The sequence below is a fragment of the Dendrobates tinctorius genome, unplaced genomic scaffold, assembly GCF_039654945.1.
Source record: "Dendrobates tinctorius isolate UK_male_01 unplaced genomic scaffold, ASM3965494v1 ptg000064l, whole genome shotgun sequence".
NCBI lineage: Eukaryota > Metazoa > Chordata > Amphibia > Anura > Dendrobatidae > Dendrobates > Dendrobates tinctorius.
In genome coordinates, this window is record NW_027361732.1 from 9,143,072 (window position 1) to 9,275,039 (window position 131,968).

Sequence of the window (131,968 nt, forward strand, 5' to 3'; positions counted from 1 at the left end):
GGCACCACATACCCCCCGTTAAACACAGCACATCCGCGGGCTGCAAGACAACAAAGTTGACAGTACAGGAACATACAAAAAATGTATAATGCCGCATAAACAATTCTTATACTAAACTTCCTAGTATAGGAGGTATTATTTCTTGAACGTTACAAACAGTCCTTATTTAACTATCTAAATTTCAAGTCAAAAAGTGCTATTTTCCATTCTAAGTGCCATTATCTGTGACTCACTATCACTTCAGTATTATTCAGCTTTCCTTCTCTAGTACACAATTCTTGATCATTTTTCTACTTTCACTGTCTCTTCTAGACGCAAGACGCTGACCGCAAGTACCTGGTCCGTCACCTGTCTACTTTCAATTCTTTATTCTGAATTCTATATCAAGACATTTCTCACTCTATCTAAAAGCCATTTCTCAATTACTAATACGCTTATAAAACACATTATCAAATACTTCACAGTAAAACATTCAATAATTATTCTTGTAAGTGCTGGAGACCGCTCGCCGCCGGGACTTCTTGCAGTGTCCTTTCAGGTAGACATCATTTTCGAAAAGTGTCCATGCAAAACATCATCTTCGCAAAGTGTCTTTATATGTAAAACCAAGAGAGAGCACCTAAAGAGGTGCAAGCTATTTACAAGAGAGTTTGTGATACACTCCAAGTTCATGATCACTGTAGTGCAAAATTGAAGAACGCTGCCACTGCAAAAACTAGGCAACAAAAGTGCTACCAGAAAAACATGAAAACAAAAATAGAAAGGAATAAAATGTTGAATGGAACAACACCCAAAGGAGAACATCTGCAAGGAGTTTGTATGTTCTCCCCATGTTTGCGTGGGTTTCCTCCCACACTCCAAACACATAGGATAGAGATATTGTGAGCCCCAATGGGGACAGTGATGATAATGTCTGTAAAGTACCGTACTGTGGAATAGGATAGTCCATTTTACGATACCGTAGGCAATGCATAATAAAAGTACGGTAATACCGGTACCATAATTAACAACTAACTCTGCTGTAATTTTTCTGTTTACTGTACGTGGGAGAGTTTTTTTTTCAATGAAACAAGCTGGAGTTTTTTATTGGCACCAATTTGTGATACGGTACTTATGATTTTTCAACCACTTTTTTATGTGGCGGGATGAAAAAAAAAGCGTGAGCACAGATTGGTGAAATCTTGTATTTTTTGATGGGTCAAAAGGGTTTTTCTGGCACTTTTTGCTTCTGGATTGGGAAGTGAATAGTGCTGACCTCCTACCATCAAAGCGAACCAACCAAGACACCTGCGTGACACGGTAGTTGCAAATCATGCATCTGTGCACATTTGAATGCTGCTCACCTTCTAATGCGGAAGTACGGTACCGTAAACGCTATGAGGCAGGGATCACACTACCGTGTGTGATGCGAGAAACTCGCACGAGTCGCACAAAGGAGCGGGCATGTTCTGCATCCAAAGTGCTGCCGGTATGTGACCGTGAACAACCTGTATCTGCAGACATGTCATCTATAAGATCTCATATCAAGTGCTTTGGAGAACTATAATTCCCAACACGTCCTGCAGCATGCTGGGAGTTCTAGTTCACCACAGTAGTGATAGTGCTTTAACTTTTTTTTAACTTTTAGTCCAAATTACTGTCTGTGGCCACGCTAGACAGGAAGTACTGTAGGCGTTCTCCCATCCAGATCACAAGCCGCAGTGACAGTACTACAGTAAATGAAGAGGCAGGGCCACAGGAACTGCACTGTGTAGAGTTCTGTGCTAACCCGGCCTCTGTAGTCTGTAGGACATCACTGCAGCATGTGACCGGCTTGGAGAACCCCTACTATCTGTCTAGCGTATTGTGGCCGCAGACGTCGGCTCCCGCTTCACCTGCCCCGTCGGCGGCTCCTTCTCCACCGCCGGAAGCCCTGCTTCATCGCCGGAGGCCCCGATCCACCACCGGCGGCTCTCAGCTCCTGCAGTACCGCCGAACCCCATCTACAGGTACTGTACATTGCGACCATAAAACGCACCCCCATTTTTCTCCTGATTTGAGGGGGGAAAAAAAAGTGTGTCTTATGGTCCGAAAAATATAGTACGTGCTATTGGATGCCTTTTAGGATGTGGAGACAGATGAGCATGAGAGATCAGATTCTGAGGAAAATTTAGAGAGAACAGGGAAGAGTCACGTTGGTGTTTTGAGGCGATAGGCTTGTCTAAAGAGATGCGTTTTTCAAGCAAGCTTTAAATCGTGGGAGCTAGGTATTATAGAATGGAGAGCACAGGTAGGAAGTCTTGAACAACACAAGCCTGCTCTTCATAAGTGGACAAAGATGGCAGCAATGGGGGCCCTTAGCAGGGCCATTGCTGCTATGGTAATCCATTAGCTCCTCGCTATAGTATCGTGGAGGTGCCAGTGGGAACACTGGCACACCATTTAAAGGCGGCCATCAATGATTGATAGCAACATTTAAATGGTTAAGCAGCTAGCTCCAATTGATGCTGATACCGGCAGATGCTGGCTGTGTAGTACAGCCAGTTTCTGCCTGGTATAGAGAGTGGACTCAGCTCCTTAGCCCGCTACATACACCCAGTACGTTACCGGTGATGAAAATGTATGGCACAACTTATTAAGGAATTAAACGGATTTGCTCCTCTTCTTACGTAATAAAGATGGATTAATTTTTTAACTGGTGCTTGTGGATGGATTCCTTTTTTCCTGTTTGCTCTAAAGGAGTCATTATACCCGCTTTTTGATTTAACTTTTGCTTTTCCAATTGACAGTCATGACACAATTTGGGAACCAGCGATCAGTTAAGTGTTCTATACTTAAATGTACCAAATGATAAACATTTTATGCAGAATTAGATTAGTGCTTTTATGAGTGAAATATGGCTTGTAATTTGTACCACCACTTCCTGTGTTCCCTGCATGGCTTCCCATCCCCCACCATGCAGGGACGCCAACGTACTCACCACCCAAGGCCTTGCAGTGAGGTCCTTGTCCTCTGTTTGTTGTGTACAGTGAGCTCCTGGACATCTGCTTGCTGTGCATGTTTCCTGTCTGCATGCTTAAGGCGTCCGCAGGTGCGCACATTGCTAATGTGTCCCCAGCTTATTGCTGGGAGGCACTTGATACTTAAGGCACCTCCACCTGTTAGGAGGTGCCTGAGCAACATTCTTTCAGTGTGTGTGTGCGTGCAACTACTGAGTTGCTAGGTCCTGTCTGGTTTCCCTGGCTCTGTATGCACAGGACTGTACCCTGAAACCTGTACCGGTATGTGATCTTGCCTGTTCTTGTGTCCCTGGGTCTGGATGCCGAGGCCTGTACACTGAACCTGGGTCTGTTCTTGTCTGTATTAGCACCTATCCCTGGACTTATTTGCATCAAAGTCTGGATGTCTCTCTAAACCATCTGTGTCTGACTCTGTACCTTTCCTTAAACCTGCTGTTAGAACCTGTACCTTTCCTAAGCCAGTAGAGTCTGAATCAGCACCGATCTCTAAACTTTAATCTCTGTGCAACATTAGTGATTTGTATGTACAATTGCTGCTTCATTGTAAGTACCCTGTGTGAACTTGGTCCTGTCTATCTTGTGGGTATTTTTCCTTGTAATTGCTCTGTGCTAAACGAGTCCTGCCTCTCCTGTCTGTTCCCGCGGTTGCCCGCCTGTCCAGTCTGCACTGGGTCCTATCCTTTCCTGTATTCTAGTCAGACCTGCCAGTGACTCAACTCTTCCTAAAGCTGTTCCTGTTTGTCCCGTCTGAACTGGGTCCTACCTACCTGCAAGTCAGCCATGCCCACAGACAACTGCCTGCATCATCCGTACCCACTGGCACCTGCCTGACTGTTGGCAGTGCCCACTGGCATCTGCATGTCAGCCATGCCCGCCAGTATCTGTCATTACAGCTTCCTGTCCCTGGTAGTTGCCTGCTGCACAAGCCTGACCTCACCACTAGAGGCTCCAGTGAACACCAAGGTAGCAGCTTAGTCACACACCTAAGGGTTAAGTTTGGTCCGTGGCAGAATGGGTCAACGATCCCTGCTCGCACTAAGTCCGGGGTCACACTGCATTCAGGCAGTCTGTTAGACGGGCTGCGTTACACCACGGCATAACGCGGTGTAACGCAGTCCGTTAACGCCGCCATTGGCCCCCATTGTCGGGCGCATCGCGACGCATGCCGTAAAGCGGTATGCGTTCGTGATGTGCCGTCATTCAGTGACGGAGCCTCGGACGCGGGCTGCAGTGTCTGAGGCTCCGTCACCGCTAGCACAGATGAATCATCTGCGCTAGTGGGTATAGCATAACGCGATCGCGTTAAGCTATACAGTTAACGCAGCCCGTCAACGCTATGCTTGCAACGGGCTGGGTTAACGTAATGTGAACCTGGCCTAACAAAGAGCGAGTGTAACAATTACCACAGCGTTTTATCAACAGTAAATCAATAAGTTATGACTTTCTACAAGATTAAACAGATTTTTGCCTGACAGATAACAGATGCATCCATTGGAAAAGTGGGTAAAGTTCTACATTTTTAAAGATCTTTAACATATGAACCACAAACATAATTCTCTTAAATTGCTGTCTTTTATTACCAAATTATGTAAATAAAAGCTCCGATATTAGAGATGAGAGAACAATATATTAGAGAGAAATTGAACTTGAATTTTACATAAATCCACTTTTGTCAAAACACAGATTTTTAATAATTCGCTTCTGTGCGGATTCTGTTAAACAGTGGCAAGTGGAAACCATTTTTCTGTACGTTAAAGTCCATCAAAAAGTAAAAAAAATCCTTATATTCACTTTACCACTCACCTACCTTTCTGCTCCTTGTCCTATCTTCTGATTGCTACCATGAGTGCCGACATTCCAGGGCCTCTCATGCTGAACTGGGACTTCTGGCTTTTCTAAGGCCCGACACAGTTCTGTGCATGTGGGCGCAAAGTTGCGGCACATGTTGTGACCTTTTGTATGCTTGTGCAGAACCCTCCTGGGCCTCTAAAAAGAAAGTCTTGGCCCAGGGTGAGCGGCCCGAAAATGTCAGCACTGGCGGTGGCAATCGGAACATATGATTTCAACTGGATGGGTGATTGTGAGGAGCAGAGGGATCGGAGAGAGTAATGAGCGTTTTTATTTTTTACATCTTGCATTTATTATGGTTAAGGGGGTATGGAGAGACCAATAGCACAATAAGGGACATTAAAATAGCAGAGAAAAACGGCTCTTCAAATTGAAGTTCCCAAAAAAAAATCTGTGTCAACAGCCGAATTCAAATTTTGCCTGATCCGGTCATCTCTATCCGGTATCTCGTGTTAGTACATTTAAGTTATGTTGATATTGTTTGTAGACATCTGATATCCAACACTAAGATATGATAAAACATCAACTTAGAACATCATTACAGTACACACGCACTACACAGTAATGCTGGCAAACAACCGGTAAAATAGAATTTCTTGACTTACTGATGCCAACTAGCAACAAAAAAAGAAAAACAAAACTAGTGTCCGGTAATCAACTAATAGACCGCAGGCCTATTACGCACTTCTAACTGAAAGTCTGTAAAATGTTATATAATGAGCTGACAGTGCAGCACTGGTCCTGTGCTAGACTAGTAGGGGAGCACTGGCAGACCCCTAGTTCATAAACATGGCTCATTCTGAGGTCTGTGAAGCACACGTCTAGCAGGTATTACGGATACTGGACATGGCTTTACGTCAAAGCAGAATGGAAGCGATGAGTGTTTTTCTTATCCCAGTACTCTGCTGCAATAAAAAAGCATAAGTGCACCTGTCGCCCCATATTGTACAAAATTCGAAGTATTTGCAAGTCCAAAGAGTGCCGATTAGCTTAATATTACTTTAGTTTGCAGGTAGAAATTACAACAAATGGGAGACTTTATTGAACATACTAATAACAAAATTTATGTCCATGAATGATGCGAGGTAAGCCAGGGTATTATTTACAGGATGAGTAATCAGCGTTGGCCAAGGTAATATTGGAGTTTGTCTAAGGATGGCAGACATCCGATGAGCAGTTCAGTAGGACAGGTTCATGATACAGACGTGATGTGTTTCTATGGCTGTTTGTCTTCACAAGAACATACTGCTGTTTCCATGGGAGAATTTAGTATTCAACTCTTTGGATTTGCGCAGCAGGGCTTTCTTCTGAGCATCATCAAAGCGATTAACCTGCAAATCTTGCTCTCTGTCAAACGCTCTTCTTTCCTTCGGTTTATCCTTATCTGTGTCTGCTTTCCTCTTAAGTTTTTTACGATGAAGATCTATGAGAGATTCTGATCTTTTTGAATCCTGAAGAAAAATCAATAAGAAATATGTACTTTAACCTTCTTTAGTACAGAATTTATTGCTGAATATTCTTCTACTGATCTTGCACCCAATATCTTTTTTCTGTAACCTTCTTGTATTTCTACGACATTTAATTGGCGATCATGGGAAAATACTTTATTTTGTTTCTTACCTGTTCCCACATACACTGCTCTCTGACAGAGACACCACTTCATAAAGGCACAGTCTCGCCTTACCAAAGATAGTAAGGTACACACCATCTATAGGATAGGGGATAACTTGTTGATCAATGGGGGAAGGGGGAAGAGCTGGAACCCCAAGAGATCAAAGAAAGTGGATGCTCATGCTAAACCACTGCTCCATTCCTTGTCTATGAGACCACTAGACAGTGCAAGGAGTGGAGGTCCAGCATGCAAATCTTCTCTCCATTCAAGGTGAGGTTCTGCAGGGCCCGGTTCCCAGGTTTCAGAAACCCATCACAGTGGTTAGGCCCCCAGCAATCAAAAAGTTATCCCCTATACTAGGAACAAAAGCCTTTAACAGTATAGGGATTCTTCTGTAAATCAGGATGTTGAACTGAAGATAATATGGTTATATTATAGTAAAATTTTAGCTTTCTGTCCGGGACCGTCAAGGTGGAGAATTATCAAAAATTGAAAAACCACTTGAAAATGCTGTAGTTGGGATGAATACATACATCTACACACCCCTTAACTCGGCGGCAATTGGTCCCTGACCAAGGGAGTTGGCCATGAAGCCTGTTCTAACAAGAGGCTAAGAAAAACTTTATGAGGGCTACATGGGAATGTCAGTGTCTAGGGCTGCAATTCAAAGCAAAGGCATGAATAAACCGGTACCAATGTCTTTAGAGGGGTTGACTGGGTATGGGACAAAAGTCTGACGTAACATTATTTGACTATAAGATGCTGAATGGTGACAGCATGTGGCGCATACACCCTCACAATTCCCCAGTATTGCTGGTATGAGCAGGTGGTTATGTGACTACATGTATGTGATTTGCATACTACCAATCACATACTGACTAGATGCACTCGGCTTCTCCCCATACAAGTGAATATTAAGAGAAGCCAGACACGTGACCGCATAAATGCAATCACATGACTGCTTGGCAATATCCGGGAATTGAGACAGCATGCACGCAGTCATGATTCAACAGTCTGCAGTCACAAAGGGTCAGTGCAGATTTCTTCCCCCTGGACAACCTCTTTAACTTGCATTGGTCATGCAGACATCTGTCCATCAGTGCTGCTCTTTACATTACAAGTTGTCACAAACATCTCCAAAAGTTCTCTCTCTGGGGTGGTAAGGTCACAGAAGGCTCGAGGGCTCGCAGCAATCATCTCGGAGTAATAATTCCAGGGAAGTACTGAAAAGCACGCTATTTCGAGCAAGTGGTCACAGGGCTACTTTTGCTGTCTGCAGGATTTGCAGAATTTCCAAACAACGGACTGTATCATGAAAGCAATCTCCACCAAATTATCCTTTTAGGGCATAGGGACAACATACACATTTTGCATAAATCACCTACAGTGGTTTTGTTCATTAAGTATTCAGGGGAGTTGAGAACCATTTTAGGACAGCTACTTACATTATACGTGGACACTTGCTCTGCCAATCTTTTATCTCTTTCAGAAACTTGTGGAATTTCTTCACCTTTACTGCTGGAAACCTTGCCTTCTTGTTTCTCCTTAAAAACACAAATGGAAAGATTAATGGTCCAAAAGGTAACATTATAAAGGAGAAGACTTCCATCCAAATTTAGCGAATCTCCTAATCTACGCAGAACTTGAGGAGAGTCATGTACTGGCTCTTGCCACTTTTTAGCAAACGGGACGAACCAACCAAAAGTGACAATATCACTGAACCTTGATTAGGCTGAAACGGTCCCCAAATAAAATGATGAGAGGTTTCACTGCCATGGCTTATAGAACAAAGAAACAGGAAATTTATTGCAAAATAAAAAAAACCAACAACAAAACCTGTTCAAGTTTAACCCAATTTATCACATTTATTACATAAAACTATGCCAGATGGGGTTAGATGCACATGCAAAAAATTTCCAGTAGGGTCTTGCAAGTCCGGCACTCGGACCGGAGCGTGCGGCTATATGTATTTCTATGCAGCCGCAGGCTCCGGTCCCAGTGTCGGCAGCACTGACAGGTTTTCATGCAAGAGACTCGCATGAGAATCGTGCGAGTCTCTCGCAAGTGAGTATGAGCCCTTAGAGTTGGGTTAAAGCGATCCTAAACAATTGGGTATCTTTAGGAACTAAGGGATTAGATAAAATCTTAAGCCCCTGTCACACATAGCGACGCACCAGCGATCCCGACAACTATATGACCTTGTCAGGATCGCTGGTGTGCCGCTACATGATCGCTGGTAAGCTGCCAAACAGGAGGATCTCACCAGAGATCAGGACCAGCGACGATGCGGGTAACAAGCGCACGCGTCGCTTAGTTACCCGCTGTGTACCTTAGATACCAGCGTGCTGGGAGCTGGTATCCAAGGTAAACAGCGGGTTTCTAAGCGCCGCGCTTAGAAACCCGCTGTTTACCTTGGATACCAGTTCCCAGCGCCAGCACGCTGGTATCCAAGGTACACAGCGGGTTAATAAATGACGCGCGCTTAGTTACCCACGGTTTACCTTGGATACCAGCTCGCTGATCGATGGTCTCCTGCCTGCCACACGCAGCGATGCCTGCTGGCCAGTGGGAGGCCAACGATCAAAAAAATGTCCAGGGCTTTCGAGCACGATCAGCGATACCCGGTGGAGGGGGCGGTCGCTGATACATGTCGCGCACAGCAATATCGCTGGTGAGATCGCTGTTGCGTCACAAAACTTGTGACTCAGCAGCGATCTCGCTAGCAAGATCGCCATGTGTGACGGGGGCTTTAGAGCATATGAATAACACAGAACGAGTCACCAACACTGGGGCCACATATAATTACACATGATTGGCATGCACAGATGGCTAGAAAACTTTTCTTGGCGAGAAGTTACACTGACACCTCTTTCTTGAGATAATAAGTCCCAGTTCATGTGTGAAGGATTAATGAATGCTCATCACTTGGCTGCTTTATCATCTTTCATTTCCATACAGAACTTCAATTATTGTTTTCCCTACATTTAATTACATTTAGATCAAAAACTTTGAATTCCAATTCAGCTTCCTTGACTTTGGAATGATGAAAAGCAGCAGAGCGTTGATGTCATTTTAGATCTGCCATAGCCTAGAAAATAACGTGGTGCTCACTGTACACAGCCCTTAAAGGAACTTTACTACATTATATCGACATGTTAACCTTTATATCAGGGGTTCGGCTAATGCACCTGCTCTTAGAATAGTTAAAGTAGCAAGAAACATAATGAAATATGATTGTTTTCCTTAATAATATATAGTAAGCAATCAAGTCTGATAATGTTAATAAATGGGTTGCCTCGGCCGAATATTTATAAACTATCCGTAGATTACACCAGTACGAGATCGGCGGGGGTCCGACATCCCCACCAATCAGCTTAAATCTGTTCCAGCATCAGCCATATGTAAGCAATGCACAGAGCATAATACTGATATTCACTGGCAATGCAGACCCAAACCAATCTTCTACTGATGACCAACTGTATCTGAAGGAAAGTCCAGGATAACCTGTTAAATCACTGATAACCCTTGTAACACATTTGATTTAAAGTACAAATCTGAAATAAACCACCATGCATCTTATATTTTGGTCTGTTTTTATGGATCAGTTTCAGCTTTTAAGTCTATTGGAATGAAAAACAAAGGAAACAATGGAAGCCACTGTGTGCTATGCATTTTTCATGGAATTGCTTTCCCCCCCCACCCCCCAAACAAAAACTGGACACAGTTGTGTGAATGGAGCCAAAAACTAATCCCGGCTATCACGGCTTTTGCTTTTACAGAAGATATGACAGATCCATTAGGATCAATTCGTAATTGATCCTGGTAGCAATCCCATTCACTTGTTATGAGTCAATCCTGTGGGTTTTTTTGTCTTGATAGATCAGTTCAGCAAACTACATTATCCTGGTGCTTAAAGGGAAGGTGCCGCAATTTTATATAATTTGCAAAAAAATAGTAAGTAACAAAACATGTTGTTTCAGCAAATGTTGTACTAACCAGGATTTATGGTTTGTTTGTAATAATGTTTTAATGTAGCCACTGGGCGCTGCCATCTTGATTTGCAGATCTGTGGAGGACTCATACAGTCTGCAAATATGGCCGTCCCTGGACATAGGAGACTGCGGTCGGCTCCCGACCCACATTGCAGCCTCATTAGCAGAGAACTGGGCACGCCCCTGTGGGCTGCACCATTCACTGCTGTAGGTGTGGCTGGGCGCCATTTTACTGTAGCCCAGTGCTATCTGCTGAGCTCCACTTACCCTCTATCACAGGACCACTTGTGGCATAACAGGTCCTGTGTTGTGAGGAGAGGCTGTAGATATGGAGAAGGTGGTCAGCAGAGGAGAGAACCGCTCACTGGAGCCGGAGGATGGAGAGTGGTGAGTGCGGGTGACTTTCCTCTATGCTCCTCTGTCCTGCTTACTCCAGGCTCGGCCCTGTGCTTCCTGCTCTGTGTTCTTCTGCTCTGTCTCCTCACTCACAGCCCCAGTGATCTCCGGTAATCTGACACCTTCCTTTTTATGACAGCTTTTATGGCTGTCTGAGGAGGACAGTGACATATACAGCCCATAGTCTAGTGTATAATTGGGGGGGGGCTGGAAGTTTCACCAGTGTGGGCATATCTGTAATACTGTCTCCTGTGATACTGCCTGCTGAGCCGTGTATCTAATCCTCTCCTGTGTGATACTGCCTGCTGAGCCGTGTATCTAATCCTCTCCTGTGTGATGCTGACTGCTGAGCCGTGTATCTAATCCTCCCCTGTGTGATACTGACTGCTGAGCTGTGTATCTAATCCTATCCTGTGTGATACTGACTGCTGAGCCATGTATCTAATCCTCTCCTGTGTGATACTGTCTGCTGAGCCGTGTATCTAATCCCCTCCTGTGTGATACTGACTGCTGAGCTGTGTATCTAATCCTCTCCTGTGTGATACTGACTGCTGAGCTGTGTATCTAATCCTATCCTGTGTGATACTGACTGCTGAGCCATGTATCTAATCCTCTCCTGTGTGATACCGTCTGCTGAGCCGTGTATCTAACCCTATCCTGTGTGATACTGACTGCTGAGCTGTATATCTAATCCTCTCCTGTGTGATACCGACTGCTGAGCCGTGTATCTAATCCTATCCTGTGTGATACTGACTGCTGAGCTGTGTATCTAATCCTCTCCTGTGTGATGCTGACTGCTGAGCCGTGTATCTAATCCTCCCCTGTGTAATACTGACTGCTGAGCCGTGTATCTAATCCTCTCCTGTGTGATACTGACTGCTGAGCCGTGTATCTAATCCTCTCCTGTGTGATACTGACTGCTTAGCTGTGTATCTAATCCTCTCCTGTGTGATACTGACTGCTGAGCTGTGTATCTAATCCTCCCCTGTGTGATACTGACTGCTGAGCTGTGTATCTAATCCTATCCTGTGTGATACTGACTGCTGAGCCGTGTATCTAATCCTCCCCTGTGTGATACTGACTGCTGAGCTGTGTATCTAATCCTATCATGTGTGATACTGACTGCTGAGCTGTGTATCTAATCCTCTCCTGTGTGATACTGACTGCTGAGCCATGTATCTAATCCTATCCCGTGTGATACTGCTCTCCTGACATACTCTGTGCTGCTGTCACCCTGCTGGTTTTATGTGTGATCTACATGGTGGTATGAACTATATGGCGGCATTATGTGTGAAGTATATGGCGGTATTATGTGAGAACACTATGGCAGTATTATCTGCTAAAAGGGGACCCATTCTAGGGTGGTTCTGGCTGAGCACCTGCACACAGGTCAGGGGTAATAGGTGCAGTCAGGGGAGGGCTGGTGAGGCAGCTGAAGAGAGGGGTCTCATTTTTATCGTTACTGTATGGCTACATTTCCCCCATCCTGCTTCCCAGCGTCACCCCGGACTGCGCCTGTCGCCTCGCTTTCACACATCGCCAGGACAGGATCTGAGGAGGGGAATGGGGTCTTTGCCTGCAAAGTCTGGATCAGGCTGATTGATGGCCGTTCTGATCCAGACTTTACATGCAAAGACAGTCAGTAACTTTGCAGGCCCCATCAAAATGGCTGCTCACTGTGTTCCTAGATGTCATAGGTTTTTGTGCCAGATTTCAGTAGCTGCTCCCCCTAGTGTTAACATGTGGAAATGCCAAACTTTTTAAAATTATTTTTCATATTTTGCAAAATTAAAAACAAATGATAATATTTAAGAAAATGTAAACATTAATTCTTTACATTTTTTCAATTGCTGAAAAAAATTTTTTTGGATGGCACCTTCCCATTAAAGAGTAAAGGTCCCGTCACACCTAGCGACGCTATAACGATCCTGACAGCGATACGACACGACAGGGATCGTTGCCGCATCGCTATGTGGTCGCTATTGAGATGTCAGACAGTCCAATCTACCCAACGACGGAGCAACGATCTAGCGTGTCATAGCGACCTTTGTAACGATGTCGGTGGTCGTTGGGACCCTGTCACATTGCATGTTCCATTGACGATTCACACCTCGATGAGGGATGTACTGTGTGACGCTGTATTTACACAGGCGTGGATTGCGCTCCATTTCTCACGCCCTCTCAGCTCTGAATGGTGAACGCTACCGCTGTGGAATCGCTGTTGAGATCCAAAAAAAATACCTACCATTAACTGGCTAGAGAAGCAACGAAGATGGAAAAGCAGATGATCCAAAATGGAGTCGCAGCCGTTGGACAAAAAACAGGATCTCAACTTGGACACACCCGGGTCAGGAACAAAGAACTGAAGCACTACTTTGTTAGCTTCTTTTAAAAGGAAGCCCGCCAATCAGGACGCTGTAGTGACCACCAATTGGAGCCGAGGTAGGTGTGGAAACGGGAACGCTAATCCCCGCCTTGTCTTGCTTCTGAGTCGCTAACGAGGTTATTAGGCTAGGTGTCAAACGTGACGATACAAGCGACTCAGCGGGACATGAGCGACCAAAGAAATGTCCAGACATTTCAGGCACGATCAGCGATACCCGGCAGGGGGGCTGGTCACTGTCACACACAGCGATCTCGCTGGTAAGATCGCTATAACGTCACAGTTCTAGTGACTCAGCAGCGATCTCGCTTAGTGTGACAGGGCCTTAAGGAAAACCAGACCAGTAACAAAAAAAATGGAAGTGTGAGAATGGAGCCAATGCACAAAGTCACATAATTTAATATTTACAGATACTTTTCCTGTGTTTCTTCATGCTGCAAATAAAATTCTGGTAAATTATTAGAAAACACTTCAATACACTGAACATAAAAAAAAAAAAATTAAAACAGATTTCTGCAGATGGGCTCCAGCTTGGCAATAGGTTGGACATTGACTTACAGGGTAGCTACCTCCAAATTGTGGCACCAGAGAGCCAACTTTCTACCTTGTGGAGGAAAGCCTGTATGAATAACTTGCTGCCATCCGATGAGACATATGAAGCATTAAACCTTCTTGCAATATAAATTCTTATTTCAATGGATGAAATCATTGGCGAGGAAAAGATGCAATTGTAGTGGTGTTTTTTTAGGTGTCAAAATCTCTCAATAATTCACATACTAGGAGTCAATCCAATAATTTCAAATGAAAGTACCCACTTGCATGTCATTGTGCTTTTACAAGTAGACCATTCCGGGACTACTTTTCTCTATGGGGATATTGTGGGTGAGGGGGATTTGCAAATATAAAATCCCGGACACATCAATATAAAATAATCCAAAAACATAAGGTACCAGTAGACTATTTGTAGCGCCGGCTACTCAGCTCCTGAAACCTAATAACAAAAAATAAATGCATAGAAAATTAAAACGTGTCTAACATTTATTTACTCACTCTTGCTTTCCTCTCCTTGTCGGCAGGAGTATCTGTCCAATCCGACCTATCCCCAGAACGTTCATTAGTTCTTCGCTTGAAAGTTCTCGGCCCCAGGCCAAAGTTGCTCAACTCTGGAGGAAGTTCAGTCATCCAAGACTCTCTAGCTGGGTTCTTGGGTGCATCCTTGCATACAACATATAATTTAAATTAACACATGCTATATGTAAACTAAAATGTAAGTAAAACATATCAAATATTTTTACAAAAACGTCGTATAAGGGAACCACTGCCTGTCATTGTAATATGTCCTGTGTGCACAATGAACCATTTTATTGCACGCACGGTTCTGTCTACTGATAATGTATGCAGCTGGTTTACCATTTTTCTTGTATGTACAGGTATAATAGGTTATAGTATCACTAATTTAGAAATCGATACCAATGTAATGATGCTTGATTCCCTATGAGGAAGCTATAGGCGAAACATTTCATGGGATTGGGCTGCAACTCGTGCTTTGTTTTTTACCATTCTGTACGGCTTTCCATGCTTACTACCTATTCAATGTATACTCTGGGATTGTCTACACTCACTGCCCTTTTATAATATACCTGTGGTCAGTGTAGATTAACCACTTTTTTACTGTATATTAAAATTTTTCCATGTAGTTGGTAGGTTATTTTTCTGTGTGAGTATGCTCTCCATATTATCGAACTTTTTAAGTATGTTTTATGATAAAACTTTAACCCTTGGGTTTTCAGTCACAGAGGAGTGGCCGGCATGGCTTGAGTCACCACTCAGTACATAGAGGGCAGAGGCTCTAGCTGTGTCCCACCATTGCTAAGCCACCTTTCAACTCGGTGCCAGGGTGTGGTTACAGCCACCACTTACTATGTACGGTGCGGTGACTGAAGTCATGCCGGCTGCGCATCTATGACTGAAAGCCCGAGGCGGCCGGGAAGAATAAAGGAAATTCCTCCCGGTAGCTGGGCTTTCAGTGAGGCGACTGCACTGCTTCAGCACACTATTAATCAGTAGATTAACAGTGTTTTTTTTCCACATGCCAGGTTCCCTTTAAGCCCAGAGGGGCAGGACGCGCTGTTCTGTACTAATCAGTCACTTAGTAAGCTCTTCTTGCTTATAGTCCATTTTATGTTATGCATTTAATTCTCTCTGCATTTCATAGATGTCAGGATAAATTATTAATTAATAAAATTAAAATAATAATCATTAGGTGACTGTGGCAGAAACTAATAAACCTCACATCATTTGATGTAAGCTTCTGTTTCATTTTCCAGGCACGGCGTTCGAAATCTTCGGCAACAGTGGACTGAGCCAGCCCTTTGGCAGGAACTGGACCAATGATGTCTTCATCATCGTCATTGTCTGATGCCTGGTGGGGGAAACAAGAATAGGGAAATATATAAATGCACAATCTAGCCGAAACGTTACCGCTGAATTTGCAACTGCCATATGCTTCCTAAAACGCCGACAGCATACAGCAAGCACTGTACTACCAGAACATCTCTTACAAAAAAAATGTGCAAGTTAAATCCAGAGTTTTGTGACTCAGATCTCCGGGCTTCTGCTCTCAATGACTGCAGATCACATTTGTGACATCTGTTTTTATGCTTTCCTGTATCTGGATGAGATACACTGAAGAAAGTGACAGACATCTTCCAAGATCCTGATCATACACAGCATCAAGAATACAGGAAATAAGATCCTAATCTTAAACATAAGCTCCACAATCACTGCCAATGCTGTCTGATTGTGATCATTTCTTTTGAAAACATTTAAGATTTAATTTGGCTTTAAGCAGGTTTTTTTTTTTTTTTTTTAAAGAAGTACTTCCATCAAAGTTTTTATTCTCTTACTATTTTGTAATTATTATACTATATAGAACTGTGTACTTACATAGGTATCCATGGTTACGACCACAAGCAACCAACTAGCTGTCACTTCATCAGGGGCCGTAACCATGGATACCTATGGTCCTGTTATGCCTGCACATGAGGAAAGAGACACAGCGAATCAAAAATATATATACATTTTTAATTGGCGGTATTAACTAATATTACTACACCTGCTGCATATTGGGATAGGATATTGGAGATGGGAATACACCTTTAAGTCTGTTTTTAAAAGGCATTAAAAAAAAATGTGCAAATGGGGGGTGCAATATGTAATATGCTTAAATATTATTAACAAATAATACATCAGGTATGTAAATGTGTCCTGCTATACTATGAACTTACGCAATCTCCAGGAGAGCGAGTGCTGACACACGTATGGTACAGACACCGGAGGGGAGTATTATTATTATTATTATTTATTGTTATAGCGTTGTTATCTCACTGGGGGGGGGGGGAACACAGGGATTGAACAGAAGTTGTCAGAATAGTAGACAGCCCCGTTTAAATGTATTGTTCACCCCTGAATTTTAATTTTATAAAAAGGGGGAGCGTCTTATAATCTGAAGGTATCTTACCAGGGCTGGGAGGGGAGGGGAGGCGGCTGCGGTGGAGCGTGCTCACAGGAGGCAGGGTCGCTGCTTCAGGAATGAGGCGATGCTGCGATACCTGGGCTCTCAGAAGAGGGCGACCGGTGTCCCCTTTACCGTAGACTTCCCTGGGGTGGGCTTTGTGAACGTGCATGGTCCAGAGGCCATTTTACTAAAGCCTACAGCAGGAAAATCTACGGGAAATGGGACTCCGCTCACTGGCCATCCCCCAGGTAAGCTACTGATAAAATAGATATAAGACACACCACCATTTTATTTATTTTATTTTGTACGTAGTCCGCAAAATACGGTATTTTAGTAGAAAATGGCCTGTATCTGAGGTGCTAACTTTAAATATACAACTCTGGCAAAAATTAAGAGATCACTTTCAAATGTTCAGTTTGTCTGATTTTTCTCTTTATAGGTATATTTTTGAGTAAAATGTAAATTGCTCTTTTAATCTATAAACTACTGACAACATGTCTCAGAATTTCCAAACAATAAATTTTGTATTTATTTTCTGAAAATGAGAAATGGTCAAAATATGCAGTGCTTGCAGACCTCAAATAATGCCAAGAAAACAAGTTCATAATCATTTAGAAACAACAATACTAATGTTTTAACTCAGGAAGAGTTCAGAAACGAATATTTTGTGGAATAACCATGATTTTTAGTCACAGCTTTCACACGTCTTGGCATGCTTTCCACCAGTCTTTCACACTGCTTCTGCCACAGATCTACAACATGGACAAGACCAAAAAGCTTTATAAGGATGTCAGGGACAAGATTATAGATCTGCACAAAGCTGGAATGGGCTACAAAACCATAAGTAAGACACTGGGTGAGAAGGAGACAACTGTTGCTGCAATAGTAAGAAAATGGAAGAAATACAAAATGACTGTCAATCGACATCGATCTGGGGCACCATGCAAAATCTCACCTCGAGGGGTATCCTTGATCATGAGGAAGGTGAGAGATCAGCCTAAAACTACACAGGGGAACTTGTTAATGATCTCAAGGCAGCTGGGACCACAGTCACCAAACCATTGGTAACACATTACGCCATAAAGGTTTAAAATCCTGCAGTGACAGCAAGGTCCCCCTGCTCAAGAAGGCATATGTGCAGGCCCATCTGAAGTTTGCCAAAGAACACCTGGATGATTCTGTGACTGATTTTCAAAACATTTCAGTTCATTCAGTATTGAGTAAAAGTGACACACAGTAATGAATGCACTTTTACACCTTGGCATGCTATCCAATGACATCTCAAATGTGCTCAATGGGAGACAAGTCTGGAGATGGTAATGCGTTTAGGTAACACATGCTGCTCACCACAAGCAACATGTGGCCTGGCATTGTCATGTTGCAAAATGGCTCCTGTGAAATGGCCATACAACTGATTCCACGACCAATCATTGTAACCTCAAGCTGTTAGAGTACCTGGAATGAAGACTGGAGGGAACTGGCTAACAAATATTTTGAGCCCAAACACCATAATCTTGGGTGAAGGACCAGTGTGACGTTGCCTTGTGAAAGTCTCTTCAGGCCACTGATCTCAAAGGCTATCATAGCGCAGAGCAAGAAATCAATGGAGGCTTCAATGAAGATCTATAATTTACAGATGTTCTCCAACTCCTGACGTTCAACAGATCATGTTTTCAGAATTTCCTTAGTATTGGAGATGATAATTCCATCATCAGTGCAATACTATGATAATCCTGAAAACATGATTTGGTGGTGGGCTTTGAGGACTGAAGTTGGCAAAGACTTGTCTACAGCAAGAGTGCTACTTTTGTCTTCAACACAAATAGTAGCTGAAAATTGGTCTGGGGACCACAATTGCAACGCCATGAAGACGTATTCACCAGAGAATGTGACAGTATCTCAGGAGCCATTTTTAGTATGACAGGGCACATGTTCCTTGTGCTACTGTGAGCACGTTGAATGGTCTAAACGTGCTACCATGGCCTGCAGTGTCTCCAAACTTGTCTCCTATACAGCACATCATTTGTTGCAAAATGTAAAGGGAGCTGCCAGCAGTGGATCCTGATGATTTACGTTTCCAACTGCATTCAGTTCTGCAGAAAATCCCTCAGACAACCATTAATAACCTCATTAATAACATGGAAAGGTGTGTAACTGCAGGGATTTCTGCACGTGGGGCTCCTACTCTTTACTGAATTATGTGAGATGCTTCAAACACGTCGTTTCCAATTTTTCATCATTTGCATATCATTAACAAGTCTATCCATTCTGTGATTTCCATCATTTAGCAACGTTTACGTCTTGATGTTGCAATTTGAATGTGGAGTAATGTTTTAAAAAAAAAGGTGATTAAATATAAAAAAAAATGTAATATATAAAAGTGGTGTCAGGACAAGTGCCTTTGCATTAAAATAGTGAAGTATTGTAGTTTTCAGTAAAATATATTGTAGCTTACTCAAGAAACAGGAACATTATGGTTTCTTAGTTCCCAATAGCGTGTCAAACTGACAGATGAAATGAAGTAGAACGGTGCTAAAAAAAAAAATACTGTGACAGGTGAACTAACTTTTTTTTTGTCACTGGGAATTAAAAATGGCAAAATCTGAAAAAAAAGTGACAGTTATATTTTTTAACAGCAAAGTAAAGACTTTTATAGATAGAAAAAAGTCTGTAAAATGCCTTATAAATGAAACATCGACGTGAAGTTGTAAGTCTCATGAGATAATCACTTTATTCATTTTGGAAAAATTTCATATCTGAAAGGCAACCTTCAAACACGAGACAACTGGAGCAGTTTGCTCTTAAGGAGTGGGCCAAAATACCTGTCGAGAGGTGCAGAAGTCTCAGTGACAGTACAGGAATCGTTTCATTGCAGCGATTGCCTCAAAAGGTTGTGCAACAAAATATAAAGTTAAAGGTACCATCATTTCTGTCCAGGCCTATTTCATGAGTTTTATTTTTTTTTTAAATTCTATGGAAGCATGGTTGAAAAACAATGTCTGACTTTTATTTGTTCATTTTAATAGATTTTTGATTCATTATTACTTTTGTCAGATTCAAGCTATTTCTGTGACCATTGTGAGTTTTTTTTTTGTCATTAAACGAGGGGTACCAACAATTTTGACTATGTGTGTAGTCCGAAAAATATGGTAATTAAGAAATGGCAGTTGGAAGACCAAAAAAAATTTTAATTGAGATTTGCTCGTAGGATTGCTTGAGAAGGAAATTAGAACCCCGTTTGATTGAAAAAGACATTTAGAAAGATTTAGCAGACTCTGGAGTTATGGTACATTGTTGTACTGTTCAGAGACACCTGCACCAATATGGCCTACATGGATGTGACATCGGAAGAAAACCTCTCCGGTGTCCTCACCATAAAATGCAGCATCAGAAGTATGCAAAAGAACATCTAAACAAGCCTGATGCACTTTAGAAACAAGTCATGTGGACCGATAAGGTTAAAATTAATCCTTGTGGCCAAAGAATTCTAAGGTATGTGTGGAGAAAAAAAGGGCACAAATGAACATCTTGCCAACCATTAAAAATGGGGGGGGTGTCAATCATGCTTTGGGGTTGCGTCACAGTTAATGGCACGGGGAACATTTCACAGGTAGAAGGAAGAATGGATTCAGTGAAATTTCAACAAATTCTTAATGCAAACAGTAACTGTAAAAAAAGGTTAAAAGTTGAAACGAGGGTGGCTTCTACAAATGGATAATGATCCTAAACACACGTCAAAATCTACAAAAGACTACCTGAAAGCTGAATGTTTTGCAATGGCCCTCACAGTCTCCTTATTTGAACATCATTGAAAATCTGTCTCTAGACCTCAAAATGGAAGAGGATGCAAGACGTCCCAGGAATCTCAGAGACCCGGAAGAATTTGCCAAGGAAGAAGGAATGAAAATCCCTCAAACAAAAATTCAAAGACTCTTGGATTGGTGCAAAAAGCATTTACAAGCTGTGATACCTTCAAAAGGGGGTGCAAGTAGGTACTAACCATGCAGGGTGGCCAAAGTTTTGCATCAGCCTATTTTCCTTTTTTGTAATTTTTATAATGTAAAAGAATTAAAACTTTCTTTTTGCCTAAAGTATGAAGGAAATGTGTAATCTTTACTTTAGGCCTTTTAGAGATTATTTCATCTTCAACTTACTTAGGCTAGTTTCACACTAGCGCTTTTGAGCGCAGCGACGGCCTGCGCACGGCCGCCGCTAAGCCCCGCCCCCGCCGGTAGCTCCGCCTACCGGCGCATGACGCTGCATGCGTCCCCTATCTTTATCACTGGGGGCGCAGGCCGTGCGCAGTATGCGTTTGGCGGCGCATGCGCCTTTTTGACGGTGCGCCGAGCCAGGGCTGTGGAGTCGGTAAGCCAAACCTGCGACTCCGACTCCTCAATTTCCCTTACACCGACTCCGACTCCAACTCCGACTCCACGACTCCGACTCCCACACATATTGCTTATATTTAAGTGAAAAATTTATTGTAGTACAATGTGAACCTCAGACATTTAATCATTTTTATGATCCAATAATCAAGATATTTAGATAGAACAGAATATATATTGGTGTACTACCCGGTTTTCATTCTTTTTGGTACAGATACGATATGGATAGACAGATATGGATAAATGGATATATAGATAGAGCAGATTTCTAATCTGCTTTTGCTATTGAAAACATTATCTATGAGCTCAAAAACCTTTCAGGTGATGCAGTTTTTTTAAAAAGATGATCAGCTTTTGCAGCTGAAAAACGTATCCTCAAAAAACACAGGAAAAATGCTGTGTGTGAATGTAGCCTTAGATCAGGAATATAACAGCCATTTATAGGACATTTCATAACTTTCCCAAACTCCTATGAAAAAATATTCAGCACATTCTGCATTGAATTACTGTACCCAATTTATTATATATTTTAGGAGTCGGAGTCGGTCCATTTTATACCGACTCCAACTCCACCAAAATGAGCACCGACTCCGACTCCACGACTCCGACTCCACAGCCCTGCGCCGAGCGCAACCAAACTGCAGCAGGTTGCGTTTGGAGCAGGTCGGTGCACCGTCAAAAGGACGCATGCGCCTCCAAACGCATACTGCGCACGGCCTGCGCCCCCCAGCGATAAAGATAGGGGACGCAGGACGCATGCAGAGTCATGCGCCGGTAGGCGGAGCTACCGGCGGAGGCGCGACAGGGGGCGGGGCTTAGCAGCGGCCGTGCGCAGGCCGTCGCTGCACTCAAAAGCGCTAGTGTGAAACTAGCCTTAACTGTTCATAATAACAGTAATTTTGACAAGGGGTGGCCAGACTTTTACATGTCACTGTAGCTAGTCAGTGCTGCCAATTACCTTACACTTATCTGAAGATCCCGTAGAATCAGAGCCGTCATCACTATCAGAATTTTGTCTTTTGAAACCAGGTGGCAAAGCTGGACCTATAACTGGTCTAAAACAGAACACATCTCTGTTAGTGATAAGGAGAAGCACATTGTGATTTTTCATTACATCATTTGTTAAATGACAAATATTTCATATTCTAAAATGTTTTCAATGATGCAGTGACTGTAAAAGCAGAAAGTATTCATGCGTTTTCAGAGAACACTTTTAGCCATCATCTGGATTTGCGGAAATTATAAAAGCCTGGCTGCACAATAAAGGAACATGGCAATCAGAGGCCGTATGCCGTCTGCCCTGTTATTTAGAATTGATGTCTGATTGCAATTTATGATATGAAGTACACATTTCTATGCTATGTCACAGTATAATTACAGGAAACTGCAGCCTGGTACACCCAAGGCATCTATGGCTGGTGTCGCATTGCCAAGGACACAACCTCTGCTAGCATGAATGACTATTGGAAATATCTCACAACAAACTGCCCTGGTGTTTGCTCAAGACTTCACAAAACCAAAACGTAAGACTAAAAACATCCCAAACGACCTACGAGATCATAGAAATGGGGAAAATAACGATAAAAAAGAAATTTAAAAAAAAAAAGAAATGACACTTGGCATACCTTTCAGGTGAGTCTGACGGTCTTTTAAAGCCTGGTGGAAGGGCTGGCCCAAAAAATTCATCATCATCATGTTGTGGAGTTTCTAGTTTTCTGCAAACATAATAATTCATTAAGAACACATGAGACATGCCATGCACAAAAAATGAACAGGTCAGTAAGAAACTGTTCACACCACCCAAAGACTAAGACACAGAAAAAACACACAGTATGACAAATGTGCATGAATACTCTGTTGTAAAATATATGTAACAGTAAGCAGCAAGTGCTAGTAAGATAACAAACACAGGGTATTTAGTTGATACGTTTTTTGCAAAAAAAAGTATACTAAGCCACTCCACCACGTCACGGTAACCCTTCACGGAGCAGTCCTATCTAATGTATTTAAAACCTGATCATGTGAACAATACCTACATGAGCAGAATTCAGAAAGGTGCTGCACGGTATGGGCACACTGGGCAAAATGGCTCCTTATGTGCATGTCCCACAAGAGAGAGGTGGGGATCTCCCAAAGCTTGCATGATATATGTAACAGTAAGCAGCAAGTACTGCTCCGTCAAGGGTTACGGTGACGTGCTGGAGTGGCTTAGTATACATTTTTTGCAAAAAACGTATCAACTAAATACCCTGTGTTTGTTATCTTTTACTAGCACTTGCTGCTTACTGTTACATATATTGTACAACAGAGTATTCATGCACGTTTGTCATACTGTGTGTTTTTTCTGTGTCTTAAACATATTAATTCAGTCCCCATCAATCCAAGATAACTCTTGGAAGGTTTTAAAAGAAAACTTACCATAAGTAAGAAAACAAGTATAAGCCCTCCTAAATAAAGATTCAGTATCCAAATTTTCTACATTTAAACCTCTACACTTTGTGTGATTTTCGGTCCAGTGGGCGGTCCTATCAGTAATTTCTTTGTATAAATGTACATACAGATGTAGCTGTCAGTCACTGATCGGACCACCCAATGGACTGAAAATCCCACAAAGAAAAGAGGATTAAATGTTTAAAACACAAGTTAGACTGAATCTATAAAAAAACAAACAAAATTATATATTTACTAAACCTCTCTCTGCTCTAGGGCATACCTGCAGATTGGACCCAATTTTCCTGGCGATAAGTTCCCTTTAACCCCTTACTGCCATTGGACGAAGAGTACGTCCAATTGCTGTACCCCCGCTTTGATGAGGGCTCCGGCGATGAGCCCGCATCAAAGCCGGGACATGTCAGCTCTTTTACCCATGGAGGCTATTGAAGCATGCCAAAATTAAAAAGAAAATGATTTAAAAAAAAATATGAAAAAAAAAAAAATATATATAAAAGTTTAAATCACCCTCCCTTTTGCCCCATTCAAAATAAATCAATAATAATAATAAAAAAAAATAACACATACACATTAGGTATCGCTGCGTTCAGAATCGCCCGCTCTATCAATAAAAATAAAGGATTAACCCGATTGCTAAACGGCGTAGCGAGAAAAAAATCTAAACGCCAGAATTACGTTTTTTTGATCGCTGCAACATTGCATTAAAATGCAATAACAGGCGATCAAAAGATTGTGTCAGCTCGGCGCACAAAAATAAGCTCTCACCGAACCCCAGATCAGGAAAAATGGAGACGCTACTGTTACAGGAAAATGGTGCAAAATTTATTTTATTTTTTTTTTTTTTTAGTAAACTTTGGAATTTTTTTTTTTTACCACTTAGATAAAAAGTAACCTAGACATGTTTGGTGTCTATGAACTCGTAATGACCTGGAGAATCATAATGGCAGGTCAGTTTTAGCATTTAGTGAATCTAGCTAAAAAGCCAAACAAAAAAAACAATTGTGGGATTGCACTTTTTTTTGCAATTTCACTGCACTAGTAATTTTTTTCGACATGGTAAAACCAGTGGTGTCCTTCAAAAGTACAACTTGTCTCGCAAAAATTAAGCCCTCATATGGCCATATTGACGGAAAAATAAAGTTATGGGTCTGGGAAGAAGGGTCGCGAAAAACGAAAAAAGCTCCGGTCATTAAGTTGGACTAACCGGAGTCACTGCCTCTTTACTGCACAGAGTGAACACCTGCATTACAGGGCCTTATATACAGTGGGTATGGAAAGTATTCAGACTCCTTTAAATTTTTCACTCTTTATTTCATTGAAGCTATTTGGTAAATTCAAAAAAATATTTTTTCTCATTGATGTACACTCTGCACACCATCTTGACTGAAAAAAACAGAAATGTAGACATTTTTTAAAATTTATAAAAAGAGAAAAACTGAAATATCACATGGTCATAAGTATTCAGACCCTTTGACACAGACACTCATATTTAAGTCACATGCTGTCCATTTCCTTGTGATCCTCCTTGACATGGTTCTACTCCTTCTTTGGAGTCCAGCTGTGTTTAATTAAACTGATAGGACTTGATTTGTAAAGGCACACAACTGTCTATACAAGACCTCACAGCGCATTTCAGACCAAATGAGAATCATGAGGTCAAAGGAACGGGCCAAGGAGCTCAGAGACAGATTTGTAATAAGGAACACATCTGGTCAAGGTTACAAAATAATGTCTGCAGTACTCAAGGTTCCTAAGAGCACAATGGCCTCCATAATCCTTAAATGGAAACAGTTTGGGACCACCAGAAGTCTTCTTAGACCTGGCCGTCCAGCCAAACTGAGCAATCGTGGGAGAAGAGTCTTGGTGAGAGAGGTAAAGAAGAACCCCAAGATCACTGTGACTGAGCTCCACAGATGCAGTAAAGAGATGGGAGAAAGTTCCACAAAATCAACTATCACTGCAGCCCTCCACCAGTCAGGCCTTTATGGCAGAGTGGCCCGACGGAAGCCTCACCTCAGTGCCAGACATATGAAAGCCCGCATAGAGTTTGCTAAAAAACACATGAAGGACTCCTAGACTATGAGAAATAAGATTCTCTGGTCTGATGAGACGAAGATAGAACTTTTTGGTGATAATTTTAAGCAGTATGTGTGGAGAAAAACAGGCACTGCTCATCATCTACCCAATACAATCCTAACAGTGAAACATGCTGGTAGCAGCATCAAGCTATGGGGGTAATTGAAGTAAACATGAATTCGGCCAAGTACAGAGATATCCTGGATGAGAACGCCTTCCAGAGTGCTCTGGACCTCAGACTTGGCTGAAGGTTCACCTTCCAACAAGACAATGACCCTAAGCACACAGCTAGAATAAAGGAGTGGCTTCAGAACAACTCAGTGACCATTCTTGACTGACCCAGCCAGAGTCCTGACCTAAACCCAATTGAGCATCTCTGGAAAGACCTGAAAATAGCTGTCGAACATTCACCATCCAACCTGACTGAACTGGAGAGGATCTGCAAGGAAGAATGGCAGAGGATCCCCAAATCCAGGTGTGAAAAACTTGTTGCATCACTCCCACGAAGATTCCTGACTGTACTAGCCCAAAAGGGTGCTTCTACTCAATACTAAGCAAAGGATCTGAATACTTATGACCATGTGATATTTCAGTTTTTCTTTTTTAATAAATTTGAAAAAATGTCTACATTTCTGGTTTTTTTTCAGTCAAGATGGGGTGCAGAGTGTACATCTATGAGGAAAAAAGTCTTAGTTACGCACCGGTTAATGGTATTTTTCGGAGTCCATGACAGCACCACCTGAAAGAGGGGATCTGCCCTTCAGGTACAGGAAACCTACAGATACAAAAGGGCGGCACCTCTCCCACGCATCAGTTGGATTACAGAGCACAAGAGGACCTCCAAGGTTAATAGGGGCGGCACGGTGGCTCAGTGGTTAGCGCTGCAGCCTTGCAGCGCTGGGGTCCTGGGTTCGAATTCCACCAAGGACAACATCTGCAAGGAGTTTGTATGTTCTCCCCGTGTTTGCGTGGGTTTCCTCCGGGCACTCCGGTTTCCTCCCACATTCTAAAAGACATACTAATAGGGAATTTAGATTGTGAGCCCCATCGGGGACAGTGATGATGATGTGTGCAAAAATGTAAAGCGCTGCGGAATATGTTAGCGCTATATAAAAATAAAGATTATTATTATTATTAATGGCATGATTTATGTACAATACTATCACTACTTAATTATTTATCAGCAGTGGGTATATACAAGAGGAAGACGTGCACTCCCGATTTAGCTAAGGGAAGGCTGTCATGGACTCCGAAAAATACCGTTAACCGGTGAGTAACTAAGACTTTATTTGGTTGTCCATGACAGCACCACCTGAGAGAATTACAGAGAGTAATAACTACTTTAGGGAGGGACTACAGCCTGCAGCACCCTTATACCAAAAGAGAGGTCTGTGGAGTGGAAGCACCCAAGTCTAGCCTATAATGACTATAAAAGGTTCTCGGAGAGGACCAAGTAGCCACCTTACATATCTGGTCAATGGAGACTTCTGATCTCTCGGCCCACGAGGTCGCCATGGCTCTGGTGGAATGTGCCCTCAGCTTCCCAGGTGCCGGTCTGCCTTTTGAGGTGTATGCTATTGAAATCGCTTCTCTAATCCACCTGGCTAGTGTATTTTTTGACACTCTAAGCCTTTTCCTAGGGCCTTGATGGGAGACAAACAGGGCATTATCTTTCTTCCAGGGATCGGTAACTGCGAGATATTCTATGAGACATCTCTTAACATCTAGGGTATGTAGTTTCTCCTCCTTCTCGTTAGTTGGATTAGGGAGGAAGGATGGAAGGACTATTTCCTGTGTCCTGTGAAAGCTAGAAACTACCTTAGGTAAGTACGCTGGATCAGGTCTGAGTATTACCCTATTGTCCTTGAACTGTATATAAGGAGGACGCCTAGATAATGCCTGGATATCGCTTACTCTATGAGCTGAGGTTAGAGCTACCAGGAAGGCTACTTTGAGGGACAGGTTTTTTATGGAAGCTGATGAGATGGGTTCAAAGGGAGCTTCTGTCATAGCCGTGAGGACTAGGTTCAAGTCCCACGGCATGAACCTTTCCTTCAACATTGGCCTTGATCTACCTGCTGCCTTAATGAATCTACTGACCCAGTAATTACCCGCGATGTTGCAGCTAAAGAGGGCCCCCAAGGCTGATACTTGTACTTTAAGGGTACTAGTGGAAAGCCCCATGTCCAGACCTTTCTGTAGAAACTAAGATTTGATTTATAGGCGCTGAACCCCCAGCGATTATCCCAGAGTTCTGAAGGACTTTCTTCCAAATTCTGGCATAAATTCTGGTAGTAATGGTTTCCCTACTTTTAATTAGGGTGCTAATCAGGTCTGGGGAGAAGCCTTTATCTTTCATCAGTGTCCGTTTAGACTCCACGCAGTCAGATGTAGGCCAGCCACCTGAGGATGGAAGACTGGGCCCTGGGATAGGAGATCCGGGATGTCCGGAAGAACCCAAGGATCGGACACCGACATGGTCCTGAGGCATGAGAAACATGCCCTCCTGGGCCAAAATGGAGCGATAGCTATAACCCTTGCTCTGTCTCTCCTGAATTTCCTCATCACCAGGGGTAGTAGGGATAGGGGAGGGAAGGCGTAGGCTAGCCTGAAATCCCACATTATCAGAAAGGCATCTACCGCCAGGGGGTTCTCTCTGGGATTTAGGGAGCAGAATTGTCTTAATTTTCTGTTTTCCATGGTGGCGAAGAGATCTACCTCTGGCTGTTCCCACTTTTGTACAATCAGGTCGAAGATGGAGTTTTTTAGGGACCATTCTCCTTGCTTTAGCAGATTGCGGCTTAAGAAGTCTGCCGTGATGTTTTCTTTCCCTTTTATATGTAGAGCTGTTAAAGATAGAAAATGTTGCTCTGCTAGCCAGAACAACCGTTCTGCCACATTCATCAGGGGTTTGGAACGAGTCCCGCCTTGGTGGTTGATATAAGCCACGGTGACCTGATTGTCGGAGAACACTCGCACATGATGGCCCTGTAGATACACAAGTAGCTTCTTAGCTGCCTGCTCTACTGCTGTCATCTCTTTCAGGTTAGATGACATTTCTATCTGATGATGCTCCCATAGGCCCTGGACCAGGATCTCACCCATATGAGCCCCCCAACCGGAAGGGCTAGCATCCGTGGTGACTATGCGGGATATGTCATACTCCCAGGGAAGGGAACCCCTCTGGATAAATTATCCTTGTCTAGCCACCACTCTAGGGACTTCCTTGTGTTTCAAGACAAGATTAGCTGGCCCTCTAAGTAACCCCCAAGGATTCTTTGATGCACTAAAACCTCGCCCTGTAGTGTTCTTGCATGAAACTGGGCCCACTGGACCGCCGGGATACAGGACGAAAGAGAACCCAGAAGGGACATGGCTTTCCTGAGGGACATGGTAGGATTATTGGAAGCGTTCAGGACGTGATAATGTAGGCGAACAAGCTTCTCCGGAGGCAGACGGCATTCCTGTTTCTCAGATCCCAGGGTCAGGCCCAAGAATTGTTGGACTCTCATCGGCTGTAACCGCGATTTTTTGATGTTAAGCAGCCATCCTAACCGCTCTAGGGCAGACATTGCCCTTTGTAGCTGTTCCAAACAATGTTTTGCTGTTTTCCCTACAATCAGGAAGTCATCTAAGTAGGGGACTACTAGAATGTCTGATTCACGTAGATGGGCCATAACTTCCGCTACCACTTTAGTCAACACACGGGGAGCGACTGCCACCCCAAAGGGGAGGGCCGCATATTGGAAATGCTGAACTGACCCATCTAACTGAACCGCCACTCTGAGGAAACGCTGATGAGCTGCATGAATGGGTATATGGTAGTAGGCATCTTTTAAATCTAACACCACCATAAAGCAATTTTGAAACAACAATTTTATTGTTGAATTAATTGTCTCCATCTTAAACGGGCGTATGACCAGGAATTCGTTGAGGGACTTAAGATTTATTATAGTCCTAAAGGAGCTGTCTGGCTTGCGGACCAGGAACAGAGGGGAGTAGAAACCTTTCCCTTCTCCCTCTGGAACCATAGTTAGGACCTTCTTGCGGCAAAGATCATGCACCTCGGCCTCCAGGGCAGCTTGTTCTGATGTGGAAGACCTGAGTGGGGTGACCTTAAATCGATCTTGGGGAACCCGGGCGAATTCTAGTCGTAGACCCGCAGCTATCACCCCCAGTATCCAGTTACTACTAGAAATCATGGACCAGGCTGGGTAGAAGGCAGCTAGTCTCCCCCCTACCGGAGCAACTAGTCATTGGGGCGGCTTTTTAGTGTCACGTGCTGGACCTTCCTGGCGCCCCCCTCCTCTGAACATGAATCCTGTACCTTTCCTTCTTTTGCCATCCCATCCGCCCTGATCGGCCTTCTATGGAAATATCATTTCCTGGTAAAGGGACGTCTATAAGAAGGGTTCAGCAGACTGGGGAACTTCTTTTTATCATCCCCGGCTTTCTCTAAAAGTTCATCCAGGACGGGGCCAAACAGATATTCCCCCTCACACGGAATGGAGCAGAGTCGTGACCTGGCCTGGACATCTCCTGGCCAGCATTTTAACCAGAGCCCTTCGAGCTGCGTTGGATAAACCCGCGGTCCTAGCCGCCATCCTCGCAGAGTCTGCCGAAGCATCAGCCAAAAAAGCAGCAGCACTTTGGATGATCGGTAGAGTTTTTCGAATGGATGCTCTTGAGGCTCCGTCCTTCAGCTGGGAATCCAGTTGATCCAGCCAGACCATCATGGATCTGGCCGTACATGTGGCAGCTATCGCTGGCCTTAGAGCGCCTGCTGACATCTCCCATGTTCCCTTTAGAAAAGAATCCGTCTTTTTATCCAGCGGGTCTTTTAAGGAGGCCATGTCATCGAAAGGTATGGAGGATTTTTTGGAGGCTTTGGCTACTGCCGCGTCCAGCTTAGGGGCCTTATCCCATCTGCTTACCACTGGGTCATCAAAAGGGTACCTCCGCTTCAAGGCAGGTGGCAAGGAGCCCCTTTTTTCAGGTCTTTTCCTTTCCCTATCAGGCTCTGGACTTTGTCATTTAATGGAAAGGCCCTGCGCTTTCTGGGATCTAGACCCCTGAACATCATGTCCTGTGCCGAAAGTTCTGGCTTTGCGTCTGCTACCCCCATGGTGGACCTTATAGCTTTAACTAGCCTATCCATTTGGTCTAGGGGGAAGCAGAATCGGCTAGAGTCTTCCTCCGAAGAAGACGAAGTGGAGGCCGGGGAATCTGAGGAGTCATCGTTGCTAGGGGCGGCCGAGGACTCCGAACCCGAGAAACTAATTTCTCTCCTCCTAGAAGAATCCCCTTTAGATAGGGCCTTCATCTCTGTCCTGATTATCTCCCTCAGGCTTGTGGTGAAGTCCGGCGTTTCTTCCGCTACCTGTATGGACGGGGGAGAGTGTAAGGGCCTGTCAATCTACCCCTGGGCCAACGTCCCCTTTCAACCCCTACAGCTTGTCGCACGCATGGCTGACACAACTTTTTAGGGTGGTCATCTGGTAAGGGGCAACTACAGAAGGCACATTTCCAGTGCTTCTGTTTTCCTGTAGCTTTCCTCCCCTGCGAAAAAACATACGGGAACATTGCATCAGGGTACATTCACGGAGATCTCTTACCCATGCAGATGAGGCATGTACCGGATCACGGAGGGAGGCAGGAGGGTCCTTTAGTCTGGAGGAACTGCGACTCTGTCCGCTCGTGCGTCTCTGTTTCTTCTGCTGGCCACTCGCATGAGGCTTCACCGTGGCCTGTTTCTGTGGGCGCTCCTGCACCTCGTCCTGCTGCTCTATGGGGGCTTTTGTCGTATCCATTGCTGGGCCTTCAGAAGCACCCCAGCAGAGTCACCTCCTGCCTTATAAGGCCTCCCGGTGTCCAGGTCAGCAGGGTTCTGGCCGGGGCACCTCCCACCCGGGACCACCCCACGACCTCCCTGCCCATGCTCCGGCCCCCCCCTCCCCGGGCGCCGCGCGCCACCCCGGACAGCCGCGCACACCGGAAAGCCGGCCGGCACCCGACTTCTGGTTTCGGCGTTCCCGGCCCCGCTCCTTCAACCGCGTCACTTCCGCCGCTCGTCTGAGACCGCGGGAGTGCGCGGAAAGGAGCTGGCACGGCGCCCCCGGCTCAGACTTGCCCGCAGCCCCCCACGTGCGCCGCCCTGCGCCCCCCGACCGGGCTCAACTGCTGTCCCGGACGGGAAAGGAGACCGGACCCCGGGGGAGCGCACCAGGAGGGGCCCGGGGCATACATACCTCCTGGTTCCGGCACTCTGGAGGCGGCTGTCCACCGGACCCTCTGCACCACCTGCTCCAACCACTGCCGTGGCGACCTACCCGGCCCCACCGTGGCGCTTCCAGGGACCCGGAGCTTGACCGAGGTAGGAGATCCCCCCGCTACCTGGGTCGGTCAGCCGGCCTGGGAATCCCTCGACGACTCCATGACGGACGATCTGAAGGAAGTCCCGTCCTCTAAGAACAGGAAACCAACTGATGCGTGGGAGAGGTGCCGCCCTTTTGTATCTGTAGGTTTCCTGTTCCTGAAGGGTGGATCCCCGCTCTCAGGTGGTGCTGTCATGGATGACCGAATAAAATGAACTTTTTTTTGAATATACCAAATGGCTGCAATGAAACAAAGAGTGAAAAATTTAAAGGGGTCTGAATACTTTCTGTACCCACTGTAGAATACAGTTCCAACATCGTAGATGATCAGATATAAGAGGTATTAAAAACCTTTGCTACATGATTGTAGTCATGTTCTTCTACACTGCGCATTAGGAGGCCAGCCAATAGAGGCCTCGGAGTCTCCAGATATCACTTAGATGACCAGATATTCCTGGACAATGTGGTAAAAACCATCAGTGGTTCACGGATGCTTATAACCATATCGTCGAAAACTCACCTCTGTGATTCCTTATTTCTCTCCTTATGGTGCCAGTGGCTGTGTGATGTCTCCTGATCACGGTCCTCAGATGAATCTGAACTTTGGATCCTCTTATATCCAGGAGGCAACACAGGACCTGCAACTGTGCAGAACAATTCAAGTCAACAGAAGAGTGATGAAAGCAGTTTGATTTAATTTTATGGACACTCACTTGGCACCAAAAACGTGGGCATACTACCTGGATGTCCAATCCTTCAACTAATCCAAACTTTGATCACTACAGAACACTAGGTTTATCTAAGTGCAGAATAGAAGAACAGCAGATCAAAGAAATTTGGACAAATAAAAATGGGTTAACACTTGCTCTTCTTTTTAGTCTTTTTTATATACAAGTGTATTTCCATGGAATGGTGACATTTTATTGAAAACTTTATAGATGGAGAAGAGCACCAGAAGAAAAAGACAAAAAGCCTTTGGGCGCTCACTATCCACATTACACATCTGGCTGCAGATTAATTTAAATATTGTTTTTTTTGTGCCTCATCAAGCAGAGAAAATTAATTTTAATCATAGGATACCATGAAACCAGATTAAAGATCTTACTTGGCTTAGTTAGACCTTACAAATAACCGCCCAACCCTCCCAAAAAAGTGAAAAATAATTGAAAAATTTACCAAAATATTTGGAAAAATTTGCAATTTTCAAAATTTTATTTTTCTGCCCTTAAAGGGAATCTGTCAGTTGGATAAACTCTCCTAAGCTGTCTAAATGGGCATGTAGGTCATATGAAGCTGAATTAAATGACACCCTGATGTCTGGGATCCAATGTCTTGTACCAGAGAACTCCATTTTTTTCTTATATGTACATGAGCTGCTCCAGGCTACGGGCATTAATCTGCATGAGAATCTTCCTCCAGATTATTATAAATAAAAGGGGATGTTTCCAGTGTGAGACATGTAATGGTCAATAGTGTTATGTGTAATAGCTGCTCTCACTGTAGAGCTGTGCGCTATTATACCTGACACATCTGCAGGTTCCTCTCAGCTTCCATCTCACAGACAAACAGAGCTGCAAAACAGCAGAGCTGTGAGAGCTGAAAGAAATGTATTAGTAAGGAGACAACGTTTAGTTGTACTGTTCTGTGTTAGTTACATGTCTCACACTAGTAACTCGTGCTTTCATTTAAAAACTTTTGAGGTACAGTCATGGCCAAAAGTTTTGAGAATGACACAAATATTAATTTTTACAAAGTCTACTGCTTCATTTTTTCTAATGGCAATTTGCATATACTCCAGAATGTTATAAAGAGTGATCAGCTTAACAGCAATTACTTGCAAAGTCAATATTTGCCTAGAAAATTAACTTTATCCCCCAAAACACATTTCAACATCATTGCAGCCCTGCCTTAAAAGGACCAGCTAACATCGTTTCAGTGATTGCTCCATTAACACAGGTGTGGGTGTTGATGAGGACAGGGCTGGAGATCAATCTGTCATGATTAAGTAAGAATGACACCACTGGACACTTTAAAAGGAGGCTGGTGCTTGGCATCATTGTTTCTCTTCTGTTAACCATGGTTCTCTCTAAAGAAACACGTGCAGTCATCATTGCACTGCACAAAAATGGCCTAACAGGGAAGAGTATCGCAGCTAGAAAGATTGCACCTCAGTCAACAATCTATCGCATCATCAAGAACTTCAAGGAGAGAGGCTCCCTTGTTGCCAAAAAGGCTCCAGGGCGCCCAAGAAAGACCAGCAAGCACCAGGACCGTCTCTTAAAAGTGTTTCAGCTGCGGATCGGGCTACCAGCAGTGCAGAGCTTGCTCAGGAATGGAAGCAGGCAGGTGTGAGTGCATCTGCACGCACTGTGAGGCGGAGACTCTTGGAGCAAGGCCTGGTCTCAAGGAGGGCAGCAAAGAAGCCACTTCTCTCCAGAAAAAACATCATGGACAGACTGATATTCTGCAAGAGGTACAGGGAGTGGACTGCTGAGGACTGGGGTAAAGTCATTTTCTCTGATGAATCCCCTTTTCGATTGTTTGGGACATCTGGAAAACGGCTTATTCGGAGAAGACCAGGTGAGCGCTACCACCAGTCTTGTCTCATGCCAACTGTCAAGCATCCTGAAACCATTCATGTGTGGGGTGGCTTCTCAGCCAAAGGAATGGGCTCTCTCTCAGTCTTGCCTAAAAACACAGCCATGAATAAAGAATGGTACCAGAATGTCCTCCAAGAGCAACTGCTCCCAACCGTCCAAGAGCAGTTTGGCGATCAACAATGCCTTTTTCAACATGATGGAGCACCTTGCCATAAAACAAAGGTGATAACTAAATGGCTCAGGGAACAAAACATAGAGATTTTGGGACCATGGCCTGGAAACTCCCCAGATCTTAATCCCATTGAGAACTTGTGGTCAATCATCAAGAGACGGGTGGACAAACAAAAACCTTCAAATTCAGACAAAATTAAAGCATTGATTTAGCAAGAATAGACTGCTATCAGTCAGGATTTGATCCAGAAGTTGATTGAGAGCATGCCAGGGAGAATTGCTGAGGTCCTGAAGAAGAAGGGTCAACACTGCAAATATTGACTTGCTGCATTAACTCATTCTAACTGTCAATATAACTTTTTTGTTACTCATAATATGATTGCAATTATATTTCTGTATGTGATAAAAACATCTGACAAACACACATAAAAACCAGAGAGCAGCAGATCATGTGAAAATATAATATTTGTGTCATTCTCAAAACTTTTGGCCATGACTGTAGATTCTCAGGGTGATCCATGTCTGGCCCATAGTCCTGAACAACTCATTTACACATAAGCAAAATGTGGCTTTCTCTGCAATAAGATATTGGATCACAGATATCAAGGTATCATTTTATTCAGCTATCTATGACCTACATGCTCATATAGACAGGAGGACTTAGGAGGGACTGATTCCACTGACAGATTCCCTTTAAAACAGATGCTCATATGCAAAATAGTTCAAGGGGTTGTTCACTTCCTAGAAAACCCCTTTTTTAGTGTAGCAGTTTGCTTTGTAAAATAAAAATAATTTTCGTTATTCCAACAATGCTGGCGCTCGTTGTCCTGAGCGTGCATGACATTATGTCACATGAACACTGCAACCAATCAGAGATTGCTATTGGGCAGCATCGCAGAGCACCAACTAATTAGCTGGAGGCGAGTATGTTATTGTTAATATTTATTTTACAAGGGTTACCCCACTTCATTTAAAAAGCAGTTGTCGAAACACCTTTAATAATTCTCATTTACCATAGATCGACTTTACATTGGCAAAACATGTTTTACATAATTTTTTAGGATGTTGGAATTAATTTAAAAATGCCATTTATTTCTAGATATTTAAATGTAATAAATGTAACCCAACAGGTGTTAACAGGGCATTTTTTTAAGAAGTCACAAATATGTGATCCTTCTTACTTCTTGATTAAAACACAGCCTTAGGCTGTGTGCACACGCTGCGGATTAGGTGCGGATTTTACCTGCGGATTGCTCTGCGGTTTTGCCCTGCGGTTTTTCATCTCCTCAGTGGAGGAGATGGCAAACCGCAGCGGAATCCGCAGAAAGAATTGACATGTCAATTCTTTCTGCGGATTGAAAACCGCAGATAATCCGCGCGGAAAATTCCGCACCGTCTGCATTGCGGTTTTTGATTCCCATAGGGAATCATGGTACTGTACACCTGTACAACTGCTGCGGGTCCGCAGCGGCCAAAACCGATTCGGAACCGCAGAAAAATCCGCAGCGTGTGCACACAGCCTTAGAGCTCTTAGGGATAATATTTGTGGCATACGCGTGGAAACCATGTGCCGCATCAATACCACACATACTGGTGCCTGGGAAGCAGCGGTACAGTTCGCACTACAATCAGCAACCCTCAGCTATCAACCAGCCATGCTGAAGCTATCAAGAATAGAGAGGTCACCATGCTATTTTTTAAAATTATTTAAATAAATAATTTTAAAAAATGGCGTGGGGTCCTCCCATTTTTGACAACCAGCCAAGCAAAAGCAGACCGCTGGGGCCTGGTATTCTCAGGCTGGTAAGGGGTCATGAATATTGGCACCCAGCCAAAAAATAGCAGCCCGCAGCCACCTAGAAAAGGCACATCTATTAGATACACCAATTCTGGCGCTTTGCCCGATCCTTCTAGTTGCCCAGTGGCGATAAAATGTGGTGTTCAGGTCACCTTTGTATAGTCTGGTGACATCATGCCCATGGATTAGCAAAGGAGAGGCGTCTATAAGACACCTATCCATTTCTAATCCTATAGTTATACTGTAGTTCACCGCAGATCACTGTGAATTCACTGAGCTGAACTGCGGTGAAGTCAGGAACTGGTTTGCACGTGTTGATATCACCGCAGTTCAGCCCGCCTGTGAACGCAGACAGTGACAAGCGGTAACCTCAATGTGGTCACCGTTGCTCTCTGATGCTGCCCTTGCAGCAGATCATTCATCAGTGGATCTCAGCTTGGGTGGTCGCATCTTGGCACTGTCCAGGTTGAAAACTATTTATTCTGAGACATGAATTACGGAGTGGGACAGGTGAGGGATATGGTTGTTTTTTTTTTATCTTTGCTTTATTACAGGAGACCATAGCTTCAATGAAATGGACGTTATACTCACCTAACGGTTTGTCATTTTTAAATAAAAAAAAGAAAAGTTTGTTTTGTTTTTATTTCAAATAAAAGACTTTATAATTGCTGTGTGTTTATTTACAATACAACTATAGGATTACTAATAGATAGATGTCTTAGAGACGACTCTCCATTACCAAGCAGTGGGATGATGTCGCCAGACAATACAAAGGTAACATCAACCCCACAGATATGAACTGCACTTGCCATAGCCACAGGGCAAGTGGGAAAAGCCTTTTCTGGGCGGCTGCCGGGCGCAATATCAATGGCCCCTTACCAGCCTGCGAATACCAGCCACCAGCTGTCTGCTTTAACTTGGCTGGTTGACAAAAAATGGGACGGACCCCACATAATTAGGGTATCTGCACACGTTACGGATTGGCCTGCGGAATTTTCCACACAGAATCTGCATCTCTTGACAGAAAATGCAGGCCAAAATGCTTGCGGATTTCATGCAGAATTGATGCGGATTTCTTGCGGATTGACATGCGTTTTTTGATGTGCAGATTTGTCTTCCTCAATGTATAGTCAATGGGTGCAGAAACGCTGCGTTGCACAGCAATTCTCAAATTCCCACTGACTATCATTATTGCTGTACTAGACTGCGGATTTGATGCAATTCCGCACGTCAAAAAATGCTGCGGAAACACATCATAATCCGCAACGTGTGCACACAGCCTTAAAAATACGGCATGGGGACCCCTCTATTCTTGATTATCAGACTTGCTAAAGCTGACAGCTGAGGATTGCAGCCCACAGCTGTCAATTTTGCCTTGCAGGTTATCAAAAATACAGAGGAACCAACGCCATTTTTTAAAATTTAATTATAGAGAAGGCGACGGCTGATTAATACTCCCATCATCCGCCGCCTGCTCTGGCTGTTATGAACTGAATACAACTCTTAACATTCTCCCCTGCTGGCGCTGACTGCAGCGCGAGCAGGGGACAGTGATGTGAGCTGTTTTCTGCTCCCAGCACTGGGGAACAGTGCGAACTGTAACGCTGATTCCAAGGTGCCGGTATGTCACACTGATGACACACGGATGACATCCGTGTGTCATCACTTGTACGTGTGCGGGATGTTCTGCGGCCAATGCTGCTGTTAAAAAATGGACATGTTAGCGTCTTTTGCCCAGTGTCAGAAGGTACATGAAAACACACTGACATGTGCACAGACCCATTCACTTGAATGTGTCTACATGTCTAAGTGTCTCCAGTAAGTGTGAAAACTGTCACCACATGTACCCAACATACTAACATGTGAAAAAGCCCTTAGAAATGAATTAACACCGAGAATTTTGAGGTCTTTATAACAAGACGTTTTCCAGACACCAGTATAAGCATGCAGAGTCCTTCCAATGCCAAAACACAAGTAACACCCCCAATACAACAATTAGGCTGTGAAAATAATAAAAAATATTTTTTTTTCTAATATGTTGTTTTAATCCCATATAAGCTATAAAAGGAAAAAGCATAATTTATTACACAATCTCTCTGGAGTACTATAATATCGCACATGTGCTTATAAATGTCTGCTTGAGCACTTGGCAGCACCATTTGTTTTCAGAGCACAGATTCCGGCATCATCTTGCAAAGTCACTAAAGATAGCATCAGATTATACCCCACTCATCCTACAGGAAATGTCCCCATTTTGGACACTGCACCCCTCAAAAAATTTATCTACATTCATATTGAACATTTTGACCCAAACGTTTCCTATACATTAGTGTGCAATGGATGATGAGAAATGTAAATTGCAATTTTTGCACAAATATGCCATTTCAGTTTGCAACATGTTGTGGAAGACTTGCTCATTTAAAATGTTTTTTTCCACTACACTAACTCAGTTACTGTTTATTTTCCATATACGTCTTCTGACAAAGTCACTGTTAAGGTAATAGAGGGGATACATGTGTCACTGCGCTTAATGGCGTCAGTTATATGAAACCAAAGTATGCTCCTCCAGCACACTGCGTGTTGTGAGGGTTAAAGTTGCATAAAGGGCTAGTTTCATGTGAACCTTCATGTAGTGGGTGGGAGGAGGTCCACTTTGTCTCCTCCTGCAGAGCTGCCAGGACCTGTGTGATGCCATAATCAAGTGGTCAGTCACATAATGGAAGGAGTCACATGGTCTGGGGTTTAAATAAATGGGCTCTACAGGCAGGCTGGGTTCAACAAGACTGGACAGAGGAGTCTCCAGTGGTTTGGTGTCTTGTGGAGGAGAGACTGAACCAGAATTGCTCCAGAGTGGGTGCTACCCACATAAGTATGGACTGTGTTGCAGCGTTTCGCTTTCTTTGTTGTTTTCCTGTTTTAGCCTTTAGGACCGTGTTCATTTTCCCCCTCGTGTTGGTTTATGCTGCTTTACAATAAACTTACACCGTTTAAAAAAAAAAAAAAAAAAAAAAAAAAAAAAAAAAAAAAAGAAGATGAAGGGCTTCTATTCAGCGCAGGAGTAGGAGAAACCACATGCTGTGGTCTTCTGGCTCCTCGTGGTAACCCTGTGACAATCATTACAGGGTGGGACTAGAGGACAAGTGCATAACATTCAGCAACTTTGTCAAAAATTGTAAATGATGAATGAGGCGAAAACATCTGAAAACCCTAAACTCTGCTCACAGTGCCAAACTAAACAAAAAAGTGAACACACAACAGACATCAGAAAAGGCAAAAGTACAAAACACACAACAGTCAACAAAAAACAATAAATTGGGCCCTATGACTTTCAGAAAAACAGTCAAATATAAGCTTACTTGTACAACGACTGACACTACAGTTTATGGCCCTGTGCAGTACCTTTCTATACGTTCTGGGCAGCTTACAAACTGAGTCGCTGGCGGATGCCAAGAACATAATATAAGCAGGTCCTAAGTTATGGATAGTAAAAGCAGAATATTTTTGTCAGTCCTCTGTAAGTCAATACTGCCCCTGGCTTAGTCCTATAAAGTTGTCAGTTCTGGTCATGTGACCTGTGTATTATCCTTCTGTAAGGCCAAATTTACTTCCGCATACTTCATTGTCCGTGGACGGACCACAAAGTCCAGTGTGGCGACGGGTCTCCCAACACTGACTTACATCCTCATATGTGTAAAACCCAAGACAGAAACAAAATGAATATTAACCCTGCTGTAAGTAATTAAAGGGAACCTATCATCAGAAAAAATGCGATTAATCTGCAGGTTAATAATGTTACTAACCTGTCTGGCGCCCACACTTAGGCCTCTTTCACACATCAGTATTTTTATCAGTATTTCATCAGTATTTGTATGCCAAAACCAGGAATGTCTCCAAAATAAGGAACAGACATCAGTCTTTCAATTATATTTTTTTCTCGGTAAGTTCCATTCCTGGCTTTGGCATACAAACACTGATGCAAAATACTGACCAAATAAATACTGATGTGTGAATGAGCCTTTAATAGAACGCTGTTGAAAGAAAGTGAACTTTATTCCCCCCCCCCCACATCGTTCTGGTTTCCGTCATGAGGACGGCACTAGTTCAGTCATTGCTCTGAGTATACAGAGCAACGGCTGTAACCGTGCCCATGACCCTGACTGACAATCCCTCTGCACTCCAATGGAGTGCATTAAAAGAGGTCTGGATACACATGATGAGAGCATTATACTGCCTCTGTACAAATCTCTGGTTAGACCGCACATGGAGTACTGTGTACAGTTTTGGGCACCGATGCTCAGGAAGGATATAATGGAACTAGAGCGGGTACAAAGGAGGGCAACAAAATTAATAAAGGGGATGGGGGAACTACAATACCCAGAGAGATTAGCAAAATTAGGACTATTTAGTCTAGAAAAAAGACGACTGAGGGGTGATCTAATAACCATGTATAAGTATATAAGGGGACAATACAAATATCTCTCCGAGGATCTGTTTATACCAAGGAAGGTGACGGTCACAAGGGGGCTTTCTCTGCGTCTGGAGGAGAAAAGGTTTTTCCACCAACATAGAAGAGGATTCTTTATTGTTAGGGCAGTGAGAATCTGGAATTCCCTGCCTGAGGAGGTGGTGATGGGAACTCAGTCGAAGGGTTCAAGAGAGGCCTGGATGTCTTCCTGGAGTGTAACAATATTGTATCTTACAGTTATTGTTAGGTTCTTTAGAAGGACGTAGATCTGGGGATTTATTCTGACAGAAATTTTTAGGCTGAACTGGATGGACTAATGTCTTTTTTCGGCCTTATTAACTATGTTACTATGAGCCGGCTGTCAGTCAATGGCGGATGTGCGGTTACAGCAGCTGCTTTGTATACTCAGAGCAAGGACTGAACCAGCGCCACCCAAATGACTGAAACCAAAACGCTGCAGGGGAATAAAGTTCATATTGTCCCAGCTGCGTTCGGCTAAGTGCGGACAGGTTAGTAACGGTATTAATCCCATCACTACCTTGACATTTTACTTTTTTTTTTGTTTTTTGCTCCCCTTCTTCTCAGAGCCTTTACTTTTTTGTCTTTTCATCAATATGGCCATGTGAGGGCTTCGTTTTTGCGGGACGAGTTGTACTTTTGAACACCACCATTGGTCTTACCATATAATGTACTGAAAAACGGGAAAAAAAATTCCAAGTGCGGAAAAAAATGTTCACTATTAAAACTGACCTGCCATTATTATTCCACAGGTCATTACGATTTTGCATACCAAAAAATACCAAAAAAAAAAAACCCAAAAAACAATTCATGTTTTGCATTTAAGTGGTGAAAACAAAATCCAAAACTTGTATTTAAAAAAAAAAAAAAAAAAAAAAAAAGTGCCAATTTTAGAGACCCGTAGCATCTCCATTTTTCGGGACCAGGAGCTAGGTGGAGGCTTATTTTTTGCACGCCAACCTGATGGCTTTATTGATACCATTTCGGGGTAGAAACGATGCTTTGTTCGCCCGTTACTGCATTTTATTAAAATGTTGCGGCGACGAAAAAAATGTAATTATGGCATTTTGATTCTTTTTTCTCGTTACCCCGTTTACAGATCGGATTAATTATTTTTATATTTTGATAGATCGGGCCTTTCTGATCATCTGCCATGTGCCGGAAAAGATGCGGGCTCAGCGCCTGAACCCGCATCAAAGAGAGGGAGGTGACCTTTGACGTACCTATACGTCGTACGTCACAAAGGGTTAACTTGTACATTATCCCCACATCTGCAGGTTAATAGTGTTTTTTTCCGTTTATAGGTTACCTTTAAGTAAAAACAATAGTGCTTATGAAGAACATAGGGTACTTAGTAAACACCATTTTTGATATATACCATATACACTCACTGGCCACTTTATTAGGTACACCATGCTAGTAAGGGGTTGGACCCCCTTTTGCCTTCAGAACTGCCTCAATTCTTCGTGGCAGATATTCAACAAGGTGCTGGAAGCATTCCTCAGAGATTTTGGACCATATTGACATGATGGCATCACACAGTTGGCGCAGATTTGTCAGCTGCACATCCCTGATGCGAATCTCCCGTTCCACCACATCCCAAAGATGCTCTATTGGATTGAGATCTGGTGACTGAGGAGGCCATTTGAGTACAGTAAACTCATTGTCATGTTCAAGAAACCAATCTGAGATGATTCGAGCTTTATGACATGGCGCATTATCCTGCTGAAAGTAGCCATCAGATGTTGGGTACATTGTGGTCATAAAGGGATGGACATGGTCAGCAACAATACTCAGGTAGGCTGTGGCGTTGCAACGATGCTCAATTGGTACCAAGGGGCCCAAAGAGTGCCCAGAAAAAATTCCCCACACCATGACACCACCACCACCAGCCTGAACCGTTGATACAAGGCAGGATGGATCCATGCTTTCATGTTGTTTACGCCAAATTCTGACCCTACCATCCGAATGTCGCAGCAGAAATCGAGACTCATCAGACCAGGCAACGTTTTTCCAATCTTCTACTGTCCAATTTCGATGAGCTTGTGCAAATTTTAGCCTCAGTTTCCTGTTCTTAGCTGAGAGGAGTGGTACCCAGTGTGGTCTTCTGCTGCTGTAGCCCATCTGCCTCAAAGTTCGACGCACTGTGCGTTCAGAGATGCTCTTCTGCCTACCTTGGTTGTAACGGGTGGCAATTTGAGTCACTGTTGCCTTTCTATCAGCTCGAACCAGTCTGCCCATTCTCCTCTGACCTCTGGCATCAACATGGCATTTCCGGCCACAGAACTGCCGCTCACTGGATTTTTTTTCTTTTTCGGACCATTCTCTGTAAACCCTAGAGATGGTTGTGCGTGAAAATCCCAGTAGATCAGCAGTTTCTGAAATTCTCAGACCAGCCCTTCTGACACCAACAATCATGCCACGTTCAAAGGCACTCAAATCACCTTTCTTCCCCATACTGATGCTCGGTTTGAACTGCAGGAGATTGTCTTGACCATGTCTACATGCCTAAATGCACTGAGTTGCCGCCATGTGATTGGCTGATTAGAAATTAAGTCTTAACACACAGTTGGACAGGTGTACCTAATAAAGTGGCCAGTGAGTGTATATATATATATATATATATATATATATATATATAAGCATAAAACTATCCCATCAGTGTCAAGGTGCACCCAAATTGGGATGTCGCTGTGGGTTGGCCTTTCAGCTTTCTTTTTTTCAATCAACAGCAGTGTTTACCAAGAAGTCCATGTTCCTTATATGCACTTTTCCGGTCCACATACGGACTGTGACATACGCTCGTGCGGCCTTAGGTTCCGTAATGCCCCCGACTGTTGTCAGATGAATATGCGGAATATTCAGTTGTTAATATAAAATATAACAAACATATAAAGTGATGAATAATTACTAATCCTAAATCAATAGGAATATTTCACTATGTAAGCACAGATGCTTTCGGCCTTTCTACCGATACCAACGTAGGCCCAGCAGCTGGCCGGCCATGCGTCCTTATAGGCTGCCAATCTGCGTGATGCCTAATACCGAATTACAGGAGGTAGCCTCTGGTCACACAGCACTCGTGTCTTCCCTCTGGCAGCTTGTGAATACCGCAGGGACACTTCACATTCTGGCACAGCTAATGAAGCTTTTTCTCTTAATAGTGAAGTGTCTGGCACATTGCCCAGGAACATCTGCTGTAATTGTCAGCGGATACCTAGCTCCAAGAAACCCTAATATATCCATATAAGATCACTATATAACACTATAGACAGAGTATAAAGAACATGTCCAGAGAGCAGCATATAGATAACATATGAATGAAGAGAATGTATTACCTACATAGTGAATCAGGTACGGATACAGAATAATTTGTTTGATCGTTTTTATTTTCCTGTTGTAGATTTTTTTATTCTATATATATTTTTTTGCACAAGCTGATGGGGACAGTCGTCTTGCCTGATTTTGTTAACCCATTCAAGAGATGAGCGCTGTCCAAAGAAGGCAATAGTCTGGACTGTTCACTGAATTCTATGGAAACATGGGTGACATAAAATAGCATAAAAATGATAAAGTCAGACTTTTTTTTCTGGATGAAAAACTGGACTTTCCTTACGCTGGAAATACAAGTCAGCCTATAGGTCAACATGTGAACGTACTGTTGACGACTGTGGTGGTACACAGCATACAATTGTAAGGAACATTTTGGGAAAGGTAGTATAGGGGATGGAAGTGAAAGTGTCAGTAAATTAGAATTAACAAAAAACATCTGCAAAGACTTCCTATGCGTTTAAAAAGGTCTCTTAGTCTGTTTCAGTAGCTCCACAATCATAGGGAAGACTGCTGACTTGAAAGATGTCCAGAAGGCAATCAGTGACACACTCCACAGGGAGGGTAAGCCACTAAATGTCATTGCTAAAAAGCTGGCTGTTCACAGAGTGCTGCATCCAAGCATATTAATGGAAAGTTGAGTGGAAGAAAAAAAGTGTGGTAGAAAAAGGTGCACAAGTAACCAGGATAACCGCAGCCTTGAAAGGATTGTTAAGAAAAGGCCATTCAAAAATTTGGGGGAGATTCACAAGGAGTGGACTGCTGCTGGAGTCATTGCTTCAAGAGCCACCACACACAGACGTATCCAGGACATGGGCTACAAGTGTCGCATTCCTTGTTTCAAGCCACTCGTGACCAATAGACAACGCCTGAAGCGTCTTACCTGGGCCAGGGAGAAAAAGAACTGGACTGTCGCTCAGTGGTCCAAGGTGTTGTTTTCAGATGAAAGTAAATTTTGCAATTAATTTGGAAATCAAGGTCCCAGAGTCTGGAGGAAGCGTGGAGAGGCACTCAATCCAAGCTGCTTGAGGTCTAGTGTGAAGTTTGCACAATCAGTGATGGTTTGTGGAGCAATGTCATCTGCTGATGTACCTCCACTGTGTTTTATCAAGACCAAAGTCAGCGCGGCCATCTACCAGGAAATTTTAGAGCACTTTATGCTTCCCTCTGCTGACAAGCTATTTAGAGATGAAAACTTCATTCTCCAGCAGGACATGGCACCTGTCCACACTGACAAAAGTACCAAAACCTGGTTTAAGAACAACAGTATCACTGTGCTTGATTGGCCAGCAAACTCGACTGACCTTAACTCCATAGAGAATCTATAGGGTATTGTCAAAAGAGAGATGAGAGGCACCAGAACCAACAAGCGAGCTGAATGCTGCTATCAAAGCAACCTGGGCTTCCATAACACCTCAGCAGTGCCACAGGCTGATCGCCTCCATGCCACGCCGCATTGATGCAGTAATAGATGCAAAAGGAGCCACAACTAAGTATTGAGTGCATTTACTGAACATACATTTCAGTAGGCCAACATTTTGGATTTTAAAATATTTTTTCAAGCTGGTATTATAAAGTATTCTAATTTACTGAGATAATGACTTTTGGTTTTCCATTGGCTGTAAGTCATGATAATCAACATTAACAGAAATAAACAACTGAAATAGATCACTCTGTAATGACTCTACTGTATATAAATAAATTAACTTTTTGATGATATTCTAATTTTGTGAGAAGCACCTGTATTATCCGAGCACACCCGAGCATGTTCACTCATCACTAGTACCCACGCTGTAATTCTACATTCGAGTTTAAGGACACGGAGTTTGCGCTGGTCATGATCCAAATCTTGGATATGGAGGTAAGGAAAAAAAAAATCTCACAGCATCTTATCAATCAGTTACACCTCCAATCGCCTTATGTGGAGACAGAACAATATGAACAGGGAGAAGCCAGTCAGGGACCACACCGGTCTAGTAAGGTCTCACACCAGTAGCCCTTCAAGCTGTTTTCTCTAAAATACTTTAGTGTTTTAGTATGAAATGCACCTGGCTGAGATCGTACATCCAGGCTCTGATTCACGCTGATCGTGGTTTTGTGCAGCATGAATCTATAATAGCAAAGTTCCCTTTAAAGGCCCAAATAATCCACCGCTCTCCTTGCTACTCCTCTGCTTCTCTCCTCTACAAACCCCTTCATTGCCTTCCAATTCCAGTGTATCCAGTTCAAACCACTCACACGGACCTATAAAGCTGTCCATATTCTGTCTCCTCCATATATCTCCAATCTAATGTTCAAATATATACCGACATGTAATCTCCGGTCCTCCATAGACCTACTTACCTTCTCTACTCTAGTACGTTCCTCACCCAATCGTCTCCAAAACTCCTCCTTGAATATCCCTCATCCTCTGGAATACTGTGCCCCAACACGTCCGGTTATCTGCCACATTCGCAACTTTTAGACGGAACCTGAAAACTCACCTATTCAGGAAGGTTTAAAGCCTGCAATGACCCCGCTGCCTCCTCATCACTACAACCCCAACATCTTGTAAGCCCACAAAGACAGGACCCTCTCCCTTCTGTGGCAGTCTGCCATTGAGACGTTCATCTGGATTTTGTATGTATCCCATTGTCATGTACAGCATCATGGAATCAATTGTGGTCTAAAAATACAAAAGAATAAAAGGCTGATCTTTAGGCTATGTGCCCACGTTAGTGTTAATAAACGCTCAGAAAACCGGACTCATTCCCAGAAACCGCACGTTTTATTTCCGCACAAAAAACGTGCGTTTGTGATGCGTTTTTTTCCGCGCCGTTTCTGGAAACATTGGAAATGGCTAAAAGGAGATTTTTGTGTACTCACCGTAAAATCTCTTTCTCTTAGCCTTTAATTGGGGGACACAGAACCGTGGGTGTTATGCTGCTGTCCACTAGGAGGCGACACTATGCATAATCTGAAAAAGATTAACTTTGGCTCCTCCTCTGCAGTATACGCCCCTGGACGGCGTCAGCCTTCTCCAGTTTTGTGCCAAAGCATTAGGAGGAACGTAACCAAATAACATAACCATGCCTGTAAGAAGGCTACTATGTACGAGCTCAAAGAACAATATGAGAACTCAACCGTAAAACAACGGCCCATAAGGGCAACAGGGTGGGAGCTGTGTCCCCCAATTAAAGGCTAAGAGAAAGAGATTTTACGGTGAGTACACAAAAATCTCCTTTACTCTGTCGCCTTATTGGGGGACACAGAACCGTGGGACGTCCCAAAGCAGTCCCTGGGTGGGAAGCAATGGACGAATATTGTGCTAGCAGATGCCTAAATTTGGGGCACTGCCGCCTGCAGAACCAGTCTACCCAGGCTCGCATCCGCTGAGGACTGGGTATGAACACTGTAGTGTTTCGTAAACGTGTGTAGGCTGGTCCAAGTGGCCGCCTTACACACTTGTTGTGCCGAAGCCTGATGCCGAATGGCCCAGGAGGCCCCTACTGCCCTTGTAGAGTGTGCCGTGATACCGGCCGGAAGAGGGGAACTGTTAAGTCGGTAGGCCTCATGTATGGTGGACTTCTGGCAAGGGTAGCCTTGGAAGCCGGCAGCCCCTTGCGACTACCTTCCGGAAGAATGAAGAGGGAATCAGACTTCCGGAAAGGTGCAGTCCTGGACACGTAAATCCGCAATGCACTGACGAGGTCAAGCGTATGCAGAGCCTTCTCCACTCTATGAACCGGAACCGGGCAAAGGGATGGCAGTGAAATCTCCTCATTGAGGTGAAAGTTGGACACAGCCTTCGGAAGGAAGGATGGTACCGTGCGGAGAACCACCTTGTCCTGGTGAAAAGCTAGGAAAGGCCGTCTGCAGGAAAGTGCTTACAATTCCGACACTCTGCGTAACGAGGTGATCGCCACTAGAAAAAACCACTTTGAGACAGAATGGAAAGTGGAACTCCTCTAAGAGGTTCGAAGGGTGGAGCTTGCAATGCTGTCAGGACCAGATTGAGGTCCCACGTATCCAGCGGACGTTTGTAGGGAGGAACCAATCGGGAAACTCCCTGGATGAAAGTCCTGACTTGCGGTTTAATAGCAATGCGCTTTTGAAAAAGGACTGAAAGCGCCGACACCTGACTCTTAAGAGAGCTTAAGGATAGCTTGGCGTCTAGGCCCGATTGAAGAAAACCTAGTACCTTCGGGAGGGAATAAGGGAGTGGGACTTGTCCATGAGATTCGCTCCAAGAAAAGAAAGCTCTCCAGGTACGATAATAGAGCTTGGCGGAGGCAGGCTTCCTTGCCCTGATCATAGTTGCAATGACTGCCGTTGAAAAACCTGCCTGGGTTAGAATCCAGGTTTCAAGGGCCATGCCGTCAAATTGAGAGCCCCTGAATTCTGGTGGAAGAACGGACCTTGGGACAGAAGGTCGTGACGGTCGGGTAGACGCCAGGGGACGTCTGCAGTAAGTTGAACGATGTCGGCGTACCATGTATGTCTGGGCCAGTCTGGCGCGATGAGGATGGTTGGAACTCCCTCTTGCTTGATCTTCCTCACGACCCTGGAGATTAGGGGGAGGGGTGGAAAAATGTACAGGAGTCGGAACTGGGACCAGTCCTGGACCAGGGCATCCGCTCCGAGTGACCGCGGGTCGTGTGTCCTGGCCATGAAATTGGGGACCTTGGTACTGAGATGGGATGCCATTAGGTCCACCTCCGGGGTTCCCCAACGTTGACAGATCTGGTAAAAAATCTCGGGATGGAGAGACCACTCCCCCGAGTCCATTCCTTGCCTGCTGAGGAAGTCGGCTTCCCAGTTTTCTACACCCGGAATGTGGACCGCAGAAAGTACCGACCTCGTGTCTTCTGCCCAGTGGAGGATATGCGCCACTTCTCTCATCGCCAGGGCGCTGCGGGTCCCGCCTTGGTGGTTCACGTATGCAACAGCCGTGGCATTGTCCGACTGTATCCGTATGTGCGAGGCTGCAAGCAAGTGATGAAAGGCTCTCAGTGCCAAGAGGATGGCCCTGATTTCCAGAATATTGATGGGCAATGTCACTTCCCTCGGTGACCACTTGCCTTGTGCCCTGTGATGTAGGTGCACCGCCCCCCAGCCTGTCAGACTTGCATCGGTAGTCAGGATCTTCCATTGTCCTGAGAGAAAGGGCTTCCCTCGTGAAAGCGAGGTTGGTTTGAGCCACCAATGCAGGGACCTCCTGGTTGACGACGTCAACCTGAACTCCCTGTCGAGGGAGAAGGGATTCCTGTCCCAAGATCTAAGTATGGCTAGTTGAAGGACCCTGAGGTGAAACTGGGCAAATGGCACTGCCTCTATTGCTGCTGCCATCCGGCCGAGGACTCTCATGGCAAACCGGAGAGATCGAGGAGGACTGCGAAGGAGTGTACGAACTCCCAGACGGATGGCCAGTGTCTTGTCCTTGGGAAGGAGCACCAGGCCCCTGGAGGTGTCGAAAAACATTCCCAGGAATGTTAGAGTCCGAGTTGGGATGGTCGACGATTTCTGTAGGTTGACTAGCCATCCCAGGCGACTCAGAGTGTCTAGAGTGATTGAGACACTGACCTCGCAGTCTTTGAAAGTGGGAGACTTGACGAGGAGGTCGTCCAGGTATGGGACGACTAGGATGCCTCTTGAGTGCAGGACGTCCATGGTGGCCGCCATGACTTTGGTGAACGTTCTTGGAGCCGTGGCGAGTCCGAACGGAAGGGCGACAAACTGGTAGTGGTTTTGGTTGATCGCGAACCTGAGAAACCTTTGGTGGGCGGGGGCAATTGGTATGTGCAGATACACATCCTGTATGTCTATGGAGGCAAGGTATTCTCCCTGCTCCATGGATGCAATGATGGACCGGAGGGACTCCATGCGGAAATGACGGACCCGTACGTAATTGTTGAGCTGTTTTAGGTCCAGTATGGGTCGGACGCTGCCTCCTTTCTTGGGGACTACGAACAGATTTGAGTAGAACCCTCGGAATCTCTCGTTCGCGGGAACCGGCACCAAAACTCCTGCTTGAAGGAGAGAGGAGACCGCTTGGTGGAAAGCACGAGCCTTGTCTGGTAGTGTTGGAGGAATAGAGAGGAAGAACCGGTTCGGTGGAGCGGAAGTGAACTCTATCTTGTATCCGGAAGACACTATTTCCCTGACCCACTTGTCTTCTGTAATAGGCAGCCAGACTTGCTGAAAGAGTAAAAGTCGGCCGCCTACTGGTGGGGTGTCTTCCGGAGTTCGTGAGTCATGATGAAGCGAAGTTCTGAGGTTTTCCTCCCTTGGGTTTCGCTTGGCCTGCTTTCGACTGCCAAGACCTGTCCGGTCGCTGCTGCGTCCGTGGGTTGTCCCTGCGTGGAGAGCGGTTACGGTTTTGCGCTGGGCGCGAAACGGACCAGCCCGAGGAATTCCGAAAGGATCGGAATCGTGTCTGGTTTCTTCGTTTAAACGTGCGTTTCGGTTTTAGTTGAAGGAGAGAGGTACTCTTACCCCCAGTGGCATTGGCTATCATTGTGTCCAACTTTTCGCCGAAAAGTCTTCCAGTAAGATACAGAAGTCGCGTGAGGGACTTCTTTGAGGCCGCATCCGCTTTCCATTCTCGCAGCCAGAGGATGCGTCGGATCGTGATGGCGTTTGATGCTATTCCCGCTACACCTCTTGCAGAATCCAGGGCTGCATGAATCATGTAGTCTGCTACCACTGCTATCTGGACCGCTTGGTCCGAGAGCTCAGGATTTGAAGCTTGAAGACCCTCCTGTAGTTTTTTGGCCCAAGCCAGGATGGCCTTGGCCGCCCACACTGAAGCAAACGCAGGGCCCAGAGAGGCGCCTGCCGCTTTGAAAATAGAACGAGCCAAGCGTTCTACTTGCCGGTCTGCTGCGTCCCTGAGAGTTGAGCTATCTGGCAGAGAGAGTAAGGTCTGCGCTGCTAGCCTCGAAACTGGGGGGTCCACTCCAGGTGGATCTGTCCATTGTTTGGTGTCTGTCTGTGGGAAGGGGTACTTCGCTTCCAAATATTTGCGATTAGCGAATTTCTTCTCAGGCTGCGCAAACTGTTTGGTAAGTATTTTCTCAAACTCATGGTGATTAGGGAAGACCTTAGGTGGTTTCTGAACACTTTCGAAGCAAATCCTATGTTCCGGGACTTCCGGGGCCGACTCTGGAATTTTTAGCACCCGATGGATGGCAGAGATTATGTCCTCAACTAGCGCTGTATTGCTAGGGGGAGAAGGTACCACGGACCTCTCTGTCTCGTTATCTGAGTCGGAGTCACAGATGCCCTCCGAATCCTGTGCCTCGCTAAGGTGATCCCTGGAGGGCGACCTGGGGCGGGGGTCTTCTGTGATGGGGGATCTCTGTGGTAAATTGCACTCTCTGTCTGTGACAGGAGACTGCCTAGGAGACCTGGAATGACGCTGTCGCTCCCTGGAGGGGGACGACCTTGTGCTATAGGATGACTCAGGTGATCGAGACCTGTGGGTCCGCTTACGTCTGCGAGAGTCGGAAGCAGCATGTTCCTGAGACAAGCTGTCCGTTTGCTGTGTAACGTCCATAGCCGGAGCCCGACTCTGCAGAGCTTGCAGCAATGTGGCAGTTAGGTTGTCTATGGACTGTGTCATAGACTGTGACATCTGAGTTGCCCATTCCGGCGTGGCCTGTGACACTGAAGCGTCAGTAGGGACTCCCTGGGGTTCTGACCCAGAGTTCTGGATGCAGTCCCGGCAGTGCGGATACGTGCTGCCACTAGGGAGCGTGGCTTTGCAGGCTGTGCAGAATGCATAGAAACATTCCTGCCTGGTTCTCTTCCTCGAGCCCGGCATAGTGCACAGAGGCTGGCTATAAGGGATCGTACAGGGGTGGCTACGCAGAGGGAACCCACAGATAGCCTTATAGGAAGTATAGATTCACAGCTGAGTAATGAGAACCCAGCTGTGAGCTTACCCCACCGGTGTGACCCTAGGTCCAGCGCCGACAGATCCCAGTTCTGTGCCCCCCGGAGACTGCTGTGATGCTCCTCTCCTGGATCTCATCCAAAAAAAAATGGCCACCGGGACTCTGAGGAGAGGGAGGAGGGGGCGGAGAGCTGAAAAGGGGGCGCTGGGCTGTGTAAAAACGCGCCCTTTCTGCCTCAATCCGCCCCTTCTATGACACTTCAGTGTGTCATTTTAGTCATCCGGGGGGCGGGCCGGGGGGAGGGGAAAAGGCGGCGGCTTCGGCTAGGCCGAAGCCGCGGTCTAAATTAGAGGCCTGATGCCCAGGAGGGCTCCAGAGCGGCGCGGTAGTCCGGGGGGGGGGGGCGGATTTGTACCAAACCCCCCCAGAATGGTCGACTGGATAGCGGTAGGGGTAGCGGGGGTAGCGGTTCCTGTATGGGGGGCCCCCGGAGCGCTATGGAGCCGCTGCTGCTGCAGAGACAGGGACGCAGAAAAGCCCTGTCTCTGCTGTGCCATCCAGTCCACACCCTCCCCCGGCCCCAACAGGATCCCTCAGCCAGCCTGGGGTCCCTGGAAGCTGTGGAATGCTGCCTGTACTCCGACCCTACCTGAGGCGTCTCAACCTAATGCCCCCTGCGGGGGATTAGGGAGGGTGCGTCTGTCACCGTCAGGGGGTCTTCATCCTCTCCTCAACCTCAACCCAGACCCCAAAGGGGTTGGGGAAGGAGGGGGGTCTCGACCTCGAACCAGGACCCGAGGGACTGGGGAGGGAGCGACATGGGGAATAGCCACCTCGACCTCAACCGGGTACCCCTAATGGGGGACCGAGGAGGGAGCCATGCCGGGAGTCTCGCTGGAGACCCGCTTTTCTTCATCTGTAGTCCTTTGGAAAAAAATCCATGAAAAAGACGGAGTAAAAAAAAAAATTCTTAGGTGTGCCTCCTGCGACACTAAGCAAAAACTGGAGAAGGCTGACGCCGTCCAGGGGCGTATACTGCAGAGGAGGAGCCAAAGTTAATCTTTTTCAGATTATGCATAGTGTCGAATCCTAGTGGACAGCAGCATAACACCCACGGTTCTGTGTCCCCCAATAAGGCGACAGAGTAAAACGTGCAGCTATGCGGAAATTAATGAGCATGCTGCGTTTTTAGCCGCTAAGCGTTTTCTAAGCGTTTAAAAACGCATGCATTGGCATAAAAAGCCAAAAAAGCATTAAACTTAATGGGAAGCTTCTTTTTAGCGTTTCTGCAGCGTCTGATCTAGCTCAAACGAAGCAGAAACGCTTACAAAAATGCAATGTGGGCACACAGCCTTAATGTACAGGAGTCAGTCTGCCATCCCGCTTGTAGTCCACAAGGAAAACTGAAAGACATTACAATTTTTTGTAATTAATATAGATAGTGACATTAAAAGCAAACAAAACACCGAGTATATGGGTTGTGGGACTGGTTTTAAACCAATAAAATGAGACATACCCCCGCACACACTAAAGGTACTGTCACACTTAGCGATGCACCAGCGATATGACGCGGTCAGGATCGCTGGTGCATCGCTAAGTGGTCACTAGTGAGCTGCCACACAGGCAGATCTCACCAGCGATGCAGCGGTCGGGAGTCGCTACTTACCTGTCACACTAGGCGATCCTGACGTCCTCCCGCCCGCGTCCACACGTCGCTCGTCGGCGCCACAGGAAGCCCAGCAGGAAGCTGACGACGAGAAACAGTCCAGGACGTTGTCACGCGATCAGCGATAACCAGCGGGGGAGCCGGTCGGAGGTAAGTATCAGACACAGTGATATCGCTAGCAATATCGCTGCTACGTCACAAAAGCCAGTGATGTTATAGCGATATCGCTTAGTGTGACAGGCCATTAACCCCTGGGGCTCCTGGACAGGTCACATTTATTCTCTTGGTCGCACTGCACAACCAACCCTGGGGATAATAGGATTCTATTGCTTCTCAATGACATTGATCTCAGCAGTCTTAGTGGAACCACACGGTAGACATACTAAGGCTGGGATTCTCACTAATGATGGGCGCGTAGTATCGTTGCTCGGGTGACCTCCGAGTATTTTGCCGTGCGTGGAGATTTAGTTTTCGTCGCCTCAGCTGCATGATTTGCAACTTCTAGACAGCCTGAATACATGTGAAATTTCTAACAAACAGACAACCCCCATATGTATTCAGGCTGTCTAGCAGCCACAAATCATGCAGCTGTGTCGACAGAAACTAAGGGTATGTGCACACGCTGTGGATTCCGCTGCGTTTCCGCAGCGGTTTTGGTCGTTGCGGACCCGCAGCAGTTTTAGCTGCGGTGTACAGTACCATTCAAATGAATGGTAAAAAAAAACCGCTGTGTAGACGTTGCAGAAAAATCCGCGCGGATTTGCTGCGGTTTTGAAACCGTAGAAAGAAGTGACTTGTCAATTCTTTCTGCGGAATCCGCAGCGGGTTCCTATCTCCACCATTGTGGAGATGGTGAATCCGCAGGACCAAACCGCAGGCAAAACCGCAGATAATCCGCAGGTCTTTTGACCTGCGGTTTATCTGCGGTTTTTAAAAAAAAGAGTGCGGATTAATCCGCAGCGGATTCCGCAGCGTCTGCACACACACTAAATCTCCGAGCAAGGCAAAATACTCGGAGGACACCTGAGCACCGAGTATACCCGCTCATCACTAATTCTCACTGTTATTAGCCAAGTATCCCCTATTTAGTAGGAAATAACAGCAGCAAGGCCCAGCACCTGCAGAAAGCTCGGTAAGCTTACCAGCCAGTCATGGGACACTTACATAGTAAATGCACTTGTTTTTCATAATCTACAGCACAAGCGAGATAAGAAACTTTGTGATCTATCTTAATAGAAAAAATGAAGCATTCCCTACGTATCAGTCATATATCTCTCAGCATGTATCATTCACTCTCAAAAACGCTCAAATTTTTCTACAGATCTGTCTTTCAAATTACACTTTCTGCCTATGAAAGTCTATGAAGTCCATGCAAGATACAAGTCAAATAGAGGCCAGAAATAGTGTCATTCCTTACACAATGCTGGCTTATTCTGAATAGTTACCTAAAAGTGCAGCGACACTACAAAAGACAGTCACCGGATCTCAGCCAGCATCGAGCGCTAGGAAGGACCACGGAGAAGAAGAAAAGGTACAAGATTTTAGGAGCTGAGAATCTCAGGGCTGCCCTACAATAACACAGAGATAACCACCCTACAGGGAGCACAGCTATGATCAGACTCCGCTGTGCAGGGCAATAACCACCCTACAGGGAGCACAGCTATGATCAGACTCCGCTGTGCAGGGCAATAACCGCCCTACAGGGAGCACAGCTATGATCAGACTCCGCTGTGCAGGGCAATAACCGCCCTACAGGGAGCACAGCTAGGATCAGACTCCGCTGTGCAGGGCAATAACCGCCCTACAGGGAGCACAGCTATGATCAGACTCCACTGTGCAGGGCAATAACCGCCCTACAGGGAGCACAGCTATGATCAGACTCCACTGTGCAGGGCAATAACCACCCTACAGGGAGCACAGCTATGATCAGACTCCGCTGTGCAGGGCAATAACCACCCTACAGGGAGCACAGCTATGACCAGACTCCGCTGTGCAGGGCAATAACCACCCTACAGGGAGCACAGCTATGATCAGACTCTGCTGTGCAGGGCAATTACCACCCTACAGGGAGCACAGCTAGGACCAGACTCCGCTGTGCAGGGCAATAACCACCCTACAGGGAGCACAGCTATGATCAGACTCCGCTGTGCAGGGCAATAACCACCCTACAGGGAGCACAGCTATGATCAGACTCCGCTGTGCAGGGCAATAACCACCCTACAGGGAGCACAGCTATGATCAGACTCCGCTGTGCAGGGCAATAACCACCCTACAGGGAGCACAGCTATGATCAGACTCCGCTGTGCAGGGCAATTACCACCCTACAGGGAGCACAGCTAGGACCAGAGTCCGCTGTGCAGGGCAATAACCACCCTACAGGGAGCACAGCTATGATCAGACTCCGCTGTGCAGGGGAATAACCGCCCTACAGGGAGCACAGATATGATCAGACTCCACTGCGCAGGGCAATAACCTCCCTACAGGGAGCACAGCTAGGACCAGACTCCGCTGTGCAGGGCAATAACCACCCTACAGGGAGCACAGCTATGATCAGACTCCGCTGTGCAGGGCAATAACCACCCTACAGGGAGCACAGCTAGGATCAGACTCCACTGTGCAGGGCAATAACCGCCCTACAGGGAGCACAGCTAGGACCAGACTCCGCTGTGCAGGGCAATAACCACCCTACAGGGAGCACAGCTATGATCAGACTCCGCTGTGCAGGACAATAACCATCCTACAGGGAGCACAGCCATGATCAGACTCCGCTCTGCAGGGCAATAACCACCCTACAGGGAGCACAGCTAGGATCAGACTCCTCTGTGCAGGGCAATAACCACCCTACAGGGAGCACAGCTAGGATCAGACTCCTCTGTGCAGGACAATAACCACCCTACAGGGAGCACAGCTATGATCAGATTCCACTGTGCACTGTGTGCAGGGCAATAACCACCCTACAGGGAGCACAGCTAGGATCAGACTCCTCTGTGCAGGGCAATAACCACCCTACAGGGAGCACAGCTAGGATCAGACTCCGCTGTGCAGGGGAATAACCGCCCTACAGGGAGCACAGATATGATCAGACTCCACTGCGCAGGGCAATAACCTCCCTACAGGGAGCACAGCTAGGACCAGACTCCGCTGTGCAGGGCAATAACCACCCTACAGGGAGCACAGCTATGATCAGACTCCGCTGTGCAGGGCAATAACCGCCCTACAGGGAGCACAGCTATGATCAGACTCCGCTGTGCAGGGCAATAACCACCCTACAGGGAGCACAGCTAGGATCAGACTCCACTGTGCAGGGCAATAACCGCCCTACAGGGAGCACAGCTAGGACCAGACTCCGCTGTGCAGGGCAATAACCACCCTACAGGGAGCACAGCTATGATCAGACTCCGCTGTGCAGGACAATAACCATCCTACAGGGAGCACAGCCATGATCAGACTCCGCTCTGCAGGGCAATAACCACCCTACAGGGAGCACAGCTAGGATCAGACTCCTCTGTGCAGGGCAATAACCACCCTACAGGGAGCACAGCTAGGATCAGACTCCTCTGTGCAGGACAATAACCACCCTACAGGGAGCACAGCTATGATCAGATTCCACTGTGCACTGTGTGCAGGGCAATAACCACCCTACAGGGAGCACAGCTAGGATCAGACTCCTCTGTGCAGGGCAATAACCACCCTACAGGGAGCACAGCTAGGATCAGACTCCTCTGTGCAGGGCAATAACCACCCTACAGGGAGCACAGCTATGATCAGACTCCACTGTGCACTGTGTGCAGGGCAATAACCACCCTACAGGGAGCACAGCTATGATCAGACTCCTCTGTGCAAGGCAATAACCACCCTACAGGGAGCACAGCTATGATCAGACTCCACTGTGCAGGACAATAACCACCCTACAGGGAGCACAGCTAGGATCAGACTCCGCTGTGCAGGGCAATAACCGCCCTACAGGGAGCACAGCTATGATCAGACTCCACTGTGCAGGGCAATAACCACCCTACAGGGAGCACAGCTATGCTCAGACTCCGCTGTGCAGGGCAATTACCACCCTACAGGGAGCACAGCTAGGACCAGACTCCGCTGTGCAGGGCAATAACCACCCTACAGGGAGCACAGCTATGATCAGACTCCGCTGCGCAGGGGAATAACCGCCCTACAGGGAGCACAGCTATGATCAGACTCCACTGCGCAGGGCAATAACCACCCTACAGGGAGCACAGCTATGATCAGACTCCACTGTGCAGGGGAATAACCACCCTACAGGGAGCACAGCTATGATCAGACTCCACTGTGCAGGGCAATAACCGCCCTACAGGGAGCACAGCTAGGATCAGACTCCTCTGTGCAGGGCAATAACCACCCTACAGGGAGCACAGCTATGATCAGACTCCACTGTGCAGGGCAATAACCGCCCTACAGGGAGCACAGCTATGATCAGACTCCACTGTGCAGGGCAATAACCGCCCTACAGGGAGCACAGCTATGATCAGACTCCGCTGTGCAGGGCAATAACCGCCCTACAGGGAGCACAGCTATGATCAGACTCCGCTGTGCAGGGCAATAACCACCCTACAGGGAGCACAGCTATGATCAGACTCCGCTGTGCAGGGCAATAACCACCCTACAGGGAGCACAGCTATGATCAGACTCCACTGTGCAGGGCAATAACCGCCCTACAGGGAGCACAGCTATGATCAGACTCCACTGTGCAGGGCAATAACCACCCTACAGGGAGCACAGCTATGATCAGACTCCACTGTGCAGGGCAATAACCACCCTACAGGGAGCACAGCTATGATCAGACTCCGCTGTGCAGGACAATAACCACCCTACAGGGAGCACAGCTATGATCAGACTCCGCTGTGCAGGGCAATAACCACCCTACAGGGAGCACAGCTATGATCAGACTCCACTGTGCAGGGCAATAACCGCCCTACAGGGAGCACAGCTAGGATCAGACTCCGCTGTGCAGGGCAATAACCGCCCTACAGGGAGCACAGCTATGATCAGACTCCACTGTGCAGGGCAATAACCACCCTACAGGGAGCACAGCTATGATCAGACTCCGCTGTGCAGGGCAATAACCACCCTACAGGGAGCACAGCTATGATCAGACTCCGCTGTGCAGGGCAATAACCACCCTACAGGGAGCACAGCTATGATCAGACTCTGCTGTGCAGGGCAATTACCACCCTACAGGGAGCACAGCTAGGACCAGACTCCGCTGTGCAGGGCAATAACCACCCTACAGGGAGCACAGCTATGATCAGACTCCGCTGTGCAGGGCAATAACCACCCTACAGGGAGCACAGCTATGATCAGACTCCGCTGTGCAGGGCAATAACCACCCTACAGGGAGCACAGCTATGATCAGACTCCGCTGTGCAGGGCAATAACCACCCTACAGGGAGCACAGCTATGATCAGACTCCGCTGTGCAGGGCAATTACCACCCTACAGGGAGCACAGCTAGGACCAGAGTCCGCTGTGCAGGGCAATAACCACCCTACAGGGAGCACAGCTATGATCAGACTCCGCTGTGCAGGGGAATAACCGCCCTACAGGGAGCACAGCTATGATCAGACTCCACTGCGCAGGGCAATAACCTCCCTACAGGGAGCACAGCTAGGACCAGACTCCGCTGTGCAGGGCAATAACCACCCTACAGGGAGCACAGCTATGATCAGACTCCGCTGTGCAGGGCAATAACCGCCCTACAGGGAGCACAGCTATGATCAGACTCCGCTGTGCAGGGCAATAACCACCCTACAGGGAGCACAGCTAGGATCAGACTCCACTGTGCAGGGCAATAACCGCCCTACAGGGAGCACAGCTAGGACCAGACTCCGCTGTGCAGGGCAATAACCACCCTACAGGGAGCACAGCTAGGACCAGACTCCGCTGTGCAGGGCAATAACCACCCTACAGGGAGCACAGCTATGATCAGACTCCGCTGTGCAGGACAATAACCATCCTACAGGGAGCACAGCCATGATCAGACTCCGCTCTGCAGGGCAATAACCACCCTACAGGGAGCACAGCTAGGATCAGACTCCTCTGTGCAGGGCAATAACCACCCTACAGGGAGCACAGCTAGGATCAGACTCCTCTGTGCAGGACAATAACCACCCTACAGGGAGCACAGCTATGATCAGATTCCACTGTGCACTGTGTGCAGGGCAATAACCACCCTACAGGGAGCACAGCTAGGATCAGACTCCTCTGTGCAGGGCAATAACCACCCTACAGGGAGCACAGCTAGGATCAGACTCCTCTGTGCAGGGCAATAACCACCCTACAGGGAGCACAGCTATGATCAGACTCCACTGTGCACTGTGTGCAGGGCAATAACCACCCTACAGGGAGCACAGCTATGATCAGACTCCTCTGTGCAAGGCAATAACCACCCTACAGGGAGCACAGCTATGATCAGACTCCACTGTGCAGGACAATAACCACCCTACAGGGAGCACAGCTAGGATCAGACTCCGCTGTGCAGGGCAATAACCGCCCTACAGGGAGCACAGCTATGATCAGACTCCACTGTGCAGGGCAATAACCACCCTACAGGGAGCACAGCTATGCTCAGACTCCGCTGTGCAGGGCAATTACCACCCTACAGGGAGCACAGCTAGGACCAGACTCCGCTGTGCAGGGCAATAACCACCCTACAGGGAGCACAGCTATGATCAGACTCCGCTGCGCAGGGGAATAACCGCCCTACAGGGAGCACAGCTATGATCAGACTCCACTGCGCAGGGCAATAACCACCCTACAGGGAGCACAGCTATGATCAGACTCCACTGTGCAGGGGAATAACCACCCTACAGGGAGCACAGCTATGATCAGACTCCACTGTGCAGGGCAATAACCGCCCTACAGGGAGCACAGCTAGGATCAGACTCCTCTGTGCAGGGCAATAACCACCCTACAGGGAGCACAGCTATGATCAGACTCCACTGTGCAGGGCAATAACCGCCCTACAGGGAGCACAGCTATGATCAGACTCCACTGTGCAGGGCAATAACCGCCCTACAGGGAGCACAGCTATGATCAGACTCCGCTGTGCAGGGCAATAACCGCCCTACAGGGAGCACAGCTATGATCAGACTCCGCTGTGCAGGGCAATAACCACCCTACAGGGAGCACAGCTATGATCAGACTCCGCTGTGCAGGGCAATAACCACCCTACAGGGAGCACAGCTATGATCAGACTCCACTGTGCAGGGCAATAACCGCCCTACAGGGAGCACAGCTATGATCAGACTCCACTGTGCAGGGCAATAACCACCCTACAGGGAGCACAGCTATGATCAGACTCCACTGTGCAGGGCAATAACCACCCTACAGGGAGCACAGCTATGATCAGACTCCGCTGTGCAGGACAATAACCACCCTACAGGGAGCACAGCTATGATCAGACTCCGCTGTGCAGGGCAATAACCGCCCTACAGGGAGCACAGCTATGATCAGACTCCGCTGTGCAGGGCAATAACCACCCTACAGGGAGCACAGCTATGATCAGACTCCACTGTGCAGGGCAATAACCACCCTACAGGGAGCACAGCTATGATCAGACTCCACTGTGCAGGGCAATAACCGCCCTACAGGGAGCACAGCTAGGATCAGACTCCTCTGTGCAGGGCAATAACCACCCTACAGGGAGCACAGCTATGATCAGACTCCACTGTGCAGGGCAATAACCGCCCTACAGGGAGCACAGCTATGATCAGACTCCACTGTGCAGGGCAATAACCGCCCTACAGGGAGCACAGCTATGATCAGACTCCGCTGTGCAGGGCAATAACCGCCCTACAGGGAGCACAGCTATGATCAGACTCCGCTGTGCAGGGCAATAACCACCCTACAGGGAGCACAGCTATGATCAGACTCCGCTGTGCAGGGCAATAACCACCCTACAGGGAGCACAGCTATGATCAGACTCCACTGTGCAGGGCAATAACCGCCCTACAGGGAGCACAGCTATGATCAGACTCCACTGTGCAGGGCAATAACCACCCTACAGGGAGCACAGCTATGATCAGACTCCACTGTGCAGGGCAATAACCACCCTACAGGGAGCACAGCTATGATCAGACTCCGCTGTGCAGGACAATAACCACCCTACAGGGAGCACAGCTATGATCAGACTCCGCTGTGCAGGGCAATAACCGCCCTACAGGGAGCACAGCTATGATCAGACTCCGCTGTGCAGGGCAATAACCACCCTACAGGGAGCACAGCTATGATCAGACTCCACTGTGCAGGGCAATAACCACCCTACAGGGAGCACAGCTATGATCAGACTCTGCTGTGCAGGGCAATAACCACCCTACAGGGAGCACAGCTATGATCAGACTCTGCTGTGCAGGGCAATAACCACCCTACAGGGAGCACAGCTAGGACCAGACTCCGCTGTGCAGGGCAATAACCGCCCTACAGGGAGCACAGCTATGATCAGACTCCGCTGTGCAGGGCAATAACCACCCTACAGGGAGCACAGCTATGATCAGACTCCGCTGTGCAGGGCAATAACCACCCTACAGGGAGCACAGCTAGGACCAGACTCCGCTGTGCAGGGCAATAACCGCCCTACAGGGAGCACAGCTATGATCAGACTCTGCTGTGCAGGGCAATAACCGCCCTACAGGGAGCACAGCTAGGAACAGAATCCACTATGCAGGGCAATAACCGCCCTACAGGGAGCACAGCTATGATCAGACTCTGCTGTGCAGGGCAATAACCGCCCTACAGGGAGCACAGCTAGGAACAGAATCCACTATGCAGGGCAATCCCTGCAGAAGCATCACCACTTCTCCCTAATATAGGGCTCTTCAGCTGTGACACTACAACTCCCATCGGGTCTGTGACTGTCGGAGTATGATGGGCACTGTGACTGCTCAGCAGCTGGAGCAGCACAGGTCGGAGATGCCCCACACCTTCAAGCCGGGGAGCACTGAGACAGACTGCAGAGTGCTCGGACAAATCTGGGTGCTCAGCAATGGCCTCTGTATACCTTCTCCATCATCATCTTGATCGTTACCACCACAGAATCCAGGCGGCAGAGCCGGACCGATCAGATCCCGGGACATCTTGAACGGAGGAGGGCTTAGGGTGACGTCACTTCTTTGCGCTATAGCACTTCCGCCCTACAGTAGGTCGCAGCCACTGCCAGAGCCATGACCTCTCTGATGACCGGTGATTGTTCCTGATCAGCTCACCGTTCTCTTCTTTCCATACGGACACTACACGGACAGACAAAAAGCAAGCAGACTCGGAGGCCATAAAGTGAGAGTTGGTCGCTTTCGAAATGACGTTTGCGTTCCAGACGATCACGTGATACGGGCTGAGGGCGCACGCCGCCATATTTGATTCGGGCTTCCCATCTCTCCCCTCTTTGCACTGCATAATATACTTCACGTTTGCACCGTATCTCAGGTATGAGCGGCCGCACGTGTGCAGTGTGAGGAGCCCGGCGGCCTGTACCCGCCTCACCCGTTGACCTGCAGGCGGATTCTTTCCGTGTGTTGACCCTATATGTCCCCCGGAAGTGAGCGCCACATGCACGCCGTTATCATGGAGCAGCATGCCGCGTACCCTCCTCCCGTGCTCCGGCCACCGGCGTTCTCCGCCATCGCGAATCCCGGGCACACAGGACTCTGGCAGCCGCCACCGAGCAGCGGCCATCATGGGCTGTGGACTACAGGGGCGCCACCTGCCCCCTGGCATGGAGGATGGCATCAGTGGGGATCCCAGCACGGACAGCAGCGCCCCGGTGAGTGATGTTCCTGCTGGCACGGGGCAGGCGGTGGGTGTAGCACACAATGGTGGCTTCTGCTGCCTGTAGCCCACCAGCCCCGCTGACTCTGGGGCCCGGTGTTCAGCCAATGTGACAGTCCCCTCATTCACAGATGTACCTCTGCTGCCATATGGGAGGGCTGAGATGCCGCCCTGTGTGTACAGAGCCCGGTGTATGATGCCCACTACCGCTCCTACAGGGCTCGTCTGCTCCCGGGGGGAGGCCATGTCTGCAGAAGCCAACTCCAGGAGTGGGTGATGCTTGTTCTGATTTTTCACACACACTGAGCGCGGGCCTTATTAGGGCGATTCAGTGTCCGTACTTTGTATGGTGCCAACCTCCATGGTAAGCTATCGCTGTCCCTTCTCGTTGCTCCTGCCATCGGTGTATTGTGTGTGGAATACATAATGTATCACTTCTGTTGTTCATTGGCGCACTAGCATTAATCTAATCTCATCCAGTTTCTTTAAATATGTCTTGTGACCCCCCCCCTCCCCCCAAGGATTACTTGCGATTATGTTCTTGCCCCTAATTCTAGTAGGCGACTACTTGGCAGATTTTTTGATTTTCCGGACATAAGTCTTCTTTCAGCAGAGATGCCTGTGGTCGGCTTTATCCTAGAGAATACTGATGAGCAAACATGCTCGGATACCGTCTTGTCTGTGCATGCTCGGGGTTTCTCCGACCATCTGGGCGCGCTCGTATATTATGTTCGAGTCCCTGCGGCTGCACGATATACGGCTGATAGCCTGAACACGTGGGGATTCGCTAACGGGCAATGTCTTCAGTCAGTCTAACAGCCATAAATCATGCAGCCGCAGGGACTCGAACATAATGTACGAGCGCGCCCAGATGGTCGGAGAGCACCCGAGCATGCACGGACAAGACGGTATCCGAGCACATACGCCCATCGCTACTAGAGGAGAAGATACATGAGCTGATGAAGGGAGCAGATACATCCTAACTTCACGACCAGCCACAATAGTGAGCGAGACACAACCACAAAATAAAAATCTGAATCTTGGGGCAGGAATCCGATGTGAACTGCAAATCTAAAGCCTCAAAATGAAGGAGTGAAGTCCGCTGATTGAAACGCCATTTCATTAGCCAAACGTAACCATGCCAAGAAAACCTTTTCCCCATGTCAGTCTTCCATTGCCTTCAATCTGATGTGCTGACTGTATATTGGGGGCTGTCTTTCAAAATGGCTTCAAAGGAAAGAATAGCAAGTAGTCCTCTTTTAGCTTTTCTAATGCTACAGCCGGATCGCTAGGAGTAACTGCTCCTCCGTTTTCCTTTGCCCCCGAGTTCATTGTGAGTACCCCCTACCTTCTGCAGCAAAACCTGCACTCTTGACAGAAAAGAGGAAGCTTAAAAATGCATGTTTTGGTGTGTTTTTTTTCAGGATCCCAAAGTTCAGCTTTGCTTCCACCACAGAAGCATGAACACAGGTGGTCACCAATACAAGACATATGTTAATGACAAAATACACATACAAATGTATCAGCTGGGGGAGGTGAATTGGTCTGGAATCGTTTACCTAAGACGCTGACAGTGCACTGAGTTTAGAGGACACTGTGTAACTTTCACACTTTGGTCTGCCATTGACTTGCTCATGCATCTTTCTACCTCTCACCTTGGTCAGCCACAGGCATTGTTCAGTTTCACACCTGTGTCAGCCAATGTTTTTTTTAGTATGCATCAATAATTTAATGAAACTGTACTAATCCAATATGCAACTTCAGGTGACCAAGACACGATGACAAACCTGGAAAAATCACAAGAATAAATGGGTTTCATATACTGCTATTTTTTCTTTTTTCATCACCCATTGCTTTCAATGGGTGAAAAAACGCTGAAGGACGTGACCTGCTCTGTCCAAAAAAAACACGCAAAGCACAAAATACTGATGGCAAAAAAAAAATGTATGTGCATGAGATTTCTGAAATCTCATAGGCTTTGCTGGTACTGTAAAATGCAGCTGAAAATTAGCATAAAAAAGCAGCAAAGATGCCTAGTGTGAACTTAGCCACAGGCAAAACCATGTATGGTCATAGTCTTGGGGTTACTGTTTGTGTACAGGGGCCTGAATTGTTGCCCATAAAGAATTACTGTGTATAAAATGTAGTCACATTTCTGCAGAGCGGAGACCGGGTGTTTAATAAGTTACTATACTGCATCAATCGTATCTGAATATTACCGTAAAGCTGCTGGAACTACAGATGAGAACAATGGAGGCCGCGCAAGAAGGCTCTATAAAAGTTCTAGTTGTGCACCAAGCTCTCATCTGTGCCTCCATGGTCTGAGCCCCACCCTGATATCAGCTGGGCAGAATACTGTACATGATTTGGGGGCAGTTAGTATTTTTTCCCACAGACAGCAGTGGAAGGCACAAAAGGCTTCTTTGTGGCTTCTGATTTTAACCACGGATCTCTGCTTGACACCTTTCGCCACGGACTTCAGCAATTCCTGGTGGACGCCATTGATTTGTAATGTGGATCCACCAAAGTATTTACCAGGACGGGGGAAAGAAGACTACTGTCCCCCTCCCCTTCTTCCTCTTGTGAAGGCGGCAGTGGAGGTATTGTTACAGGTGTCTTCAGACCCTAAAAAACAATGGGAGTTTTCTAAGCCCCTTGGCTTTGTAAGCTTAGAGCATGAGTATGTATTCCTGGTCTTTGATCTGAAAACATTTCCTCCAAAACAATAAGATCAGTTTTGTTTGTGTTGGTGATGGCGCTCTTGTGAATATCTCTGGGTGTGGGATGACTAGTAGTGCGTTATGTGTTCCCCGATAGGTGATCGCCAATGATCTACATGCCGCTCTGCTCATTTCTAATGGTGTACCATATGTGTGTAATATACCGTGTTACACCACACTTGCTGTGGTGCTGATAACCTTTGGGCAGCATCTGCGACAATCCTGGATTACATTGGCATTAAAATACATCTGAATGAGTCGGAGAAATGTCAGGTCGCTCATAGCACCTTATTCCAGCCTTTCTTTTGCAGTGAGAAAAGGTTTCTGTTACTATGGAGACCAGAGCACGTCGCCGGGGAAGAATGTATTGTTGCCGTCAGACATCTAATATTACATAATACCATTTCTTGCTTCCAATTTCCGTCTTTTGCTATTTCAGGGGGGCCTTGGCATTATGGCCAGAGTCAGCATGTGCAGGATGGAAATGGTTGGCATGGGAACCGAGGAGACAAGGTGTCGTATATTATATAACCCGTGTGTGCCAGCACGTTATTTTAATATCCTTAATTAGGATATCACTTCCATTCTTTTTTTTTTTTTTTCTTCATTGTCTTCTTACATTGTGCACACTAAGAGAAAATAATGGTTTATGTTCTGATATCAAGAGCTTAGGCTGGTTTCACATTAGCGTTTTTGTGCGCTGCGCATCCATGCACATGCGTCATGCATACCTATGTTTAACATGGCGTACACATGGTCTTGCGTTTGCTTGCGTTATTCTACGTTTTCGTGTGCATGCATTTTTTCCAGGTGTGCGTCTAGACGCGCCAGACGCAATATGTTGCATTTTTGGGTCCGCCCAAAGGCGTAAAAAAACAAAACAAAAACGCATGCGTACGCTTGCTCACGGAATGCGTCAAAACATCGCATTACAGTCTATGGGAACACAGGCGTGCGCATGGACATGCATACACCTGTTTGTGTACGCCTGCGTTTTAAGAGTAAACATGTCTAGACACTGGTTTAAACCACCCCCTTCCCATGACACACACCCACTGGTGTCCCATTGGTGGAGTCTGTTTTAAAGGGAATCTGTCACCTAATTTATCCCCTATTAGCTGCCAGCATAGACATCGGGGGCTTATCTACAGCATTCTGTAATGCTGTGGAAAAGCCCCCTATGTAACCTGAAAGAGAAGAACAACGAGTTATATTATACTCACCGAGGTGGGCGGTCCGGTCCGATGGGTGTTGCGGTCCTGTCCGGCGCCTCCCTTCTTCATGCGACGACGTCCTCTTCTCCCATCCTGAAATGGCTCCAGCGCACTGCTCTTCCCTGTTGAGGGCAGAGCAGAATTCTGCAGTGCGCAGGCGCCAGACCTCTCCCGACGCCTGCGCACTGCCGGAGCCATTACAGGACGGGAGAAGAGGATGTCATCGCATGAAGAAGGGAGGCGCCGGATGGGACGGTGACACCCATCGGACCGCACCGCCCACCTGGGTGAGTATAATATAACTCGTTCTTCTTCTCTTTCAGGTTACATCGGGGGCTTATCTACAGCATTACAGAATGCTGTAGATAGGCCCCCGATGTCTATGCCAGCAGCTGCAAAGCCAAAAAAAGGTGACAGAGTCCCTTTAAGGATTTTTCAAGGATTTTCCTCCTGTGAAATGTGACACCTAGAGAACGCATGCTCATAAAAAACACATGAAAAAACGCATGTGTGTTTTTGCATGCGTTTCTACTTGCGTACGATGCGCTGTGCACAAAGACGCAAATGTGAAACTAGCCTTAGATAAAACTATATATATAAATGGTCCTCAACCCTTTGTATCTTGTGGGCCACAAACAGCTGAGAGATGGTGGCGAGCCACATCCAGAGCCCCCTGCGAGTGATATCTAGCTCCTGTCACACAGTAGGGACACTCGGAGCCCCCATTTGTGGTATGATAAGCAATGCTTCACCAAAACCACCCTAATACATGGAGCCCCCTCCCTTTTGGCAGTATACTTACATCTGAGGGTTCCCACCATGCACCAGTATTCCTGCATCAGCACTCCCACCACACTGCACATCCAGCCTCAAGTACTCGTGTGATGGGTGGTTTCAGTTTATGGAGGGGTTGGCGGCCAAGTAGAAAAATTGCACACAAATAGGGCTTGAGCAGAACACCAGTCACACCGTATGTGCGATGCGAAGCGTCTGGCTAACAGCCTGTTGATGACGCCTGTAATATTAGCAGGCCCAGGCTGCCCAGCACTATACATATGCACCCCATAGAGACAGATGCCAGTATTAACCAATACCTCATTTGATGTATTTATCATATGCATTAACTTTTTTTTTTTTCTTTCATTGCACTTTTTATCACTTTTTGCAGGATGCAGCTAGGCCCTTTTTTTTTTTTTTTTTTTTTTTTTTTTTTTTTTTTTTTCTCTTTATTTGGTGTACCGGGGCGTCTCTCTGTGGGGTGTGTTTAAATAATATTTAGTGCTGGGCAGCCCGCCTGCTAATATTATAGGCATCATCAACAGGCTGTTAGCCAGACACTTTGCACCGCACATACCTGTGTGACTGGCATTCTATGCAAGCCCTATTTGTGTGCAATTTTTCTATTAAGGAGCCAACCCCTCCATAGTTTGCTAGGTGGGTGGCTGAGTCTATCAGTAGTTTGCACCTGTGCAAGTTTTCATAGAGCCAAATAATCTTTTAACTCTTGACTTCTCTCTATGCATGTATAATGGTTAATTAGTTAAGATGGATGGCTGATGTTGTTTTCTGAATTTCTCAGAAGAGGAAGAGAAAAGAACCCGTCTACTCGCATTACTGTGACACCTGTGATCGAGGCTTTAAGAACCAGAAAAAGTATGAAGAGCACGTTTCACAACACGTCAAGGTACAGTGATGATACCAGTGTTTAATTCGCTGTACGTAGGTGGTGTACTGTTGAGTATCTGCACAGGGTGAACTGCGGTATATTTTAGCCTACCATTCAGCTGATTGTTGCAGGTCCAATTTCTGTGACCTCTTGGCCAACAGTTATTATAGCCAAGGTATGCTGCATGGGTTTACACCTCTCCTCTGCAGGTGTAATCCAAAATCAAAATGCCCTCTATGGGCATAATTTATCTCCTAGTGACGAGCGAGCGTGCCCTGATAAGGTTGTTACCCCAGCACAATTGTGTGTTAACCAAGTGCTTTCGGCGTGCTTGAAAAAGACGTTCGAGTCCCAGCGGCTGCAGGTTTCATGGCTGTTGAACAACACCGAGACATGCAGTCCTGTGGACTCTTAACATATTTTTCGAGCACATCGAAGACACTTGGTTAGCACACGAGCGTGTTGGTGTAACACCTTATCAGAGACGTTCTCTCATCACTTACCTACCCTTCTTGGGTAGATGTTAATACACTTCTGGAGACTTTGTATATCACCGAGTCTGTTTATTACTCAGATTTAGTGTCTGTTTATTTAATCGCCATTATCTTTTCTGTAACGTACCAATGCAAATCATTTCTTTCTTTAAAACCAAGCTAAGACAGATGAAAACTTAGATTTTTCCACCTCCCATTTTCCTGAAACATTTAAAATACTGTGTAAGTAATTGACTTAATAGATTTATGATGTACGGTTTACTGTAGAAGTGCAATAGAACTACTGACACTTGGGAGAATTAAAGGCAAAAGCTCAGTGTTCTGTCCGTGGGTGTGTATATTTTCAGTAAGTCCGGTGTCTAGACTTGGTGGATTCCAAGAAGCGAGAAGTCCTAGAAGCTATTGAGAAGCCAATTGGCTCCTGCTTTGTAAATGTGAAGCTTCATGTTTATGTTCCCAACAAATGCCGTTATAAAGGTACCTTGGTGCCAAGTGGCGTCTGTTGGCTTTGTTTAAGGCACAATAGTGAGTGGTGACCTTTATCTTAATTTGGTGTCAAAAAGGATTAAAGAATCAAAATGGGAAAGTGGTAAAAGCAACTACCTAAAGTTTAGGTCTCCTGTGTAAAAAGCTTAATAGATGCTTGTCTTACTGAACTGCTAGTAGTATCAGGTGATGATCAGGCCTTTTGAATTTCTAACTTTACAGCTTAATCACTTTTTTAAAAAATTTGGTTAACAGCAAATTGGCTGCAGATTTCAATATTGTGAAGCTTATAATTTCCCAGAAAATGTTATTTCTCGTTCGCCTTATTGGGGGACACAGAGACCATGGGTGTATGCTGCTGCCACTAGGAGGCTGACACTATGCACAAAAAAAGGTTAGCTCCTCCTCCGCAGTGTACACCCCACCGACCGGCAGGAAGTTCCTCAGTTTAGCTCAGTGTCAGTAGGAGGTGAACACGGGTCTTTTATTAGACCCCTATCTACCGCGTCGTTCCTTTACAGGTTTCGGAGGGATACGGAGTGAACAGTCACATCCGTACTCCCACAAAGAGACTATGAGTACGGCGTGTACTGCCACCCCGTATCCTCATAGGTCTCCGCGGCAGGACCAGGAGCCTCGCACAGGTGCGTGCCAGCTATACGGACGGTCCTTGCCCCCCGCCTCCCACCATCTCGCCTACCAGAGCCTGACGGTTGGACGAGGCGTGGATTCCATAAAGACGACAGACAGCGTGGGATTCTCAGGTACCTTTATTGTGGCCCCCGGCCTGGGTGAGTATGCGGTCTAGCGGTCCCCCGGCCTTTTCATCCTAAGGCGGTCGCCAGGGGACCACGGTAGGGCCTGCGCGCCCGCTTCTCCCCACGATCGCCGCATCCATGAAGGCCCCTGTTCTTTCGGGCCTTGTTCTGCGCCCCCCCCCCCTTTTTTTCTTCATCCTGGCAGGGGTATACAGGGGTCGGGCTGTGGGAAGCAGGGACGCGGCCCGGGGTTGCGGCCCGGTGCAATTTAACGGCGTGGCTGTTGAGACCGAGGTTTTGAGACGGGCAGGATTCTCTGATCGGGTAATTCATACCATGATCCGCGCCAGAAAGCCTTCTTCTTCGAAGATCTATTACCGTACTTGGAAAGCCTATTTCTCCTGGTGTGAGGCCAATGACATCGCGCCCTTGGTTTTTTCGCTCCCTTCTATTCTGGCGTTTCTTCAGGCAGGGCTGGATGCGGGGCTTGCTCTCAGTTCCTTGAAGGGTCAAGTTTCTGCACTGTCCATTTTATTTCAGAAAACGCTGGCCTCCCAGCCCCAGGTCAAAACCTTCCTCCAGGGTGTGGCTCACACGGTTTCTCCGTACCGAGCTCCCGTGGATCCTTGGGATCTTAGTTTGGTTCTTCAGGTTCTGCAGGGTCCTCCTTTTGAACCTCTCAGGGACGTTTCCCTTTCCCTCCTTTCTTGGAAAGTGGCCTTTCTGGTGGCCATTACCTCCATCCGGCGCGTGTCGGAATTAGCGGCACTTTCTTGCCGCTCTCCTTTTTTGGTCCTTCATCAGGACAAGGTAGTTCTGCGGCCTCCGCCCTCTTTTCTTCCGAAGGTGGTATCTTCGTTTCACCTCAATGAGGACATTGTTCTGCCATCCTTCTGCCCGAGCCCAGCTCACCCTCGGGAGCGGTCTTTGAACAAGCTGGACCTAGTCAGGGCATTGAGAGTCTATCTAGCCCGGACGACTTCCTTGCGGAGGTCAGACTCTCTGTTCATCACCCAGCCTCAAAGGCCACTATTGCGCGCTGGATCAGATCGGCAATTTTGGAGGCTTACCGGGTCAAGCATCGAGTGGCCCCTCCAGGGATCAGAGCGCACTCTACCCGGGCGGTGGGTGCCTCCTGGGCGGTGCGCCACAGAGCTTCCGCGCTGCAGCTTTGCAAGGCTGCAACGTGGTCATCGGTTCACACCTTTGTGAAATTCTACAGGGTCCACACCTACGCTTCGGCGGACGCCAGCCTAGGTAGAAGGATTCTGCAGGCTGCGGTGGCGAGTCCACTGGCCTGATGGAAGTTTGTTTCCCACCCCAGGGACTGCTTTGGGACGTCCCATGGTCTCTTTGTCCCCCAATAAGGCGAACGAGAAAACAGGATTTTTTGGGTTGCTTACCGTAAAATCTGTTTCTCGGAGCCTTCATTGGGGGACACAGCACCCTCCCATGTTCTACAACTCCTGTTCTTATGTTTGTCGGTTTGTTACAGTTGAGTTGTTTGTTCTGTTTTCAATCTATTCTGTTACTTCTCCTACTGCTTTCTCACTAACTGAGGAACTTCCTGCCGGTCGGTGGGGTGTACACTGCGGAGGAGGAGCTAACCTTTTGTTGTGCATAGTGTCAGCCTCCTAGTGGCAGCAGCATACACCCATGGTCTCTGTGTCCCCCAATGAAGGCTCCGAGAAACAGATTTTACGGTAAGCAACCCAAAAAATCCTGTTTCTTAGGTCTCCCAGGACTGTATCGAACCCCTTTCAAGCTCTGTAAAGTACAGAGCTTCTTCCTACGATTGCCTATAGGGTTGTTTACGTGTCTTTGACCAAGTCGTCCATCTGAAATCGCAGACACATGTCAAATATTGATATACGAGTTGGATCAAAATTGGCAATGCAAGTCTACGGGCCTGTGGAAAAAAATGGACACCACATGGATGCTATCCATGTGCCGTCTGTTTTTCACCGACTAATAGATTTCAGAAGGCAGAGAAACTTATTTTTGCTGGGTGAAATCTTGAGCCTGCGCAGAGAAATCACGGCTCGCTCCTGTGCGTTATGCTTTGCCCCACTGCAGGCAGAGCCGAAAGCATAAGTGCGCATGTGTTGCCACATGTCTTTTCGGCACATGAGCCGTGACAAGCCACGATTTCTCTGCTCAGGCACAAAATTTCGCCCAGCAAAGTGAATGACGTAGCAGGTGCCATTCACGTCAAAGGAGGAGGATGGAAAGGCCAGAAACCACGCCCATCGACCGAGAAGATTCCCATACAGCGCCGGAGAACTTTATCAACATGTAGAGGTGTGCCAAAGCAGACTTGCTTCGTTAAATGTCTCGATTTCTTGTAATTTTTTTTTTTTTTGTGAAGCAAAGTAATCTTCCTGCCCAAAATGAGTGACTTAACAAAAAATGCCAGGTAAGTAAATGGCTTCCAAATCAGTGAATTTGGGGCGTGTCCGGTTGCCAAATTGTACTAGTGAAACAGGTGTGCAAAAATTAAAAACTTATCTATTTTTTTTTTTAATTTGGGTTTAAACACCGTTCCTCCCCTTTATTCCCCAAAAACTGATTGGTAATAGTTCCAAAGCCAATATCTTCCACAAGGCACGGTATTTGTGCAGTGTGCTCTAGTGTGAAATTGGACTAATAACGTGTGCACAAAATGTAAGAGTCAAAATGTAATTTTGTTTGCCAAAAGAAATGCAATGGTGCTCGGGAAGATCTAAGCTCTCTCCCCACGGATCCTGCGGGCCAGCTGGATGTCTTTAGGCATGATGGTGACCCTCTTGGCGTGGATAGCGCACAGGTTGGTGTCCTCGAACAGTCCCACCAGATAAGCCTCGCTGGCCTCCTGCAGGGCCATCACCGCCGAGCTCTGAAAGCGCAGATCGGTCTTGAAGTCCTGGGTGATCTCCCTCACCAGGCGCTGGAAGGGAAGCTTACGGATCAGCAGCTCGGTGGACTTCTGGTAGCGGCGGATCTCACGGAGAGCGACTGTTCCTGGGCGGTAACGATGCGGCTTCTTCACTCCGCCAGTAGCAGGAGCGCTCTTCCTGGCTGCCTTAGTGGCCAGCTGCTTGCGGGGAGCTTTCCCTCCGGTGGATTTACGGGCGGTCTGCTTGGTTCTGGCCATAACTCTCAAAAGATGTACGCAGATGTCCTCATATATCCGTTTTTGTGAAGACACTTTTATTCCATCCAAATCTGTCCACTTTCGGGGAAACAACAAGCCGTGGTTTACAAATAAAGTCAGGTTGATCCGTAAGAGAAAAGAGGAGGCTTATAAAGCAGGCGATATTACTGAATTCAAGAAACTTAGGAACTCGCTATCTAAAGAGATCAAGTTAGCCAAACACGAGTATGCAAAGATTCTGGAGGAAAGGTTCTCATCAAAAGATAATAGATCTGCATGGAGAGGATTAAGAGAGGTCACCAATTATAAAAGCCACCCCACTATAGTGAACCCCAGCAGAAGTCTGGCAGCAGAGTTAAATGAATTCTACTGCAGATTTGAGGCAAGCTCTACACACAGTGGCTATTCATCTCTAAGCTCCTCAGTCTGTTCATATAAAGATCATTCATTGTGCAACACCCAAGTAGTGATCTCCGAGGCAGAGGTGATACGCATCCTGAAGGGACTTAAGGTCAAAAAGGCACCTGGCCCTGATGGTGTATCTCCAATGTGTCTGAAAGTATGTGCTACCCAGCTTGCCCCTATACTGACAAATATATACAATGTGTCACTGAAAGAGTGCGTTGTACCTCAGTGTTGGAAAAATTCCACAATTATCCCTGTCCCCAAGAAAGTGGGATCCTCTGAGTTGAACGACTATAGACCAGTAGCACTCACATCTGTAGCTATGAAAGTCTTCGAAAGAATTATGATGTCCCACCTGATAAAATTCACGCAGAAGCTATGGGACCCGCTTCAGTTTGCCTATAAGGAGAATCGTTCGGCAAACGACACTGTCAATCTGGCACTGAAGTACATTTTGGATCATACAGATGAACTGCACTCATATGTCCGGATTCTTTTCATGGACTTTAGCTCAGCGTTCAATACCATTGATCCGAATTTACTTCATAAGAAAATGGTAGCTCTTGGAGTCCCTCTCAGCTTATGCTTGTGGATTTATAACTTCCTGACAGCCAGGATACAGAGTGTAAAAGTTGGACCATTCACTTCGGACACCTTGGTCACAAACATCGGGGCACCTCAGGGGTGTGTTTTGTCCCCGTTACTGTTTTCTCTCTATACGAATGATTGCATCTCTTCAGCAGACTCAGTAAAAATCTTGAAATTTGCCGATGATATGACACTGATTGGTCTCATCAGGGGAAATGCTGAAGACTTGTATCGGAGTGAGGTGGAAAGAATATGTGACTGGTGTAAAGCCAATAATCTTGTACTCAACACTAAAAAAACTGCTGAGATGGTTGTGGATTTTAGGAAAGATCAACATGAGATACTTCCAATCTACATCCATGACGAAGTGGTTCTTAGGGTCACAGAGACCAAATTCCTTGGTGTTATCATCTCTCATGATCTTAAATGGGGGAAAAACGTGGATGCTGTTATAAGAAAAGCACAACAGAGGATGTTCTTCCTGCGTCAGCTGAAAAGATATGGTTTGTCTAAGAATCTGCTGATCTTATTCTTTAATGCTGTCATCAGATCTGTGATTTGTTCCTCTCTGATAGTCTGGTATGGGGGAGCCACTGCGCATGACAAACTCCGCTTACAAAGGACTTTCAGAACAGCAGAGAGAATTATAGGCTCCCCCCTGCCTAAAATCCAGGATCTTTATGATAAGAGTATTCAATCCCACGCATTGAAAATTTCATCCGATCCCTCTCACCCGGGACACTCCTCATTCCAACTACTCCCTTCAGGACGTCGCTTCAGAGTCCCCAAATGCAGTACCAACCGCCATATGAACAGCTTCTATCCACTCTCTGTTCAACAATTAAATCGTCATGTGTAGACTATATACTGTATCTGTCTTGTTAGATGTTACTTGTTGTATCTGTTATATATTATGTTGCCTCTTTGCCACAAAGAATTCCTTGTATATATGTAATATGTACTTGGCGATAATAAATTTGATTGATAGGAATGACAGGACACTTCCATCTTAGTGCTGCAAGAATGAAAAAAATTGTAATTAAATTTCTAAGTGGCTGAATAAGGTGCCATGCTGGAGTATATAACGGATCAATGAATTCAGTCACACAAACCTTGCAGCTCCTGCGTGTTTCCGATCTCTATCTCCTTTTACCAATTGAATATATGAATTAGAATTCACTGACTAGCACTGCAAAAGTCCACCGAACTCCGATTAATGCCGGGGTCACGCTTGTGATTGCAATGTGAGAAGAAACTCGCACGAGTCTCTCGCCTGGGTATTGAGGCGAGAGACTCGAGCATTGCAGTCGCATGTGTGACCCCGGCCAAAGGCCTCTTCTCCCTAGGGGAGTGTTTCCCAACGCCAGTCCTCAAAAGCCTCCAACAGATCATGTTTTCAGGGTTTCTTTTGTATTTCCCAGGTGTAATACAAAGGAAATCCTGAAACCATAATCAGTTTGTGGCTCTTGTTGACTGGAGTTTACAAGCGCTGCTCTAGGCTGTAAAAGCCTAAAATGGCCACTGCTTTCCCTGCCCTCATCTTTTATAGTGTCTGTGATAGTCCACACCTGATTGGTTGTTAGATGTTGTGATGGCTGCAAGTCGTTATGGAGTAGGTCACTCCTGACTGACTTCATGTGACCATACTTTCTTGTCCATGCATTCTCTTGCAACGCGTGAAATGGTGCTGGATATTTTCTATACCGTTCATGCAAATAAAATTGTCTTAAGTTGATGGGACCTGGGATTTAATACATATAGACCTGATTCAGTAATATTGGCTTTGTCGTTGGCAGCCTTGGTCAGGGGCTGTGATAGTCAGAGGTGCATGCTTATTTACTAAATCAGGTGTGTTTTAAAAGTGGCATAAGCTAGGCCACAGCTCGTCACAAATTAGACGAGGAGGTGTCTCCATTTTGGAGAGGCTGGCCGAAACTTGCATGAATGTCAAAAGTAGCACAAATTGTGCTAATCTCACATTGTGCAAATAACATCTATCGCGTTCCAAATTATGCCACTGCTCAAGCGCGGCCGGCGCCATTTTGAGGAAGAAATTTTCATTTCTCTAGCAATTTATATCACAAAATAAAAAAAAGGACCTTATAGATGCGATGATGCAATAAACGCAGGCGCCAGCATGATGGATGTATTTTTTTTTTTTTTTTTTTCTTTTTTTTTTTTTTTAAATATAACATACAGTATGTAAAATAGAGAGCTGGTCACGGAGGGATCACTGACCTGTCAGAAGCCATACAGATGCATATGTAAGCAGAGCACCACATGAAGCCCCCCCAGGCCCGCCCTGAAGCATCAGACTCTCATTAACTGAAAATAAAAATGAAACCACAACCACAAGAAGGATTTCCTCAACCAAGGTATCATTGTAATCAGTATAACGGCGCCATCCTGACACTGTGTGGTACTCGGCACAATCCTGCTGAATGAGTGTTTTATGAACCAATTTGATGAATCGGGGCCATAGACTGATCAGTGTGGTTCTATAGTATCAGCAGAACAGGCATCTATTTTAATGGGGTTGCCCGGCCTTGGGGTACAAGTCTGCGGTTCCCTGTGACTGCAGACTTGTGAATCCTCGCAGCGCTGCACGTCGGGAGCTGACACTCGTGTACTTCCAGCCAGATCCCATCTAAAAGTCTGGCCTCTCTAAACACACTTTCATTGAGGGAGGCCATACACGTCTAGTCAGCATGTGACCGCATACTTGAAGTCATATGCCCAGCACCAGAGAATCCTCGCCCCTTAAGATTTTTACACATGGGGAGAACTATACTTTATGTAATTGCTTTCACAGCTTTTTTATTTTGCTTTAATAAAATCCATTTTGATACCAAATAAAGAAGAAAAAAAGGTCACCACTGACTCGTGCTTTAAACAAAGCTAGCAGAAAGCACTTGCCATTAAGGCACATTTGTAAAGGCATCAGTTGGGAACATAAGTGAAGCTTCACATTTATAAGGCAATTGCCTTCTAAATAGCTTCTAGGACTTCTCTCCTCTTCCAGATCTAGAGATTATTGTATTCTGCCACTTCTGGACACAAGACTTACTGAAAATATGTACACCCACAAACCTAACGATACACTTTTGGTTTTAAAGCTTTCAGGAATGGCTGATCCCCTTTTTTTTTTTTTTTTTTTTTTTCGTTTTGTCCTTCCGGTGTAGCCGTACGAGGGCTTTTTTTTGTTTTGCAGGATGAGTTGTAGTTTTGAATGATACCACTCATTTTAATGTATTTTAAACTTAAGCAAGAAACCCCAGGAACACAATTCAAAGTAGGCTGCAATTGTAAAATCGTTAATTCCGCCGTGCTTCTTCTTTTCCTTGCTGTAAGAATGACATGTCGACAAGATCCTCCAGGTCTGGAATACCAGACATGTATAGTGATTATAGTAATGAAAAAACTCTAAAATTTACAGTTTTTTTTCCCCAAAAATATACATGGAATGTTAAATTTGGGCACCCTTGCTCAAGATTACTGTTTCTGTGAACAGTTAAGCAGGTTGAAGATGGAGATCTCTAAAAGGGCTAAAGTTAAAGCTGGTACATTTCCTTTTTATTTTAGGGAAAAACATATGGTTTCATCTTTTATATTTACAAAAAGGAAATTGGTGACCCAAAAGTTTGGGCATCCTGCATGGTTAGTACTTAGTAGCGCCCCTTTTGAAAGTATCACTGCTTGTAAATGCTTTTTGTAGCCATCCAAGAGTCTTTCAGTTCTTGTTTAAGGGATTTTCATCCATTCTTCCTTGGAAAATTCTTCCAGCTCTGTGAGATTCCTGGGTCGTCTTGCATGCACTGCTATCTTGAGGTGTAGCCTCAGAGATTTTCAATTTTTCTTGGTTTTTCAGACCTTATCTTGACCTCCACTGTTACTGTTAACGACCATTTTCTTAATTGCATTTCAAACTGAGGAAAGGGCAACTTGAAAACGGCTTGCTGTCTTCTTATAGCCTTCTCTTGCTTTGTAGGCCTCCACCATTTTAATTTTCAGAGTGCCAGGTAACTGCTTTAAAATAATCCATGGCTGCTGTTTTTTGGCACAAGATTAGAGGAGGCTGGGTTTTTATAAGGCTTGGAAATTTGCATCACCTGGCCTTGCCTACGATGTCGAGCAAGCTATAACCCTAGTAGACTACACTTTGTTCCAAATTATTATGCAAATTGGATTTAAGTGTCCTAAAGATGTAATTTTTTGTTTTGCAAATAAACTCATAGATGGTATTTTGTATCAGGGCTCTTTGGATCACTGAAATCAATCTCAAACCCCTGTGATAATTAGTTTACAAGATGAGCTCAATTAAAGGAAAACTACTTAAGAATGATGTTCCACATTATTAAGCAGGGCACAGGTTTCAATGAATTTAGGAAAGAAAAAGGATCTCTCTGCTGCTGAAAAGCATCAAATAGTGCAATGCCTTGGTCAAGAGATGAAAACATTAGATATTTCCCAAAAACTTAAACGTGACCATCGTACTGTTAAGAGATTTGTGGCTGATTCTGAGCACAGACATGTTGTGCTGATAAAGGCAGAATGAGGAAGGTTTCTGCCAGGCAAGTTCATCGGATTAAGAGAGTGGCTGCTAAAAAGCCATTACAAACCAGCAAACAGATATTTAAAGCTGCTGGTGCCTCTGGAGTCCCTTGAGCCTCAAGGTGTAGGATCCTTCAAAGGCTTGCTGTGGTGCATAGATCTACTATTCGGCCACCCCTAAACAGTGTTCACAAGCAGAAATGGTTGCAGTGGGCCCAGACATACATGAAGACTAATTTTCAAACAGTCATGTTTACTGATGAGTGTCGAGCAACCCTGGATGGTCCAGATGGATGGTTGGTGGATGGCCACTAAGTCCCAACAAGGCTGCGACGTCAGCAAGGAGGTGGAGGAGTCATGTTTTGGGCCGGAATCATGGGGAAACAGCTGGTAGGGCCCTTTAAGGTTCCTGAAGGTGTGAAAATGACCTCTGCAAAGTATATCGAGTTTCTGACTAACAGCTGTCTTCCATGGTATAAAAAGCAGAAATGTGCCTTCAGGAGCAAAATCATCTTCATGCATGACAATGCACCATCTCATGCTGCAAAGAATCCCTCCGAGTCATTGGCTGCTATGGGCATAAAAGGAGATAAACTCATGGAGTGGCCACCATCATCCCCTAACCTCAACCATATAGAGAACCTTTTGGAGTATCATCAAGCAAAAGATCTATGAGGGTGGGAGGCAGTTCACATCAAGACAGCAGCTCTGGGAGGCTATTCTGACTTCATGCAAAGAAATACAAGCAGAAACTCTCCAAAAACTCTCAAGTTCAATGGATGCAAGAATTGTGAAGATGATATCAAAGAAGGGTTCCTATGTTAACATATAACTTGGCCTGTTAGGATGTTTTGGAGTTAAATAGCTTTTTTGTTCAGTGAATGTGACCTCCTAATGCTGCAAATTCCACAAATGAGCATTTTCAGTTCTTTAAAACATATCAAATGTTTAGAAATTCTAATGTGCCTAATAATTTGGAACATGCAATTTGAGTTTTTATTCTTTTTGGAGATTATACTGTTATCATTGGGAGGTTTCTTCAATAAAATTTGATGTAAACTCTAACCGGTGATGACCTTTATTAGACTGACTGTCATTTGCACCGACTATTTAGGAAAATCAGAGAAAAATATAATTTGCTTAATAATTTGGAACACAGTGTAAGGTCTGAAACTTTGGTCAAAGTTATTTGAGCACACAAATCTCCAAGGGTGCCCAAACTTTTCCATCGGCCCATTGTTCTTTTTGTAATTTTTAAAATGTAAAAGATGAGAAATTTTTTTTTTTTGCCTAAAATGTGTCATCTTTAACTTTAGCCCTTCTAGAGATCATTTCATCTTCAACCCGCTTAAGTGTTCACAATAACGATAACTTTGACCAAGGGTGCCCAAACTTTTACATGCCACTGTATCTGTTTTCTGACACCCGTAACTTTTATTTGTCCGTAGATCTGTGTAGAGGTTAGCTTTTTGCTTGCTGATCTGTAGTTTTCATTGATGCCCATTTTTATGTACATAAGACATTTTAATATTCTATTTTTTGGGGGAAGGGGGGGTACTGCGGTGACTGAAATGTGTAAATCTGGGTTTTTTGTTTTTCTTCTCAGGGTTAAATGTATGTGATATATTTTGATCGACTGGACTTTATGGACATAGAGAAACCAAATATATTACTTTTTGTTAAACTGATTTTGAAAAGGGGAGTGATTTTAATTTTTTTTTTTTCTAATTCTTGTAAACTTTTTTAGTTTAATCTTTTCGTTATTATGAACTCTCTTTATCTCCTTTGAATCTCAATCTATAGCTAAACCTCAGAGGTGTCCGATGGGTTCTCTGGCATACAGGTGTCTGTCATACCAGCGAGGGGCTGGTGGGCGCCGATGTGGGTGGGCTGGCGAACATTAGTTTTTAAATGCTACTGTCAGTAATCGATGGCGGCATTTAAATAGTGCTGATCACTACTGCAGGCAGACGCTAGCTATGCATTACAGTTGGCATTTTCACTGTATGCAGCAGGCACCACTCCTGAGCTCGAGCCACACATGTTCATCATGGTCATGATGAACGGTTTGTGAAAGGGTTAGTTCTCCCGTGCTTCAGTCGTCTTGCTGCGCCTCTACACTATACAGAAGCTCACAAATCTAAAAGTACAGTCATTGTACTTGCTATTTTAATATTTCAGACAGTATGAGGTGGAAAAATGACTGTTTTCATCCAATTTTGCTTTAGAATTTAAATAATTTAGAAATGATTTGCACTGGTACTATGCTAAAAATTCAGTAACGCTGAAATCAGACACTAAATAGGGGATGGATATATATATATATATATATATATATATATATATATATATATATATATATATATATATATATATATATAAAAAAAATAGGCAGCACTCAAATTAAATGTTTAAACAGATCCACTGTTTTGCACCTACTATATTTTGGTAGTGCTGCCCTTTTTTCTTGATTTATATATGTGTGTGTGTGTGTGTGTGTGTGTATATGTATGTATGTGTATATATATATATATATGTATGTATATATATATATATATATATATATATATATATATATATATATATATATATAATATACACACATATATTATTGGATATACTGTATATGCAGACAAGAATTTCTCCAAATTACACACTCAGTCGCTCTTGTAATATCCAAGCGTGTGAATCTCATCTAAACGTGCCATTTTTCTTATATACTGTACAGTGCCAAGAAGCAGACTGCAGTTTCAGAGCTCATGAGAAGCTGGTACAATTTCACTGGAAAAATGTAAGTTGCGGGCTAGAGAGTAGCAAAAAGATGGAAACTATCCTGGTCTGGCGTCCAGTTCAGTCCCAGGGTAGTTCAAATCTTTTTGCTCATCTTTATCAGAAGTTTTTGTATAAACTTTATAATTTTGGATCCAACATATTATAGTATCTGCTACTTTTAAACTGTTTTTAAATACAGTTTGGGGGAATTTCAGACAACCTTAATTTTTTTTAACGTGCATCTGTCTCCAGATTTCATTTTATCAACTGCGTACATTATTAAATAGATTTCTCGGGCCTGATTTAAAAATGCTGCATTTACTTATGATGTTCCATATCAGAATAGTTGTGTAATGCTGTATGCACGTTTAACCTAATTTCTGACATCCTAGCCTGATTGACAGCTCCGTAATGTCCCTCTGCCCTGCTGAGAACCCACATTGCTGAATACAAGCTGCAGCTATCAGTCAGGCTGGGTTGTTGGAAACTGAATACTGTTGGACTCATGAGCGGTATCATTCTCTAGCTGGACTCAATAGTGGGGTCATACAGCCATGATGTGGATTTTAAAAAAAGTCTCATCACGTCTAAGGCCTGTTTCACACATCCGTTATTTGCAATCAGTCAAAATCCGCAAATTTTTTTAAAAAAAACGGATCCGCCAAAAAAAGGCGGATCCGTTTTTTTCCCCATAGACTTACATTATTGGCGGATCTTGACTGAAGGTCATCCGGCCTACCCGTTTTTTTACGGATCCGCCAAGATTTTAGCGGCTCCCGGGCGGATGTAACGGACCCTGCAACGTTTTTATCTCTGAGGGACCGCCAGTGTGAACCGCGCATGCCCGGAATCTTAGCATTGGGAAGCATTTTAACCCAAATGGAAAAAAAAAAAAGGGAGAAAAGAGACACAGGATAACATGCACACAACAGCAGAATGTCCATGTGAAAAAAGGCTTTTATTGACATACAATAGCCAGAGAGATCAAAGTGTACAATAAAAACAATTAAAAACCACAAATGGAACAAAAGTGGGCAGGTGGAGAACACATGCAGTATACAAAGGAAGAAATGTTTATATAAATAAGTGTTTCAAAATATGCATTCACAACAATGCCCTCTATCACCATATAATATGCATAAATTGTTTAGTATAAACATATGGACAATTTGCAGCAGTAAAGTCTGATCAGTCTAATAGTCACTTGTAGGTATGTAAACAATCCAAATGATTACCATGCAAGTCCATAGATGAGGGAAGGCAATTGCTGGATCACATGAAAATTACCTAAGCATACTCACACTGCCCACAGAACCCAACGCGTGTCGCTGCTAAGGCCTGTTTCACACTTCCGTTTTTTCAAATCCGTCAAAATCCGTTGTTTTCCGTAAAAAAACGGATCCGCCATTTTTTGCAGGATCCGTTTTTTTTGTCCCATAGACTTCCATTACGGTTACCGCGGATCCGTCAAAAAAACGGATCCGTTTTTAAAAAAACGGATCCGTTTGCATCAGTTTCCGTCAAAAAAACGGAAACGGATCCGTTTGGCGGACACAAAAACGGAAGTGTGAAACAGGCCTAACCTGCAGCTTCGTCAGGGGAAGTAGCCAGGAATGATATCAAGTTCCCTTTATAGTGCAATTGTAATCACTACAGAGCACACCGACACCTGAGTGTGGCTTCAGCTGTGTGATGAAGATAACCTGAGTCCAGAATGAGTCATGACGCCTGCTAAGTAGATAGCATTGTATTCCTGAGAGATTGTGAACAAGACACTAGCAGTTCAGAAGCCAGAGACCAGGAACCAGGAGGTGCCCCACATGTAACAACTCTGCAGCTCTGTAAGCCAGGCAGGGAGGGAGAGGGTGTTTTTTAACTCTTTCTCCACACATAGCCCAGCACCCAAGAATGACATCAGTGCTCCAAAAAATAAACTTATGCTATCAACCTGGAAAAAATAAAGTGATAATAGGGCACCAGTACCTTGCAGCAGTGTCCATGCTCAGAATCACATGTAATACAAAAATCAATGCAAATACTAAAAATAAAAAAATAATTTAAAAAAAATAAATAAAAAATAATGCACTGACATGGAAACTGCACCTAAAAAAACTGCAGCATGTGAACATTGTATTCTAAAAATGGTGGAAACGCAGACAATCAGGAAAAGATATATACCTTTAAATATATCAAAAGGGTAATGCAATTTCATGGATTACAACAATAAGGTAACCAATATAAAGAGTAGGGAAAATATCAAAGATGAAAAAATATTCCATAAAAATCGATGATGCCATAATTCATAGTACCAAACTGAATGGTCTATTCTGTAACAGTAACTATCTTTCTAATCAGGATATTCAACACAGCAACCAATGTGATTGATGGTATAAATAAATCCTATCATGAGGAAAAATTATTTCTTTTTTTTCTTTTCTATTTTCCTTTAGATGGAACTAGAGGGCCTATCAAACCCAAACTAAAAATTTTTTTGGGCTCTAATGAAAATCATGATAGAAAATAGCAAAATAAAAAAAAAAGCATAGAGGTACATGAAACACACCAAATCGACACAAGAAGGGCCCTAAGAATGTCAACAGCAATCAGGCCATTAGGAAGCCAGTGAAGGACAAATCCTCATTGATGCCCCCAGGTCTGACCGTGTTCAATTGAAAAAAATTATTTTTTTTATTTTTAGTATTTGCATTGATTTTTGTATAACATGTGATTCTGAGCATGGACACTGCTGCAAGGTACTGGCGCTCTATTATCACTTTATTTTTCCAGGTTGATAGCATAAGTTTGTTATGGAGCACTGATGTCATTCTTGGGTGCTGGGCTATGTGAGGAGAAAGAGTTAAAAACCACCCTCCCCCCTCCCTGCCTGGCTTACAGAGCAGCAGCTTTGTTACATGTGGGGCACCTCCTGGTTCCTGGTCTCTGGCTTCTGAACTGGTAGTGTCTTGTTCACAATCTCAGGAATACAATGCTATCTACTTAGCAGGCGTCATGACTCATTCTGGACTCAGGTTATCTTCATCACACAGCTGACGCCGCACTCAGGTGTCCGTGTGCGCTGTAGTGATTACAATTGCAATTGTACTATAAAGGGGACTTGATATCATTCCTGGCTACTTCCCCTGACGAAGCTGCAGGTTAGCAGCGACACGCATTGGGTTCTGTGGGCAGTGTGAATATGCTTAGGTAATTTTCATGTGATCCAGCAATTGCCTTCCCTGGTCTATGGACTTGCATGGTAATCATTTGGATTGTTTACATACCTACAAGTGACTATTGGGGTACCGTTACACCTAGCGACTCACCAGCGATCCCGACCAGCGATATGACGCGGTCAGGATCGCTGGTACATCGCTAAGTGGTCGCTAGTGAGCTGCCACACAGGCAGATCTCACCAGCGACATCGCTGGGGACGGGGATCGCTACTTACCTGTCAGACGCGGTGATCCTGCGTCCTCCCGCCCGGCTCCACGCGTCGCTCGTCGTCACAGCAGGAAGCGCCGCAGGAAGTGGACGACAAGAAATGGTCCAGCAGCTTCTCGCGCGATCAGCGATAACCAGCGGGGGAGCCGGTCGGAGGTAAGTATCACATGCAGCCATATCGCTAGCAATATCGCTGTAACGTCACAAAATCGGTGACTTTACAGCGATATCGGAGTGTGTAACGGGGGCTTTAGACTGATCAGACTTTACTGCTGCAAATTGTCCATATGTTTATACTAAACATTTTATGCATATTATATGGTGATAGCGGGCATTGTTGTGAATGCATATTTTGAAACACTTATTTATATAAACATTTCTTCCTTTGTATACTGCATGTGTTCTCCACCTGCCCACTTTTGTTTCATTTGTGGTTTTTAATTGTTTTTATTGTACACTTGGATCTCTCTGGCTATTGTATGTCAATAAAAGCCTTTTTTCACATGGACATTCTGCTGTTGAGTGCATGTTATCCTGTGTCTCTTTTCTCCCTTTTCATTTGATCTACTTGGCACAGTGTTGCACCCAGTTATCATATTCATGCCATATTTTCCGTGGTGCCCACCTATATACATATATAAAAAGCATTTTAACTCGTTACTGCCGTCCCGGGAGCCGCTAAAGTTCTTTCTCACCGCGGCCCCGCTCTCCTCTTCTCGCGGCTCTTCTCTCTGGGAGCATGAAGCCGCGGCCCGCTCTCCTCTTCTCGCGGCTCTTCTCTCTGGGAGCATGAAGCCGCGGCCCGCTCTCCTCTTCTCGCGGCTCTTCTCTCCGGGAGCATGAAGCCGCGGCCCGCTATCCTCTTCTCGCGGCAGCGCTACATCGGCGGTTCTGTTTTTTCAACCCTGCGGTTCCTTTAAGATTACTAGATCAGTGGATCCCGTCAAATCAACGGTCCGGTGGCACCCGTTGGTGTCTCGACGGACACGGATCCGTTCTCCGCCTTTTTGGCGGCTGGCAACAGACAAGAAAAACGTATATATGAAACAGGCGTAAGGGATCGATTTAATGTGTGTATTGCGCAGTCTTATGAAAAAGCTGTTCTAAACTTGGTTTGCCCCTTAACGCCGCCATTAAATACAGAACAACAATGTGGCCTTCAAGTGATTGTAATTTCCTGCTTTCTCTATAATTGTAAGATCAAATATACTTTTCAAAAAGGGGACAGCAAACTCAGACATTTATACAGTCATGGCCAAAAGTTTAGAGAATGATACAAATATAAATTTTTACAAAGTCTACTGCTTCATTTTTTCTAATGGCAATTTGCATGTACTCCAGAATGTTATAAAGAGTGATCAGCTTAACAGCAATTACTTGCAAAGTCAATATTTGCCTAGAAAATTAACTTTATCTCCCAAAACACATTTCAACATCATTGCAGCCCTGCCTTAAAAGGACCAGCTAACATCGTTTCAGTGATTGCTCCATTAACACAGGTGTGGGTGTTGATGAGGACAGGGCTGGAGATCAACCTGTCATGATTAAGTAAGAATGACACCACTGTACACTTTAAAAGGAGGCTGGTGCTTGGCATCATTGTTTCTCTTCTGTTAACCATGCTTATCTCTAAAGAAACACGTGCAGTCATCATTGCACTGCACAAAAATGGCCTAACAGGGAAGAGTATCGCAGCTAGAAAGATTGCACCTCAGTCAACAATCTATCGCATCATCAAGAACTTGAAGGAGAGAGGTTCCCTTGTTGCCAAAAAGGCTCCAGGGCGCCCAAGAAAGACCAGCAAGCGCCAGGTCTGTCTCTTAAAAGTGTTTCAGCTGTGGGATCGGGCTACCAGCAGTGCAGAGCTTGCTCAGGAATGGCAGCAGGCAGGTGTGAGTGCATCTGCACGCACTGTGAGGCGGAGACTCTTGGAGCAAGGCCTGGTCTCAAGGAGGGCAGCAAAGAAGCCACTTCTCTCCAGAAAAAACATCATGGACAGACTGATATTCTGCAAGAGGTACAGGGAGTGGACTGCTGAGGACTGAGGTAAAGTCATTTTCTCTGATGAATCCCCTTTTCGATTGTTTGGGACATCTGGAAAACGGCTTATTTGGAGAAGACTAGGTGAGCGCTACCACCAGTCTTGTCTCATGCCAACTGTCAAGCATCCTGAAACCATTCATGTGTGGGGTGGCTTCTCAGCCAAGGGAATGGGCTCTCTCAGTCTTGCCTAAAAACACAGCCATGAATAAAGAATGGTACCAGAATGTCGTCCAAGAGCAACTTCTCCCAACCGTCCAAGAGCAGTTTGGCGATCAACAATGCCTTTTCAACATGATGGAGCACCTTGCCATAAAGCAAAGGTGATAACTAAATGGCTCAGGGAACAAAACACAGAGATTTTGGGACCATGGCCTGGAAACTCCCCAGATCTTAATCCCATTGAGAACTTGTGGTCAATCATCAAGAGACAGGTGGACAAACAAAAACCTTCAAATTCAGACAAAATAAAAGCATTGATTTTGCAAGAATGGACTGCTATCAGTCAGGATTTGATCCAGAAGTTGATTGAGAGCATGCCAGGGAGAATTGCTGAGGTCCTGAAGAAGAAGGGTCAACACTGCAAATATTGACTTGCTGCATTAACTCATTCTAACTGTCAATATAACCTTTTGCTACTCATAATATGATTGCAATTATATTTCTGTATGTGATAAAAACATCTGACAAACACACATAAAAACCAGAGGCCAGCAGATCATGTGAAAATATAATATTTGTGTCATTCTCAAAACTTTTGGCCATGACTGTAGTATGTCCGCAAGATGTTCCATAAGTGTCTGAAATATGCTTGCTCCATGCCTATAGCCAGGTATGTGTCTGAAGTGCTCCCTGCAATGCTCAAGCTGATTGAAGGGTCTCTTCCATGTATGTACGCGGTGACAGACTCGTCAATCACCTGTAGCAGCCGGCTAGGGGTGGATCTTCAAACTATATTTTCTCTGAAGAGCCGATGTGTTTCTGATAAATATGTACCTGGCTGTAGTTGTGCTGCCTGTGGTTTGGGAAGCATATTACGTATTTATACTTCTCTCTTCCAGATGCATGGACCTGGAGCCAAGAGAATAAAGCTAGACACACCAGACGAAATCAGTATATGGAGGGAAGAGAGACGAAAGTAAGTGTCTTTGTTACGGTTTCTTCTTACTACCGAACATTGTATGCCAGGATAGAAATATCCACACGCATTTGCCCCTAAAATTGGGATAACCACACAGTAGTTACTTTTACCTTAAGGCTGTGTGCACATGTTGTGTTTCTGCTGCGTTTTTTTTTCAGTGCTGATTTGCCATTAAACCTGCACGGTTTCCCTCATGCCAAACAAAGTGAGAATCCTGAAGTCTCATGCACACGATGCTTATTTGTGACTTGCAGATTTAAAGGGGTTTTCCCACTAAAAAAATGTTCATTTTAATCAATAGATCTTGGAATAATATTAACTTTCACAATTGGATGTGTTTTAAATTAAATATCCTAGTGCTTATATAATCTTATAAATGTGCCCCTGCTGTGTACTGTGTAATGGCTGTGTCTGACCATACAGGAACATGGTCTGATCATACCACAGCTCCTGGGCAGGGGAGCAAGCAAAAGAGTGTACTGACATTACAGCAGGGGATCGCAGCTTGTTCTTTCTTTGAAGTAAAACATTGTTTAAAAACAGGCAGGGGAATGTTTTACCTCACACAACGAATCAATTGTGATCCCCTGCTGTAATGTCAGTATACTCTTTTGCTTGCTCCCCTGCCCAGGAGCTGTGGTATGATCAGACCATGTTCCTGTATGGTAAGACACAGCCATTACACCGTACACAGCAGGGGACATTAATAGGATTATCTCAGCACAGGAACATTTTATTTAAACCCATCCAAATTTTAACATTCCAAAATCTAATGATTAAAGTGAACTTTTTTGTGGGAATAGATATAGCTAGATACATATATTTGTGTGTATTATAGCATGGCAACTGGTCATGTGATTGATGGGTGGTTTGTATCGCAGAGGTGGGTGGCCCTGTGATGGAATCCTGGCCGTGTTTTGCTCAGCAGATCTACTGCTGAGGGTTTTTGCTATACATTGGCAGGCTTCCAGGCGACTTGGAGAGATGGTGGATCCAGTCACCTACATACCCACTCAAGGGGTGTGTGTCTGAATACCCAAGATGAAGCCTGTATGTGATTGTGTTTGAGGACCTGCGGTGATGTCACGATCACCTGACTAGCCATGTGATAAGTACCTGGGAGTGGTTAGAGCTATGTAATGGAGGTGTGTTTGGCACATGTGGCAGTGCTAGCTAGTCTGAGCCAGAGGAAGGAGGCCTGTGAGATACCTCCGGAGTGGACCGTCTGATAACCGTGAGTGATACTGACCGAGTCAGTGAGAGACGTTTGTGGGATACCTCTGAGGATAAGAGGCATCTGGAAACCTGTGTGGCCGACACCAACAGGTAACTGAAAGGAATCCGTGTTATGCTGACCGGGGTCAGAAAGAGACTGTGTTTTTTCTATAGAGCTAATCGTTTCGTGGACATTGTACTGGCGGCTGCATGTTACTAAGTTCCTGAGGAGCGGTTTATGCTGTACTTAGTAAACCGAATGGACTTTTTTTTTTTTTTCTTTTTTTTTTTTTTTTTTTTTTTAAACCCTAAGTGTCCTGGTGTAAATTTGAACATGGTATGTAATGATTATGGTCTTCAATGCAGAATGAAAACGAAGTGGTTGAACAAGGAAATTGCATCACAATTCTTTTCTAACCCCTTAATGATCGCCGATACGCCTTTTAACTAATTAACGGCCCTGTGGAAAAAGTCTATAGCGTCCCCCAGAGTTGGATTTTCTCCGGGGGAAAATGATTCGGGACAGTTTTTACCGATCCCGCTTTTGCAATCGCCGTTATCAACCGTATAACGGCGACTGCAAAAAGAAACCCGCGATTTTTCTCCCTCCTGATGTGATCACACATCACAGGAGAGAGAAATAGTGTCCCCGAATGGCCCTCCATCCTCCGGTGGGTGCCGCCATCTTCTACCTGGAGGAAAACGGCGGGCGCATGCGCAAGCGCCCGTTGAATCTGCCGGCACATTTCATTCATTCAACGTACATTTTGATCACTGTTATAAACCCTATCAAATGAATAAAATGAAAACCCTGGAATGGTGCTTTATTTTTTGACTTCCTTACAATGTAATTGTCTTGTTGCTGGCGGCCTTTTCCTATATTCTGCTCATAGCGTAAAGACAACGTATACCATTAACACCAAGTACGGTATACCGCAGCTCTAGAAAACCAGAGTGTCCCAGTATGTCTGGTAAATTCTTTGCTTAGCTTAGTGTTGAGCTTTTCAACATTGTGTCAAGCTGATGATTTTCGTTTCTTTTGATCACTGTCACAGCTTTCAGTTGGCGAACAATGGGGATAGTAGAGAGCCGTGCAGTAGATGTACTTGGCTTACAAGGGATAGCCCACGCGCCATCCTTAGTACATTGGTAGTGACAAGTTTGTGCTGAATGATTATAAAAGGTATTGTAGGTGTTGTCATTCAGATTTTTCCTCTAACACACAAAGAATCAGATTGGCTTTCAAAACATAATGACTGGCTGTCAGCAGTCCGACAGCAGCAACATTCAATGCACGCAGTCTGCAAAACCCGAGCAGATGGAAGCAGCAGGTAGTGTGAACATGGGCCAGATTACCGCTGGGTGCCTCAGACTGTAGCGCGGAGCTGTCGTCTCGTTTTCATTATTGCCAGTGGCTCATTGAATAAGTTGGCAAACAAAGTCTGAAAGATGATAGTGTGGACATAGGTGAGCGTAATTCCAAAGTTTCTCTTAATACCTTAAGAGGGTTTCAGCAAGAGTCTTTACCTGGTGGGATGGATGCAATCAAGCACCCTGCTATGGTTGTGTAGTAGGGCTAAAGGTGTGTCGATAGACCAAAAAGATTTGTGCTAGTTTGCAAATTGCTTATGTAATAGGGAGAAATGTATTCTTGTATTCATTAGTCTTTTTACAGTGAAATCAGTGTAATCTACTGTTGGTGAAATGAGCAATTAAATGTTTGTTCTCAAATCTAACTTTTTCGGTTAGACACCATATCCTCCACCTTATTACCTGGACCTTCTGTAGTTCTACTGAATAGCGGGCATGGTCCTGTTGAAAAGTAACTTGGGGCACATGGGATACAGTTGGAGATGAGAGCTGGCAGAAGTCCCAGGGATCATGCTCCTGGTGCCACATGCTAACAACCCCACTGCACGGTTCCTTTTTTTTTTTTTTTTTTTAAAGTTCTCCTACCAATGATTGTTGAAAAAAGGTTTTATTACTTGAAAACCCTATCATTGCCAGCAAGATGAATGTTTAGTGACCGGATAATCTCTTCATGGGATGTCTGATGATTAACAAGTGATTATTGTTCATGACTACACATGCATACCGTATGTTTTTAATGGTATTATCTTAATGTCCTTATTCGTGCAATACTCCTATATTAGGTGCACACTCCTAAATTCAAACAGCAATCATAAATATCCCAGGCAAAGATTTAACCATTAGGATAAGGGAGTGGCTCAATTTAAAATACAAATACATTTTAAATATGGTAGTTTATATTTTATTAAGTAGTAAAAAATGCAAAATTAAGATTCAAGAAAGGTGCAAGAAAGAAAGGAGAGATGAGGGGCTCATTATAATATGCAACCGTGACATATGGTAATGTTTTGTAGTTGATTATTTTTGTTATGTGATATGTGTATGTAAATTAACTGTTTTGTTTTGGAGAATTGTAAGAACATTGATGAAAACCTGATACCAATGGCAGACCTCTCGGATTTTCAAAGAGGCCAAATTGTTGGTGCTCGTATGGCAGGCGCTAGTGTAACAAAGTGCCCGAATGCTTGGCGTGTCAAGAGGTACTGTCTCCAAAGTAATGACTGCGTTTGAAAGAGAAGGAAAAAACGTCCGCAGCAAAGCACAGGTCCGGCCGAAAGTCCCAGTTTCCACGAAAACTGTTCGTCGGGAGCTGCGCAAATCTGGATTCCACGGAAGAGCTGCAATTTGAAAACCGCTGCTCTCAATGACAAATGTTTCCAAACATTTAGAGTGGTGTAGAAACCTCCAGAATAGGTCCCTCGAGCAGTGGAAACGTGATATTCTCAGACGAATCATCATTTACCCTATTTCCGACCTCCGGCCGAGTGTACGTTTGGAGACAGCCGAAAGAAGCATTCCATCCAGACTGCCTTCTCCCAATTGTAAAACATGGCGGAGGTTCTGTGATGACCTGGGGTGCTATTTCGTGGAGATCTGCCGGGCCAATGATATCCCTTCATGGAAGAATTAACAGCCACGATTATTTAGGCATTTTGGACGACCAAGTGCATCCTATGGTTCAAGCACTGTTCCCAGAGGGGAACGCCATCTTTCAGGATGATAATGCACCAATTCATACAGCTAGAATCGTTAAAGCATGGCACGAGGAACATTGCAACGAAGTTGAGCATCTCATCTGGCCCCCACAATCCCCAGACCTCAACATTATTGAGCATTTATGGTCGATTTTAGAGATTCAAGTTAGACGTCGATTTCCGCCGCCATCGTCGCTCAAGGAACTGGAGGGTGTTTTAACTGAAGAATGGGCTACAATTCCTTTGGAAACAATTCACACCTTGTATGAATTCATACCACGGAGAATTGAGGCTGTAATCGCCGCAAAAGGTGGACCTACACCATATTAAACTAACTTTTGTTGATGTTTCCAGGCGTTTCCATTATTTTGTCCAACCCCTGTAATTGCTATATAGTAAACAGCTTCATGCCCTAATCAGACGAATATTCCGTAAACAATGCTACACATATAAGGAAAAAAAAAAAAAAAAGAGTTCAGCAGTCAATAGAATCTCAGTGCTATCTAGAATATTAAAGTGTCTAGTGCCAATACATTTATATTAATGAAATTTGAACTGAGGTAGGTTCAATTATAATAAAAAGGCTAAATCATTCAAGTGATCCTTTGGTGTGGGAATCCAATATAAAAAGAATCAAGATTCAATCTGACAACAAAACGGACTCTTAAAGCTAATGTGAACAACCCCAAAGGCTGAGATGCATGAATATGGCCTTCATTATCATGTTGCTAAATTAGCATAACAGGAATGGCCTACATGCAGTGCAGCCTGTGTAAAGGTACTGTCACACTAAGCGATATCGCTAGCAATATCGATATAACTTGTGACGTTATAGCGATATTGCTAGCGACATTGCTGTGTCTGATACTTACCTACGACCGGCTCCCCCGCTGGTAATCGCTGATCGCGCGAGAACGTTCAGGACCGCTTCTCGTCAGCTTCCTGCGGCGCTTCCTGTGGAGCGATGAGCGTGGAGCCGGGCGGGAGGACGCAGGATCGCCTAGTGTGACAGGTAAGTAGCGACCCCCGACCCCTGCGATGTCGCTGGTGAGATCTGCCTGTGTGGCAGCTCACTAGCGACCACTTAGCGATGCACCAGCGATCCTGACCGCGTCATATCGCTGGTCGGGATCGCTGGTACATCGCTAAGTGTGACAGTACCTTAAGTGAAGACAACATGGAGCTTAGTGCAAACCACATACATGATATTTAGCATAAAGATTAGAGCTATAAAAGGTGCCAAACAAAGACTCCTAGTAGTGCATAGATGGCAAAATGCATAAACTGTAAGTAGGGTAAGGCAGTAAGAGTTGGACACAAACTGTTTACCTGGATTTCAATAGCTTGTAATGATGCAGATGAGTCTTGTCCCTCTGCCCCGATGCGCATGTTTCACCCAGCCTCTTCACGCCATTGTATCCTGCAAGAGAATTAAAATAAAAACAACCATATCCCTCACCTCTCCGTCGTTCTGACCAACGCCGTAATCCATGTCTGGAGGATAATCCGTTTTCAACCTGGACGGTGCCAAGATGCGACCGTCCAGGCTTAGAACCACTGGTGAATGACCTGCTTCGAGCGCAGCATCAGTTACTAGCGGTGATGTCACTGAGGCTGCATTTCCAGCCAGGGTGAACTGCAGTGACCTTGGTGTGATCCCCGCTAGCACCGTGAGAAAGTCGCACGGTTCAGAGGCGAGTTAATTACCTCCCGAGCACAGCTGAGTGCTCACGCTATCTTTTGACAACGTGGGAACCGCAGTTCTTTGACTGGAGCGGGGATGGTTTCACCGCTGATCACAACTGGTGTTTGCCGCGCTGTTATGCATGTGACAGCGTGTCATATGCTGTATTGTCAGGGGACCCCCATTCAAGTGAATGGGGTTCAGGTCCTCTGCTCAATGTCTCTACTGGATGACAGGCTGTATGGACGCATCATGCAACCTGCCATCTAGAGGTAGCAGAGCCCAGTGTGAGGTCACATCCTGCTGTCCTTTACTTTTCTGCTGCAAAAAAAAAGTCAACCTGCATATTTGCATTGTTTTTTTTTTTTCACCATCCATTCAAATCAATGGGTGAAAAACCCTGAAATAAGTGACATGCTCTGTCAAAAATGCTGCAAAGCACAAAATCCTGATGACAAAAAAATTATGTGTTCATGAGACTTCTGAAATCTCATAGGCTTTTTCTGGTACTGTAAAAAGCAGCTGATAATTAGCATAAAAAAATACAGCAAAAACGCCCAGTGTGAACATGCCCTAAGTGAACCCTGGAATTATTTTTCCACATTCTCGAAATAATACAGCATGATTGTTATCGAAGTCACAACTAAACTAATAGCTAAGTGGGACACTTAGAAGTCATTAACTGTCTCCCTGCAGTGTGAAATGTAATTCAATATCCATAATAAAATAAATGTACAATACAATTTTGTGTTAGGCCGGGGTCACGAGCGTATGCTTTCCTCCAAGAGAATTTGATCGGTTATGGTAATGACACTCAATCAAACCGTGTTCAGAGTATGATCAGAATGTGTGCTTATTGTGATCCGATTCTTTCGGGTGGGATAATTGTAGCACCAGGTGAGAACATGGAGAACAAAAAATATTTTTAGAGCATTATTGATTCCATTCTGTTGTACATGAATACAAATATCAAATTACAGTGAACAAACTAACAATGACAGCCTCGTACATATTCCATCTTCTCCATTGTGAGTCTGCAAAAATCAGATGTCATTCTTTAACCCCTTCCCGACATTTGACGTACTATCCCGTCCATGTGCCCTGGGCCTTAATGGCCATGGACGGGATAGTACGTCATTGCGATCAGCTGCGGACACGTGGGGAGCGCAGCTGATCGTGGCTGGGGGTCAGCTGATTAGCACAGCTGACACCCGGCACTATGTGCCAGGAGCGGTCACGGACCGCTCCCGGCAAAATAACCCCGGCACACTGCGATCAAACATGATCGCAGTGTTTCAGTGGCATAGGGAGGCATCGTGCAGGGAGGGGAGACTTATTGTTTTTACATAGAGAAGAATTAGCTGGGTAGAAGGCAAAATGCGCAATTGTAAGTGCATAATGCTATATAATAGGACAATTGTAATATATTAAGAGGATAAACTTTGATTAGAGGAGTGCTTATTTAAGTTTTCTATTGCTCTCTATCTGATATCAAGAGGTAATAAATTTTCTACCTGGCTCCTTCTCTCTGCTGACATTCCCACCATCATCATGGGTGACTTCAACATCCCCATTGACACCCATCAGTCGGCAGCCTCCAAACTCCTGTCCCTTACTTCATCCTTTGGACTTACTCAGTGGTTCTCCTCTGCCACCCACGCAGACGGACACACATTAGACCTGGTATTTACCCGCCTCTGCTCTTTTTCTAACTTCACCACCTCCCCTCTCCCTCTATCTGACCACCATCTACTCACTTTCTCATCCCTGTCCTCCTCACCTGTCACCCATGTCCAGCAGCATGCGCACCCCTGCAGAAACCTCACACATCTAGACACTCGCACACTCTGACTCTATTCTACCACTGTCCTCTATATCCTCACGACACTGACACTGCCACTAGTTTCTACAATGCCACTCTTGCATCAGATACTTTATTATTTAGTCATTAAAAATTTTTTGATAAAACTTTTAGACAAACAGGCCTAAAAAATGCTGATCATATCTTTCCAATCCAGCCATAGATGAATAGAATAAATTCCAACGTCAGGGGGGATAACAACCTGTTTATCCCTATAGCTCACCCCTGCCTGACAGCGGAGGTTGGCACCCTCTTGAACGCAAATGGCGCCCCCTCTCCACGGTTGCTCTCCCTAATCACCCTGTTGACTCCTATTTTTAAGACACCACACTGGAGAGCAACAGATGGCCTGGTACAACGACTTCACAATCAAAAATAGTAAGTATCCCGTGCCACAAACCACCACAAACAAAAATGTGAAGAATAGTAGCTGGATAATAACACTTAATGGCACATGTGTATATATAAGGAGGGAAGATAACTAAAAATCCCTATTTCATAATCTCCCTGCTTAACAGCGGAGCTTTTTCACCCTACGTTACTCTGGTGTCCCCGCTCCACGTAGGCTGACCCTTGACTTCATATCATGGGCCTCCTGATTAACTCCTTTTACAGGAGGGAAACGCGTCGAGGTGGAACTTTATCAGCGATGAGCTAAGTTGTTATGAATCTTATTATATTCCTGCTGATCTATTATTCTGGGTATAGTGTAATATGAGCAGAGTGATTTATGGCTTATTTTTGGGCATGATGCAATATGAAATATGTGGACAAAGATTTGTTGTGGGAATGGAGGCAATAATAACTGTTGGTGACCCTAAGAATGATTAATACTGCTGTCTAAAGGAGGTCACCAATTGTGCACCTTAGATTATTAAGTGTCCAACTTCCCTCTTTTTGCATTTTGCCCTTATTGTTTATTATCGTTTACTATAACCCTGTGTGTTGGATTCGTTAGACACATTATTATTTTTTGGGAAGATTTTTGTGAGATTAATCCTTATGCCTCTTTCTCACATCCGGTTTTTGTAATCCGGCACGATGCGGCGAAATTTTTCATAACCGGATCCAGCACCGGATCCGGTTTTGTCCCATAAGCTTTCATGGTCGCCGCATCGTGCCGGATGGTTATGCGTCGTGTCCGGTTGCTGCCGGACACGGCAAAAATTAGCCGTCCGGCATCTGCAAAAAAACGTTCTCTGCAACGTTTTTTGTCAGCGCCGGACCGGCTTTTTCCACAGCGCATGCCCGGACTCTGTGAATGTTAACCCCACAAGTGCCCGGCGAGAGAGAGATCTCTCTCTGTCACCCGGACACTTGTGAGAGATCTCTCTCGCCGGGCACTTGTGGGGTTAACACTCAGTGTCTGGGTGAGAGAGATCTCTCTGTGGGGTTAACCCCACAAGTGCCCGGCAAGAGAGAGAGATTCTCTCGCCTGGACACTAAGTGTTAACCCCCCATGTCTCTGTCTCCTCCCGCAGCTGCCTCCTCCCGCAGCTGCCTCTGTCCACCTCCTCCTGCGGCTCCTTTAAATCATGTCCGAGCCGTATGTCTCGCCGCATACACATCCGGTGTCACGGCTGCAGGCCGGATGCGGCGGCCTGGCTTTTCGCCGCACGCCGCCGGACCCCACACACCGGATGTGTGAAAGTAGCCTAAGGTACATACCTTCCGTATTTAGGCCCTGCTATATTTTGATCACCCCCCTCCCTTGGTATAAGGTGAGTAGTGTAGGGGTCAGCAAGGGTCAACCTACGTGGAGCGGGGGCACCAGAGTAACGTAGGGTGAAAAAGCTCCGCTGTTAGGCAGGGAGATTATCAAATAGGGATTTTTAGTTATCTTCCCTCCTTATATATACATATGCCATTAAGTAATGTTTTTATCCAGCTACTATTCTTCACATTTTTGTTTGTGGTGGTTTGTGGCATGGGATACTTACTATTTTTGATTGTGAAGTCGTTGTACCCGGCCATCTGTTGCTCTCCGGTGTGGTGTCTTATAGATAGGAGTCAACAGGGTGATTAGGGAGAGCCACCGTGGAGCTGGGGCGCCATTTGCGTTCAAGAGGGTGCCAACCTCCGCTGTCAGGCAGGGGTGAGATATAGGGATAAACAGGTTATCCTCCACCTGACGGTGGAATTTATTCTATTCATCTATGGCTGGATTGGAAAGATATGATCAGCATTTTTTAGGCCTGTTTGTCTAAAAGTTTATTTTCAAAAAATTTTTTAATGACTAAATAATAAAGTATCTTTTAAGGATTAATTTTTTTGTATATGAGCTTGTAGATGATCGAAATTAATTAGCAATTTTTCCACTCTTGCATCAGCCATCGACTCAGTCGCCCCTGTCATGCATAAGAGTGCATAAGAGACAGCCCTGGCATAATAACACCACTAAAAAGTTTCGGCAAGCATCCAGGATTGCAGAACGGCGCTGGAAGAAAACGCACTCGCAAGACTACGTCACTGCACTCAAACAAGCAACACTTGCATTCAAATTAGCTCTGACCTCTGCTAAACAGGCCTTCTTTACATCCCTTGTATCTTCCTTATCCTACAACCCCAAACAGTTGTTCAATACTTTTAACTCCCTCCTCCATCCGCCACTGCCCCCTCCGACTTCCCTAATCTCTGCCGAGGACTTTGCCGCACACTTCAAAAACAAGATAGACCAAACACGGCAAGTCTTTATTGCCCAACCACCACAACCCCTTTGTATACCAGACCAATGCCCAAACCCCATAACCTCCTTATCTAACATCACTGAAGGGAAGCTTGCTCATCTTCTCTCCAAATCACACCTCACAACCTGTGCACTTGACCCTATCTCATCCCACCTCCTCCCCAACATCACCACCACTCTTATCCCATCCCTAACCCACCTCTGCAACCTATCACTAACTTCTGGTACCTTCTCTTCTACTTTCAAACATGCCACAATCACGCATATCCTTAAAAAGCCAACCCTCGATCCAACAGCCACATCCAGCTATCGCCCAATATCGCTGCTCCCATTTGCTTCTAAACTCCTGGAGCAGCATGTCCACGCTGAAATTTCCTCCCACCTCTTATCTAACTTGCTCTTTGACAATCTACAATCTGGTTTCCGCCCCCATCACTCCACTGAGACAGCCCTGACCAAAATTACCAAGGACCTACGTACAGCCAAAGCTAACGGACAATACTCTATACTCCTCCTTCTAGACCTGTCCTCTGCTTTCGACACAGTTGACCACTGCCTCCTACTACAGATCCTCTCCTCCTTTGGCATCAAAGACCTCGCCCTATCCTGGGTCTCCTCATACCTTTCCAACTGCACATTCAGCGTCTCCCACTCCCACACTACCTCCTCATCCCACCCTCTCTCTGTTGGAGTCCCCCAAGGCTCTGTTCTAGGACCCCTACTCTTCTCAATCTATACACTTGGCCTGGGGCAACTCATAAAGTCCCACGGCTTCCAGTACCACCTTTATGCCGATGATACTCAGATCTATCTCTCTGGCCCAGACATCACCTCTCTTCTCTCCAGAATCCCAGAGTGTCTATCAGCCATATCCTCCTTCTTTTCCTCTTGCTTCCTCAAACTCAATGTGGACAAATCTGAACTGATCATCTTTCCCCCAACTCACAGATCTTCCTTACCTGACCTTTCTATAACAACTGACAACATCACGCTTTTCCCCGTACCAGAGGTCCGCTGCCTCGGAGTAACCCTTGACTCTGCCCTGTCCTTCAAACCGCACATCCAAGCTCTCTCCGCCTCCTGTCGCCTCCAGCTCAAAAATATTTCCAGAATCCGTCCCTTCCTCAACCCTCAATCTACTAAAATGCTTGTGCATGCCCTCATCTCCCGCCTCGACTATTGCAACATCCTTTTCTGTGGCCTCCCTGCTAACACCCTTGCACCTCTCCAGTCCATCCTCAACTCTGCCACCCGACTATTTATCTCTCTCCTCGCTACTCCTCCGCTTCTCCCCTCTGCAAATCTATTCACTGGCTCCCACTCCATCAGCGTATCCAATTCAAATTACTAATACTGACCTACAAGGCCATCTACAACCTGTCTCCTCCATACATCTCTGAACTAATCTCCCGATACCTTCCCTCACGTAATCTACGGTCCTCCCAAGACCTCCTTCTCTCCTCCACACTTATTTGCTCCTCACCCAGCCGCCTCCAAGACTTCTCCCGAATAGCCCCCATCCTATGGAATTCCCTGCCCCAACACGTCCGGCTATCAACCACTCTCGGATCCTTCAGATGGAACCTGAAAACCCATCTCTTCAGGAAAGCCTGCAATGATCCCCGCTGCCTCCTCACCATCACTGGAGCTTCTACAACCCCCCAACCTACTGTCTCTTTCCCCACCATCCTGTAGCATGTAAGCCCGAAAGGGCAGGGTCCTCTCTCCCCTCTGTATCAGTCTGTCATTGTTTGTTTACTGTAAGTGATATCTGTAATTTGTATGTAACCCCTTCTCATGTACAGCATCATGGAACTAATGGTGCTTTATAAATAAATAATAATAATAATAATAGTCATAATTCAGACTATTTAGCCTACAAAATTGATAGTTTTCTATCTGTGATCCAGGTTGTCATAGAAATTTGCAGTGCAATCTAAATATGTGACTGTGCACTGACCCGCTTTCTGGAATGAGTGCCCACTCCAAGTAATGAGCAAGCATTTGTGGTGTTTGGATAATTTAAGCTTTTTCTTTTGTCTAGAAAGGTTTTGTTTGTTCCAGGTCTGTAATTTGGCAGGTTGCTTAGAACTATAAATACGGCTAACCTCATTTTGTCCCTGATGTTCTGCATTCATTTACAGTTGAAGATTTATGCAAGACTGACCCTGCGCGCTGGGTGCGACTAATGTTTAGGAGTGGAAAAAATACCTAATGAGATCTTAATGGGTTGTCTAATTATTTTCAACAATTAAAATTAGATGAACAAGAGTCATTCTAGTACTCTATAAACCTCTGAGCTGTCTTTTCATGTAGCTTGGCCAATCCCTATGATCAGTTGCCATACTTCATTAGTTAAATCCGTTCAGAGCCTGCAGCCTGCTAAACCTGAGCTTTTGGAACCTTGATGTATAGAACAGATTTTATAGGTTTCCATTTGCTGGAAGCAAGCAGAGATCTTTAAAACAATGAGAATTTCAAATGCAGAGCCTTCTAGCAAATGGAAAGCTCAATTTATAAAATCTGTTCTATACATCAGGGTTGTACACTACTGTGGATCCAAAAGGTCAAGTTTAGCAGATTAATGACCATAACTAACACAATGATCGTAGGGAATGGCCAAACCACATAGGACCTGTATCTACCACATGTATCCATACTTGTGTATATCTGTAGACTCATTTTGTCTTTCTGTATTTCTAGAAACTACCCAACTCTACAAAACGTTGAAAAAAAGATTCAGCTCCAAAAACAAAGGGAAGTGAGAGGGGACGTTCTGAAAACTGCACAGTTTGGGTTTGTATTAGCTTTGTTTTGTCATTCTTTAGGCAATGTCTACTTGTTTCAATCTTAACTACTTCTGGACCGCCCATAGACTTTAAACATTTGGACGGTCTGCTTTCTACTCTGCAGTCACTACATAGTAGAGGAGCTGCACGCGATCGTGCAGAGGCGGAGAGCCAGCTGTCAGACACAGCCAAGCTCCCCATAGAGAAGGCAAAGACTGTTTATTACTGTGTATGCCTCCTATATCACTATATACACAGCACCGAAAGAGCACTGTGTACACAGTAATACGAAGCGTAAACGGGGTCTCTTCCTTTGGGCCCAACAGTCATGTCATTGCCGAGTGTAGGTAGGGAACAGGACCTGCAGGTTTTTGGGAGACAGTCAGCTCTATTATGGAGCCAGGAGGCATTCCACTGTAGCTGGGGTTAAATATATCAGCTGCAGTTGCAAAGGAGATCCGATTTAAACCTTTTTTTTTTTTTTTATAAATGTTGAAATTGCCCCCAAAATGGCTTTATAGGAAGCAAAATATGTGAAATAAATGAGGCATAAAATAAGAAGTAGGTTAACGTAAAAACAAACAAACACTGATATCTGTGCCTTACCTTGCCCCCAAAGAAGAAAAAGAAAATTTCATTTAGAGGTTCTTTTTGTGCTCATAAAAGAAATGGGGAAAAACAAACCATTACGCATTTTAATTTTTTCCCCACTAATATCACATTTTTAAACTTCATGTATTAAATATGAAAAATTTCCTTTTCTTGACAAAAAAATAATTAATTTTTTTTTATTTGTCATGCGTTCTGCTTTTCCTCACTAGAGGGTGCAACTGCTCAGCTTTGCTAAGAAAAGCTGCAGAAATGCTATGTATCAGGACTACTGCAAAGGTGGGCTACAACTGCACCCAATTGTGTGGAGTTACTCCTTTTTCCCTTAGGGTGTTGGCCATAGGAGGAGGGAGGAAAATGTTTTGAATTCATACAGTGTCATTTTGTTGGTGACGACACAGTGATTTGACTGTCTGGAGTCCCTTTTGCCACTGAACATTATTATAGGGCCGCTGTGGTGAGTACATTTTAAGGCTCGTTGCCATGGTCCCAGGTTGTACTTGGAGCACTGGATGTGCTTTCCACCATGGCCCATTGATAGTAAATGCAATTGCCTGAAGAGGGAGCACAGGCAGGGGCCACGGTAATGAACTTTTATATCATCAGTGTCATGGCCTCTGAGTATAATTTAAAACCACTGTTTTGTGCTCACTCTTCTGCTTTTGTGTCCTGAATGCAGCTCAGCATTTAGTTGTTCCCTCTCAAAATTATGCATAAGTGGAATGCACATCTTATAAGGTCACTGCATAGGAGATGAGGTCAGAAACGGACCTTAGTCGCCTATGCCTATAGGATGCCATTTGCATATGCATGTTTGCAGGTCTCATGGCAACCCCCATTAGTAGAATAAAAAAAAACAAAAAACTCCCCCTTCCCCCACCAAAAAATAAATCAATGAAACATTTCATTAATCATCAAAAATTGTGATCGTTGACCTTTAAACACCCTCTTTTAATTTGCCCTGTAAAAGATCACATCACGAACAGCCCTTTGCTGCTTCTGCAGTTGACTGACTGTTAATGGGGAAGGCCGCAGGTTATTAGCACTACTTGGCCAGTTATTGGGAAGCTAACAGCGAGCATATATACACCTCAGGTTCCAATGCATGGCGTATATGTGTATATATTCTCGGTATGGTCACTGCCACCTCAGCAATAACAAAAGTAAGTAATCCCTGCCACCCCCAATCGTTTATACTGGCTGACTGAACACTGGTTTCAGGTTGTGTAAGGCTTCGAGGTTCAGTTTACAGAACAAAAGGAACAAAACTATCACATTTTATATTTAATCCAGAAAAGCTGTGTTTATAATAAAAAAAAGTACAGTAGATTTTATAAAGGGTACAAAATAATACGACAGCATATACAATTACATAACATAGGATTAACCACTGAAACTTACTAAACGCTGGTCACAGAGATGGCTCAGACCTTGGCCAAGGTGAGCACTTGGAAAACGTCATGTGAGTGTGGATCATGCCTACACATGTATGGATCTCCCTGCATTGAACACAGATCATAATTAGCCTTGGATTTTTATTAGCCCCCAAGTTGCACCCTCATACCACCTCATGTGAGACTGATCGTGGGGTGTACCTTCAGTTTCAGAAAATTATAATAATTCCAACATGCACGATATCTTCACTCCGGAAGATCAGACGTTCAATACCTGTCATATTTTTTATCGTAATGTTACCTTTTTGATGGGAAACATGGCATTGCTGTTGTCCGTCCTCTATCTGGCCACTGTTTATTTGGGGATGGTTGGCATGTCTCACAGTCCCCTATTTGTCGTGAAGTTGAAAATGTACATCCCATCAATATTGGGGCTATACAAACCCCAATACTTTTAACTTTCCATCGGAGATACCAAGTCTGAAGAGATTCTTTCATCATAGCAGCTTCTGCCCCTCCAATCTGCAAACCCCAGACTGTCAGTTTCCCACCGGATATAACCAGTTTCCATCACCTGGGTACTGAGGGAGCCTCTGGCTTTTAATTAGGTTTGTCACTTCTTGACTATCACTAATTTCTTTTCACCCCATATGTCAACTGTATAATTCTGCAGGGTGTGCCATTTATATGGATACACCTGGGTAGGCCATGTATATGGATACACCTAAATAAAATGGGAATGTTTGGTGATATCAACTTCCTGTTTGTGGCACATTAGTATATGGGAGGGGGGAAACTTTTCAAGATGGGGGGTGACCATGGCGGCTGTTTTGAAGTCGGCCATTTTGAATCCATCCATATAAGTGGCCCACCCTGTAATTCAAGGAGTGTAAGCTCTTTTCCTGCTGGAGATTCTGTGTAGGAGGAGGGTGAATGCCCTCACCCTTGAGTTGTGTTATAGATTTTAATTTTCCTTTGACATTCCCTGATAAGGTATATAACTCTGTTTTGCCGTTGCTGACTTTTGCAATTAAACGGGCTAGCCAGGACTAACCTATTAATAACCTATTCAGTGGATAGATCATTTGTCACTAGATTGGTGAGGGTCCAACACCTATCACCCTAACTAATCAGCGATTATCTGCTCCGACAGGGGCCGAAAGTAAAACTTGTATTTAGTCGGAGCAGCACAGCTCTACACATAGAATCACAGAATGTTTGAGTTGGAAAAGACCTCCAGGGTCATCAGGTCCAACCCCCCTGTTTGATTCAGGATTCAATAAACCATCTCAGATAGATGTCTGTCCAGCCTTTGTTTGAAGACTTCGATTGAAGGCGAACTCAACATTTCTCATGACAGCCCGTTCCACTCGTTGATCACCCTTATTAGAAAAAACTTTTGACAATATCTAATCTGTATCTTCTCCCTTTCAGTTTCATTCCATTACTTCTCATGTTTCCATGAGCAAATAAGGATGATTGCTCTGCCCTGTGACTTCGCTTCAGATATTTGTAGACAGCTATTAAGTCTCCTCTTGGCCTTCTTTTTTGCAATCTAAAACATTCCCAGATCTGTTAACTGTTGCCTGTACAACATAACATAGTTTGCAGTCTGCTCACCATCTTGGTAGTTCTTCTCTGAACTTCAGTTTTTGAATTTTTTTTTTTTTTTTTTTTTTTAAATGTGGTTCCCAGAACCAGACACAGCATTTCAGATGAGGTCTGACCAAGGACTAGTAGAGGGGGATAATTATTTCACATGAACCTAGTCTCTATGCTTCTCTTAATACAGCTGAGAACTGTGTATTTGCCTTTTTTGTGATGCTGTTGACTCATTTGCAGTCTGTGATCTATTAGTATACTAGAGTTTCTTTCACACGTGCTATTTAGTTCTATTCCTCCCGTTGTTTAGATGTAATTTTTCTTGCCCGGATGTAGAATCTTGCATTTCTCCCTGTTATATACCATTCGCTGCCCATTGTTCAAGCTTATGTACATCCTTCTGAATCCTTTGTCTTCTCTTGTGTTAGCTATCCCTCCTAGTTTTGCATTGTCTGCAAATTTGATTAGGTTACCTTCAGTTCCCTTATCTAGATCATTTATAAAAATGTTGGGGCCAAGACAGAGCATTGTGATACCCCACTTGAAACACTTTTCCAATTGGATGTGCAAACATTTATCACCACTTTGAGTACGATCGTTGAGCCAGTTATGAATCAACATAACCGTAGCCTTGTCAATCCCGTACTTGGTCATTTTTTTCCAATAAGGATAGTATACGACACTTTATCAAATGCTTTGCTGAAGTTGAAATATACTATATTCACCTCTTTTCCCTAATCCAACCAGTCTATGATGGAATCACTAAAGGAATTTAGATTAGTCTGTCATGACTTGTTTGTGACAAACCAGTGCAGGTTCTGGTTAATTACTGTATCGATAGCCAGGTACTTACATGTTGGTTAATAATTTGTTCAAAGATCTTTTCTGGTATAAGGCTCACTGTCCTATAATTTCTTGGCTTCATCTTCTTTTTTTTTTGAAGATGGGGACAACATTTGCACTTCGCCAATCTTCTGGGACTTCTGCCTTTCTCCAGGAAGTTTCAAAGATTCTGGCTAGTGGTTCTGCAGTTTTCTCTTTCAGTACCCTAGAATGTAATTCATCTTGGCCAGGAGATTTAAATTGGCTGGCTTAAGGTTCCCGCACAACCTCTCTGTTTATAGATAGTGTGGATTCTTTTATTCCTTCGATAACACAGTGAAGATTAATTGGTTACATATGCTTTAGATTTATGAGTTATGCGTATACTGTAATGTCTTTATTGTCTGTACAAGTTCCCTTTAAAATTGTGAAGTGTTGCGGAATATGTTGGTGCTATATAAATAAAAATTATTATTATGCTTTTCTTAACATAAATGCAAAATTTAAAAGTTTGGCCTTCTCAACATCATTTTGGACCACGTCACCCTTTTCGTCCTGTAAAAATCCTATAGCAGCTTTGATTTTTCTTTTGCTTTTGACATAACCCCCAAAATCCTTTATTGCTTTTTGTCTCTCTTGCAAGCCTCACTTTATTACTGGCTTTAGCTCTAACGCTTGCCCTGCAGACAGCATTATATTCTTCCTTATATATGCCTCCCTCTTCCATTTTGATATGCATTTATTTGTTTCATTTTTAGCAAGTACTTAAGCTCTATGTTCATCCATACTGGTCTCTTTAAATGCTTCCAATTTTTCTTTTAGGGATTGTTACGGATTTTGCTGTGAGAATTAGCAAAATCCCCCATCCTTCTTGGACATTTTTCCTTTACGACATCCAGCCATTGGACCTTTCCTACCTTCTTTCTGAGTCCATTAGAATCTGCCTTTCTGAAGTCCAACCTTTAAAGTCTGAGTCCTCGCAAGTCTTTTTCCTCTTGTAATTAAAATAAAAATCTGAGGATAGCATGATCGCTGCCTCCTAAATTCCCAGCCACCTTTACTTCCTTAACCATTTCTTCACTGTTGATAAGAATTAGGTCCAAGTTGGCAGATCCTCTAGTTCTCTCTTCTACCCTTTGAAAGCTTGTCAGCGAGGAGAAGAAAGAATATTTTTTTGGACCCATTTCTTTTGCCCGAGGATCATACTTCTTGGAGGACAAAGGATGTAAAAAGAGGTCATCCATATCTTCAGTCTGTCCAGGTGGCCTATAGTAAACATCTACAATACTATTGTTTCTGGTCTCCTCTCCTTGTTTTCTTACCCAGTTTCCACAGAGCTACCATTCTCTGAAGCTTGGATCTCTATGGAGAGATAAACTTTCCTAACATACGATGTAAAACATCCTCCCTGCTTGTTGAGCCTTTTTCTTATAAATAAGTTGTAGCCTTCAAGGTTTGTATTCCAATAGTGTATCATCCCATCAAGTTTCAGTGATGCCTATGACATTATATCACTCTTCCTATGTTAGCACCTTCAATTCTTCTTGTTTGTTTCCCATGCGCTGTTCATTTGTATAGACATATTTTAGTTTGTAGTTTGTTTCTCTTGCTCCTCTGTTTTCATTCAGAATTTTTCTTTTCTTTTTCCACTTCTTATAGCAGGGTTCTCAAAAGAATTAATTAGCTGAATGTGTTTTCCTTACCGTATTTTTCCTATTCCATATTGCTGTAGTTTAAAGTTTTCTTATGAGTGTAGCAAGTTGTGTACCAAATGTGTTTTCTTGTTTTCGTAAGATGCAACCCATCTCTAGCAGGACCCCAGGAGTCAATCATACAGGTTATTCACCCCATGATCAAGAAACCCAAAATGTTGCTGATGGCACCATTGATGTAGCCAGTTGTTTACCGGTAGCATCCTGTTCAATCTTTGTTTCACGTCCATTCACTGGGAGGATGGATGGGAACATTTAGTCGTCCAACTCGGACACTGCAGATCAGCTTTTGTTTAAGTGATATAATGACTTGCGCTCTAAAGGCCTCTGTTAGATGTCTTTCACATTAGATGTCTTTCAGCTGAATGATGCTTTGGCCTATTCAGCCAGCCACCATCTTGGCCCCCTCTCCCATACACAGGAGCGATCATTCAGCCAAGCACTTCTGCATTCTCTATGGGGATGCCACTGACTCGCATCTTTTTCGGCAGCTTACTTCCAGGAATACTCGTTGATTGAGCATGTCCAATTCCAAACCGCTCATCGCTATCTCCCTGACAATTGGCCCGCTCCCCCATACACTTTAGAGCAGGGTTCCCCAACTCCAATCCTCAAGGCCCACCAACAGGTCACGTTTTCAGGATTTCCTTTGTATTGCACAGGTGAAGCAATTATCACCTAAGCAATACTAAGGAAATCCTGAACACATGTTCTGTTGGTGGGCCTTGAGGATTGGAGTTGGGGAACCCTGCTTTAGAGTGTAGGCCGAACCAGTTATCGGCGATTGCGGCCGACATTGTGTATGTGGGGCTTAACTAGTTCCTATGCTTACTTTGCCCATGTAACTTAATCTGTTATATCTCGCTTGTGTAAGGTAAGAAGGTAACAGAGCACTCCTATGTGGTGGCGCCCCTGTTCACCCACCCATTTCTAAGCCCACATACAGAGTCTGAAGGTCTGTTGTCAAGAAAATAATATTGGGTTGACACTAATGAATCAATACAATTAGTTGTACAAGTTTAATTTCGCAAATTGCCTTTGTTCCGTTCTAATTCACTGCTTGACTTCTAGCTCTTGTATTTGGGTCATGGAGTTTGCCAGGTAAGTAACTATGCTTTTGTCTGTCTTGATTCTTACTTACTAAAACGCTGGGTATTTCTGCAGAAAAATGAAGGGAATGAGGAATGGTTCAGCTGGTGACCAGGAACGATCGTCTTGGAAAAATCACCAACATGGGAGACACAGGGGAAGAAGATTCAGAGACAATAAGGCTGCAAATAGGCAAGAGCCTGCAAAACCAGAAGATAAATCTGTAGAGCCTTCCAAAGAAGCACTGACCCATCAGAGTGATGAACAGGCTGTGAATCCGCTAGACATGCTCGCTGGCGGTGACCCAGGTATCTATGTGTTTCTAAGGCAAATGTTCTGCACTTAAAGGGAGTGAGTCGTAACAATTAGATTTGAAAAATGATTACAAACAATTAGATAACCAAGTATATAGGTGGTACAAAGCCATATCAACAGGTCAATATATACGAACAGAAGGAGGATAGTTAAATGACTAATGCAGACACATTAAATACTGGGTGGGAGAATATTAAAGGTGCTGGGTTTAACCATTTCCAATAAGGGGAAGATGATAAAATACAAATGAATTAGTAGACCTACAGTTGGTGGATGAATTGGTAAGCGAGATCAATTAGGAATCAACACCATACAAGTTGCAAAAATGTTGCAACATTTCAAGGTTTTAAGAAAACTGGTGAAAAGACCTTGATGAATTGGTCCTGTAATCCCCGGGAGTAAAACATACCTGGCTGCAATTGTTCGGGCAGCATGAATCTGATGGCAGGTAAAATATAAAGTCTTCCATTGGATACGTTTTTATTTTTTTTCCTTTCCAATTCTTCCAGATTAAGAAACAACATCTTTGCATATAGGAGATTTATAATGACTATCAGTGTGCAAACAGCCGCTTCTGCAGAAACCATCCCAATGTGCAGTCCATTACTGGCTTCCATTCATTTGTTCCCCACTTCTAGAAGTAGAAAGAGGCATAGGGGCTGTAGACGCATAATGACAACATGAGATTTTTATTGTTGATCTGTACAGTTTCCTTATTTTATAATGATAAGGCAGTCCATTCCTTTGGAAGTAGATTTCTCATTGTGGACAGTCCGTTTAATGTCAGCTAATCAACGAAAGAGAATCATGCTGATTTTTGCCAGGGAAAGTAATGGCAAGATGTACCTTTGCTCTGCAGTGTCTCCTAGAAATGTAATAGTATATATGATCATCCATGTAATCGGGCTCGAACTATCCCACTGGGGAACAGGCGAATTCCTAGTGGGCCCCCACATCCACCTATATGAGGAGTAGTTGGCATAATACACTTCATTCTCTACTTTTAAGGCAGCACCTCATCGTTCATTTAAGACTACCCAGTTTTTATTAATATTATTATTAATGCATAGGTAATGGGTAATGTAATATTTGCATTATATCCGAACTGTGGGCCCCAAGAGTCAGTTGCGGTTGGGCACTTGGTACCCGAATGTGACATTAAATGTAATTACTGATCCATTTGCGGAGTTGCCCAGGTAGTCTGTAGTGATGGGACCCTCTGGATTACTTTTGTTTGCATGAAATTAATAGTTGATTGTGGTAAATAAATTTACTGCCAAAAGAGTTCTAGTGCTGTTTATACTAAATATCCATTAATCATAGTAATATACTTTACATAAGTAGGAATACTGCTCAGCGGGACATGAACAGAAGCAGCAAACTTGGTTTTACTGTTTTCTCAACAAAAGTACTATACTTGGTACTGTACAATGGGGGAAATGTACTCCCTAAAATATAAATAAAGTGAAAATCAGTGTATAATAATTTTATTTATCTAGTGCCAGCATATACCACAGCACTGTAAAATTTCATATATAGAACAGTGGATGCATCCGGGATGGACAGTGCCTGCTCAGTGTGGTACCAGAGTCAACACGTGTGCATACTGCACTATGGCGCCATTTTAGTGAAGACAGTCTATGCAAATTCGCAGACAGTGTCTTCAACAAAATGGCGCCGAATATCATGGGATGTGCACGCGTTGACTCTGGCACCATTTTATTGAAGAAATGTACTACGATGTCAACATAACAGTGCCCTGGCTGACGACATTTTATTGAAGACATTGTATAAATGTACCTCCCGGGCGTAGAACAGATTCCAAATCTAGTTAACATGTAATATTGCAACATTAACACACTACCTGCCTTGGATATCTGTCTTCCCCTATCCACATGAATGTTAGTGCGTTACTTTATGGTATGGGTTATGTTACATCATGAAGCATTGGTCTATTGTTTGTTCTCATTTCTACATGTAGGATCTGACAGTGGTGAAGACCCAACATCCACCAGCCTAACCGTCGTTCCAAAGCAAGTAACCTCCGCACTAAGCCAACTTATATCCTGCTATGGGAGCGCCTCCGATAGCGACAGTGAACCCGAGGGTGAGTCGATAAGTAGCACCAGCATAATGTTCATCTGTGTCCCCAGCTCTAGTGGAACTGTTGTCCTGAAGTCAAAGAGTCATTCTTTGTGGCCTCCTGTTCTGTTTTTCTAATACTGTAAAAGCAGTATACATAAAAATTAGTCTCTCATGAAACCCAGCTACAGGTGGAGTTAATAGGGGAACAGTGAAGGAAGGTACGAGGGGCTATCAGCAGGTCTCCAGCTACCATTCCAACCCATCAGGACCCTGTGATTGCATTGCGCGCCTTCCGGATTGTGCACTTTAAATGCAGCTGTGAGAGATTGACCGCAGCATTGGTAGAGTTAGCAATAGGAGAGCTCGGCTCCATTCACTGCCTTTTAGAGGCAAATGCTTGCTGAGTAGCAAAGCCATCATCTGCCGGGAATGATGCAGACTCTGTTTCTAAGCAAAGTTTCACCCTGTCGTGCTATACATATAAGGTACAGGCCAAGAAAGCAAAAATTCTGCTGGGGTATGTATACTTTTGAGCACAACTGTATCTGAAATGAGAATTGCATTACTGTTTGAGAAAATAGTAAAAAAACAAAGATACTTGGCATATAATTTGGCCAATTCATGTGTGCCCAGCAGCCACGGCAAGGCGATCTTTTGCTGGGAGCCTAATCTAATGTGACTCTTCTCCTGGGCTGACGCATACATTTTATGTGGGTAGGTAGGATCCTGCTGTGATTAAAATTGCCATATTCTCACGGGTGGAGTTCTAAGAGGTCCTATGTATACAAATATCAAAAGACAGGTGCAAGCAATGAGAAGCCATCTCCACTGATATCTAAGGCTAGTTTCACATTTGCGTCTTTGTGCGCAGCGCATCATGCACAAGTAGAAACGCATGCAAAAACGCACATGCGTTGTTTTGACGCATTCCGTGCGCAAGTGTGCGCATGCGTTTTTTTTACGCCTTTGGGAGAACCCAAAAATGCAACATATTGCACCCGGCGCGTCTAGACGCACACCTGGAAAAAAGCATGCGCACGAAAACGCAGACGAACGCATGCAAATGCAAGACCGTGTGTACGCCATGTTGAACATAGGGACGCATGTGCACGATGCACTGCGCACAAAATCGCTAATGTGAAACCAGCCTAACAGAGTGCAATTCAAACTTCATATAATTCATGTTTTACGTGCTATAGCGACACAGAATGCAACTTTATTTATTAGAAGTAGCCACTTCCATATATAGCTAAGTATGCACCTGTACACAGCTATTTTCTGTTTGCAAGTGGCTGTCTTTCCTTAGAAACTGTCAAAAACATGACAGAGACCTGACACATGCTGGGAAGGATTTTGGTAAATGAGCGCTACTGGACTACCTCTTTATTGCTAAAGTGCTCCAGATAACGTAAAGTAGCAAACACATTCTTGCCTCCTGCATCATACCTGTTGCAATGATGTCAGCGCTGTCTTGCTGCAGCCACATGAGTGCTGCAACCTTCACAGAGCGGTCAGACTTAAAGGGGTATTCCCTCCTTCAAAATCCTATCCCAGTATGTAGTAGGTGTGATAATATTAGCAAATACCCCCAATTAGAAATGCAGGTCACTTACTCCATGTGCCATATCCATAGCTACGGCTACTCAATGGTGGCAGTTGTTAGTGGTTGTAATCCTGGATACGGAAGCTACTGCAGTGGCCTGCACATGGGAAAGCAATGTAGCGAATCAGAAGAACTATACTGCATTTCTAATTGGAGGTATTTGCTTATATTTTCACCTACTACATATTGAGATGGGATCTTGGAGATGTGAATAACCCTTTAACTTTGCCTTTTGATGAAATGTATGAAAGGTGCAGTTGCGCTTAAGCTGTATGTCACATGACCGCCTGGAAGCACCACGCTGACACCACTGGAATGGCGCTCATCTGGGACGTGTGTTTTAATATTTTACATGGGACAATCCATTTAATCACCAACAAGACAATTTTCCACTGAAAGGGCTTCAGTAAATCTTCTACAGCTTTTACAAGCATAAAATCCAACAAACCATGTAGTTCACTATAAATATTAGTCGCACATAAATTTGTAAAGAATTTAGTAGTAACTGAGACTTCGCTGTCATATTTAGGTGTTTTTGGTAGATGTGTTGGCTCCCTCTAGTGGCCATGTGCTATGACACCACACAGTACAGCGTTTGGTTAAACTGTAATCTGGCGTTTCATAACGTCGGCTATTTTCATGCCACTTCTATTTAACAATCATGAATCTGAATCAATAACTCATGATTTCTGTTTCAGAGATCCCAACGAAGAAAATAACCGCAGCCATAGAAGAAAACAGGCATATATTCGAAGCACACAAGCCGAGTATGGACTCTGTGCCTGCGAATGTTAAGACTAAGAACACCTCAAGTGCGTCAGACTCTCGCAGTACTGAATTGAAGCCAAACGTCTCCCATAACAGAATCCACATGAACAAAGGCCGCAACAATACAAAGAGACCGGTTAACACAAAGCGTCGGAATACTCTGCTAGAAATGGTAAGAACATGAAATCATTTTGCAAATGATGGAAAAATATATATATATTTTTTTTTTTTTTTTTTATGCAAGCATTCCAAAGCCACTCTTCTCAATTTCTGCTCCACCCTGGTAAATTTATGGCTTGCATATTAACCAGTTGTAATAGCCTTTTTATAAATAATAATAAAGTTAAGATATCTAAAGCATTCTTATTTATGCTCAATGTTGCCCAAAAAAGTTTTCACGCCCTCCCCCTTTTTTTGGCATAGGCATTAAAAAAAAAAAAAACATAAAACTTTGGACGCAAACAATGATAAATGTCCCTCGTTATGTTCTAATAATTCATCATTTTCTTCTTGTCAATGAATGGAAACCTCCTTATTTGCATTAAAAGCTGAAATATCGTTTGCGCACTTGTTAAAATGTAACTTGGATGAGGGCCATCAACCATGGCGTCCATTATACTAGAAATTTATGCTTGTACATATCTCTGAGGATTATATAGACAGTGCTTCTCAAACTGTGGGGAAGGTCTCATTGCGATTGCACCCCCAGTTCCTGGGAGGAGGAGATCCAGTATACTGTCAGCCCTTGTGCACCAAAATCTAAGTAGCTGAAAACTTCATATGGTGATTACAGAAGAACAGCAAAGCGAGTTTCTTCACTAAAGTTAACAATGTAATCAGTGTTACAGCCATGTCTTTACAAAATCATGTCAACAGATTATCTTCTCTTGTAAATTTAGATAGCACCCGCTGAGATACCCTGGCAGGTGCACGCCACTACGTAAGGCCATGTTCATATCAAGTTTTACTCTCAGGTCAGTGGCTCCATCAGAGCTTTCATCTGAAGCCATGGAATTTGGGTGTACGTGCGAAGGGCCTCCATGATGCTATCAACCATGTCATGTCATGTCATGGAGGAGGAGGAGGAGCGCCGAGGAGATGGCTGCTCTGGCATGAGGCTCCTGAGTTTTTTTTAGTTTTTTACCCCGTTTAATTGTTAATTCTCCCTTTGGAGCACTCACCATTGCGTAGCTACAGGATTCGGCAGAGCTGGGAGTAGTGTGGAGACTGCGATCAGCTGGGACCGGTGTCTTTCTGTCCTCGTGGAGCTCCGTGCCTGGATTCAGCTGGGAGAGAGTGAAGCTGCTGGCTGCCTGCCAACTTTCCTACAACTTGTAACCAATTCCAGAATGCAGATGATCCCGGGATAGGAAAGCTGGTGGAGTGTGCGGTGCTGGAGATGTTCTGGAGATCTTGTGGTCCATGTGGAGCTGTAGGGCTACAGGATTCGGCAGAGCTGGGAGTAGTGTGGAGACTGCGACCAGCTGGGACCGGTGTCTTTCTGTCCTCGTGGAGCTCCGTGCCTGGTTTCAGCTGGGGGAGAGTGAAGCTGCTAGCTGCCTGCCAACTTTCCTACAACTTGTACCCATTTCCAGAATGCAGATGATCCCGGGATAGGAAAGCTGGTGGAGTGTGCGGTGCTGGAGATGTTCTGGAGATCTTGTGGTCCAGGTGGAGCTGAAGGGGTGAGCTGGGCAGGTTTGGACTGACTGTTGGCATGTCCCCTGATTTCCCTGTCTTGTTGCACCCATGCCCTCCCCCCCAGCAGTGCTGGGAGCACCCTTTATGGAAAGTTGTACATTTAACTCTGCTAAGCTGTGACTGTTCAGTCTTTATAGCTACAAGCTGAGTGTAGTCATGGCCACTGCACTCTGTAAACCTACTCTTATGATTTCAAGGGACGATTTATTATTCTGGAATCATCCGCAATTTCTCATGGACTCCCCTTCTTGGAGCATGATTGCTAATTCAACAATTGAGCACATAAAATCCATTACTTCTGTGAAACCTGTGGAGGTGTACTGCAAGAGAGGTAGGAGAGGAGGCGTCCTGGCACGCCTTCGGAGGAGAGGGTTCAGAACAGCTCTTCCTTCACTCCACTTGGCTAATGTCCGTTCCTTATCTAACAAAATGGAGGAACTGAACTTACTTTGTAACATGAGATCTGATATGGCCAATTCAGCTGCTCTTTGTTTTATTGAGACCTGGTTGAATGACACCATCCCTGATTGTAGTCTGGATCTACCTGGTTTTGTTATCTACAGAGCTGACCGTGATTGTGTAGCTTCAGGTAAACAAAGGGGGGGGGGGTATGTCTCTACATCAACACTAGCTGGTGCTGTGATGTTAACATACTGGGAAAAGGTTGCTCTCCAGATCTAGAGTTCCTTGCACTCAATTGTAGACCATTTTACTCTCCAAGAGAGTTTTCATCTATGGTTCTGGTTGCAGTATATATTCCCCCCCAAGCATCTGTTAAAGCTGCTATTGGTGAATTAGCATGCAAAATATCAGAATGGGAGAAAGGATCTCCAGAAGCATTTGTGATTGTAATGGGGGACTTTAACAAAGGAAAACTCAACCTGGATCTCCCCAAATTTACTCAACATATAAACTGCTTCACGAGAGAGAACAATACGCTTGATCACTGCTATACAGTCATAAAAGGGGCCTACAGGGCAGTGAGGAGAGCAGCAGTGGGCTTTTCAGATCATTGTCTAATTCATTTAATCCGAACCTACAGTTTATACAAAGAAGACATGGTCTGAGGAGGCAAAATTGCAACTACAAGCATGCTTTGAATGCACGGACTGGGAGGTATTCCAGGAAACATGCTCGGGTCTGGATGAATGGGTTGATGCAGTGTCCTCATATATCCGTTTTTGTGAAGACACGTTTATTCCATCCAAATCTGTCCACTTTCGGGGAAACAACAAGCCGTGGTTTACAAATAAAGTCAGGTTGATCCGTAAGAGAAAAGAGGAGGCTTATAAAGCAGGCGATATTACTGAATTCAAGAAACTTAGGAACTCGCTATCTAAAAAGATCAAGTTAGCCAAACACGAGTATGCAAAGATTCTGGAGGAAAGGTTCTCATCAAAAGATAATAGATCTGCATGGAGAGGATTAAGAGAGGTCACCAATTATAAAAGCCACCCCACTATAGTGAACCCCAGCAGAAGTCTGGCAGCAGAGTTAAATGAATTCTACTGCAGATTTGAGGCAAGCTCTACACACAGTGGCTATTCATCTCTAAGCTCCTCAGTCTGTTCATATAAAGATCATTCATTGTGCAACACCCAAGTAGTGATCTCCGAGGCAGAGGTGATACGCATCCTGAAGGGACTTAAGGTCAAAAAGGCACCTGGCCCTGATGGTGTATCTCCAATGTGTCTGAAAGTATGTGCTACCCAGCTTGCCCCTATACTGACAAATATATACAATGTGTCACTGAAAGAGTGCGTTGTACCTCAGTGTTGGAAAAATTCCACAATTATCCCTGTCCCCAAGAAAGTGGGATCCTCTGAGTTGAACGACTATAGACCAGTAGCACTCACATCTGTAGCTATGAAAGTCTTCGAAAGAATTATGATGTCCCACCTGATAAAATTCACGCAGAAGCTATGGGACCCGCTTCAGTTTGCCTATAACGAGAATCGTTCGGCAAACGACACTGTCAATCTGGCACTGAAGTACATTTTGGATCATACAGATGAACTGCACTCATATGTCCGGATTCTTTTCATGGACTTTAGCTCAGCGTTCAATACCATTGATCCGAATTTACTTCATAAGAAAATGGTAGCTCTTGGAGTCCCTCTTAACTTATGCTTGTGGATTTATAACTTCCTGACAGCCAAGATACAGAGTGTAAAAGTTGGACCATTCACTTCGGACACCTTGGTCACAAACATCGGGGCACCTCAGGGGTGTGTTTTGTCCCCGTTACTGTTTTCTCTCTATACGAATGATTACATCTCTTCAGCAGACTCAGTAAAAATCTTGAAATTTGCCGATGATATGACACTGATTGGTCTCATCAGGGGAAATGCTGAAGACTTGTATCGGAGTGAGGTGGAAAGAATATGTGACTGGTGTAAAGCCAATAATCTTGTACTCAACACTAAAAAAAACTGCTGAGATGGTTGTGGATTTTAGGAAAGATCAACATGAGATACTTCCAATCTACATCCATGACGAAGTGGTTCTTAGGGTCACAGAGACCAAATTCCTTGGTGTTATCATCTCTCATGATCTTAAATGGGGGAAAAACGTGGATGCTGTTATAAGAAAAGCACAACAAAGGATGTTCTTCCTGCGTCAGCTGAAAAGATATGGTTTGTCTAAGAATCTGCTGATCTTATTCTTTAATGCTGTCATCAGATCTGTGATTTGTTCCTCTCTGATAGTCTGGTATGGGGGAGCCACTGCGCATGACAAACTCCGCTTACAAAGGACTTTCAGAACAGCAGAGAGAATTATAGGTTCCCCCTGCCTAAAATCCAGGATCTTTATGATAAGAGTATTCGATCCCACGCATTGAAAATTTCATCCGATCCCTCTCACCCGGGACACTCCTCATTCCAACTACTCCCTTCAGGACGTCTCTTCAGAGTCCCCAAATGCAGCACCAACCGCCATATGAACAGCTTCTATCCACTCTCTGTTCAACAATTAAATCATCATGTGTAGACTATATACTGTATCTGTCTTGTTAGATGTTACTTGTTGTATCTGTTGTTATATATTATGTTGCCTCTTTGCCACAAAGAATTCCTTGTATATATGTAATATGTACTTGGCGATAATAAATTTGATTTGATTTGATGAAGCCTGCCTCAAAATAGGCGTTTACAGCCAAAAATGTCTGACAAAGCAGTTATTCTGTCTATTCTGCATCATTACGGTCAATAGTTCCATCTTCAAGATCAGTCCAAATCCCGTTTACCAGGGCTTCAGACGTAAGCGTTGATAGAAACACTCATCGTAAGCTAAAACCTAGCATGAACTCAGCCTGATTTAGCAAACTGGAAACGTGGTCCAGATTGTGTTTAAAGGGAATGTGTCACCTACTTTTAGCCCTGGTGGCACCACCATCAGGGGCGTATCTACAGCATTCTGTAATGCTGTAGATAAGCCCCTGATTTAACCTGAAAGATAAGAAAAATGAGTTAGATTATACACACCGAGGGGAGCGCTCGGGTGTGGTGGGTGTCGCGGTGGGTTCGGCACCTCCCATCTTCTAGCGAAGCCATCCCTCCTTTTTACTTCTGCTGCGGCTCTGGCGCAGGTGTACTTTATCTGCCCTGTTGAGAGCAGAGTAAAGTACTGCAGTGCGCAGGCGCTGGGAAAGGTCAGAGACTTCCGACGCCTGCTCACTGCAGTACTCTGCTCTGCCATCAACAGGGCAGATAAAGTACGCATGCGCCTGAGCCGCGGCAGAAGTAAGAAGGAATACGGCTTCGCTAGAAGATGGGAGGCGCCGGACTGGACCGGACGCCAGGGTGAGTATAATCTAACTCGTTTTTCTTCTCTTTCAGGTTACATCGTGGGTTTATCTACAGCATTACAGAATGCTGTAGATAAGCCCCTGATGGCAGTGCCGGCAGCTGATAGGGCTAAAAATAGGTTACAGATTCCCTATAAGGAGTCGATGCAGTACTAGGTAATTTTGGCGGCATGTATTACATATCTTAGTGGCTATCCAAGAAGAATCTGTTTGCTTACACTATTTAAAATCACACCAAAATGCAAAACTAATTTCCTAGAATCCAGTTTTACATCCATCATTACGGTTTTTGGGCCCCATTTTCCTTGCACAGCATTTATGATTTGGGTGTTGCGCCGCCTGTTGTGTATTATGTGTCTGGCTTTGCTTGGCCTATATGCCTCATTGTTAGCGGATAATTATTACCTTGTCTTCTTGAGAATAGATTGTGGGATATTTAGTGAAGTTGCGTTTTTGAAAAAAGCAGCCTACATTCTTGTTTGGTATCTGCCTGGGCACGCAGCGTTGTTGTATGACATGTACATGGCATTCATGGTTTCTGACCTAATATTTTTAATGGAAAACTATTGCATTACATATGACATTTTATCTATCTTTTTTTTCCCAGTTATTGGCGCGTGACATAAGACATGAAAGAAATGTAATTTTACAGTGCGTCAGATACGTTGTCCAAAATCGCTTTTTTGAAGCCACATTGAACCAAGAAGTGCAGGTCTCCAAAGAGTCTTCACCTGCAAAACTCACAGATCTAAATGGAGAAAGAAAATCCAAAGTGAAAAGCGAGCATTACAGTGGACTGGATGCCCAAAAGATGCCCATGGCTAGCTCGGTCTTCAGGCAGCTTGATCCTGTGGATGATGAGATCTGGGAGACCAATGCTAGCTGTATAGAAACATTTGCTGTTTAAAATATTTCATTGTACCAGAAAAGACTTTTTTTTTTTTTTTTTTTAAATGATTTCTTACTGTACTTGATTTGTATAAAATAACTGTCAGAATTGACTCATGTCTCTGTAAATGGGTAATAACACTTTTTGTCCGTTATGACTTATATTTGCAATTGTCAATACTTTTCCCTCTTTCAGTTTGCCTAACTTTTGCTGCAGTAGAGGCTGAGACTCGTTAGAACGATACTTCCCAGACACAGCACACGTTGAGAGAATAAAGTCCAAAAAAGAGAAACGGATTCGGCACTGTGGTCTCTTAAACAAATCTAAAGGGACCCTTCACACACTATATGAACGGATGCTCAATCCTGAAGAAATATAACAAAATTCAATAGCACAATGAAAGAAAAAAGGGATGGCACTCACTGTTACCAAAAGTAGAAGTCTTTATTTCATGGATAAAAATGCTTGGGCTCGGGAGCAATGCAAAGAGTGCAGACGACGGCCGTTTCATGCTCCTGCGCTTCAACAGGTCCTAATGCTTTTGGTAACGGTGAGTGCCATCCCTTTTTTCTTTCATTGTGCTACACATTGAGAGAATACTCTGCTCTCCTCTATCACACATTTAACAAAGGTGAACATTATACAGATAACAGCAGTTGTGCAGCTTTGAATTCAGTTAAAGAGGTACTCCGCAGAGATAAAAAAAAGTATTTGAATGGCCATGCCTTCATACACAACACAATTAACGTGAATATTTATAGTGCTAAGCAAAAAAAAAGTGTCCCCGTGTCCCCAATGTGTAAATGCAGCTCTGTAACTGTTACTGTTTTGTTGCTCACAGCAGCCCATGAGGGTTCATCTTTCATTTTCTTAAACAATTCTGAATATCCTGTATACTACAAGTGCTTCTCACTAAATAAGAATATGATCAAAAAGTGAAATTATTTCAGTTCAATACAAAAAGTGAAACTCATATAGAGTCATTACAAACAGTGATCTATTTCAAGTGTTTATTGTTAATGATGATTATGGCTTACAGCCAATGAAAACCCAATTACCAAAAAACACCTGCAAAGGCTTCCTAAGCATTTAAATAGGTCACTGTAGTCTGTTTCAGTAGGCTCCACAATCATGGGGAAGACTGCTGACTTGACAGATGTCCAGAAAGCAGTTACTGACACATTCCACAAGGAGGGTAAGCCACTAAATGTCATTGCTAAAGAAGATGGCTGTTCTCAGAGTGCTGCATCCAAGCATATTAATGGAAAGTTGAGTGGAAGGAAAAAAATTGTGGTAGAAAAAGGTGCACAAGCAACCGGGATAACTGCAGCCTTGAAAATATTGTTACGAAAAGGCCATTCAAAAATTTGGGGGAGATTCACAAAGAGTGGACTGCTGCTGTAGTCATTGCTTCAAGAGCCACCACATACAGATGTAACCAGTACATGGGCTACAAGTGTTGCATTCCTTGTATCAAGCCACTCATGACCAATAGACAGAAGCATATTACCTGGGCCAAGGAGAAAAAGAACTGGACTGTTGCTTTGTGGCCAAGGTGTTGTTTTCAGATGAAAGTAAATTTTGCATTTCATATGGAAATCCAGGTCCCAGAGTCTGGAGGAAGAGTGGAGAGGCCACAATCCAAGCTGCTTGAGGAAATTTTAGAGCACTTCATGCTTCCCTGTGCCGACAAGCTTTTTGGAGATGGACTTGGCACCTGTCCACACTGCCAAAAGTACCAATACCTGGTTTAAAAACAACAGTATCACTGTGCTTGATTGGCCAACAAACTCGCCTGACCTTAACCCCATAGAGAATCTATGGGGTATTGTCAAGAGGAAGATGAGACACCAGACCCAACAATGCTGATGAGCTGAAGGCTGCTATCAAAGCAACCTGGGCTTCCATAACACCTCAGCAGTGCCACAGGCTGATCACCTCCATGCCACACCGCATTGATGCAGTAATTGATGCAAAAGGAGCCACAACTAAGTATTGAATGCATTTACTGTACATACATTTCAGTAGGCCAAGATTTTGGATTTTAAAATCATTTTTCCAAGCTGGTATTATAAAGTATTCTAATTTACTGAGATAATGACTTTTGGGTTTTCATTGGCTGTAAGCCACAATCATCAACATTAACAGAAATAAACACTTGAAACAGATCACTCTGTTTGTAATGACTCTATATAATATAGGAGTTTCACTTTTTGTATTGAAGAACTGAAATCAATTAACTTTTTGATGATAATTTAGTGAGAAGAACTTGTATATAAATATCTGGATAGTGCCCACTTTACTCTTCACTGCGGTTCTAAACCACTAATGCAGTGTAACTGGCTGGCACATGATCGTGCAGGTGTAGGGGTGGAGATGTGGTGTTCAGACATAGCCCGACTTCCCTGTGAGAGGACTAGCATGGATTATTGCCATGTTTGCTTTCTCCATCGCTGTAGACCCAAGCAGTGAATCAGCGGTTTTGGTATACTGACTAGGAAGCACTGACAGTGCTTCATCCTCTGAACCCTCTGTGATTGCTGGGGGTAGGACAAGAGCACGGGAGAGGGCAATAAAAATGGAAGGAAAAAAAGCACAAGTAAACATTGAAAAAAAAAAAAATGTCCATTATATAAAAACTAAATGGAGGCCTGATGCTATCGCATCGGGAGGGCGGTAATGTCCTGATGGGGGCAGGCTTTGCAGTGTTGAGAATCTCTTTCCCCCCCCCCCCCCCCTCCCCCCATGTGCTCACCCACCTATCCACTCTCTCTTTCCCCATGTCCTGACTTCTCCCGTCTGTGCTCTCTTCTTTGACCTGTCTACCCCATGTGCTAACCCCTTTGTCTGCTGTCTCCTTCCTGTGCTGTGTTCTCCCCTCATGTGCTGTCCCATTTGAGCTGTCTCTCCCTGTGCTCTCTCTCTCACCCCTGTGTCTGCCCGTGTACAGAACATACCACAGCTCCTGGGCAGGAGAGGAAGCAAAAGACAATACTGACATTACATCAGGAGATCGCAGAGGATACGTTTTGTGAGGTAAAATATTGTTTAAAAACAGTCAGTGAAATATTTTACCTCACAAAATGAATCCTCTGTGATCCCCTGCTGTAATGTCAGTATTGTCTTTTGCTTCCTCCCCTGCCCAGGAGATGAGGAATGCTCCATACACAGTCAGACACAATTTTTAAAATGAACTTTAGTTCGTGGGAAAACCCCTTTCAATGTGACCGGCTTCCTCTGTCTGTAGACACGTCGCGCATCTGCCGCCAGGATCAGCCAAATGATTCACTGCACAAAATTTGTGCAGGCGCAGTGCGTCGGTGCTCCGCTGGTGGTACCGTGAAATAGTTTGGTACCACCAGCAGTTTCCATATCAAGACACCCATCACTTGGGTGTCCCAATATGGCGGTCGGTGAATTTCCTCCGCTTGGAATTCTGGGATACGGTGACATCTGGACAGAACAGGAAATTAAAACATTACAAGGCAATTATATAAATAGATGTCTTCTATGTAAAGGGGAATGCAATTAAAAATAGTTATAGTCGTCCTTTGTGGTCATCAAACAAAAAAATACATATTACCCAATATTATTATTTTTACATCTTTCCCTGATATTGGCAAAAAACCTAAGTAAATATTACATAGAGCAGTCTAAAGCAAAAAAATTCCCAGAAGCTCTCCTACCTACCAGCTGACAAACTGCTTTAGCAGCGGCTGGAGGTAAGCGAAATACGAAGCAGAACACCGCTTCTCTTGTACTTTGTTTAGTGGCCACGGCTAAGTACTGCAGTTTATCTCCCATATGCCCACATCAATAGTTGAGTCCTGGGCAACCCCTTTTAGTTTTACACTGGTAAAATGAAAGCTGTACTATGATTGGTTGTAATGAGCATCAGACAGTTTTTAGTTTCGGCTATGTTCACATGTTGTGTTTTTGCTGCATTTTTTTTTTTTTGCATATTTTTTAGCTGTGTTTCACACTGCCAGCAAAGTCTGAGATTTCAGAAATCTCATGCACACATTTTTTTCCTGACTGTTGAGCTTCTTTTTTTTTTTTCTTTTTTTTGCAAAATGCAGCGTGTCACTTCTTCCAGCATTTTTTGCAGCGTTTTAACCCTTTGAAAGCAATGGGTAGTGCAAAAACGCAGGTATCTGGTTTTGCTGCATTTTTGGTGCTAAAACCTAATGAAGATGAATTTGAATTTTTTTTTTAAGCATTAAATTTTTATAAGCATGCACAAGAGACAAATGTACCCTGACAAAAACTCAGCAAAACCGAAGCAAAAAAACCACCCCAAAAACAAAGCAAAACCTGCTTTTTGTAAGCCGCTTAAACTTGGTATAAGAAAAACACAGCAAAAATGTGTGAACATAGCTTTCAACAGTTTTGATCATCTGCCCCAATGAGTTTTTGAATGTATTAATGGGAATCTGATAGTACAATGTAGAGAGAGACAGAGACCCTGATTCCAGGGATACATCACTTACTGGGCTGCTCGGTATGATTTTGATAGAATTCCTGTTATGTATAACCCTGCCCACAACCCTGATTGGCAGCTTCCCGTGTACGCTGTGAATTGTCAGCAAACTGTCAATCAGTGGTGGGGGCGGGGTTACACAGATAAGGTGGACTGGTTTGCATGTGAGATGTAGTCCTCCAGTGATGATCTGTTGATAGAACACTGATTGTTTTGAAACTACAGCTGACAGCCTAATAGGTGACACATCCGAGGAATCAGGCTCTCTGCCCCTATGTTATGCTGTACTCAGATTAGATAGCAAAAACCTGCTTACAGATTCCCTCTAAAGAAGCACTACTGGTGAAAAAAGTTGCACAGTTAAAGTCAATCTGTCAGAAGGATTTTCCATTCCCCCAAAACTATTTACATGTGCATGTAGCTCTTTCAACGACAAGTCCAGCAATACCTTCACATGGCCAGTCTGTTCTTCCATTACTGAGAAATCAGCATTTGAGTGTATTCCTAGAAAGTAAGTTGCATAGGGGATAACTTGCTAACTAGTGATGAGCGAACTTGTTCGGATATGGTGTTATCTGAGCATGCTCGAGTGCTATCTTAAACTGATAATCCCTGCATGTGTTGCAGCTGTCAAAAAGCCACAAGACATGCAGGGACCCGAGGATATTTTTCAAGCACGCCAAAGACACTCAGCACCTGAGCATGCTCAGATAACACCTTATCCGAGCAGGTTCACTCATCACTATTGCTAACTCCAAAAGTGGAGTTCTATTGCCTCGTCCTAAATAAAGCGAAGGTGCGCTAGTTCAGCCTCCGCTCTAGTCAGTTTGTGGAACTAACAAATAGCAGAGCACAGTACTCTCTCTGACAGTCCATAGATTAGCGGGTAGCTTGTTTATTTGGGGGTAATAAACCTTTTAACCTTTTTAGGGTATGTGCAGACATCTGGAAGTAGCAGCGCTTTGGAGGTGAATCCGCATGTGTTCACTGAACCGTGTGGATTTGTAGGAGGGTGGACTGACGTGGACCTGTCTGAGGAAGAAGGAAAATGTAAAAGGTGATGTGTACAATGCTTTATTCTGACTTGAATGTATATGTGTGGGACAACAGCTAGAATTGGGAAAAGACGGTGTAGTATTGGGTTTAGGCCACTAGATGGAGACATAGGGTAGTGAGAAAAGGGCTTAACAGCAGCTTTAGGCTAGGGAAACGCAGAGTCATGGTGGGCGGAGTTACGGGACTGGGAAGGAGATTTCCAGAATAGGGAGATAAAAGGAAAGAGAGTCCCAGGGGCAAGGCAGACACCCAGGAGGAGACAGAAGAGCTGAGGAGCAGACGGAGAGAGAAGAGCTCAGGAAAGACAGAGGAGAGAGACAGATACACGGAGAGCGGGGTGGCCCTGACAGGACAGCGCCTGACTAAAGGATGCCTGGGGTACCGGACGGCTGTACACTGAAGGAGCAGTAAGTGTTGCAGCGGGCAGACTCGGCCTGGGAAAGCGCTGTGGCCGTGGGCTTAACGGCAGCCATGGTGAAAGAACAGGGAGGGTCATCGCTGACAGTAGGAGGAGGTGACAGGTACCCGGGCCTATGTGCAGAAGCTATCGTGTTTGCTGTGGATGTCAAGAGGACACCCAATAAAGTTTGACCTGGTTGAACGAGCTTCTGCGTCTGTCGTCAGTCTGTTTTGCAGCCAAAAGGAACCACCCCCCAGTTGGCACACGTACTACAGATTCACCGCGTCCAATACATTATATGGGTAAAATTTCTCTTGTGGACACTAGCAACTCCGGAAAAGGAATTCACAGGCTGCAGTCTGGAGAGACACGAAGCATGACAGTCTCTGAGGGCGTGTTAGGCGTCAGGTTTCTGCATCTGCTCTGCCAGGAATCCAGAGCCTCACATTCTGCGGTCTCCTGCTGTCTATCTACCGCAGAGGAGATTGCTTTGCAGCAGATCGCTCCAGAGACTAAGTCCATCTGTTCTACTGAGCATGCTCACGAGACGATCTCCCATTGGAGATCAGGAGTCGTTCCCAGGTCCTGCTCCAGATCTCATTGGTCCATCTCGGAGATCTGGAAGCTTCCGGAAGGTCACGGCTATAAAAAGCGCGCATAACCTTTCGGCCATGCACTAGTATAGTCTCTAGTTGCTACTGTGTGAATGATGATGGATGTATGAACCTGCGAATGACCCATTAACATCCCCTCCTGATATTACAAATGTGTACAGGGACTTAGAGTCAGCACCAGCGCGTGGCAAGCCTCAAGCCACTACACCATCATCCACAGTGCTAGCGTCCGACATTGTGCCTGCTTCTTTGCTTTGTCGACTAGCGGCAGTGTCCTACGCTGTGCTGCAGTTGCAGCCCTCCTTGGCGTCCGCAGTAGCGACGCTGCACGCACGGTAGGTCTAGACGGACGCAGCTCCTCTGCCTTGGGTCCTGCTCCTGTGACCAGATACAGTGTGTGCATTTCCCTGAGGTCTGTGACACAGCCTCAGCTTTTTGTATGTTTATGTTACAGCGCCTCTGTGAGTTAACAGTCCGCTTTGCGCACTTCGGGTGAAGTTGAACCCGTGCACATTATACCGCCATATAGCACGTCTGCCATTACTCAGCAGCAGTTATAACACCTTCTGCACGGTGGACCCCGAGCGGCGAACGCACTTTATTATTTATTTTATTTAGTGCGTTCCGCCGTTCCTAACAGAGCATCTGTGGATGCATAGTTGGCATGGGATTTCTTGAAACCCGCTATGCTGTAACATCTGGACGCTGCACAAGTACACAGCGTCCAACCCGCAGCGTTTACTGATCGTGTGCACGTACCCTTAGGCATCCCATTGTTTGTCTATGAAGACTTTAAAGAGGAGATTAGCGGTTAGGCTTGGTCAGTCAGATACTTCTGTGATGTATGAAATGATGTCTTGTGTGAATTGTACACTAGATGTCACTGTTCAGATGCTTTTGCTAGGCCTGTCTCATGCGGCTGTAATATGGCTGTATTACTGACATGTAAACTGCACTTTTTGAAATATTGCCATGACTAGCAATCTTAAAGTGTACCTTTTTATTAGAATTGAAATGCCCTATTACAGGACTTGCTATGGTTTATAATATTGTAATGATTCTTAATACCAAAGATGGACACATTCTATTGCATTTAGGCCAGATTCTAACTGTAATGTAAAAAATTTGTCTGATATCTGCATCACTTTCAGCATAGAAATGTGCAAACAATTCAACAAGCCTTACAATTTAGCTTTTTCTGCTTGAAAATGGCAGTGGCTAGCCTGTAAGTTTTAGGCCTCGTTTACTCATTCAGTATTTGGTCAGCATTTTACCTCAGGATACTAAATGTGTGACCGAGGCCTAAAGGGCCCTTGACACATAGCGATATCACTAGCAATATCGCTAAAGCGTCACCGATTTTGTGACGCAGCAGCGATATTGCTAGCGATATCGCTACATGTGATACTTACCTCCGACCGGCTCCCCTGCAGGCTATCGCTGATCGCGCGAGATCGTCCACTTCTCGTTGTCGGCTTCCTGCTGGCGCCGACTAGCGAGCTATGAACGCGGGCGTAAGACGGCAGTCATCGCTTCGTTTGAAAGGTATGTACGACCGCCGAGCATCGCTACATCGCTGGTGAGATCTGCCTGTGTGGCAGCTCACTAGCGACCATTTAGCGATGCACCAGCGATTTTGTGAGGCAGCAGCGATATCGCTACACGTGATACCTCCGACCGGCCCACCCGCTGGCTATTGCTGATCGCGCGAGATCGTCCAGGTCAATTTCTCGTTGGCGGCTTCCTGCTGGTGATGCGTCATATCGTGGTCGGGATCGCTGGTACATCGCTAAATGTAAAGAGGCCTTTAGGCTACGTTTGTGAATCTGTGGTTGGACTTGAAAACCCTTCCTGACCACGGCTCTCCTGACCTGAGCGAATTGCTAAATATACAAAGCAAGAAATTTAGAATCTCTCAAAAAATAGTGGCGTAAAGCAAGCTAATTAGATAGTTTAAAGATGTGCGAAATTTACTAACAGCAAGATGCACTTTGATAAATTTGGCGAGTTTTAACACTGTTTAGTGTAACTTTGCACTGTCTAAAAGTAAGGGTATTTTTACATCACGTTTTATTCCCTAATCATGGCTCTGTTGGGGCATACATCTGAAACTCTGAAAAACGGGAACTAGACACTTGTTCTTACTAGGCCATTAGCTTTAATGATGCAGATGGAGTCACCAGGGGTGAACCTAGCCTCTCTGCCGCCTGAGGCGAACTGCACAACGGCGCCCCCCCAAGAAAATTTTTAAAATCGGTAGAAATTAATCTGGTTCATACAGATCTATGTCTATCCTGTAAAAATTTGTACAATAGTGGACATTTTAATTTAGAGAAATAGAGAAAAGATGTCTGAACACAAGGATGTCAGCGCCATCACCGCACATACAAGAACCACACAGAAGAATCCAGAAGAGGGATCATTAATGGCGATGGCAGGCCTGGCACAGCATACAGTACACCACATAGCTCTACATACAGAATTATGGGCACCACATATCTCTCCATACAAAATTATGGGCACCACGTATCTCTCCATACAAAATTATGGGCACCAAATATTCCTCCATACAGAATTATGGGACACCACGTAGTCCTCCATACAGAAATATGGACTCCGCATAGTCCTCCATACAGTATTATGGGCACTGCATAGTCCTCCATACAGAATTATGGGCACCACATAGTTCTCCATACAGTACTGTATTATGGGCACTGCATAGTCCTCCATACAGTATTATTGGCACCGCATAGTCCTCCATATAGAATTATTGGCACCGCATATTCCTCCATGCAGAATTATGGGCACCATGTAGTCCTCCATACAGAATTATGGGCACCATACAGTTGTGGCCAAAAGTATTGACACCCCTGCAATTTACACTTTACATTTCAGAGGGGATTTGTACAGACAATAGATATTACAGCATAACAATAATCACATACAGTAGATTATAACAAATACCAAGAGGAAAGAGGGCCCTGCTCGCAAGCTTTACAGTCTATGAGGAAAGAGGTAGACACGAAAGGTGGGTGGTAACAGTTGCCCTGATTGTATGGACCAGCCATAATGTTAAGTGTGTAACAGTACAGACACAGAGGGCTAATGGATGCATAAAGCATGTGGGAACATGATGCGGGAAATCTGGTTATGGTAAAACTTTTGGCTGTGCCACACAGGGATAGATTAGGTTAATGTGTTGAGGCGATAGGCCAGTCTGAATAAATGCATTTTCAGGGCATGCTTAAAATTGTGGGGATTGGGGACTAATCGTATTGACCTGGGAAGTGCATTCCAAAGAATTGGCGCGGCACGTGTAAAGTCTTGGAGACGGGAGTGGGAGGTTCTGACTATTGAGGATGCTAACCTCAGGACATCAGCAGAACGGAGGGCGCGGGTAGGGTGGTATACTGAAACAAGGGAGGAGATGTAAGGTGGTGCTGAGCTATGGAGGGCTTTGTGGGTGAGGGTAATAAGTTTATACTGAATTCTGGAGTGGATGGGTATACCCCGAAACAGCTGTCTGTGGATGGATGCCATGTTTTGGCATAGGTGGTTTCCTTCATTGGAGACTGCCCTTCCCGTGGTTGTTCCTTCCCGGTGAAAGACCTGGCTAGTCATTGCTTGCGTTGAGAAACATGTGATGGTGTCTCCGCGGCTTCTGTTTTGCATGTTTTACATATTTCCCATAAGGGATGGGGGCAGTGCTCTAGAATCACTGCGTTGAGAAACATGTGATGGTGTCTCCGCAGTGTTAGATGTTGATCTCCATGAGGTCAATCATCATCATTTTTCATAGTCTTCCACTAGGCATTGCTCCTACTAGCCAGTTTCCTACTCCACACTGATGAGGGGCAAATACCCCGAAACAGCTGTCTGTGGATGGATACCATGTTTTGGCATAGGTGGTTTCCTTCATTGGAGACTGCCCTTCCCGTGGTTGTTCCTTCCCGGTGAAAGACCTGGCTAGTCATTGCTTGCGTTGAGAAACGTGATGGTGTCTCCGCGGCTTCTGTTTTGCATGTTTTTCTAGAAAGGCTGGCGTGATGTCAGGAGAAGAAGTGTATAATTGGGTGTCATCAGCATAGAGATGGTACTGGAAACTAAATCTACTGATTGTTTGACCAATAGGGGCAGTGTACAAGGAGAAGAGGAGGGGGCCTAGAACCGATCCTTGAGGGACACCAACAGTAAGGGGAAGGTGAGAGGAGGAGGAACTGGCAAAAGATACAGTAAAGGAGCGGTCGGAGAGATAGGAGGAGAGCCATGAGAGAACGGTGAGTACAAGAGACAAGCAAAAAAGAGTTGCCACTGAATGAGGATCAAATTTTGTAGTGCAATTTCTGTAATGGTTTATAATTCGCAAATGTGTTTAGACATGTTTTAGTTATTTGAATTGTTGCTAAGATTCTGAATCTTTATATTTGCAAAAATAATAATGTTTCAAAGTACTGAAACTTTTATGCATTAGTTACATATAGCAGTAAAAGGAAAACTCTTTGATATCAAAGAAACAAGAGCCAACTAAAAATTTTCATAGTCAGATTTGAATTCAGGAGG

General features: G+C 44.8%; 2 protein-coding genes across 3 annotated transcripts; one reads left to right on the top strand and one right to left on the bottom strand.

Annotated features, from left to right (window-relative positions):
• Positions 1 to 4,552: 4,552 nt before the first annotated feature.
• GPALPP1 (GPALPP motifs containing 1) lies at positions 4,553 to 63,180 on the bottom strand. Of its 2 annotated transcripts, XM_073580287.1 has the most exons (8): positions 62,989 to 63,180; positions 32,554 to 32,677; positions 22,758 to 22,847; positions 22,091 to 22,187; positions 15,524 to 15,652; positions 14,281 to 14,445; positions 7,905 to 8,003; positions 4,553 to 6,298 (listed from the first exon to the last, which is right to left on the bottom strand). In XM_073580287.1, the coding sequence occupies exons 1-8, from the start codon at positions 63,062 to 63,064 to the stop codon at positions 6,080 to 6,082; spliced, it is 999 nt and encodes a 332-aa protein (XP_073436388.1). In that variant the 5' UTR covers positions 63,065 to 63,180; the 3' UTR covers positions 4,553 to 6,079. The 2 variants fall into 2 exon arrangements, with proteins under 2 accessions (XP_073436388.1, XP_073436389.1); XM_073580288.1 differs by lacking the exons at positions 32,554 to 32,677; positions 62,989 to 63,180 and having other exon boundaries at positions 22,096 to 22,187.
• Positions 63,181 to 63,274: 94 nt separating this feature from the next.
• NUFIP1 (nuclear FMR1 interacting protein 1) lies at positions 63,275 to 121,150 on the top strand. The gene is made up of 10 exons (XM_073580286.1): positions 63,275 to 63,747; positions 66,912 to 66,985; positions 69,266 to 69,370; positions 82,496 to 82,558; positions 89,082 to 89,158; positions 102,376 to 102,468; positions 109,765 to 109,997; positions 111,986 to 112,111; positions 114,391 to 114,632; positions 120,577 to 121,150. The coding sequence occupies exons 1-10, from the start codon at positions 63,510 to 63,512 to the stop codon at positions 120,874 to 120,876; spliced, it is 1,551 nt and encodes a 516-aa protein (XP_073436387.1). The 5' UTR covers positions 63,275 to 63,509; the 3' UTR covers positions 120,877 to 121,150.
• Positions 121,151 to 131,968: the final 10,818 nt, after the last annotated feature.

Bases quoted from the DNA above. Each gene is read 5' to 3' on its own strand.
- NUFIP1 (XM_073580286.1), top strand. From the start codon at position 63,510: ATGTCCCCCGGAAGTGAGCGCCACATGCACGCCGTTATCATGGAGCAG. The intron at 69,371-82,495 runs GTACAGTGATGA...TATACTGTACAG, and splicing joins ACGTTTCACAACACGTCAAG to TGCCAAGAAGCAGACTGCAG. The intron at 102,469-109,764 runs GTTTGTATTAGC...GTATTTCTGCAG, and splicing joins CTGAAAACTGCACAGTTTGG to AAAAATGAAGGGAATGAGGA.
- GPALPP1 (XM_073580287.1), bottom strand. From the start codon at position 63,064: ATGTCCCGGGATCTGATCGGTCCGGCTCTGCCGCCTGGATTCTGTGGT. The intron at 22,848-32,553 runs GTGAGTTTTCGA...TTATGTTTGCAG, and splicing joins AGAAATAAGGAATCACAGAG to AAAACTAGAAACTCCACAAC. The intron at 8,004-14,280 runs GTGAGTAAATAA...TGTGTTTTTAAG, and splicing joins ACAAGGAGAGGAAAGCAAGA to GAGAAACAAGAAGGCAAGGT.